Source organism: Solanum dulcamara, chromosome 11, assembly GCF_947179165.1.
Source record: "Solanum dulcamara chromosome 11, daSolDulc1.2, whole genome shotgun sequence".
In the NCBI taxonomy this organism is placed as follows: Eukaryota; Viridiplantae; Streptophyta; class Magnoliopsida; order Solanales; family Solanaceae; genus Solanum; species Solanum dulcamara.
The window spans coordinates 6,344,569-6,488,747 of NC_077247.1; the positions used below are offsets into that span (position 1 = coordinate 6,344,569).

Below are 144,179 nucleotides of genomic sequence, written 5' to 3' on the forward strand. Positions count from 1 at the left end.
CTATTTCCTTAACGTACAACTTCGCGTAATCCTCGGCGGAGTATGTGGTCTTGACTGGGAGGAAGTGGGCTGATTTTGTCAGCCTATCCATAATAACCCATATAGAATCCTGCTTCCGGGGAGTACGAGGTAAGCCAGTAATGAAATCCATGTTAATCGCTTCCCATTTCCAGGTTGGAATCTCCATCTCTTGAGTAGCCCACCTGGTTTTTGATGTTCAACCTTAACTTGTTGACAATTCGGGCATTGGGCTACGAACTCTGTTATATTCCTTTTTATACCGTCCCACCAATATAAACATTTGAGGTCGTGATACATCTTGGTTGACCCCAGATGAATGGAATAACGGGCATAATGTGCCTCTCCCAGCACTTGCTGCTGCAAACCTGCAACTTCCGATACACAGACTCTGCCTTGATATCGTAGTATCCCACCGGCCGGGATTTCAAATAGAGTCTTTTCCTTTTGGAGAATTTTATTTCTATACTGTGCTAGAATAGGGTCCTGGTATTGACATCATTTTACTTCCTCCATGATGGAGGATTTAGCAATGCCTCGAATAGAAACCTCGTCATCCCCCGAATCAACTAAGCGGACTCCAAGACTGGCAAGCTGGCAGATCTCATGGTTCATCTCCTTCCATTCTGGTTGTACCTCTGCCAAGCTACCCATTGACTTACGGCTGAGCGCATCCACCACCATATTTGCCTTCCCTGGGTGGTATAAAATATCGACATCATAATCCTTCAGCAACTCCAGCCACCTTCTCTGCCGTAAGTTTAGCTCCTTCTACTTAAAGATATACTGGAGGCTTTTGTGGTCCGTATAAATGTCAATATGTACACCATACAGATAGTGTCTCCATATTTTTAAGGCATGGATCACTGCTGCTAATTCCAGATCATGGGTTGGATAATTCTTTTCGTGCTTTCTAAGCTATCGGGAGGCATAAGCTACAACTCTGCCATTCTGCATCAGAACGCACCCTAGTCCAATACCGGAAGCATCACAATAGATAACAAAACCGTTTGGTACTTCTAGAAGAGTAAGGACAGGAGCCGTAGTCAATTTTTCCTTTAACAGCTGGAAGCTTCGTTCACAAGCATCAATCCATTGGAACTTGGCCGCTTTTTGAGTCAGTCTTGTTAAAGGCGCTGAAATGGAAGCAAACCCTTCCATGAACCTTCTATAGTACCCTGCTAACTCCAAGAAGCTTCGTACCTCCGTAGGGGTTGTAGATCTTGGACAAGCCTTTACGGCCTCAATCTTTTGTGTATCCACTCGAATACCGTCAGTTCCAATAATGTGTCCAAGAAAAGCCACTGACGTTAACCAAAATTCGCATTTAGAGAACTTGGCGTATAATTTCTGGCGTCGATGTACCCCTAGTACCGCCCGCAAGTGATCCACGTGTTCCACCTCTGATCGTGAATAGACCAAAATATCATCAATAAATACGATCACGAACAAATCTAGAACTGGTTTGAATACTCGGTTCATTAGATCCATAAATACTGCTGGAGCATTTGTCAGCCCAAAAGACATCACTTTGAACTCGTAATGCCCATACCGGGTCCTGAATGCGGTCTTTGGTATATCTGTCTCCCTTACCCGCACTTGATGATAGCCTGACCGTAGGTCTATCTCTGAAAAGCATTGGGCACCCTGCAACTGATCAAACAAATCATCAATCCTGGGGAGGGGATATCTGTTCTTAATTGTTACATTATTCAGCTGCCTGTAGTCAATATACATTCGCAGCGATCCATCCTTCTTTTTCACGAACAGTACTGGTGATCCCCATGGTGATGTGCTGGGCCTAATAAACCCTTTCTCCAGTAGGTCCCTCAACTACTCATTCAGCTCTTTTAATTCCTCAGGTGCCATTCTATACGGGGGAATAGAGATAGGTTGGGTATCTGGTAGTACGTCTATAGTGAACTCTATTTCCCGTTCTGGAGGGAGGCCTAAAAGTTCATCTAGAAACACATCTGGATATTCATTAACCACAGGCACCGACTGAAGAGTTGGCACTTCAGCTTCCAGATCGTGTACGCGGACTAAATGATAAATGTACCCCTTGTTAATCATTTTCCTTGCCTTAAGGTATGAAATAAACCTACCCTTCGGTGATGCTGTATTTCCTAACCACTCGACAATTGGTCCGTCTGAGAACTGAAATCGAACCATTTTATTTGAATAGTCTACATTGGCATGACAAGAAGCTAGCCAATCCATACCCATAATAATATCAAACTCTACCATATTTAACTCTATCAAATCAGCCAAGGTACGATGACTATACACATTTATCGGGCAATGTCTATATACTTGCTTTACTACAATAGAGTCCTCTATTGGTGTAGCAACCTCAAACGATTCTATTAACTCAGGCTTGATTCCAATTCTACTAGCAACTAAAGGAGATATTTATGATAAAGTAGAGCCTGGATCCATCAACGCATATACGTCTTGAGAAAAGATTGATAATGTACCTGTGACCACATTCAGCGATGCCTCCTGGTCCTGTCTACTGGCCAAAGCATATATATGGTTAGAAGGACCGCCAGAATTGGAAACTCCACCCTGGCCTCTACCACAACCAGCTGATATCTACATTCCCCGCCCCATCAGGCGCATAGCCACAGAAGAAGAAAAACCCGCAATTGACCCAGTTGGCTGAGCCATACCACCTAGAGTACCTTTAAGTGGGCACTCCCTCACAATATGGCCCTGACGGCCACACGAAAAACACGCACCGATAGTCCAATGACATTCCCTAAAATGAGGCCTATTACAGCGGGGACACTGGGGTATCGGTGGCCTTGACTGTCGAGAACTCTAGTTCACCTGTATACCTGAAGCTCTAGAACCTTGTCCGGCCCCTGAATATCTAACGCTTTCAACTTGCCCACCTAGAAATTATGGAGGTATACTTCGAGCTGGCTGGGAGGAATATCTACCAAACTGCTGGAATCGCCCGCTGCGAAATTCCCCTGGATAACCAACTGACTTAGCCCTCTTAGGCTGACTTCTATCAAACCCTTTGTCAGGCTGACACCTTCTATGTCGCTCTTCTACCCCTTGGGCATATGCTTGTACCCGGGCAATATCCATACCTGGCTGAGAAGTCATAGCCATACAACTATCAACCAAATAAAGGTCCAGGCCCATAACGTATCGATGCACCCTATCTGCCATATCAGCTACAATTGTGGGGGTATGTCTTGCCAACAAGTCAAACTCGAGGCTATAGTCTCGAACACTCCTACCGTTCTGCTTTAACTGCAAGAATCTATCCACCCTGGATCGTCTCTTTTCTAGAGGCAGGAAGTGGCTAAGAAAAGCTTCTACAAACTCATCCTATTCAGCTGGAGGAGCACCCTCGCTCCTTGATAACTCCCAAGACTCGTGCCAGTTAGCGGCTACATCATATAGCCTATAAGAGGCCAATTCAACTGGCTCAGTCTCTGAAGCCCTAATGATTCATAGTGTACGCTGCATTTGTCGAATAAATTCTTGTGGATCCTTTATAGTTCTCGATCCATGATATTCTGGGGGTTGCAAGCTAGGAAATCACGGACCCTCAAGCTATTTTGCCTGTTGGCATCATCTGGGCCACGCCTCCGGGCCTATCCTGCCATTAGCCCAGTAAACAGCTGCATGGTATCTCTCATAGCTCTATCCTCTACCCCTTGTTGTGGGATAGGAGGCTCATGTACTGGAGGTTCATGATCTACAGTTGCTGCTGCTCCAAGCTCCTCTAGAGGTGGAGGCATAGTAGAGCTCGCCGACTGGAGTACAATCCTTGGCATAGATTGGGCACGGGTCCTGGTAACTCTCGGGGTCTGATTACTTTCCCCCATTACTGACTTGCCCCTTTGGGCCGTGGTCGCTTTCCTTGGAGGCATTACTGTAAATATATAGATCGGTTAGTAGAGGGTCATCATGAAAGTATAGCTCTATCGCATGATCTAAGATAAGAAGAAGATAATATCCTAAATGTCCTGCAGCCTCCTGTTTATAGATGTGGTGCACAACACACCGATAAACAAGCCTCTACTAGACACGTTCTCTGGACACTCCAAGAAAAGAACCTAGCTCTGATACCACTTCTGTCACGACCCATCCCCGTAGGCCGTGATGAGTGCCCGAACTGGACACCCACATGTACCCCGGCCAACTATGCATAACCTATCTCCTATTTACACTCAATATATATTAAAAGGGAAAGTAACATACAGGCCGACAAGGCTGTAGTAAGACATAAGGACGTTCATAATACAAATATACGCGAGCCAACAAGGTCACCACGATACCGGGAATGCCCCGAAGTATAGGTCATATCAGTACAGTCATACATACCCATACATATAGCTCATTACCCTTCATGCACAGCTCATATACATCCCATATACAACTCATATACAGTTCATATACCGTTTATATACACACACAACTCACATACGTCCAACCTACACCCGTATCCACAAACCTCTAAAAGTAAGAAAACAGTAACATAAGGCGGGACAGGGCCCCCACCGTACCCGTGATCAAACTAATATGCACATCAGAGTTTAGTACCCAAAATCAGGCTCCAGCACAATGGAGCGCTCTTCGATCGCTGAGTGGGACTCCTATGCTGACGGATCCCTAACCTGTGTACCTGTACCTATGGGCATGAAACGTAGCCCCCCCGAAGAAAGGGGGGTCAGTATGACATATGTACTGAGTATATAAAGTATAACATAATATAACTAGAGGTATATCCGAAATAGAGGAACAAGAGAACAATTTATCAAGTCAGAAACATTTACCTGCACTCTGTAAATTATAAATACATGCATGGTCAAATTTTAAATATAGCCGGCCCCATCAGGGGTCCGGTGAATCATATATGTAGTTTCAGTATCAGGCCCCGTGCCATCGTCATCTTATTACAACACATCATCATAGTATTAGTATTAGGCCCCAGGCCATCGTCACCTTATCACAACACATCATCATAGTATCAGTATCAGGCCCCCAGGCCATCATATATATACATACAGATGCCGGCCCTCTAGTGAGGGACTTGGTGAACAATGCAGTGAATTGCATAAATCTGACAACCGGCCCGGGACTCGGAGAAGAAGTGTTACAGTATACACGAGTAAAGTAGTGAGAAACAAAACACAGTTTAAATCATTATCTGAGACTCAACTATATAAGAGGACTAAGCTATTGTCTAAGAATTCGAGTAGCAGTATAGTCATTCTAGCTGCCCTCTAAATGCCATTAGGGGCTACATTAATTACATCTCGAGGTCCCTAGACCTATACCAAAGTAAGACTATTCACTTAAGAATTCCAGAGTACTCGTCTTCAAATAATTTTATGACTAGGAGTCTGTATATTCACTAAGTCCTCAGTGTATAAAAGATTCAAGGAAATTAGCTTAACTATCATAAAAGTTCAACATTCAAAACTAAATAAAAGACACTTAGGAATGGAATCACTTTAGAGATTATATCATTTTTTTACTTACCTTTACGACATGCCAAAAGAAGAGAAGGGATAGGCTTCACATACCTCTTATGGACTCCCCTTAATTGTGTTTATATCATTGTGCTCGCAACCTATTTAACACGGAAGTAAGACGAGTATTAATAACCTTAGAATTTTCAGCAACTTAGGCTACCCACTAATATTCATAGCATTCATCCCCTCGCTCGCCTTCTCGACTAGTTCCTTAACTAGTTAAGGTGTTAACGGAAATCGGACAGCACCTCCCCTATAATGTGCCCTATCCGAATTCTCAACCATGTCCTTAACACCTGAATCCAACCAAAAATATAACCATCAGCCCATACATATGCATATTATGACAACATTACACAATATAAACCCCCAACGACTCACTCGAAACTATGATACCAAAACTAGAGTTTTTAATCTTTCTTTCGCGAATTTTTAATTGCAAAGCGAAGGGTCGTATGGATGCAACCAGAAGCCACCCATGCCCTTATCAACACACATTCCAGTACCCTAACAACTCACCACACGACCAGCAGTCACACACCACAGCGCAATGCATTATTCTATTATAATTAACTATAGCGATTCCAATTTCGATTATTTCGAACGCCGAACTTTTCAAACTTTTTCCCCAACTTCCAGAAGCTCCTAAGGTGTGTAATACACCCTAATTTAATCTCATAAATTTCAAATTAAAGTGGAAGAACTTACCTTTCTCGAAATTGGCTAGAACTCGCCGAAATCGTGCCTCGGAATTTTTTTAGCGTGCTGAAACGTTGTGGCAGCTTGCTGTCCGTTTTTTTGGCTGCACCGAACTCTAATTTTATATCACTAATACTTCCATATCATTTTGGTACACGCTATATAATTAATTTATGGAACGAAAATGGGACTTACCTATTTTTTTTCTCCCAAAGCCGTCACAATTTTCTCTCTACTTTTAGGGCTGCTCACGTTGCTTTGGCTGGAAATTATGAATGAAAGCTGAAGTTTCGGATACATATCCATACATATATGTGGCCCTAGGGTGTGACATGTGTCAGCCCCAAGAGGTAACACTTGTCCAGTCCCTATTGGGCCACCGCATCTACATGTTGACGGAGGGGCTTCCACGTGGCAGTGGGGCCCACCTTCCCCAAGCAGGTGGGTCACCTACTTGACCCCAAGCAGGTGGGTCACCTGCTTGCTTAGGTTCTGCCATGTGTCACCCTCCCATTTGCCGCCCCACGAATTTTTTTTCCTCCTCGTGGATTCGTTATCTCATTCGTAATCTCGTCTCACTTTAAGAGCCTATGAAACCCTTGCTACGTAAGCTTTGTATGTAATCAAGTAACTCATGTATGTAAGACTTCTAACTTAGTAGTTTACATAAATAAGTCGAGTCCTATGACCCGTTACTTGGCCTCCAACTTCTTCCGACTTCTCTTGGCCCTATTTCCAACCTTCCCTACCATGGGGTGTCCCATTCTCCCTTCTTAGATTTGTTCAATAGGGTCATAACTTAAGTAGGTCACATACTAGATTCTAAGTAACTTAAGGAACCTTCCGAGTTCAAAGATGTGGTGTGTAACAGATACGTTGTTCATGACTCGAGGATAAATGCAGAGGGAGACCATGTGGGTCAAGGGTTAAGAAATACTGTGATGTTTAAGGAATTCTAGTTTCTTCCAACGACAGTGGGAAAATGGTTTATGATAACAGTTTATTAGTTCCCCACCAACTAACTGGAGAAAGAACTGCTAACAAAAGCACCCCAGAGAGATGTCATGAACTAAATATGAGTAGGTACTAATGTAAAGGTGTCGTATAACCATACGGGGATAAAGTAAGACCGCTAGTAAGGCGTACTTGGTAGGTGTTGAATAAGTTAAAAGCCTTTGTAGGGTACACAGTAAGGGCAAGGGGCAGAAGGTATAAAGGAATGATGTGTGTACACAACGTCGCCCCAAAAATAATAGAATTCTTAAGAGACAAAGACGGCGAACTTAAGAAATAAATGGCACAACTTCCATTCACCCCAAGAAACAAAGGACATAGGTTGGGAGAAAGCTACTACTCTGAGAGAACCTTGGACAATCATGGTCAGAATATATTTGTTGCCTAGTTAAAAGTTGCAACGACTACTAGTGGGTATTAACCTTTCATAAGGAAAAGTAGAAGGTGGCCTTGGATGAGTTGTTTCCTAGGTCACATTATTCAAGTACCGATTAGTAGACGAGACATCACATTAGATAGGGAAAGGTTCTCGTCTCTTTGTAATTCAGCCAAGGTTACATACGTGGATAATCAAGTTATAAAATATGTAGAGAAACAGGGATAGGATACAGTACCAGGCAGATTGGGGAAAGAGATCGGACGGATTTGAGTCTGGACAAAGAGATGTAGAATAAGGTATCAGCAGATAAAGGTAGAAGTACCCTCTAAAGGGGGGAAGTCAATGAGAAAACTGCAAGGGTAATATGAAGGCAATTGATATGGCAACATATTTGAGATTGATGCTTAAACTTCAATAAGATCCCTTGCTGAACCAAGTTAGGAAGATCTAGAAGTCGTCGATAATTGGATAGAAGTCAGAATGCTATGTAAGGTAGTGTTAAGAAGTTTTAACAAGACCTTGAATGACATAATGCTAGAAGGTGAGTGCGTATAAAAAGAAAAAGGCATAGCAATGAAAGGATATCGAATAACTCAGACGCTATAGAGGATAATGACATCATGCTAGACCAAGAGCCAAAATGATGGCTATAGAGTTGGTCGCAAAGGATGTTGCGACAGATGCATAACCAAGGATAAGGAATGTAGGGTTGTAAAACAACCGCTGCACTGTAAAGTTATTAGGAGAATAAGTGGTATCCCTTCGGGATTAAGATAGTATTATGACCAAGTTTGAAACGATGATAAGCACCTTGTAATTATGTTAAAGTCTCACACATAGGTAATTTAAGGTATAGGTAAGATGCATATACTAGATATGTTAGAAAAGACTTATATGCCTTTGGAAGGCTGAAAATAAACAGACAATGGCATGGCTACACCTTAAAGGGGGGAAGTGGATATGAGACATACAAGTATGAGGTAAAACCAACTAACACTACAACGTGTTAATGTGAACACTTAAAAATTCAAAGGAAATCCCATGCTGGAACGAGCTAGCAAGATCTAAAAGCCAGCCATAATGGATAGAAACCATGATAACTAAGACCGTACGGGAAACCATTAGTAGAGACCCTAATAATGGGTGTTTATGAAAAGGGGTGAATATAATAGGAGAAGTTAAATCAAATGACCAAAAAGGGACATGGTCATGGTGGAACTAAAGATCTACCCCTATACCGATTGCAAGATAATAGGAAAAAGGGCAAGGTGAAATATGAAGACTAGTAAGACGATGCTAAGGTAAATCTTAGACTAAGTTGAGTGCCTCGCATATTATTGTAAGGATTGCAATGAAATGCGACATGAAGACCTCCCAGGGAGGTCACCCATCCCAGTATTACTCTCTCCCAAGCACGCTTAACTTCGAAATTCTGATGGACCTTAGTGCATCAGTACTGGTATGATCGCGCGAGATGGAAGAACCCAAACTAGTGGCAGAGGAATGACATGAGATTATGTACCTAGAGTATTATAAGTTACGTTAAGGGAATTGTAAAAAAGGCTAGAGCAACACAAGCAGGATTAGCTGATTATTAACCGATGGTGCACTTATATGCCATAATTCTTCAACGTAGCACCAGTTAATGATAGGCAAACCACGAAATGGCTATATGGGCCAATGGGTAAGGGAATTTCGACACCACTTGGTAACCACCTCTGAGGGACAAAAAGCAAAACCCAAAAGATAAGGGTATCGGTTAATGTCATTTAAAGAAGGCAAGAAGTAATACACAAGGTCAAAGATTCCACAATACGACCTTGGCTATAGGACTCACTTCGCACTCCATGGATAGATGACTCTGGAGGGAATATTACTGACAGAATAACGATATTAGCCCATGCTCCTTCAATCAAAGGTTGCCTACTCAGCCGAGATGGTGTGAAATTATAGGATAAAGGGGGTAGAACCTTACGGAGTCCCCATAGCTACTATCCCAGACGAAGGATCCCAAGTTACAGTTAACTACCGAAGGTCAGTCCACGAAGAAACAGAAAAGACAGATAAGCCTTCGTATACTACTTTACCTCAGATTGACGGACAGACTAGGTCTACTAGCTACATGGTAGACAATATGTTGCGGGCCTATGCGATTGGCCCCAAAGGTGGCTTGGATAATTGCCTACCACCTTTGAGGAGTACTTATGATATAACTATCGTTCTAGTATCCGGATGGCCCCATACGAGACTTTGTATGGCAGATAGTGTAGGTCGCCAATTGGCTAGTTTAATGTTAGTAAAGCATGACTAATAAGCCCAGATGTGGTTTACTAAGTGGTACATAATGTAAAGCCTATTCAGGGAAAGTTATTAACCACTCAAAATCGACAGAAGCTATATGCAGACAATCAATATCGCTCTTTGGAAATTTAAGTGAGCGATTGAGTGTCTTTGAAGTTGTTGCCCATGGAAGGAGTAATGAAGTTCAGCAAGAAGAAGTTAAGTCCGAGATATATTGGTCTTTACCAGACCATGTGTGGAATAGGCAAAGTGCCTACAAAGTGGCCCTACTATCTGGTTTAAAAATAGTACCCCTAGTCTTCCACCCACCAATGTCCCATAACGGTATAAGTAAACCCTTATGGAATATTCTCCATGGATAGAGTCAACATAATAAAGGAGTTATCCTGCGAAGAGCAGCCTATCGCCACCCTGGATCGACAGATTAGGAGATCATGGATTAGGACATAACTTCCATCGGGATATTGTGGTAAAACAAAAACCAGAAAGAGGATGACCCGAGAAGTCAAAAGGGAGATAGAGAGAAGATATGCATACTTGTTTGCTATATACCAAAGGTAATCTAACCTCCTAACTGAATTGGGAGACGACAATTATATAAAACCCCCGAAATCCTCGTAAAACCCTATAAGCCGAGTTAACATTCGAGGACAAATGTTCTAAAGGGGGAAGGATATTACACCCCACACTTTTGAATCTTGAAACATGTTCCTAACCCTCTTGAAAGTGGCCATGAGACCCCTACTGTCCACACACATCGAACAACCCTAAGGAAAGAAGAATGCGATACCCCATAATAGAGAAGGTTGGAAATAGAGTCATAAGAATCCGGAAAAAGTTGGAGGCCAAGAAATGAGTCATAAGATGCGATTCACCTACGTAAACTACTAATTTAGAAGTCTTATACACTTGAGCTACTTAAGTACATACCAAGCTTATGTAGCACGAATGACATAGGCTCTTAAAATAAGATGACATTATGAACTCACACGGAAGAGGGGAGAATGACAGGTGGCAGCAAGAGGAGGCACCACGTGGAAGCATAGGAGGGTACCACATGGAAACAGGTGACCCACCTTCTTGGATTCAAGTAGGTGACCCACCTACTTGGGGGTGGGTCCCACCAAAGACACGTGGAAGCCTAGGGGGCATGACATGGATACGTGGCCCAATAGGGGCTGGACACGTGTCACCCTATGAGGATGCCACATGTCACCTCCTAGGTAAGCCTACATATACTTGTTTTGTGACTCTTAAGTCATTTCTAATCCAAAAAACTTAAGCAAAAAAGAAAAGAAAAGGAAACCTAAAGCTAAGAGAAAAGGGTGGCGACTAAGGGAGGAAAAAGGTAGGTTTCTGATTTCGTTTCGTGAATTAATTATCTAGGATATACCATGATGATATAAGGTTATTAATAGTATAAATTTATGGTTTGGGGAATCACCAAATGGATAACAAGCAGTTTGCATAATTTCAGCATATTTAGAGAAGTTCCAAGGCGAGTTTTGGCGAGTTTTAGCCAATTTCGGGTAAGGTAAGGTTTTTTCTTTAAATTTGAAATTTATTGGGTTCTTATGAAGTGTATTATACACCTTATACATGGCTGGAAGTATAAAAAAATCCGTGTAAATGCCCGACGTTTGAAACAATCTATATTGAAGTCGTCATAGCTAAATTGAAGTCAAATAGTGCATTGTGTTTGTGGTGTGTGGCTGCTGGTCGTGTGGTGGTGAGTTAAGGTGCTATAATATGGTTTAAATTGGGTGTGGGTGCTGCTGTTTGCATCCACATGACCCTCCACTTTGCGTAGTTAAAGGTTTTATGAAAAAGAGACTAAAAACCCTATTTTGATATCGTAGTTTTGAATGAGTTGTTTGGGGTTGTATTTTGTAATATTGAGGCGAGTTCATTGTATATATGCTGATGGTTGTTGTTATTAGTGTGGTTTTTGACACCGTTGGAATCTCGGGAATGTTGAAGTTATAGAGGAGGTGTTGCCCAAATTCTATTAACTTCTAGCTAACTAATAGACTACTCGGGACTAGTCGAGAAAGGCAAATAAGGAATTGGTTCCTATGAGTGGTTGGTGATAGAATTACAAGTTGGATAGTCGAAGACTACTAACATTAGTATCACTTTTATGTTAAATAGGTTAAAGGAGTAACGGAGCGAGCTTGAACGCGATTAACCCGTAAAAGGTATGTGAAGCTTTCTCTTAGCATGTTTTTGGCATAAGTATGTAAAGCTTGTCTTTTCTCTTCTTTTGTCATGTCTTAGATATAGACTAGAGATGATGTAAGCTTTGGGGAAATTTCATTCTTAGGTTCTGAATATGACTTCAGGATTCTTGATCACTTCTGGATGTCAAGACTCTTAAAGTAGATAAACTCTTATTCCTCGAGTCTTTTATGTGACTGTATAGTGATTGATTAGACAAAACTCTTCTTCTAAAAAAAAGGCTCTGAGATAACCAATGCTTAGAATTCTATAAGATATTTCACACTGGTATATGTCTAAGATTTCCAAAACTCCTTTTTACATAGTCCTTAGTGACATTTAGAGGGTATACGTCAGACACTTCCTACCTGATCTCTATGTAATGGTTCACTTGATGACTTCATTGAGTCTCACATAATAATTTAAACTATGTTTTGTTTCCCACTACTCCACTCATGTATACTGTAACACTTCTTCTCCGAGTCCCGGGTTGGTTATCGAATTCATGCACAATTTCACTTCATTGTTCATCGCACCCTCACTAGAGGGTCGGATACGTATGTATATATGTGATGATGTGATGATGTGTTGTAATAAGGAGGTGATGGTTCTACAGATATGATTCACCAGATCCTTGATGGGGCCAGCTATATTGAAAATTTGAGCATGCATGATTTTACTTTCCTAGGTATAGGTTTCTGGTTTGATATTTTATCCCCTGCTTCTCTATTTCAGATATGCCTCCAGTCATATTGTGTTATGTTTTACATACTCAGTACATATGTCGTACTAGTCCCCTTTTCTCGGGGGGGCTGCGTTTCATGCCCGCAAGTAAAAATACAGGTTTTGGGATTCCGTCAGCTTAGGATTCCTCTCAGCTCAGCTGGAAAAGGCTCCATTGTAGTGGGGCCTAGTTTTTGGCACTGGCCGTTATAGTATTGTTTTGTTATTTAGGGGTACGGCGAGGGCCCTGTCCCGCCATATGTTGTCACTAATATTGTTAAAGGTCTGCATACATGTATATGTGGGTTGTGTATGTTAGTTGGTTCAGCTGGGTCTACATAATGTATGGTACAGTTGTTATGTTATGACAGCCTTGTCGGCTTACGAGCCCTTTTATGATGTGATCCAAATGAAAGAGGCTACTGGTTTATGAAAATGTTATCACCCAATAGGGTTCTATTTTATGGTATTATGTTAATTACAGTTCGACTTGACCACAACTGATAGATACGTATACGGGGGTCCAGATCGGACCCCAATCACGGCCTACAGGATTGGGTCGTGACACTTGTCCATTACTTTAAGAAAGTAGGTGCATCACCTCCTTAATTCCTTCCACAAGTTTGTAAGTATTTGCATCACCTACTTGCCTTTTTTTAATTTAAATGCAGTCCACACATTCTAAGTAGGTGCATCACCTACTTGAAGTACGTGCATCACCTACTTGAAGTAGGTGCATCACCCACTTGTTCTTTTTAGTAGGTTAGCAATTAGTCTTACCTTAAGAACCTATGTGATCCGTGCTACTTAAGCTAGATGTGTACTCAAGTAGCTTAATTATGTAAGACATCCAAACCAGTATCTTAAGCAAGTAGGTCGATTACTGTGACAAATTATTTGGCCTCGAACCCTTTTCAAATCCTTCCAAACCTATTTCAAACCATCACTACTTCACATAGAACTAGTCTATACAAGATATGGGGCGTTACATTTTCCATTCCTTAGGATCATTTGATAACTTCATGGATAACATGGATCACATGACAGCTTTAGAGAAGCTTAAAAACATTCCAATGTACAAAAAGTACGGGATATAAAATCCTTCCCCCCTTTAGAATATTCATCCTCGAATGTTAACTAGCCTCAGAAGGTCTTACAAGGATTCTGGGAAGTCTTTGTAATAGTTGTCACATATAGTTTTCTTATTAATTGATATAACCAATTTAGGGGTTTAGAGTACCTTTAGGTATCGGGAACAAGTGATGCTACTTATTCTTTATCTCCTCTTCGGCTTTCCAGGTCATTTCTTCTCTATTCTTGTTTTGACACAATACTTTGACAGAAGCCACGTCCTTGGTACGTAACCTTCTGACTTGGCGATCGAGTGTAGCTATAGGGTTTTCCTCGTAAGACAGCTCCTCTGTCACTTGGACATCATCCACGGGGAATATTTTAGAAGGATCACCAATACATTTGCAAAGCGTCGACATATGAAAGATTGGGTGCACGACTTCCAAATCAGATGGTAGATCTAACTAATAGGCAACCTTGCCCACCTTACAAACAATATGATAAGGCCCAATGTAACTCAGGCTAAGTTTCCCTTTCTTGCCTAACCTCATTACACCCTTCATCAAGGACACCTTCAAGAACACCCAACCCCCAACTTCAAATTCTAAGTGTCGACGTCGATTATCTTCGTATGACTTCTATCAACTCTGGGCCCCTAATAGTCTCTTTTGAATAAGTTTCACTTTATTCACAGCTTGTTGAATCATGTCTGGGCCTATTAGTTTAGTCTCATTAACCTCAAATCAACCAGTAGGTGACCTGTATTTTCTTCCATATAAAGCTTCATACGGTGCCATCTGCATGCTAGAATGATAGTTATTATTGTAGAAAAACTCGATAAGTGGCAAATGATCATCCCAGCTACCCCCAAAATCAATAACACAGGCCTATAACATATTATAGTGTCTGAATGGTATATTCGGCCTGTCCATCAGTCTAAGGATGAAATGTAAGTCTATTATTCAGATGACTTGTAGCCCATGAAAATTTTGGTGAAAAAGGCATATATATATATATATATACACTAGTTGCTTTTTAAATTTTCTTTATTATCGTGATCATCCATACACATTCATTCTCATGGATCACTGAATTGGTACTATGGAAATAACATTTTGAAAATCATTATTGATTTAAGACCCAGTTTGAGTTTTGGCAACCTATATTGTTTTTAAGTCCTAGTTAGAGTACATACAAAAATGGTAAAGTTGTTGTCATATGACCAGGTGATCATGGGTTCAAGCCTTGGAAACATCCTTTGGCAGAAATGCAAGGAAAGGCTACCTACAATAGACCCTTGTAGTCGGGCCCTCCCTCGGACCCTGTGCATAGCTAGAGTTTTAGTGCACCAGACTGCCCTTTTTAAAATACATACAAAAATGTTTAAAAACTGTTCAAGACGGGCACATATATACCGTAAGCCCCCAATTTGAGTTTGGCAGGATATATGAAAGTACCAATTCAAGTTCGGACATGATATATGAGTTTGTGACCTTAAGTCCCGGCTCACAACATGTCACTATGCAGGGGTGTATATCGATAGGGTCTTTGATCATTACATTGCATTGCATGTTATTCATTTAATCATTTGCTTACGTTTTTAAGGAATGGAACATCATTTTGTGTAGCTATAACTAGGTGTAAAATTATCTCATAACATTTTATTTTTGATAAATGTTGCTTCAGGATCATAATTGATCACATATTTATGCATATCAATATTCATTCATTCTCAATGTTTGAACCAAACTATTAAAAACATAGACATTTTTTAACCAAACTATTAACAAAAGGCATTATTGTACAATTTCGATAGTTCAATAATATTTTTTATTCTTTTTCGTTGTATGTAATATCTTAAAAGCCAAAAAGATTCAAAACTCTTCCAAAGCTTATACTTCCCTTGTATAGTTGTGAGCTACAATTTTTCCACATAATTAGAAAAATTACAAATTGTTAACAGGCAAGTGGTTGTCCACTTGATAACTTTTTTTATTGTAAAGTAAAGTCCACTGCCATTTAATTAATTTCTCCACTTGTTTCTTTAATTATTTCTTTGGCTATAAATATAGCCCAAAAATGCAATGTAAAGAGGTGCATATACACACGAAAAACATACTTACCTCCTCTGTTTTCTCCTTTCTTCTCCCTTATTCCCTCCGTCTTATTTTGGTAAATTTAATTTATATTATAACACGTTATCAGCACGAAGCTCCAGCTATTTTTTTTAAGGTAACAAAAAGTGGTAAGAGTTTTATTTAATTTTATTTTCATAAAATGATAAATATTTTAAAACTTGAATTTGTGGCTCTGGACATTTCTGGAAAAGGCTACTCATCATGGGCACTTGATGCTAAAATTCATTTAGAATTAATGGATCTGGAAGACACCATTAAAGATGACAATATGGCATCCAATCAAGACCGTGCTAAAGTCATGATATTTCTCCTCCACCATCTTGACGAGGGGCTAAAATTACAATATCTCACATTAAAAGACCCCCTTAAATTGTGGAAAATTTAAAAGAAAGATATGACCACTTGAAGTTGGTCATGCTTCCACAAGCTCGTCATGATTGGCTAAATCTGAGATTAATGGATTTCAAAAATATAACTGAATATAATTCTGCTCTGTTTAGAATTATAACTCAGTTAAATTTATGCGGAGAAGAAATCACTAAGCAGGATTAACAAGAAAAAGCATACTCCACATTTCCACCCACAAATATGCTTCTACAGCAGCAATATCACAAAAAAGGATTTTAAAATATTCTGAATTACTATCTCACCTTCTGATTGCTGAACGCCACAATGAATTATTAATAAAAAATCATGATAGTTGGTCCGTTCGTTCTTTGCTTTATCTTAAGTGAATCAGGAAAAATATAACCAACGAGAAAGAGGTCATGGCCCCAATCGTGGTCATGGTCAAAGAAGAAATTTTAATTATGATGTTCGGCTAGCACCAAGAAATAATCAGCAATATAAAAAGAAGAGTGAAAAGCATGAAGCTTTATCCAAGAAAAATTCAGAAAGCATATGTCATATATGTGGAGGTGTGGGGCACTGATAGCGGACTTGCCGTTCATCAAAGCACCTTGTTCAGCTATATCAGGCATCCCTGAAAAGGGCAGAAAATAATCCAGAGACAAACTTTATCTCTGAAGATAATATAGAGCCTATGCACCTTGATGTAGCTGACTTCTTTAATTTTCCAGATGACAATATGAATATTGATAAGACTAATAATATATAATTTTTTTTATTTATCTGTACTAAATACTATGTTTGTATTTTTTAATCCGAGTAAAATTTGTGTAATGAATCATGTATTAATTATAATATTCACTTTCTTTCCTTTTTGAAGAAGAATATGGATATGCCTCAAATTTTATTTGGATCAATGATCAATCACGAGGATATTTGTGTAATTGATAGTGGAACAACTCATGCTATATTTAAAGATGAGAAATTTTTTTCAACCTACTTAGAAGAAAAGCAAATGTTACTACAATTTCTGGTAATTCAAAAATGATAGAAGTCTTCGGAAGAGCTACTATAATTCTGCCTAAGGAGACAAAAATTATTATAGAAGATGCACTATTTTTTTCTAAATCCCCAAAAAACTTGTTAAGTTTTAAAGATATCCGCAGAAATGGATATCATGTTGAGACACTAAATGAAATGAATATTGAATATCTTGGTATAACCAAGAGTGTCTCAGGCTATAAATATATTTTGGAAAAATTACCAATTTTGTCCTCTGGCCTATATTATGCAAAAATTAGTGCAATTGAAGCATATATGATCGTAAATCAGAAGTTTAGTGATCCAAATACATTTGTGCTATGGCATGATCGAATAGGTCATCCGAGATCAATAATGATGAGATGAATTCTTGAAAATTCAACTGGACATCCGTTAAAGAACCAGAAGATTCTTACAAATGATGAATTTTCATGTGTTGCTTGTTATCAAGGCAAATTAATTTTCAGACCATCGACCCTGAAGGTTGGCATCGAATATCCTGACTTTTTAGAGCGTATACATGGAGATATATGTGGACATATTCATCCACCTAGTTGATTGTTTAGATATTTTATGGTCCTAATAGATGCATCATCTAGATGGTCTCATGTGTGCCTGTTATCATCTCGCAACCTGGCATTTGCGAAGTTGTTAGCACAAATAGTAAGATTGAGAGCGCAATTCCCAAATTATCCAATTAAGGCCATTCGTCTTGATAATGCTGAAGAATTTACATCCCAACTATTTAATGATTATTGCTTATCAATTGGGATAAAAATTGAATATCCTGTTGCTCATGTTCATACTCAAAATGGCATTGCAGAGTCATTTATAAAGCGCCTACAATTGATAGCAAGACCTCTACTAATGAAAACAAAATTGTCAATTACTGTTTGGGGTCATGCTATCTTACATGCAGCAGCACGTGTACGTCTCAGACCGACACATTATAATAAATACTCTCCGTCATAATTAGTATTTGGTCATGAACTAAATATAGTCCATTTAAGAATTTTTGATTGTGCAGTATACGTGCTTGTAGCACCACCACAACGTATAAAAATAGGCCCTCAACGAAGGTTGGGCATCTATGTTGGGTTTGACTCATCCTCCATAATTCGATACCTTGAACCGTTGACTGGAGACTTATTCACTGCTCGATTTGCAGATTGTCGATTTGATAAAATAATTTTTCCGCCATTAGGGGAGAGAAAAAGGAACCCAAAAAAGACAAAAAAATTGCGTGGAAAGTTTTATCACTATCACATTTTGATCCACGTACCCGCACATGTGAGCAAGAGGTCCAGAAGATCATCCACTTACAAAGAATAGCAAATCAAATGCCAGATACATTTGCTGATTTGAAACGGATAACTAAGTCACATATCCCTGCAGTGAATGTGCCTATCCGGATTAATCTCCCAAAAGAACCATCTAAAAGTATCATAGCTTCTGAATCCCAAATACGCCAGAAGCATTGTAGACCACTGGGTTCAAAGGATAAAAATCCTAGAAAGAGAAGCGTGAAAAATAATAAAGATGATACTACACAAGAACCTCTTGAAGGAGGTCAAGATTTGATTAATCCTGATATTCCTGAAGAAATCAGTGAACCCGAGACTCAAGTGAATGAAGAACTTTCAATTAGTTCTACCGGTGATGAGATAAATTTAGATCGATCGAAACTCACAGTTGATAATGTTTTTGCATATAATATTGCACTTAACCTCATGCAAGATAGTGAAAGTCTTGAGCCTAAATCCATCGAAGAATGTCGACGTAGATGTGATTGGCCAGAATGGCAAAAGGCAATTCAATCAGAATTAGACCCACTTGCTAAAAGTAAGGTTTTTGGACCTGTATTCCAGACCCCTAAAGGTGTCAAACCAGTTGGCTATAAATGGGTTTTTGTGTGAAAACGAAATGAGAGAAATTAAATTGTAAGATACAAGGCACGCCTTGTTGCACAAGGATTCTCTCAAAGACCCGGGGTCAACTATGAAGAAACATATTCACCTGTTATGGATGGAATAACATTTCGATATCTCATCAGTTTAACTGTACATAAAAATCTTGATATACATCTAATGGATGTGGTTACAGCTTACCTTTATGGTTCACTTGATAATGACATTTACATGAAAATTCCAGAAGGATTAAAATTGCCTGAAGCATGTAAAAAGTCCCAAGAAATGTACTGAATAAAACTGCAAAGATCATTATATGGTCTGAAACAATCAGGGCGCATGCGGTATAATCGCTTAAGTGAGTACTTAATAAATGTAGGCTATATTAATGATGTTATTTGTTCATGTGTTTTTATTAAGAAAACAGAATCAGAGTTTGTTATACTCGCCGTTTATGTTGATGACATAAATCTCATTGAAACCCCTGAAGAGGTCCAAAAGGCAATTGAATATCTAAAGAAAGAATTTGAAATGAAAGACCTTGGAAAGACAAAACTTTGTCTAGGTCTGCAAATTGAACATTTAGCAGACGGAGTTTTTGTCCATCAATCTGCCTATACTGAGAAAATCTTAAAAAGATTTTACATGGACAAAGCACATCCATTAAGTACTCCAATGGTTGTTTGATCATTTAAGTGGAAAAAGATCAATTTCGACCTCCAGAAGAGGATGAAAAAATTCTTGGTCCTGAAGTACCATATCTTAGTGCTATTGGTGCACTTATGTACCTTGCTAACGCAATCAGGCCTGATATAATATTCTATGAATTTGCTGGCAAGGTATAATTCATCCCCAACGCGAAGGCATTAGAATGGTATCAAACATATTTTGCGATACCTGAAGGGTACTATAGATATGAGTTTGTTTTATACTAACAAAGGTTATGCAGACATTATTGGTTATGCAGATGTAGGTTATTTATCAGACTCACATAAAGCTCGATCTCAGACAGGCTATCGTTTACACACGGAGGAACTGCTATATCATGGCGATCTACAAAGCAGTCCATTGTTGCTACTTTTTCAAATTATGCTGAAATAATAGCAATTCATAAAGCAAGTAGAGAATGTGTGTGGTTGAGATCGATAATACAGTTCATTAAAGAAAGATGTGGCCTAGAAAATGATATCAAAGTACCCACAGTTATATTCAAAGACCATTCGCATGCGTAGCTCAATTGAAAGGTGGCTTCATAAAAGGAGACAGAACGAAACATATTTCACCAAAATTATTCTTCACACATGATCTCCAGAAGAATGGTGATATTGATGTACAACAAGTTCGTTCAAGTGATAATTTTGCAGATTTATTCACAGAGTCATTACCAACGTAAACTTTTGAGAAACTAAGATATAAGATTGGAATGCGCCGTATCTAAAATATCAAATGAAGCTTTCATCGGGGAGAGTAAAATACGTGTTGCATTCTTTTTTTCTTAACCAAGGTTTTGTCCCACTGGATTTTTCTAGTAAGGTTTTTAATGAGGCAGCACTCAAGGCGTATTAACAGATATGCGTACTCTTTTTCTTAATTAGGCTTTTTTCCACTGAGTTTTTTCTAGTAAGGTTTTAACGAGACATATTTCACGTAGACATCCAAGGGAAAGTGTTAACAGGCAAGTGGTTGTCCACTTGATAACTTTTTTTTATTGTAAAGTAAAGTCCACTGCCATTTAATTAATTTCTCCACTTGTTTCTTTAATAATTTCTTTGGCTATAAATATAGCCCAAAGATGCAATGTAAAGAAGTGCAGATACACACGAAAAACATAATTACCTCCTCTGTTTTCTCCTTTCTTCTCCCTTATTCCCTCCGTCTTATTTTGGTAAATTTAGTTTATATTATAACACAAATAATATTTTTCCAGAAGTAGTTGAGCAATTCAACAAATTATAAACATAGCAACCATTGAAAATATTCACTTTTAGGAATCACAACAACCAACTGTTAATTAATAATACCTTACATGTATTATCACTAAATTTAACAGTTATAAAATTAAATGCTTATTCATAATAAGTATTTATGAAATTATTTATTGCCAGTCTTTGATCATTTAATTCTTACAATAATGTAAATAACATTTAACAACGCCAGAATCATATATTTTGTATTATAATTGTTAAAATCACATAAAAATACACGAGGAGGAGGATACTTGAGCTACATATACAGTAGAAATATATAAGCGATTAGCTTTACCGGGATTGATTTCATCTTAATTTGTAGATTTTATTTATCAACGATTCTAAAATGCACTTAATAATTGTAGAAAGGTTTATCCAGATCTACTATCATATAACTTTATAAAATCTTACAATGAAATTTCTCATGTCATTTTTCTAGATAATTTACATATATTTTCATGCTTACGCACTTTCATGCTAAAATTAGGATACTTGAAACTTGATGAAAATTATCGTGACAATAGACAAGTGTTGAGACAAGTAAAAAATAAGTTAATAAATGGCATTAATTGAGAGAATAAGATTAACTTAGAGCATCCAACCGTTTTTCATGCGCTTGATCTAGATCAAAATTGGCTTCCATCAGTTACAACTTTAGCCAAAGTATTTAATAACTGCAAGACTTTCTTTCATCCATTATTTTTATTTCTTTTTACATGGGCAATAAAAATAATTTCTTTTTACATGGACTATAAAGTTAGATAGTCGTGTTAATAATGTGTTATGAAATAAGAAAAATATACCAATACTGAACAAAAAATGGAGACGATATAGAAAAGAATGCCTTTGTTAATTCTTTTTTCTGCCTTTATAAAGTATGAGGAACATCCCTTTTATATGGTATGAAATTATCAAATGTTACATCTCTTTAGGAGAGTATTAATATGATATGTTAGACAAGTATAACCGCATACATGTATATCTAGGGGACACATCCCTTTCAATTAATGAATACAATGAATTCATAACATCTCTGTTTAATCTTATCTTTACCCCCCACCCACATCCACCCCCCACCCCACCCATTATATATATATATATATATATATATCCCACTACACTGTCATGTTTCTTTCTCAGATCTCCCACCTTTCTTAACAAGTAACACCAACATTGGGGAAAACTTCAATTCAAACTTACCGTTTTCAATCACAAGAATTTCGAATAAGACAGTTTGATGGTTTAGAGTATAAATATATACTTGAAGTAGAGCATGACATCACAGGCATTTTCTAAACCCACTCTGGAGATCAATCACATCCAACAAACAAAACAAGGCATTGGCAACAATAAATACTTCTAGACAAAATTAGATGAAAAAAGAAAAAACTAATGTGGACAACCATCAGATTTGGAACCAAAACTAATCATAAGAATATATATATATATATATATATATATATATATATGTGTGTGTGTGTGTGTGTGTGTTAAGAAACGTCTAGAAAATAGTTGAAGCCAATCAAAGTCGATATAATGAGTACAAAGATCAGATTTTGAACCAAAATTAAGAAAATAGTTAATGTTAAGAATTGTTGAAAATATAGGAGGATATCAACATGATTTCATCAATTATTGATCAGAGCCTAGCATGTTGAGAGCCTTGAGTATGAAAGTGTAGGTAAAGGCATCCTCCTGGAGCTTCTCAAATCTGCATCAGAGACGGAAGGTTAAAACTATGAGAAGACTAGATATGCAATTTTCTCTTCGTTCCTTCTTTCTATTTTTTTTTAAACAAAATTTCTTACAGCAAAATCACTAACAGGGGAAAGGAACTCTACAGATTTTAGTTTCAAAGTGGAATTGATTATACGATGAAACAGATCCAATAATCATGAACTATATTGTACCATGGATCTCACGATATAATCCAAAAGTTGGAAATTTTTCCGCAGTTCTGTACGTACCTTAGACACGGTGAGCTTGATCGAAAACTTGAGCAAATGGAAATATGAACGACACAAAAAAGCTATTTATGAACACTTTCTTCAACTTTGTATATTCTCTATTTTCCATCAGACCATTCACAAAGTCCTACTGCAGAAATACTAGTTAAGAATTTTCTTTCTTGCAACACCACAATTTTAAATTATCATGGACGCAAATTTGCAATTCATTATCACATTCTAAGGGATCAGGTCTGAAGACAAGTTATGATGGGATGTATTATTTCTAAGTGAATGTTTGGTTTGTTGTATCAAAAATAATATGTATTGCATAATTTTTAAGAATGTTGTTTGTTTACAAAAATACCCTTCATAAGTGAAAGATGTGAAAAGTGATGTATAAAAAAGGTTCGAGGGGTATTTTTGTCATTTTAACTATTTTATCCCAGGATAAGTTATCCCGAGATTATTATTTCACCCAGGGGGAAGAATAACTTATCCCAATACTAATTATTAACCTTGGGATAATTTATCACAAACTTTGTAACCAAACAATGGATTAAGGGGTATTACAAATTTATTCCATGATTATATCCATTTATACATCACACCCAACGTATCTTAAGTGATAAGAAATGAGAAATTTGGCCTAATTAAACCCAAAAGCTAGTTCAAGAGATGAGGATTGCCCTAGGACTGGATATCTGAAGCGTCAACATTGAATAATATAAGATGGGGACCAACATCGGATAAATCATGAATTAGGATGGGCTTGACTCTTGAATGAGGAGCCTCGCTTCTAGATTTTGCTAAAGCTTTTGAGTTTTTCAAAGGAGGACCATTTGGTTACCTTCCGTAGCGCGGTAGCTAAGATTCAGATAGACTACTTGGTCCTTAGGAAGGGTGTTAGAGGCCGTTGTAAGAAATGCAAGGTTATCCCGAATGAGAATCTTAGAACCCAACATAGACTCTTGGCGATGGATTTGGAGATTAGGAAGAAGAGGACTTTGTATAACCAACCTAGGATAAGATGGAGTGGCTTGACTACTGCCAATGCTCAGGAGATAGGGAGAAGTTAATGGCGATGGGGCCTCAAGGAGCAACGGGGATGCTAATAGTATGTGGGATAGGACAATTAGTTGCATTAGGGAAGCAACTAGAGTGGTGTTAGAGTTTCGAGGGGCAACTCTAATGGACATCGAGTGGATCGGTGGTGGAATGGAGAAGTCCAAGAGAAAGTGGAAACTAAAAAGGTTGTTGTGCGAAGTTGGTGGAGAGTAAGGATGAGATGGTTAAGCGAACAAATAAGTAAATGTATAAAGTTGTGAATAAGAAGGTGAAGTTAGCTTTTACGGCGACAAAGACGACAATTTTCAACAGCTTATATGAACTAAGGGACAAAGGTGGGGATAAGAAGCTTTAGAAGTTAGTCAAGGCGAGAGAGAGGAAGACTAAGTTAAGTGCATCAATGACGAGGAAGGCAAAGTATTGGTGGATGAGGCACTCATTAAATAGAGATGACAAATATACTTCCATAAACTCTAGAATGAAGAGGGCGACATGGACATTTGTGCTTGGGATTTGGAGAACTCTGAGAGACTGCGTGATTGTAGGCATTGTAGGTGTATAAAGGTTGAGGAGGTGCTATTTGTAGGATGAGAAAGGGAAGAGCGACCGAGCCTGGCGAGATCCCGGTGGAGTTTTGCAAGAGCATAGGTAGGGAAGGTTTGGAGTGGCGAACTTGGTTGTTTAATCATCTTTAATACAAAAATAAATGTCCAAAGAATGGAGGTGAAGTACAATTATTCCATGGTACAAAACAAGGTTGATATTGAAAATTGAAACTATAGGGGTATTAAACTACTAAGCCATGCTATGAAAGTGCGGGAGAGGGTAATGGAGATGAGGATGAGGAGGCATATGTCTATCTTTGAGAACCTGTTCGGATTCATAACAGAGCGATCTACTACAGAAGTTATCCAGCTAGTGAGGAGACTAGTGGAGCAGTATAGGGAGAGGAAGAAGGAATTTCAAATGGTGATCATTGACCTAGAGAATACTTACGATGAAACCTTGAAGGAAGTTTTATGGAGATGCTTAAAGTCTAGAGGTGTATTTGTGGCTTACAGAGTTACACTAGGGCGATCAAGGACAAATACAATGGAGCCAAGACAAGGGTGAGGATAGTGGGAGGAGATTTTGAACTTCCCAATCAGCATAGGGTTGCACTAGGGATCAACTCTTGGCTCATTTTATTTCCCTTGGTGATAGACAAATTGACAAGGCATATCCAAGTTAAGTTGTCATAGTGTATGTTATTCGCAGATGCATAGTATTGACTAACGAGACTCACAATGGAGTTGATGTGAGGTTGGAGGTTTAGAGACGGACACCGGAGGCTAAAGGTTCAGGTTGAGCAGGACTAAGACAATGTATTTGGAGTGCAAGTTCAGTGATGCAACACATAAGGATGGCGTAGAAGTGAGGCTTGATACTCGGGTCATTAAACCGAAGTAATAGGGAGATCGACGATGATGTCACACATCGTATTGGTACGTGGTGGACAAAGTGAAGGATCACATATAGAGTCTTGTGTGATAATAAGGTCAACAACAACAACGACCAAGTGAAATCCCACAACGTGGGGTCTGGAAAGGGTAAAGTGTACGCAGACCTGACTCCTACCAAGGTAGGACGGCTGTTTCTAAAAGATCCTCGGCTCAATAAAATCAAAAAAAGAAGTCAGATAAGAATGAGAAGTTCAAAGCGATATAGAAAAGTAAGTAACGAAAGCAACCCAGATAAGATAAAGCAGTCAAAGTACAGAAAGTAATGAAAGTAATAAATAATAATAGACATCAGACCACAGGAAATTATAGTGCGCTAATACGCCTACTAATAAGGAAGAATAACGAGACTATGAACTAGCCTTCTACCTTAATATGGGTCCTCCACACCCTCCTATCTAAGGTCATGTCCTCGGTAAGCTGTAACTGCGTCATGTCTTGTCTAATCACCTCTCCCCAATATTTCTTCGGCCTACCCCTACCTCTTCTGAAACCATCCATGGCTAACCTCTCACACCTTTGCACTGGGGCATCTGTGTCTCTCCTCTTCACATGCCCAAACCATCTCAGTCGCATTTTCCGCATCTTGTCTTCCACCGAGGCCACTCCTACCTTGTTCCAAATAGCCTCATTTCTAATTCTGTCACTCTTGGTATACCCACGCATCCATCTCAACATTCTCATTTCAGCAACTTTCATCTTTTGAACGTGAGATACCTTAACTGGCCAACACTCTGCCCCGTATAACATAGTCGGTCTAACCACCACTTTGTAGAACTTGCCCTTAAGTTGTGGAGGCACCTTCTTGTCACATAGCACACCTGAAGCGAGCCTCCATTTCATTCACCCTGCCCCAATACGATGTGTGACATCATTGTCAATCTCCCCGCTGCCTTGCATAATAGACCCAAGGTACTTGAAACTACTTTTCTTTTGGATGGCCTGGTCACCAAGCCTAACTTCCGTGCCAACCTCTTGAGGTGTCTCACTGAACTTGCACTCTAAGTACTCTATCTTGGTCCTACTCAGCTTAAACCCTTTAGACTCCAAGGTCTGTCTCCAATCATCCAGCTTAGCATTAACTCCTCTACGAGTCTCATCGATCAAGACTATGTCGTCCGCGAAAAACATACACCATGGCACCTCACCCTGAATTTGTTGCGTCAATCTATCCATCACCAAGGCAAATAAAAACGGACTACGAGTTGATCCTTGATGCAACCCCATCACAACTGGAAAGTGCTATGAGTCGCCTCCGACTGTCCTTACCCTGGTTTTGGCCCCCTCATACATGTCCTTGATCACCCTAATGTATGCCACAGGTACACCTTTAGCCTCCAAACATCTCCATAGTATCTCTTATGGCACTTTATCGTAGGCCTTTTCTAGGTCGATGAATACCATATGCAAGTCCCTCTTCCTCTCCCTATACTGCTCCACCAGTCTCATCATAAGATGGATGGCTTCTGTAGTTGAGCGTCCCGACATAAATCCGAACTGGTTCTCTGAAATAGACACGCCTCTCCTTACCCTCCTCTCCACCACTCTTTCCCACATTTTCATAGTATGGCTTAGAAGCTTGATACCTCTATAGTTGTTGCAACTCTGGATATCCCCTTTTTTTTGTATAGAGGGATCATTATGCTCGACCTCCATTCTTCGAGCATCGTTGCCGTCTTAAAGATGACATTAAATAACCTAGTCAGCCACTCTAAACCTGCCGAGCTCGCGCTCTTCCAAAATTCCATAGGAACCTCGTCAGGTCCGGTCGCTCTTCCCCAGCGCATCCTATGAACAACACCCTTAACCTACTCGACCGTAATACTCCTGCAACACCCAAAATCGTGAGGCCTCCCTGCATGTTCCAAATCTCCCAACACAATCTCTCTATCCCCTTCCTCATTCAAGAGTTTATGAAAGTAGGACTGTCATCTCTGTTTAATGAGGGTCTCGTCTACCTATACTTTTCCATACTCGTCCTTAAACACAAAAAATTAAACAAATGGTTTTAGGTTCCTCTTTGAACTTCCCTTAAGAGAAGAGACCCAAAGAATCAAAATAGGCAGTCGCGATGGAAGAACATGGAGTTAAAAATTGACTGGTCGTCAGCAGCAGGAGGGTGCATTTCCGAAAATGTTCAACCAGATTGTGTTTGGGTTAGATTACTGGGTTTGCCGCTCCACCTGTGGTTGCAGAACACTTTCAAAGAAGTTGGGGAGAGATGCAGGGCTGGCTAAAGACAGGAGAAGACCAGTCTAAACACCATTTGTGGTGGGCTAGGGTTTGCATTAAAGGCACCTAGACAGGATTCTAACCTCTGTTATAGTGGATGCAGGAGATTTCATGTTCACAATCCCTATCTGGATGGATACCACAACGACATGCAACCGGAAAGACTCGAATTTGCGACAAAAGGGTTTGTCGATGATATTCCAACTGGCTACAAGTCATCTATGGGGATGTTAAGCCAAACATCATAGAAAAGTTTGAAAGACTTGCAAACTAGAAAAGGCAATACCTCTCAATGGATGGAAGATTGACTCTAATCAACATCACATTGGACAGCAAACTCACATACCTTATGTCATTATTCCCTATTCTCGGTAAGGTATTGACGAAGCTGGACCAAATCAGGAAGAGGTTCTAATGAGATGGCAACAACAGTCAATACAAATTCAATCTGGTGGAATGGGACAAAGTAGATTACCAAAAAAGAATGAAGGAACAGGAGTAAAATTGGCAGCACACAAGAAAGTCTACTTATGAAATGGTTGTGGAGATACAACAATGAGAATGGGACAATGGAAACAAGTTGTAATTGCCAATGACAGGGAAGAAAGTCGTTGGCACCCAAGAATATCAAGTACTCCACATGGCACTGCTCCCTAGAAACATATCAACAAACTATGAAGTAATTCAGTAATTGCATTTCCTTTGAAGTTAGTGATGGAGGCACACCTGACTATGACATGATAAGTGGCTGAGCAATACCATTCTAAAAGAAGATAATCTAGATTTCTTCCAGTTTGTAGCAGACTCTCAAGCAACAACAGCTCAATGCAGGACAAAGAGCACACAGAATATTATTTTCAGGAGTTAACAATATTGGGAGCTCAACAGCAGATGGAGTTGCGAAGGAGAGGCAAAATGAATTGGGGCAGCAATGCAAAAGCTACCTCATCAGTATAACTATGCAATAAATTACAGCATTTTACCAACAGATTTATGGAAAATGGCCCTGGAAAATCATCTGGAAAACTAATGTTTCCGGTAAAACTAGCATGTTTTACACGGATAGCCGCACTAAATGTCTGTCTCACACAAGATCACCTCAGAAGAAGAGGAATGATTTTGTGCAGCAGGTATTACCTGTGAAATGAAGAAACATAAGACATTTGCACTTATTTCTCCACTGCACAATTGCAAGAACATTTGGAACATGTTTTTAAATCAGTTTGGTGTAATGACCCTCTAAGTCATTTTCTCTATATCAATGTATTTTTAGTGTTTAGAGCTTTCTTATAGCGACCCCAAGTCATCTATGACTTGTTGGGACTGACAGTTGATCATCTGGTCATTTGTTTGGATTTTATGCAAGTTTCTATGTTTTGGAATTTTTGAAGTTTGAACGGTTGACTGTCAAAACTACAAGAAAACGACCTCAAAATGCAATTATGTTCGTTAGCTCTGGAAGGTCGAGTTTGGTGTAGAAGGACCCCTAGTTCGGGTCTTGAGGCTCCCAGGCCCATTTCAAATAGCCTTGTGGCTTATGGCTAAAACAGAGCCTTGGGTGTGGGCCCACATTTAGTCGACACAGCCTCTGATGGAAGTTTCGACATCTCTGTTGAGTCTAGAATGTCGAATTTGGTGGGGTAGCACTGTTTGTTTGTGTGCACGGAGTTCCAAATGAATCCCAGCTCCCATCGGGGAATGTCGCCAACTCCAACTTGAGCTGGTGTAGCCAATGTTGGCGCACCACATACTTGTGCTTTGTGTTCGCGGGCCTTGAGCTGTGTTTGCGGGCTTGGCACTGCGTTCGCGGAGTAATGGGGCCCCGACCCACACGATCGCACACAGGGTCTAGCATTCGCGGAGAAGGATCAGTGTTTACCCAATCTAATTGACCACTGCATTCGCAGCTTGGAGTCCGCGTTCGCAAAAGTTATTTAACTGGCAATATACAATAAAACCTCTATAAATGCATATGCTTGGGACCAGAAAAACATATTCATTTATTGAGATTATTAGTTTATCAATAAATGCATAAAATATTTATTTATCGATAAATAAATATTTATTATTTTAGAGAGTATTTTGCAGTATGTGCCATAAAAAAGAAAAAAAATACTTGAATTAAGAATTTCAAAAGTTTAAATCTAGGAAACTAAAAAGTGTAGTCTTTGCATATTTATTATTTAAATCTAGGAAAGATAAACGAATTTAGTAAAGTTTAATGTTTCTAATTGTATTAATGTATATAGAATATGAAGAGATTTTATGTTAACTATAAAAGGAAAAAGCTAGATGTTTAAAAATCATAATCCAAGTATAATGTCTTCTCATCATTTGTGGACTCGAATTTGCGGTAACTTCTTGTCTAGTACCTCCATTTAACCCCTCAAATGGTGGTTTTGATTCTCTTAACTCGTATGGGCTGTTTTGGTATTGATTTGGGCTCGGATTGTGCCCAATTTTTGGACACAAGTTCCTTGAGCTACTTGGGCCTCATGGAGTTAGTTTCGTAATTCCGCACGCGGAGCCCACAGACTCATTTATGACCAGATTTTGGGTCTATGATATTATTGTGCAATATAGGTATCATTTCGATCGTATTGACGCCATTAATTTGATAGTATGGCAACAATCGGAGATGGTTCGAAAGGATAAAGCTCCGATTTAGTGGAATTTGAAGCGCGCGTGATCGGCTTCAAGGTAGGCTACAGTTTACTGATCTTAGATTGCGCTTGTATTAGTATTTACATGGTGTTTAGCAAGATTTTGGAGATTTCTGGCATGATTTCTGATTCGTGGAGAATATCCCTGCCTTAGCTAACATTTTCGGGTGCTTTCGAGGGAATTAAGCATGTTTTATCTTGCCTATGATGCCTATCATGCCATGTTGATGCTTTATGTATTATTAGTTTTTTGAAATTCCGCTTTATGTATGTTGTATTGTCATTGTGAGTTATTATTGGCCTTAGTCTAGGATTAGACTAGTGATTGCCTTAGAAATTGCTATTTGGAGCCATTTGCCTTAGGAAAATCCTCCGACATTGATTCAAACAGTTCTAGCTCCCGGTAGACTGATGTAGCAAACTTAGGTCTGATAGCGTGAAGCCTTAGCTTGATAACAACTCTGCCCTTAATAGATTTTCATCTGTAATCTCCCTATGTTATGGCCTTAACGTTTTTCAAGTATGATTTTAGGCCTTGTTGGATTCTTTGGATTTGGACTTGGGTTTCGAGTTGGAGTGAGTCCATTGTGACTCCGAGGTACGATTCGATCCATGAAATTCCTTTATGATGATGGACGTTTGGTTGTGGGCTTTTTCGGGATTGTTTTGAGTTAGGTTCAAATCCTGACCGTTCTTTAGCCACAATTCAAGTTTCGGGCGCATTGCTCTTAGTCGGGTTTGAGGTAATGACTGCTATATTAGCCGCGGTTCGAGGTCCGAGCACATATCTACTAGTCGGGTTTGAGTCCTAACATTGTGTTTTTTTGGGTTCTTCGAGGTGCCTTCGCCGCAGCACGAGTCCTGGATCAGCTATTTCAGTCCTAGAATATATCTAATCTTAGTTAGGAATAGCTTTAGCTCTTCTGTGTACTCATTGGGCTTAAGGGAGTCCATTTGGGTTATTTTCAATTCAAATTGCGCGCGAGTGCAACTTCTGGGCTTATGGGGGTCCAATTAGGTTATAGTTAGCTGCTTTACTTTATCGTCCCGCTCCGTGTTAGATTATTGAGGTGCATAGCTAGGCTTATCGTCATTGTTCCTTTCATTTGCCTCTTTGTTACCATATTACTTCTCGCTTTACTTTATGTATTTACTTTCCAAGCTCAATTAGCCTATGATGCCTACTAGGTACCCGTTGTTTTGATACTCGTGCTACACTATGGATCTGTTTTCTTGATGCAGATCTGAGCACCAGTCGACAATGTTTATCTTATGCATTGCAGCGGGACATCTGGAGATCGAGGGTGAGCTGATGGCGTTCTAGTTTGACTCATCTCCATCTATATATAGTTTTTGGCAAGTCTTTTGTATTCGAGACAAGTAAATGCTTATTTTGCTTGTTTTGGAACTTGTACTCGTTTTTAATAGCTTTGTACCTTCGTCCACCAGATCATGGGATTGGATCTTGTTTTATTGTATATATTTATGTCATTTCCTCTCTTCCGCCGTTTATTTCTTTATTGTGTTGTTATTTTCGTTGTTTTGGATTTTTGCCCACTAGGCCCATTACTTACCGTTCCGGAATATGGGTTGGATTACCTACCGGTGAGTTTTGGTAGGTGCCATCATGACTGGGGAATATGGGTTGGCTTACCTAACGGACGCATTTATACGATTGGGGTCCATGGGAAGCCAAAGACTCCAGACAGATTTGATAGATGATTTCACATACAATCTTTTGGTGTCTACGGAAAGAGAGAAAACCTGATATGCTTCGGAGGAATCTCAATGTCTTCATCTGTCCTAAAGTCTAGATGTCTAGTGAATCTTTTTTGTTGGTATAAACAGAAAATTGTAGATAATATTTTTTGGATTTGGTAGGCTCACTGTGTTATGGTTAGGGATGGCAAAGAACATGTAAAGGACACCAATTTATTGCCTGAATTGTACTCTGATGAGATCTACGGGATGCAAATCCACAAAATTTCATTATAAAATTATAAATAGAACACAAAAGCATTATCTAAAGAAGAATCCAATTTCTTAGATAGCAAAAGGCCCTATTTTGTCTTTTTAATTTTCTTTAACCTTTTAAAGTCAAATGAAAAAAAAAACATCCCTTCCCGACCTACTGTATGAAGAGCACATTTCATTGAAGTTGCTTGGCTTCACCAGTGTGAAGCAAGGATCCCTCATCTATGTTTCCTTGCTCGATGGAAAAATATGGCTTTTAATAGCATCGGATGATCTTTACTCCAGAAAGCAGAAATTATACTTCAGTTTCAAAAAACATCTCAGAATTCAGTTAGAGCTTTCATAGGATGGGTAAGATTTTCTCAACAAGAGACGTTTGCTTGAGACCCAAAATGATCTCCTAGTTTTCTGACGTTTTGTTATCATATAGGCATCGGAAACTCTAAACTAAGTAATCAAAAAACCCGATAGGACAGGAGAAGACTACTAATGGTGGCATGGACACAGCAAAGGTATACAAGCTGACAAACCAAACTGGTACTCAGAATACTAACTGGCCTTGGAAGCACATTTAGAAAGCCAAAGTGCCACACAAAGTGGCATGTTTCACTTGGCTTTTAGGTAATGAGGCTGTTTTGACTCTTGACAATGTGGCAAAAGAGGGGAATCTCTTTATGCAATAGATGTTCTTTATGTGGAAAGGATGCAGAGACAGTGAGACATCTCTTTCTACACTATAAAATCACTAACCAACTGTTGCAGATTTTCTTCAATCTCAGAGGCATCTCTTGGATAATGCCTGGTAGGATTGATGAGACTCTTTTCAGTTGGGAGGAAGCTGGCTTTGGAGCTAGAAAACAAAGACAGATGGAGGATCATCCCTGCATGCATCTAGTGGACTATATGGAGAGAAAGGAATGACAGATGTTTTAAGAACAGTAGCTGCAATATACAGTAGATTAAACTTACATGCATTTTGTTGTTCTGCTTTTGATGTACAAATATTTACTCTGTTGGTTTTTTTATGGGCAGCAAAAAGGGGGTTAAAATGACTCTCACAATGGATTGAAATGACTTTCAATAGCTTTCAATAATTTTAGTAAGCATTGAGGGGCATTAAATAGCCAACATAAAACACATAATCTGCATAATTTGAAATTTAAAACAACCAAAAATATCTCAACAGCTCAAACAACTTAACTAAAATTCAAAATTCAAATTTATCTTAAACTAAACAATTTATTTTGCTAAAAACTACTGCAGTAACTAAAAGCAAATTCAACACTCCTTTGCTTTAGTTACTGCAATTTTAAAAACTGCTTCTCCTCAACTTTTGCTCTAGCAGTTGATATGTTGAATTTTTCTTGGTTATGTTTGAACTTGCACATATTTTGTATATTGATCTTTCTCGTTTTCTTTCTTTTTCTTCTTTTGATTTTGTGCTTCAAAAACATCTTCCAAGACATTGTTTTGTGTAGAACTTCTTTTGAAAATGCTTTTATTTGGACAATTGTACGATTTGCAAAGTGTTGTTGTAAGTATTTTTCTTCCATCACAATACATGGCATAGGTTATAAAATATGATTGCATTTTCACTGACCAAATCTGATAGTTTTTGTCAGTGAAACTTTTTTGGGCATTCAAAGAGAGACTACTGCTTGACATCGATATTTGTTGAAAATAGCCCTACGCTTTAAAATGAAGGACGAGTTGAAAATGGTATCCCTGACGGGTTAAAATGGGTAGCCCTAACGGGTTAAAAAATCGCCCTTACGGGTTAAAAATAGTATGGTACTTCTTTGAAAGAACTCACAAATCAGATCAATAAAGCTCTTGATTCCACTATTGGTTTTTTTAAAAGATGGGGCAGAAAAAAAGGGTTAAAATGACTCTCACCGGATTGAAATGACTTTCAATAATTTTATTATGCATTGAGGGGCTATAAATAGCCAATCTAAAACACATAATCTGCATAATTTGAAATTTAAAACAACCTAAAATATCTCAACAACTCAAACAACTTAACTAAAATTCAAAATTCAAATTTATCTTAAACTAAACAATTTATTTTGCTAAAAACTACTGCAGTAACTAAAAGCAAATTCAACATACTCTTATGAGACTGCTTCAGTTCTGGATGTTTTAGGGTCCATCTAGAGTTAGGTTTAGCTCCTGGAAAGATTTTTACTTCCTTTAAACGTAAATATGGTTTTTCCAGTACTACCTAAGTACTAATATAAATACAAATGTTACCAGCTACCAAAAAAAGAAAACGAAAAAGATGTAAGACCCACTGGAAGGAAAATCCTGTCATTTCTTATCAAAAAGATTCAGCTCATAAAGCTAATTATAAAATCATACCTTCCAGATTTTGAAAAATGTCCTGCACCCATTTCACATTTGAACAAGATTAAATTGTCATTCGTCTTCATATCTCTCAACTTGGCCACAAACTTCGCTGGCTCAGAGTACATAACACGTGGATCTGTCACAATTTAAGACTTCATATTAAATCAAAAGTAGAAATATCTAAATAAGTGACTGGAGATTACTCCTTTATTTCATGGTTGTTTCACCAAGTTTGTGTTACGACATATATAAACCAATATTTAATTTTTTTTGAGACAACAGTTCTATTCAACAAAAACCTAGTGACCCTAGAAAAAGGTGCTAAGTTGGAAACTTTACAAGCATCGGAAGGGTGCTTAAACCCCTTCCCAGAACCCTATACAATTATGCATTGCCAATTCAATTTACTAACTCTCCTACTTCCCCCCCACATATTCTGTTTACACCAAAAAAAGACCAAGCTAAGACAATTCATCCTAATTTTCTCAATAGAACTGCTAGTGCCTTCAAAATTCTACCATTCCTTTGTTTCCACACTATCGACCAAATACAAGCAGGAATGATCTTCCACAAGTCCTCCCCACTTCTATTCCCAATACTCCAATTGTTCAACAGTGCCAAAGTAGAACTAGGTATTACCCAAGTTATTCCCAAAATACAAAAGAACATGTGCCACAGATTTATAGTTTTTCTGCATTGTAGGAATAAGTGTTCATTGTTTGCACCCTCCTGTTCACACAAAAGACATCTTGAACAAATCTGAAGACCTCTTCTTTGTAGCTTATCTTGAGTTAGGCACTCTTTCCTCATCACCAACCAAACAAAGAATGACACCTTCATAGGGATATTTTACTTCCCAGTTCCCAGACTTGTTTCCAAGGTCAGTTCTCCTTTACAGGACCTCTTTGATTCAACTGCCAATGCACTGACTTTACTAAGAAGGCCCCTTTACAGTTTAGTTTCCACTTGAGTGTGTCTGTAGAATCAGTGCATCCACCAAAAGTTTCCAATATCTGAAGCAGTGTGACAATACTCTCTACTTTCCGTCATTAAGAGCTCTTCTAAAGATTAGATTCCACCCTTGTTAACTCCGCATTTGGTTGATCATGTCATGTTGTTGGAGACTTATAGAATAAAGAACTGGAAACATAGACTTCAGATTGCTCAGCCCAACCAAGTGATTAGCCCAAAAATCAGTTTTCCTTCCATCTCCCACAATAATCTCCATATTTTTCCAGTAGTCTTTCCATTGGTTTCTGATAGTTCTCCACACACGGCTACCATAGGGACTATTAACTTCATTTGTGGTCCACTAGTTCAGTATCCCATATTTCTGGGATATGAAATTCCTCCAAATTCCTCCATATTTCTAAGTCAGTCTCCCATTATTGAACCTCCAACGCCCATTTTTGTAGCAGACTTCTATTATGCAAGCTCAAGTTCTTTATGTCCAAACCGCCATGTTTCTTGCTCAATGTTATAGCTTCCCATTTAACTAGATTACTTCTTTTCTTCTCTTTGTTGCCTTGCCAAAGAAAGTCTCTTCTCAATCTGTCATTTCTCCAGTCTCTTCTCAATCTGTCATTTCTCCCTTTGGGTAATGGAAAGATAGACATTATGTACGTGGGAAGAGCATCTAAAACTGAATTAATGAGAGTCAGTCTCCCACCTAGGGAAAGATACTGAGATTTCCACCTTGACAATTTTTTGTCACACCTTTCTATAACATCATTCCAAATTTCTATAGAACAGTTTTTATCCCCCAAAGGCATCCCCAAATAAATTGTAGGAAGAGCTCCCACCTGACAACCAAGGTTACCAGCCAGAGATAGCAAATTTTGGAACATCATTGACCGGATAAAGAAAGCATTTCTATCGGTTAACATGTAAACTCACAAAGCTTCAAAAATAGTTAGGATGGCTCTACGATGTCTGATTTGTACCACATCAGCTTCACAAAATACTAGAGAGTCATCGACATACAAAAGATGAGACATTTCCATTCCTTCAATGGCATTTGGTTGAGATCCAAAGCCTTTCATCCAACCATTCAACTCTGAGACCTTAATCATATGATTAAGTCCTTCCATGACTATCAAGAATAGAAAAGGTGACAAAGGATCACCTTGTCTAAGCCCCCTTTGAGATTGAAAAAAACCTTCAGGCCATTTGACATTAGAAATACAAAATCTTATCCAGTTTATCCATTTGTTACCAAAACCCATGTCTTTAAGGATTTTCAACAAGAATTCCCAATTGACATGATCATAAGCTCTCTCAATGTCCAACTTGCATAGAACCCCCGGTCTTTTGAGTTTGACTCTGGAATCAACCAATTCATTAGTCAATACTACAACATCCATGATTTGTCTCCCCTTGAGAAAAGCCATTTGATGCACATCGACTAGCTTTCCCATCACTGATTTCATCCTTTATGTCAAGAGCTTGGACATAATCTTATAGACCCCTCCAATGAGACTAATGGGTCTAAAATCTTTTAACTCTTCAGCACCATTCTTTTTGGGCATCAAGGCAATGAAAGTAGCATTGAAGGATTTTTCAAACCTTTCATTCTGATGAAAGTTTTGAATAGTAGCCATTATATCTTCCTTAATAACTTCCCGGCATTCTTTATAAAATCCCATTGGGAAACAATCTGGACCAGGAGCCTTGTCCACTGCACACAAGTTGACAACTTTAAAGACCTCTGCCTCTGTAAAGGGTCTTTGTAACCATTCACTCTCTTCATCATTGATTTTAGAGAAATCTGAGAATTCAAATGAAGGCCTAAATCCACCATGGTTCTTTTAATCATAGGCATTTGCACTACTTCTTCATCCCCAACTTTCAACCTGTCTATGGTATTATATCTTTTATGAGCAGTAGCCATTCTCTGAAAGAATTTAGTGTTCTTATCCCCTTGTTTAATCCACAACATTTTGATTTTTGTCTCCAATTTGCCTCCTCATTTTTGGCAAGTTCCTCCAGTTCCACCATTATTGTTGCTCTGATCATCATCTCATCTTCATTAAGTTGTCTACTGTCTTGTATCTGATCCAGCTCAATTAACTCATTCAGTAGACTGTTCTTTTTAACCAACTCCCCAAAGTTTGTTCTACTCCATTCCTTAAGCATGTTTCAGCCTTATCTGATCTCTTTCTGATTTTGTCCATATTCAATCTTCCTTAGTTGCTACAAAAGATAAGTACATACTTATGGACTGTAGGAAATTTACACTGGATCACAAAGATGAGATTATAAGTAATTAAATGAACTCGAATCTTATGAGTGTCTTTCAATAAGATACAAATCTCTAATCTTACTTTGCACTTATCCTGTTCTGATATTTTATGTGTTCTGAATCTAAAAAGTCCACAGGAAAAACATTCATTTGCTACTAGATTATAAAAATGAAATAATAAAAATTAGCTAAGAATAAGAATTAACGCTTTGATGACCTGAAATGTTGACAGTGTTCTAAGTATATGATTTTATCGGTAGTTGACAATTGTTGAGACTAACTCTTAATCTTTTTCTCCTGAGGATAGACAGTACTAGCAAAGCATACTAAAGTATAGCATTAAATGCGAAGAAACTGATAAGAATTCATCTCAAGATGTATCTCTGAATAAATTACTGGTTTTCTAATTTAACTAGAAGTGTCCATTGTTCATCACCAGAGAGATGAGGAGTCAAACTAATAAGCCATCATTTGCTTATGGATTTAACTTCAGAAGTCACACATTTTACTGACAGCTTTAAAGGCGATCAATTTCTGAAGCATAAAAAACATTACTACTGTGCATCATTGCAAGATAACTGGCTTCGTCTTATGACTTAACTATATCCATTAAGCTCCATTTGAAACGTTTTGTCTAAAACTCGGTAACTCATCCTATAGACAAAGTAAAATTCTTTAGAACTAGGAATTCTTCAAACTCATTTTTTTTCCCGGGACTGACATACCAATCTCCAAACAAAGACTCCTAATGACATTCAATCTATGTAAGTGTACCAACAACAAACCAACCTTGATCCCAATTAGTTGGAGTATTACCTATATGGATACTTTGCTTTTGCGTATTCCATTCTTCACTGAGTTTCTCATGGATTCTAACCAAGAAACTGTAAACAACTTTACTCCACTTACGCATACTTCATTGCATTTAAATACTTTTAATCACCCGTGTCACACATGCAAGAACAGACTGATGCGTTCAGATGTCTACATAGGACATAAAAAACCATCTCACACAACCTTCTATTATTTTATACCCGGAATGCACTACATACACCTTCCGTTAGATGTGTTCATCTCTAATATTGTGTGATCTTGTATGATCCCAAATCCATCCTAACATGCATTCCTAGGATGCTCACCGTGTGGATTTGGTGAGCCTCTAAATTCTATGCTACTCATATTTGTAGATATGTTGGGCCTTAAGAGTCCCAAGACATGTAACATTACTAGTTTCACAACTGTTAATGGAGCCAACTACCGCCCTACCAAAACACTTTTTCCCTTTTCTGTCAAATATCTTCAAAACTGAAAACTGCTGCACCAGCTTTCATTTTACTTACCATTCAAGCCAGCTGTAACAAGAATGTCTGGATAATTCTGTGCTTTGACCTGTGAGAGGAAAAGTTCAAAAGAAAAAGCCAAAGGAATGCTGAGTTGTCAACATAAGTGTACTTTCCTGATTGACTTGCTCAATGCGCAAACCTTAAGTAGCTTTTTTCGGAGACGGATATATTACTTACATTATCAACAGGGGAATATGACTTCATGTAGGAATAGAATTCTTTCTTACGTGGATCACCCCATTCCTGTAGCAAATGAAAAGATTAAACATCAATTACAAACTTCAAAATATTCATCTTCCAAGTCCCTCAAAAGTTAATTAGAGCCAAGGCATCACATTCTGATTCTCACAACTCCTCAAATAGACCTTAAGCACATTTAGATCCAAGTTACAAATTTTTACTACTACAGTTAGGGGTCGTTTGGTGTGAAGGATAACATCAAATAGTCCCGGGATTAATCTTAATGCCACTTAATTTGTTGTTTGGTTGGCAAGTCCGGGATAACTTATCCCGGGATTAATAATTAGTCCGGAATAAGTTATCCCTCCTCTTGGGTGGTATAGTAATCCCGGGATAACCTATCCCAAGATAAAATAGAGAAAATGACAAAAATATCCCTTTAAACCCTTTTTATACATCACTTTTCACATTCATGTATATTCACATTATTTTTAATACCATGTATAATAACACTTACAATCTTCATTATTCCTTATTTTTATGATAATTCTTTATATTTTTTAATTAAAAAATTAGACTATACAAATATAATTTTTATTTATTAATTTATTTGACTAATTCTTATGTTTATTTATGTTTTGATCTATCTACTACTAAATTACACATTTACTTGAAAGCTTGTATTTTATATATCAACTAAAATGAAAATTTCAGTATTTTACAATTTAAGAGTGATATGTGCTTAAATGAAGTGATATAAATAATAAATCTTCTTTTACTTTAACAAATTTAAGATGAAAGTTCTATTTTTAAGCTAAATAAGATGAAGGATTTATTTTTAAAAACATATGGTATCATCATGGGAATGCACACAAAAATATTTAGGCTAAATAAGATGAAACTTTTATTTTTAAGAATGAATAACTAAAGCTTGCAAAGAAAATATAAAAAACTAAATTTATGCAATGCATATTATTTTGAATACAACAAACCAATCAATCAATAAGAAATAATTTCAGCATAACTTATCCCATCATAACTAATCCCGTCACAACCTGTATTCAAACCAAACGACCCCTTACAGTTTATCCACTGGAAAACCTGAGGCATAAATCCCAATGCCCTTACCAAAAAAGTTCACTCTCAGATACATTATTGTAATCACATCCTCATATTGATCATCTAAGTGATTTCAAATGGAGATCTAACCTCCCACTCTGAAGTTGTTAATGGAATAGTTTGATCAAGCATTGTAGTTACAACATCTACAAAAGGAACCCCAGCAACAGCAGCTTTAAACAAATCAGGACGCATGTTAACAACAGCACCGATCAGCAATCCACCTGCACTTCTTCCATTGATACAAAGTTTTTCCTTGGAACAGTACTTTTTGTCTATTAAATATTCTGCACAAGCAATGAAATCTGTGAAAGTATTTTTCTTTTTCAACAGTTTCCCATTTTCATACCACTGCCTCCCCAATTCACCACCTCCACGAATGTGAGCAATAGCATAAATGAAACCCCTGTCTAACAGAGAAAAGCGCGACGCCTTGAATGTGGGATCAATACATATCTGATGGGAATATGACATTAGCAGTGTCAGAAAAGAATGATCAAGCTATAAGTTTTAAGCAACAGATTAATGGCTTTGACCTTGCACAAAATATCAATCTCAGGAATTCCACACTTTATAGACTGAAGAATTCACACCAATTCAGTTAGAAAACCATCAGTTGATGAATTTTTATTTATACCGAGGATAACGTGTACACTTTTCTTGTACTCTCCTTTAAAAAGAAAAAAACAAAAGGATTCATTTGATAGTGTATATCAAAGACTATCAAATCAAAACCATATTTGAATACCCATTGGCTACACAATCAATCCATTCTTTAAAGTTTAACATTTTGACTCCTGAACTCAGGTGACACATACATCGTATTAACAGATCTTTTCATATAACATTGCATTTTTTACCTGCAGTATTTTTCTACAAAGAGTAGACCTTACAAACTTTTGTTCCATTCAGTACAAAAAAAAAAAGATGTGTCACATAACTTCTCCATCTAAGATCTGCGAAATTCCATAAACCACAGTGTTCAGAAACCATCAGATACGACCACACTGCACTTAGCTTGACCATAACAAAGAGATATTGACCTTCTTCCTTCAGATAAACAAGAAAAGGAAGGACAACCACAGAGTAGTACTCCACATTTAGATACTCAATAATTAACTGTATTAGCAAGTAAATCACCTCATAGGATCCATAACCATAAAGCAGCAATGGAAATGAACTATCAAGTTTTACAAGATTGTTTTGATAGATTATTGATATAGGTATCTGCGTGCCATCTGAAGCAGTAGCCCATTGCCTCTCAGTTACATAATTTGATGCATCAAAGCCTCCCAGTACCTAAATAAGATAATGAAACAAACCATTAGAACTAATAAACAAAGTTCAATAACCATTAATTGCTGATCAAAGAATGTGAAAATGTTCCAAAACGCCAAGAACCAAAAGAGTTATATAAGACAGCTATTCATATTTCTAGTACGATACTTAAAAGGGATGACTAAGATATTCTTTCTTTGAGATGAGCAAAAAATTCTGAACACCAGAAGCATGTAATCAGTGTGCACTGACTGCTTATCTCATCAGTAAAATAAGATAAATATGGAAATTTCTAAAACATCGAAAAAATAAGATTGGAGTGAGAACACCGAATATGCACGTCTATTTGTTTCTATATATAAAATAGATAATCTATTTCTGTATACGAAAAAGTATTAGTTTCCAAGGCAAGGAGATGAGTCCTGAAAACTACTACTACTCTCTATTTCTTTTTATGTGATACTCTTTTCCTTTTAGTCTATCCCAAATAGAATGAAACCTTTATATATTTAGAAACAATTCAAATTTGGACTTCCTATTACCGTTAGTCAGATGATTTATAGTCAAACAAATGTATATGGCTTGTTTTAGACAACAAGTTTCGAAAGTAACATCTCACGTGACTCACTGTCTCAATCTTCTTCAGCACCGAAATCCCTGTGTCCATATCATAATCATATACAGAAGGCGGGGTTCTCATTGAGCTATAAGAAAACCTTAGTATGCCGGATTCAAATTCTGATTCTAATGGATCCACAGAGTATACAGGATCAACAAAATCAACAGCACGACCGCCTTGAAGTCTTTCTAATGGCTCTCCAACAGAAGGAAGGCGATATACAGAAATTCTGGGTAGACCATTTTCACGTTCATGAACAGCAAGATGGTCGGTAAAAAGTTGTATGTCCTGGAGCTTGACGCTGCACGACAACCAAATTTAATGAGCCATAATCATGAAATAGCTCCATAATATTTCGAACTCACAAAATATACTAGAAGAGGAATAGCTTTCTCAATCCCTTTGCCCATTTCTTATGTTTTTTCCAAAAATTCACAGGACTTTACCCAGGTATAGTTAAGTTAGCATAAAATCCAAGCTCAAGAGATATACAAAGACTTTTGGGGAGCTTTGGTTAGTCAGAGTTGTGGCTAAATTAGGTTTCAGGTTGTAACAACGTAAATATAGATAGAGTTATCAGATGGAAGACTTCTTGAGATTGCCAGCAAACTGAAAGCACATGATGATATTTTAGCTCCAAGACCTTATTCCTTACCAAGAGGGAAACAAGGATAGCAAGTAGCTTCTGTACAGCTTCTAAAGGTTATACTTACAATATTTTAGCTAGTGTGAGAAGTAGGGAAATTGAGAGAACACTGCTTGATTATTGCCTCAAGCCATTGGGGTTTAAATAGATAAGTTTGCATTTCTAAGAAAGGAAAGAGAATTAAAATACATAATCACAGGAGTAAATCAAGGCTAAAAGTATACTATATTTACAAGATCCTAGGATGTGGCCTAATGGTCAATTAAGTGGGTTAAGAACCATGAGATCTCATGTTCAAATTCCAATAGAGGCAAAAAATATTAGGTAATTTCTTCCCGTCTAAGCTTTGGTCGACATAGTTACCCGATACCTGTGTTGGTGGGAGGCAGCGTGTAACACCCTGGAATTAGTTGAGGTGCATACAAGCAGGTCCAGACACCATGATTATAAAAAAAAAAAAAGATCCTACAGCATTGTTGATTTGTGAATATCTAACTAGGATCATATTTGATTTTGAAGGATCTAAATTGATTTGATAAAATCAGATCTAATATGCTATTAAATAGTTTAGGAGATTAGATCAAATAAAATCATCCCCTGATTCTCAAATCTCCTAGAATCAAGGGATCTGATTGCTAGTTTGTTTGCGTTTCTCTACTATATATTTGTACCTCTACGAATGAATAAGATTGTACAATTTTGGTACCAAAATCTTCATGATATCAGAGCAGCTTTATTCTTGTGTTGTTTATGAGTAAAACAACATTTACCGGGCTACGTTACCCAACGACATCAATAGAAGCCGAGAGTTCTACTAACAAAGTTCCGACCAGGACAACAATGAAGTTGTGGTGTGATTTTTGCAAAACAATATTGGCACAGTCGTGAGACTTGCTGGAATATCCATGGAAAACCCGCCTAGCTGGAATAAAAAAAGGGTTGACAACCATGGCAGCCAGTCGGGGTTTTAAGTGTACCAACGAAGTACAGGGTTGCAATCTTCTCAAGAAATGTCACCATCACCAAGGAACAAATAAAGCTACTGCAAAACTTTTCGAATCTCAACCCCAAACCAGTAAGCCTGATCCTTCTAGTCCCACTTGTTCTTTTTCCCAGGCTGTTTTTGTAAGTACAAATTCAACTGATATAAGTTCTTGGATCATAGATTCAGGGGCTAGTAACCACATGACATGGAATTTTCATTATTTCTTGACCAACACTCCTTCGGTAGGAAATTAAAAAGTCAAAGTTGTTGATGGTTCCTTCTCATCAATTGCTGGAAAAGGGACAGTCAAACTAACCCCTCTTTTGACTCTTTTTGATGTCCTTCATGTTCCAACATTGTCTCATAATCTTTCAGCAAACTGACTCAAAACCTTAATTGTCGTGCTATCTTTGACTCTATTTCATGTGTATTTTTGGACAAGGTCTCTGGGAGGAGGATTGACAATGCTAGAGAGTCTGAAGGTCTATTTTTTTTAAGATGGTGACAATTTAGTAAATTTTAGTTCAACTTGTTTGAACGCTGTTCTAGTTGATAATAAAGTCATGTTGCACTGTAGACTTGGTCATCCTAGTTTTCATTATTTGAAACTCATGTTTTACCTTAGTTGTTTATGACTAAAGTACATCTTTTTTCCAGTGTGAATTTTGTGAAATGGTTTAACACAAACTTTCACCTTTTTCTTCCCAAAAATATCATGCCATAAAACCTTTTAAGTTAATCCATAGTTATGTTTAGGGACCTTCTAGGGTAGGAACTGTAAATGGAAAAAAGTGGTTTGTGAATTTCATAGATGATCACACCAGACTAACTTGGGTGTACCTATTGAAAGACAAAGGGAAAGTAAAACATATGTTTGAGGCTCTTTATGTTATGGTCGAGACACAATTTCATGAGAAGATTCAAATATTTTAGAGTGATAATGGGAGAGAGTTTTCTAATGACCAATTAGGCAATTTTTCACTTCGAAGGGAATAGTACACCAAAGTTGTCTTGATACAGCCCAACAAAATGGAGACGTTGAGAGAAAAAATAGGCATCTTATGGAGGTAACTAGAGCCTTAATATTCATAAGTAGAGTCCCTAAATTTCTTTGGAAAGAAGCTCTTTATTAATAGGATGTATTCCAGTGCTCTAGGTTTTAAAACCCCTTTCAGTATGTTCACGACATACTTCACTACTTCTAGATTGACTACTGATCTATCCTTGAGAGTCTTTGGGTATGGTGTACTTGTTCATGTTCATCATGATCATAATAGAAGTAAACTTGATTCCAAGTGCTAAAAAATGTGATTATGTTGGCTATGTCCCTGGTCAAAAGGGATACAAGTGTTATGACCCAAATACTAGGAAGGTTATTGTCACACTAGATGTCACTTTTTTTGAATCTCAATTGTTTTTTGGAACTCATCTTCGAGGGGGAGAAACATCATGAAGATTCGAGGGATAATAAGGATTCTCGTGACCTCACATGTGAGAAACAAAAAGGAACCAAGTTTTTGATAGATGTGAGAAATAATGGAGAAGAATATTATGAATTGTGTATCTACATAATTACACAAAGACCCTATTTATAGACACTACATTAGACTCCTTTTCCAACTAGGACATTAAATTACAATTTTTTTCCAAGTATGATTCTATATACTTATCCTTTTCAAAGTAGGACTTTTCTTGCTCCTACTCCTATTCCAACACTCCCCCTCAAACTGGTGTATACAAGTCATATGTACTGAGCTTGTTGTAGATGTAATTAATATGAGGACCGGTGAGAGGCTTGGTGAAGATATTTGCAAGTTGATCACTCGACTTCACTAATTTTGTAACAATATCTCCTGGTCTCCTGAGAATATCTTTTTTCTAACAATGTGATAGTCAATCTCAATGTGCCTAATCAGTCCTCTCATGATTCATGGATTTGATGCACAACATCGATAAAACATAGAATGACCAGCTCTACTACGAGTCATGCCAAACTCATGAATTACTATGTTGAACTTCCATGACCAAGCTTAAGAAGACTATTTTAAACCATAGAGTGACTTGCGCAATCGACATACAAGGCTACTATACTCCCCTGAGCAACAAAATCAGGTGGTTCCTCTATATAGACTTCTTCCTCGAGATCATCGTGGAGAAAACATTCTTAATGTCCAACTAATTAAAAGGTCAAAGGCGAATTTTGGCATTTCAAGTAAGGATCGGCTAATGGAATTCAAGCAGGTTTCAACTCTTTGTTGCTTTTCTATAAAAACATGTTATATGTGATGTTTGTGTGCATTTAAACCATCTAGTTTGTGTGAGTGCGCATATGTAGTTAGACCACAAGGGTTCCATTATGTGTTTTTACATTGTTTGATACTCGTTGTCCCAATTTATGTGAAGGTGTTTGAATGGAGAATTTAAGAAAGAAATGAAGACTTCTAAAACTTGTAATCCAAAACAAGCCATAGATATTTGTGTCTATAAATCATCACATTAAAGGTAAAATTGACATTATAAAGCTATATTGTTACTAAATATAGAAAGATGTCATTCTTGTTTAAACCGACTAAAAAGGAAAGAGTCATGCAAACTAGGACACAGGAAATACTTCGTACTGAGTTGAGCATGTTGTGATAGTTGATTAGTTGTTTAGCATTCTTTATCACTTGATTGAGCACACTGATAAAGCAGGGTGAGAGGTCAGTTAGTAGCTAAGTTGCTCGTACTCGGGAGCGGATGTTCAATACATGTGCGGATCTAGATGTTTGGTCCTTTATGATCTAAATTTTAAAATTCGAGGGTACGGATCTATGCATGATACGGTATGAGATTTCGGCTAAAAGTAATTCAATATCTAAAAATATAGTGATTAAAATATGCATAAATTCAACAACATACCCAGTGTAATCCCATAAGTGGGGTGTAGGGAGGGTAGGATGTAGAACGACCTTATCCCTATCTTTGTGGAGTAGAGAAGTTGTTTCCGATAGAAAAAATGTGTAAATTACAGTGGATTATTTGGAAGGAAAAGAATGCACAAATTTACGAGAGCAAGTTTGCATTTGTAATTACTATGAAGTACAGATTCATCTCTTTACTGTATTTTAGGTGTAACATGGTGATTGCAAATGATATAAGAGGTCGTGATAGACTTCTTGAGTTCATTGCACATTCAGCAATGATATTAATCTGTAAATATCTTTAAAGCAGCTTCTAGTTGCTTACCTTTTTTGAAATTGGTAACTATGTATTTTATCAAAGAACCAAAACAGTGCTTGGGTAGCACTGAAACCATATTTACAAGAGAACTCTAGAATTTTAGAGATCTACAATGCATCTAAAACATCAATGATAGACATACAAATTGACAATTAGAAGACCAAATAATTCCTGCAAAGCTGTTTGAACTGTCAATAAATTGGTCATCTTTCCAATAATTACCTGGGACGGTGCGGAAGGAGAACAGTGGTAGCAGATATATTTTCCACAGGGCACGCAAGTAATTCTGAATTGAAACATTCATCACTTCTCCTCTTGATGAAGAAATGATTTCCACGATGACTAGCTGATGTGTCAATGCCGGTCATACGTGATGTTAATACCACCAATCCATTTTCAGGTTTTGAAGTGTCTAGATAAAAGACAAATCTTGTAATTTTACTCTCAGATGCAATAAATAAATATTTCTTGCTCTCAGATGCTTGAAGATCCAAAGAAAATGTTTCATCATTTTCATGATAAAGGCAAGAGTTATCTAACTGCTTAGTTCCCAGTTTATGCAACCAGACCTGTCAAAACTAATAATAATCAAGAGAAAGAACACCTGGATAAGCAAAAGTAAGATGAATTTCAACCAGAGAATCATAAAACTTAGCCACAAAGCCAACAGAAATGATTTACCAAGTAGAACATATATGTACATACAACAACAACAACAACAACAAGCCCAGTATAATCCCACCATGTGGGTCTGGGGAGGATAGAGTGTACGCAGACCTAACCCCCACCTTGAAAGGTAGGGCGGCTGTTTCCGAAAGACCCTGAGCTTAAGAGAGAAGAACAAGAGAAGAAAAACAAGACATAGGTTAGTAGAGCCAAGCATATCGAAAACAATATACAAATATGAATAATGAGAGCGAGAAAGTCAGGGTTGGAAAGACCGGAAAGAAAGGAGCATTGACTTCTATAGATAAATAGGACATCCAAAGTAAACCGGACCAACAAATGTAAGTAGTAATCAAATGCAGAAATCAAACGTTAATAAACAAATGAGCAAAACTATGACTACTATGGAGAAAAGATAAGTCATCTATCCTACTATCTTAGTCTGAATCCTCCATAGCCTCCTATCTAAGGTCATGTCCTCGGTGAGCTGCAACTGTGTCATATCTTGTCTAATCACTTCTTCCCAATACTACTTCGGTCTCCCTTTGCCCCTCCTGAAACCGTCCATAGCCAACCTCTCGCACCTCTGCACTGGGGCATCTGTGTCTCTCCTCTTTGCATGCCCAAACCATCTCAGTCTCGCTTCCCACATCTTGTCCTCCACCGATGCCACTCCCACCTTGTCTCGGATATCTTCATTCCTAATTCTATCCATCCTAGTGTGCCCACACATCCACTGCAGCATTCGCATTTCCGCGACTTTCATCTTCTGAACATGAAGTTTCTTGATTGGCCAACACTCCGCCCCGTACAATAGAGTCGGTCTAACCACCACTTTGTAGAACTTGCCTTTGAGTTTTGGTGGCACTTTCTTGTCACATAGCACTCCGGAGGCTAGCCTCCATTTCATCCACCCTGCACCAATACGGTATGAAACATCGTTGTCGATATCCCCATCTTCCTGTATAATAGACTCAAGATACTTGAAGCTTCTTTTCTTTTGAATGGCCTGTGTACCAGACCTCACTTCCCCGTCAGCCTCACGCGGCAGGCCACTGAACCTACACTCCAAGTATTCTGTTTTGGTCCTACTCAATTTAAATCCTTTAGACTCCAACGTCTGTCTCCAACCCTCTAGCTTGTCGTTAACTCCGTTGCGACTCTCGTCAATCAGGACTATGTCATCCGCGAACAACATATACCAAGGCACCTCACCTTGTATTTGTCTCGTCAATTGATCCATCACCAGGGCGAATAAAAACGGGCTAAGAGCTGATCCCTGGTGCAACCCCATCATAACAGGAAAGTGCTATGAGTCTCTTCCTACCGTCCTTACCAGACCTGGTCTTAGCTCCATCATACATGTCTTTAATCGCTCTAATGTACGCCACTGGTATACCTTTCGCCTCCAAGCATCTCCATAGGACCTCTCTTGGCACTTTGTCATATGCCTTTTCTAGGTCAATGAATATCATGTGTAAGTCCCTCTTCCGCTCCCTATACTGCTCCACCAATCTCCTTACAATATGAATGGCTTCAGTAGTCAAGCGCCCCGGCATGAATCCAAACTGGTTCTCTGAAATAGACACACTTCTCCTCATCCTCATTTCCATCACCCTTTCCCACACTTTCATAGTGTGACTCAGCAGCTTGATACCTTTATAGTTGTTGCAGCTTTGAATGTCTCCCTCGTTCTTGCACACGGGAATCATTGTACTCCACCTCCATTCTTCCGGCATATTCGATGTCTTGAAAATGACATTAAACAACGTAGTCAGCCACTCCAATCCTCCCCTACCTGCATTCTTCCAAAATTCCTCAGGGATCTCGTCAGGTCCGGTCGCTCTTCCCCTGCACATCCTACGAACAGCTCCCTTAACCTCCTCAACCTTTATTCTCCTACAATACCCAAAGTCGCGACGCCTATCCAAGTGCTCCAAGTCTCCCAATACAAAGTCTTTGTCCCCTCCTTCGCTCAAGAGTTCGTGAAAGTATGACTGTCATTTTTGTCTAATGCGGGATTCCTGTACCAGCACTTGACCATCCTCGTCCTTGATGTACTTCACTTGATCCAAGTCGCGTGCCTTCCTCTCTCTCGCCTTGGCGAGCTTAAATAGCTTCTTATCCCCACCTCTGTCCTCTAGTTCTGCATAAAGGCATTCAAAGGCTGTCGTTTTAGCCGCCGAAACTGCTATCTTCGCCTCCTTATTCGTCATCTTATACTTTTCCCTGTTCGTTTGCTTCTCTTCATCATCCTTGCTATCTACCAACTTTATATATGCCTGCTTCTTTGCTTCTACCTTTTCCTGGACTTCTCCATTCCACTACCAATCCCCTCGGTGCCCACCATGGCGGCCTTGTGAGACCCCCAGTACCTCTCTAGCTGTTTCCCTAATGCAGCTAGCCGTCCTATCCCAAATACTGCTCGCATCCCCCCTACTATCCCACGCCCCCATAGCCATCAGCTTCTCCCCCATCTCTAGGGCACTAGACGGAGTCAAACGACCCCACCTAATCTTCGATCGGTCATCCACGACCCTCTTCTTCTTCTTCCTTCTTATCTCCAAGTCCATGACCAATAGCTTATGTTGGGTCGTAAGATTCTCACTTGGTATGACCTTGCAGTCCTTACAAAGGTTTTTATCATCTTTTCTAAGGAGCAAAAAGTCTATTTATAAGGCTAAAATACAAGAGATGGGCTACTGGAGGTACCAACTCCAAGTATATAAAACCTGTTCACTCGCCGGAAACACTGTTCACTAGCCGGGAACTGCCGAAATACCTGTGCAGAAAACTGACCGGAAACCTACTGGTGGGGGATTTCCGATCGCAGGCAAAGAGGAAAAAAAACAAAAACACAAAGGAAGAAGGAAAGAAGAGAAGAAGAAGAGAGAGAACAGAGGGAGAGAGAGAGAGACCTGGCCGGAAGATACTCTTCGCCGGAGATACTAATCACCGGTGACCGTTTGGGGAGGTGGTGACTTGGGGGTAGGTGGGATGGGGGTGGGGGGTGGGGGGCACTTACCGTTGGTGGAAGATGAGAGGAGAGAGAGAGAAGAGAGAGAATTCTTTCAGCTTGGGCACCAAGAACAAAATAAAAGAGGTACTTATTTTTGGCAAACAGAGAAAACATAAGTTCTAAGTCTCACCATGATAAGCAAGCCAAAGAAAAATAATACACTCAAAGATTTCAACAACTCTACTAGATCTCTTCAATCAACTTTCTCTATTAAGAATCCCTCTCTGGATGGAGGATTAGCTTCTATTTGGACAGCACTGAACATTATTATTAGCCCAAGACATTCAACCAAACTGAATAACAATTATGGAGCATAAAAACAATATCATAATCAAAAACTAGCCAACATTGGAAACTGGATGCTACTGAAGGAAACTAAATCACTTATATCCAACGGCTCCAATGAAATCCACAAACCTTGTCTGGTCGAAGGATCTCATCCATTGTGACGTAAACCAATGCTTCATCACCTGCCCATTCGAGATATGATGTAATGGCACCAACCAGAGGTTTCCCAACCAGCATCCCAGACTCTGCATCAATAACATAAACAGTGTATATCTCATCCCCTTTTGTGTCCTCTGCATATGCAACTAACTTGTTATTTGGGCTGACCTGAAGAAAGGAGAATCACGATGAAATAAGATAAGCTAAAAGCAACAAGAGACATGGAATAGCAATAGCATCTGCACAGAAGACATGTTCTTACTTTGAAAGCACCAATACTGTAATATGTATGTTCTAGAGCTTTCACATTCTCATCCAAGATAATATGCTCGGAAGGAGCATCAGGTCCAGTTGGCATTGTATCATAAACAGATGGTGGAGCTCCACTTGTAGGTACATAGCATCTACAATGTTGGACATATTCCTTACCCTCCAAGTCCCTCCTGTAGTAAAAGTATGATCCTCTCCGCATGGGTGCAGATATGTCATCTTCTTTAATTCTTCCTCTTATCTCAGTATAAATACGATCCTCTAATTGTTTGGTCCCTAGTAAAGTGATCAGACAGTTTATAATCCCTTCTCCAAGCAATTGAGAATGAATTGATGAACATGATAGAGTAAAGACACATTCAGAACAAATCAACGAACAAATGCTGAATGGAGGCAAGTATGCTATAAAAGGAATTATGTTCTTCTACTGTTTTACATATATATATTGCAAATCAGCAAGATGAAAATGGCTAGATGCAAATTTTTTTCAAAGAACTTCCAAAAAGCGTACAGTTGAAGAACATAAAATAACCGAGTAAAGACCAATAGAGTTTTCTCAAGCTTCAACCTTTCGCTTGTTTCAAAACATGTAAGCAATACAATGGCATTCATAAACAATTTCTAGAGACTAGAGTGAGGCGAACACTTTTTTGTTCGATCGGTAGATAAGTAAGGGAAATATTACCTCAGCCATGTGACATAGTTAGCTGAAGCAGTTATTTGCATTCCTTCCCCCCTTTCCAGTAAAATATTAGCAAATCACCCTCAGTCTTCGCTCATCATTTAATACCACTGCTTCCAGAAAGATCCATTCTACTTACCATCAACATTATCAGTTTCAACATTACAAAGAAATTACTCGCCTCTCTTATCTCCTTCACACACACTTTGGATGTGCTCTGTCAAAACACCATTAGCTCAAATGCAACAAATCTCTCAAAGACACTCTGATAATTATAATTCATAGACTTCAGATCATCAACACTAGTTCTTTAATGGTTTAGTAGCAAAAAGTATGGTGGATGATACAGTTGAAGTGCAATGGAACTAGAAGTTGAATTTTGACCTAAAAAGTTGGACACTACAGCAAGCTTACTACGAAGTCCAAACCCAAACTCTGACATTGGACTCGAGTTGAAATATGTAGAACTTAAACATAGAACACATTGAAGGACCCAAACCAAGAGAAAACATCTAGATATATACGTAGAAACATGGTTTTCTTCTCCAACCTTGGTCGTTATTTTTCTCTTCTCTACACATCCCTCTTCGTTTAACTATTATATTGTACCCTAAGCACATGCTAGTAACATTTATCTCTTTTCAGAAATTATAAGAATTTAACAAACAGAGAAGAATCTTTTCATTTTCCAAAGTAGAAGGGTAAACCTTACAAGAAGAGTTAGCTGAGGGGGGAGGACTTCTACTGAACTAAATGGTTGCAAGGGGTCTACAACACTTCTAAACAATCATAATGCAAAAAACTCAAAAGATCAAGTTTGGTGCATTCTAGCCTTCTACTGTCCTAGCATCTCACACAAAGAAAGCTAAAGTGAGTGTTTTAATTAATGTTCCATCTGCCCAGAAACTGATCCTTCCATTGTTAGCAGGTAATGCATACACAAGCAATAGAAACTACAAACTAGCCTCCCCCATAATTAAAATGAAAGTTGACCCTTGAAAACAAATCAAAGAAAAGTTCTCCTTCCACTTCCTTGATTCATAGAGGAATTCCATATATTTTCCCATCTAGGATTTACATATACAACATATACCACTGTCAAGGAGAAGTTCTTAGGCGGATTTGGTCGGGGAGATGCAGAAATAGTACTTCAAGATCCATTACCTGTCCAAGGACTTTGTTTGACCCAAAACAATCACAACAAAAGAAACATTCAGCTGGTTAATAGATGCTACATGTGTCAGCAAAAACTGGAATCTACCAGTCACCTATTTCTTCATTGCACAGTTGCAGTAGAACTGTGGAACCTTTTCTCTCTATTTTCCGACTATGTTGGTGCAGCCTCAGTCACCACAAGAAGCTTATGAATGTTGGATTTTTTGTAGAGTTGACAAAGCCATCAAAAAATATGGAGGATTATCTCAGCTACTTTGGTGCATATGGAATGAGACGAACCACAGGTGTTTTGATGGAATCTCAACTCCAACACATACTTCTGAAGGATAGATGTTTAGTTAATCTCTACCACTAGAACTTCCTTAACCTTGTAAATCCCAGCTTAGTTAATCTGCTGTATTGGAGCTCCCATTACTACCTGTACTTTTGTAATATTTTGCATCTACTTAATGCCTATTAATGATCTCTTCTTAAAAAAAAAAATAAAAAAAAAATAGGTGTTGTTCAGCTCAAGGACTAGTTATGCAAGAATTATAGTGTAGCAATTGATTATGCTTCTTTCAAAAGGGCTTCTGCTTGGGTAAATGCCTTCCCCTTCTATCCAATGATTGAACAAAAAAAGACCAATTCATTCTTTTTGCAGAGGATAATGAGCAACTTATTATTCGACGAAGAATAATGTAGGGATTGTTATGCAATGAGTATTTATAAATTATAAGTGTAAGAATTATTATGCGATAAGTAATAATAAAGGGACTGTTAAGGGTTGCCTATTAAAAGGGGCATCTTTCTGAGAAATCGGTCTAGAGAAAACCCTTTGGGTCAAGCGCAGCTTTCGAAAGTTGGGGGATGATGGGTCCGCCGCCCCTCTATCCTTCTCCACTTGAATATTGAACTTAGTTTGACTTAGTTTGCTAGACACAAGGCTCGAACTTGTGACCTAAGACACAAGACCCTCAACTTAGCAATTTATCTTTAGATACTCTTATCTGTGCATTGTTAATTTCTTATTCCCACGACCAAATCCGAGGTCCCTGGTATCTCAATCTTTAGTTTCTCGATATAGATACAAGCCCAAAACATTTATTGTATCATCTATGTTGACATAGCCACCACATCGATCACCAACGAATCGAATTGTTTAATGTGTCCAATCATGTAGAGGAATATCAAACGCTTTAATCCATCTTTTCTCATTTCTATGATTTGTCACCTCATATCCCGTTACCTTTGACCACCACTCCAGCAACAGTCTTCTTCCATTCCAGAATTAGTCCAAGCCTTTGCTCTGATAACTTCCTGCCTGACGGATGATCGAATAGAAACTGATTGTGGTCGATCGGAGACACCCTAAGACCAGCAGTTTTTTTCCACCTAGTTAAGAACCATTTCTGTATCACATCTGGATTTGGATTCGTGTTGAAGGGGTCACTAAAACAACCAATGAGGAATTTAGAGAGAAATTGGGTCCACAAGAGATTTTCTCTTTGTTTTAAAACTCCTTGCAGCAACTACTGAATTTCTATCCATTTAAGAAATTTTGCAGTATCCATATATGACTTGCCTCGACATCAGCTAAATGAAATCTTGGATCATTTCCTTACCCCAGAAGACAAAAGACCTTCTCTGTGATCACTCCCCCAACCACTGTTATAGTTATCTTCTGGAATGATAACTGCTAAATTTTTTCTCTGAACCGAGTTTCCATCCTTTCAAAACGACCGTAAATATTGAAATTCTGAAAAACTCTGTGTATGAATGTATGCTTCTTCACCATCTCCTGCAGCTATCCCCTGTAACAAGTGAAACTTGCTTAAATGCTTCACAAACCCAATGCAAATTCCTTTTGTTGATTTTTAACCTGCACGGACCCTGAGCATTGCGGGAGCTTTAGTGCACCGGGCTGCAATAAAAAATGAATCTCTTACTACGTTCAATAAGTACGAACCATCTGTCAAAATCCTCGCTTATCAACTAACTCAAACTATTTATCTCCTCAAACAAAAAGGATTTTCTCAACCATAGTGTTGTTGTAATAATCACCAACAAAGCATAACTAGGAGAGATGAAAAGAGAGGCCCATTTCCCAAGAGAGAAAAAAATTCCAAAAGTACTATCAAGTCCATGTAACTTGAACTTATGAAGCTTCTGAAACCATTCTCCTCTTAAGACATGTTCTGCAACTGTCTTTGAAGCAAACTCAAAGAGGAATCTATTGACCCATTCCATAGATATTGAGTCCATGTTGTTGCTTCTGAGAGTAACTGGCCCACCGAACGAATCTCTGGTAAAGTGGGGATATCGATGATTTAATTGGAAGACTACCAACAACACTCCTGCTAAAAAGTTCGAACTGAGTTGGACTGGATCCTTGAGAGATCTGAATGGTGCCCTTCTTTTCCTGGACTGAAGCTTCCTTTATTTTCCTTATGTCTATTTACTTCTTCTGACAATTTCTGAATATGGAAGATCTTACTCTGTAGTTTTTGGAGTAAGTGTAAATCTCCTCTAGGCTTTGTAATTGTTAGAATAGAAATAAGAACAGGATTGTATATAGTAATCTACATGGAAAAAGTTGGTAAAGTAATGTCTATGAATAGGGATCCGTGTGAAAGACTACAATACTTTTCTATTAACCTTTATGGGTCTGTGCACCAAGAAATTTAAAATGGGGGGGGGGGGGGGTCTCTCTTTCCAGCACTCTCTGGCCAAAATCTTCATTTCCATTCCTTTCCTTTCATTACTTTTTTTAACTATTACCTTATGTGATAGTTTTCCTAGATTCAGATCCTTCTTTCAGGCTTTGCAATGGGTGACAATAGGATTTATTTCAATGCGGGTTTTAAGTCTTTCGACATCACTAAATGGAGCACTGGCAGCTCTGTGTGGTTCGTAAGAGGAGTAGAAAGATGATGAGGAGATCTTCCATAAGCAGCAAAACCATGGAATGGATCTGCTTCACTCTCAGAGAAGCTTCCAGCGATCAGAAGAAAACAATCAGAAGATGGAAAACCATAGAAAGAGAGGCGGAGCATTTCTGTGCCAGGAAACATAATGAACATGGAAGATTCATAAGTATCATTTCCATCAATAAGTATAATAGGGGTAGGTTCGTACTGGTCGTCGCAGAATTAACCTTGAATGCAGGATGGCACGACAAAACATTTAAAATTGAAAGGTTCATTAAATGCTCTAAAAGAATGGAAGTGCACGGACCTCCTAGAGTAACCAAACCCAACTACCCTTATGCAAAAGCAGTTAAGGATAGTAAATGGCAATCAAAGACTATAAGGGAGGCAGAGATTACGAACAATGCTAGCATTATTGAGTCCTCACACATGCAGAAGACAAAGAGAATGGGCTTCTGGAAAGATGCCTAGTAGGTCATCTGGAAGGACAAATGAAGGAAAAGCCAACTTTGTCTGAGATAAGAAGATGGTCGCCAAAACTCTAGAAGAAGGCATTCGGAGTTAACATCTATGAAATGTATGGAAGTATGTATCTGTTCGAGTTCCCTAACACAAACATGGCTGAACAAACCCTCCAAGGGCGGTGGAACTGGAAGTCTGGAAGAATCACATATTCAATCTGGAATGGTGGAATCCAAAGGTGGGTTGTCTCCCCAATAATACTCTGAAGATGGAAACATGGATTAGTATTGTCGAAATCTCCCTTCATCTCTAGTTGGGGAGAGTATTTCATGAAATCAAAAACCAATGCGGAGGTTGGGTGGCCACTGAGGAGGAAACAGAACTAAGAAATCACATGAAGTGAGCAAGAATCCTGGTTGCAAGTGATGGAAGAAACATTCCTTAAGAAGTTTCGATCCCCAAAAATGGAGTAATATTCCACTTTCTGATAAAGGTTGAGGGGGCCAAGTTAGAGTAGAGGTACAACCGGAATCTTCGCGAACTGAAAATAGAGTCACCAGAGAAGATAGAGCACAAAAATACCTAGTCCATGCCTTTACACAGCAGTCTGAAGGTGGTAAAGGTTGTGGTAAAGTCAGTAGTAAAGTCTGTAGAAAAGTACAATCCTACCAATTTCGGGATTTTCCATCAGTGGAACAAGTGGGTACAGCTGTTAAAGGAAGAGAGGGGGGAGGGGTACATGTGGGGCACACATCTCATATAATTGAGGGAGCAGCTTTGGGCCATCAGCAGCCCAATAGAAAGAGGAAACTATTTTTTAAGAATGGGCCATATTTTTCAAGTCAAGTCATTTTTAATGACATAACTTGTAAAAGCCAAATACCACTTGACACTTGTAATTTTCCAGAACTCCCAGAGCTGCGATATGATCAAGATACAGAAAGAACAATCACGCAGAACTTGAATCAAATTGCCCATCCGGAGGAGGAGATGGTAAACATATGGTCAGAGAATCAATTATCGAATCTCAACGCCAATTAACAGAATAGATGATAATGACCTAAGGGGGGAGGTTTCAGAAAAAGGGGACAATGGAACTTCAGAAACAGGGGAGCAAAGATCAATCACTGAGAGGGAGACTTCAAACTGGGTACAACAAAACTTGATCAAACTAGGTAAAGTTTTGGGTGTTGATTTCTAGGGCCATGAAGAGGAGGCCTTGGAGTTATTACTTCAAGTGGACAGTTCGAGACAAGCCAGGAGAATAAAAGTAGAGGTTATATGCAAGAAAACAAGATTCAGAGGTTCCCCAGAGTTAAAAAGTCTAGTAAGCTTTGATGTGAAATTCAAAAATAGTGGAAATAGGGTACGGGGAGAAACTTGCTCATTAAACTGGTTTCATGGAATGTAAGGGAACTGAATAGCAGGGATAAGAGAAGATTAGTCAAAAGTATTATGGCGTATGGAATGCAAACACATTTGTTTGCAAGAAACTAAGTTAGAGGGGTATGTGATAGAGGAGGTTAGGCAAATTTGGGGAGGGAGATGGGTTAAATATGCCTGTTTGGATGCTAGTGGGACTAGATGGGGAATTCTAATGTTGTGGGACAGCAGAGTGTGGAAGGGGAATATTTTGGAGACTGGCATCTCTCTATAACTTGCAAATTTGAAGCTCAACTTCAAAACTTCACTTGTCACATTGCAGGGTTTAATAAAAGGACCTTGGGCTGTGGAGATTTCAATGTGGTGCGGTTCATCTCAGAGAAGAGAAACTGTTTGAGAAGAACAAAAGGCATGAGAGAATTTACAGATTTCATAGAAGATTTGAAGTTGATTGACATTCAACTTGGGGATGGCCCGTATACTTGGTTCAAAGGAGATAATCAAGACATTGCCTCCAGGATTGATAGGGTTCTAATATCAAAAGCATGGGATGATAGCTTCAACAACATCAAACAGATTTGCTTTACAGAGGCTCAGATCAGACAACACTCCTATTGCTTGGGGGGGGGGGGGGGGGGGGGGTTAGACACAGAAGGGTTCACAAACAGAATCAAGGAATGGTGGGACACTTTCAGCTTCTCTCGGAGACCAGATTTCGTACTTGCTTTAAACTTAAGGCATTAAAACAGAAAGCTTAAGGTTTGGAGCAGGAGTGATCAAGGGAACTTGGGAGCTAAAAAGATGAACTTACTCAAAGAACTGGTTGTTTGAACGATATGATCAAATCAGCTAAAGTGAGGGGGTGGCTCGGAGGTTTTAAGGTCAAGTAGATAGTGTGGAACTTACCCATCTACAATATGCCGATGATACCTTGATATAGTGTGATGCTGATGAAGTCCAACTAAAGATGTTGAGGGTGATCCTAGTGTTGTTTGAAAGGTTCTCTAGTCTACACATTAATTGGAGGAAAAACCACTCATATCCAATTAATAAAGTACACAACATGGAAGCCTTAAATGTTGTTCTGGGAGGGGAAATTGGAGTATTGCCTACATCATATCTTGGGATGTCTTTGGGGGCTAAATCTCAATCATATGAAATCTGGAACAATGTGGTTGAGAAATGTGAAATGAAGTTGGCAAGATGGAAATCACAATTATCTCTCTAGGGGTGGCAGATTGACCTTGATTAATTTTGTTCTTGATTCACTACCAACCTATCTGATGTCAGTATTCCCAATTCCCAAAAGGGTAATCACTAGGTTGGATAAAATCAGAAGAAAATTTCTCTGGCAAGGAAACGATGAGAGAAAAAGCTACAACTTGGTTAAATGGGATGTTGGGATAGTGGGAAAGAAGCATGGAGGTCTGGGAATAAAGAACTTGATGAATCAGAGCAAAGCCCTTAGGATGGAATGATTGAGGAAGTTTAATAATGAAGAACAGTCCTGCTGGAAGGAAGTCGTTAAGGCAAAATATGTAGAGGAAGATAACTGGATGACCAAAGAGGTGACTACACTATAAGGGGTCAGTGTATAGGAGATCCATTAGATCTCTATGGCATGAGTTTAAGGCTAGCACAACGATCAAAGTGGGGAATGGAGAGAAAACAGAATTTTGGAAGGATGTTTGGTATGAGGCAAGTAGGCTAGAGGGCTTGTATCCTGATATATATTCTCTAGTATCTCACCAACAGAAGGCCATAGTAGATCACTAGACTCCTCAAGGGTGGAACTTCATCTTTAGAAAACAATTAAATGATTGGGACATTCAAAGGGTGGCAGATTTTTCCAACACAGTTGGGCAATTTAATGGACTGGAAGGGGGTCAAGATATTTTGTGGTAGAAAGGCAATCGGAAGGGCAGTTTTAAGGTGGATTGTGCATACAACTAGCTGAACCACCCCAATCAGCCTCAAAGTCTCTAGCCATGGAGAGGAACTAGAAGTCAAAAATCCCATTCGAAGTGGCATGTTTTGTCTGGTTGTTAGCCAAAGAAGTTGTACTGACTCAAGACAACTTAAAAAGGAGGGGGATACCATTATGTTCTAGATGTTTCTTTTGTGTGGAAACTGCTAAGACAGTTAACCATCTCTTTCTACACTGCAAGATCATTGGCCAACTATGGAGGTTATTCCTGAATCTTAAGGGTATGTCATGGACCATGCCTGCCAAGAGCCCAAGATCACAGAAGCAATCCAGAGTTGGGAGGAAGCAGGAAAGCAATCCAAGAACAGAGACAAATGGACAATTGTCCCAGCTAGTATATGGTGGGCAAGATGGAAAGAAAGGAAACTAGAGCTTTTGATAGTATAGAGAGTGGTATAAAAAAATTCAAACTAAATTGTCTTATGCTACAATGTTTTGGGTGTAAACAGTTATACTCAAATGATACTATCTCCATAGACTCAATTTAGTAAACGGAAAAGGGTCAAAATTACACTTCAACTATTTGAAATAGAGCACATATACCTTTAAACTATATTCTGGCTCAAAAATACCCTTCCCTTCATACTATTGGCTCAAAAATACCCTTCACGTCATACTATTGGCTCACTTCTACCCCTCTGTTTGACGGGATGAAATGTGGCATCACATGTGCATTAATTTACGCCATGTAAGATCTCCACATAAGTACCCCACCCCACCCCATCAATTAAAAGACTCAAATCCACCCAATATCAATATTTTGGGTGTAAACAATTATACTCAAATGATACTATCTCCATAGACTCAATTTAGTAAACAGAAAAGGGCCAAAATTACCCTTCAACTATTTGAAATAGAGCACATATACCCTTAAACTATATTCTGGCTCAAAAATACCCTTCCCTTCATACTATTGGCTCAAAAATACCCTTCACGTTATACTATTGGCTCACTTCTACCCCTCTGTTTGACGGAATGAAATGTGACATCACATATGTATTAATTTGCGCCATATAAGATCTCCACATAAGCACCCCACCCCACCCCATCAATTAAAAGACCCAAATCCACCCATTAAAAGACCCAAACCCATCCTTGACTCTCGTAGTTATGGTTTTCTTAACTCCCGTAGTTATGGCAGCCACAATTAATTTGCAGCGGTTTTTAAGCAAACTATTAATTGGCTATTTAATTTGCTAAACTATAGTTTTCATCCAGTAGATATAGCTAACAAAGGGTGATAGGTTTAAGTTTTCAAAATGGCAATTAAGCAAATGTGCTACCTGATCAAGCAGGTGCTTTTTTAGGAAGAAGATGGGTGCGGTCAGGCCTAGAGTGAGCTACAGAGCAACACAATCGTACATTCAACGTGATCAATAGATGCTTGGGAAGTAGCTGAAGTGTTCTTCCTAAAGTCAAGCCAACAGGCAGGGGCGTCTAACTGTCGCAAATTGTTATGGGGGTTGCTTAAAAACTGCTACAAATTAATTGTGGTAGTCATGATTACGGGAGTCAAGAAAATCATAACTACGGGAGTCAAGGATGGGTTTCGGTCTTTTAATGGGTAGGTTTGGGTCTTTTAATTGATGGGGTGTGGTAGGGTGCTTATGTGGAGATCCTATGTGGCGTAAATTAATACACATAGGATGCCACATTTCATTCCGTCAAACTGAGAGGTAGAAGTGAGTCACTAGTATGATGTGAAATGTATTTTTGAGCCAATAGTATGAAGGATAGGGTATTTTGAGCCAGAATATAGTTTAAGGGTATAAGTGCTCTATTTCGAATAGTTGAAGGGTAGTTTTGGCCCTTTTCCGTTTAGTAAAAGATGGTAGGATTTGAAGTACATGTTGTAAATATTTACCAATATATTTTAGTATTGTCTTTTGAGGAATATACAAAGTAAAAAATAAATATAGCTCAGTGTAATAATGTAAAATACAATTTGATAATATTTGTCTCCTCTATTGCTCAAAGTGATAAATGTTTTCTATTTGAACTGCAATGTCCATTTTGTATTGAATGTCATTTCAGGGATGATGATTATAGATTTCATTTTCCCTTGAATGCTTATGATGCTTAAACATCACCCCTGTTGGTTGTAGTTTCTTACGCAAAAGAACTATGAGAAATGATCCTGAAACTTCTAATCTTCTCACCGAGTTCCCTTTCACACTCGAGGCCTCCTTCAAAGCATAGCATAGCCACTCCATTGTCTTCTGGTTGAAATAAGTTCTTCTAATCACTTTTTGCCTCGTTTTGTCCAGTCATATCATACCTATGTTTTTGATGAATTTCTAGTAATATCGTATGATTTAAAACCTAATAACAAAGTAAAATTGTGTTGCCGTCCCATCACCACTTATGATAAGAATTTTTTGTTGGGGTTGATGCTTGTTCGGCCTAGGCTATTGGAAAATCCCTTTGGAAAGGTAATTATTATTGAAGAAAGGTTAAACAAAATATCCTCGGGAAAAGTGCTAGGGCGCATTTTATCTCAAACTTAGTGTTGTTCCTTACAACTTTCAAAATGAATTCATTTATGTGTTAACGAAAGTGTATTCAATTCTGATTCGCTCGACAAGGTTTACATGGTCATGTGTTGGTAGCACATCTTATATATTTGGGGCATGACACTAATATCCAAAGAGGTGCCAGGGATTTAATCCTACAAAATTAAAATACCAGGACTAAATCCATCCATCCAGAGACATCTTTAGTATATGGACGTGGGACTTAACTCCAATATCAAAAAATCAAAAAATATTATGAATAATCAATCAAAGAATAATTCGAAAAAAGAGAAGATGGTGTTAGCTACCTTTCTAGCAGTTACTAAGTTACAAAAAATTACCTATAACATATGATCAACTTTAAAATTGATCTAAACTGACATTCAAATCTATAGAATTTATGTTTCATAAACATTTCAATACCATGAGCTAAAATACTCAAGAGTATTATAATATACATATTTCATGAACAAAAGTAACAAATGTCAAGGCAATTTTATTTTTATTTTATAAAGTAATAATGCAGGGGCAAATTTACCTTGCATCAAATGGCATCATGGGACTTTTCTTCGTCGACAAACTTTAAAATATATATATATAACACCACTTAAAACACAAGGGTTAACATAAGAAATTCATTAAGGACAAAGTGTGCTTGTATACAAGAAGTATACCAAAAGAAGAAAACCTTACAAAATGACATGATTTTCTATGAAAGGCACCAACCTCTTATACAACTAGGAGCCTCATGGGTGCACCAAGAAGAAATAAGGGAAAAGATACTATTTCTCATAGTGTGAAAAAAGGAAATAAGGGATTTATCGTGCATTATAAACAATTTAAATTTTGAGCCTTTATCACTTAACATATTAGATATCGGCAAAGGTTGAACCGTTGACCTCCTACCAACCAAATAAGGAGCAACAAATCCAACTGAGCTAGATCCATTCCTAAGTCAAACTGACAATAAAAATTTGAAATAATGTTGGAATAGATTTATTGACACAAACTCAAAACCCTAAGTTTGAAATATTACTCATTCTCCTCTCAAATTTTTGGGGCGACCTGCAGCTGCTTGATACTATTTCCGCAGTAAGTTTTGTTTATCTTCTCTCTAGTTAAAACATTCATTATTTTAAATGCTGACACAGATTATGAAAAAGCCATTGACAAATGTAGGAGTATAATTATTATGCATCAAAAGAATTTAAGAAAGTAATACGCACCAGACATTACAGAATCAGTGTAAGCATTTTCTTCGTGGATGTAAGAGAGGAGCTCTGGGTTAGAGCGAGAGTCATCACGGAGCCAGTAGTAGTTGTCTACTCTAACGTCCCCAAACAACTCCATTTCGTGCCTCACTTTCTTTGGCGCCGGCGGCGTGGTGTTTACCATAGCTCGCAGGGAGAAAATGGAAGAACCTTTAGAGTGAAATGGAATTGACAGCTTAGCCCTGGTAGCAGTAGCAAAAGTGGTAACCGCAGCAGAAACCAACACTAAAAACAATGGTCGGCCGACGAAGGACTGAACCATTCAAAGCGGCGTTGGAGCGACAATTTTTGTCAGTATAGAACGGGTCTTTACTAACGGGTCTTTAGTGGAACTTTTTTTTTTTTTGGTTTTTTACTAATGTCTGGTCCGTAGAGGAACTATTAAATTTGGTGCTTCCAATAGAATTTTTTCATTTTCAGGGCTCGAATTCGAAATTTTTTATTAAGATTAAAGCTATCTCACAATTGCACCACAACTCATATTGGTCCTTAGTGGGATTTATTATTTAAGATAATTGAATAAGAAAAAAGTTATTATTAATTTTCATATAACTTATGTACTAGATAAAAGCTGGTTTATGTCATCCATAGATTCGATCTTTATGTTGGGTAGACATATTAAATTAAATCCATATGATGCAAATAATGTGGAACCTATAAAAAATGGTGTGAAACTTGTTTTACTGGATTTATCATTCTGATTGAGTAGGTGTCTAGACTTGCTATAAAACGAGCGAACAACTCGAGTCGGAAAGGAACAACGTACCAGTAGCAGTGTTTTTTGGCCTCACTGTCTGTCCTCCCCATCCTAAAATGTGTAGCTATAATATCCTTCCCAGGAGCGTAAGCGCATCTCTCGTATCTCAAAGAAAGGTTTGGAAGCGTTAACCGCATCTCCGAATGTAAAATATCTTTCAGAAGATTCATATGGGTGCGCGAGAGAAAATATTTTGTATTACAGTCCAAATAATATCAAGACAACAAATAGCACATTAGGCCAACAAATACAATTTTCATATAATTTATATAATATTTGATAGGCCAGTAGGAAATAAGTAATTCATATATAAAATTACTATGATGTTTGGTTGACAATTTAAAAACTCGCATAACTAATACATGTATAAATTATGAGGGAATTCATATATTATTTTATACAAGATATAAAGTAAAATAATTAATATCTGCATAAAATAATACATAAATTCACTCATAATTAATACCTATATTACTAATACTTGCAAAACTCTAACCAACTGTCAACAGTAGTTAATTGTCCGTCCATATATCTGCTTCTAGTGGAGGGTAATTTTGGAAGTTTTGTACTTTCTTCGTTTTAATTTATTTGACATATTTTTCTTTTTAATCTACTATATATTTGAAAATTACATAAAAATTATTATAAATCACAATAATTAGCAACTTAAAATATTTAAACACACTAAAAAAATTCACTCATAATTAATATCTATATTAATATCTGCATAAAATAATACATAAATTCACTCATAATTAATACATATATTACTAATACTTGCATAACTCTAATCAACTGTCAACAGCAGTTAATTGTCCGTCCATATATGTGCTTCTAGTGGAGGGTAATTTTGGAAGTTTTGTACTTTCTTCATTTTAATTTATTTGACATATTTTTCTTTTTAATCTACTATATATTTGAAAATTACATAAAAATTATTGTAAATCACAATAATTAGCAACTTAAAATATTTAAACAAACTAAAAAAAATAGTTGACTCTCGAAGTTATCAGTTCCACATAATTTGGAACAAAGAAAGTAATATATTGTAATACCTCGAAAGTTGAAAAGTCGAGATGGAAAGAAACAACTCAAAAAAGTCGTTGGTTTCTATTTTCACAAGCTGATCTACATACCATTCAAGTACCTACGGTCCATAGAAATCCGTCGTAGTGGGATCAATAATTGAGAAAAATATTTAAGTTCACGAGTCGTTATATGAGGCCCATCTATGGACCGTATAAGGTCCTACAGTCCGTAGAAGGGGTCGTATATAGAGATTCAAAGACTTGAAGTTTTGGAAATTGGCAGGATAAGAGAGTTCCAATGACTGCTCATCCTACTATGACTTCAGAGGCAGAATTTAGGGGGGCTATTATGCTCACCTAGCTGATGGTTGCACAGTCTGGTCGTCAGAGTACCCTTGCTCCGAGATCTAGTTATCAAAAGCCATCTACTACTACAAGAATTAGAGACTTCTTGAGGTTGAATCCACTAGTCTTCATAGGGTCCAAGGTTGAGAAGGATCCTCAAATTTTTATTGATGAGATATGAAAGTTATTGAAAGTTATGCATGCTACTGAGGTTGAGGGAGTTGAGCTTGTTTCCTATCAGCTTAAAGATGCTGCTAATGTCTGGTACAACTAGTGGGAAGAGAGTCATGGTGAGAATATTGAGCCTTCTGTCTAGGATGAGTTTGAGAGTGCATTCCTTGATCACTTCTTTCTTCGAGAGCTAAGGGAAGTAAAATTTAAAGAGTTCATGAACTTGAAACAAGAGGAGCTATGAAAAAGTACAATTTAAGTTTATTCAGTTGTCCAGGTATGCTCTAGAGAAGGTTCCTGAAACAAAGTCTAAGATGAGGAAATTTGTGTCTGGTTTGGGAAAGCATGTCAAAAAGGAGTGCAAGGTTACCATATTAATCTCATATATAGATATTTCCTAGACTATGGTCTATGCACAACAGGTTGAGGAAGACAAGAAGAAGAATAAAGAGGAGCACTTGAGCAAGAAAGCTAAGTCACCAAGACATGAGCCTAGTCAGCAAAAACAAGGTAATGGTAACAAATCCTTCTTTCATAAGAGGTCTTCCAGTTATGCACCTTCTTCAGCAAGTGCCCCATGCGCCCAACACTAGGAATGATCAAAGGTCGCAGGGCAATCAGAACTTTAGAGTACAAGGTTCACAGTTCCAAGAAAGTGTGGCTAAAGGTCCTATACGGAAGCTGCCTTGTGGTAATATGGTAAACTCCATTTGGGAGAGTGTTGTGAAAGCATAAATGGGTGCTACAAGTGTGTCCAAGTGGGTTACTTCTATAAAGAGTGTTCGATGGGGAGACAGGGTGATGGGGTAGTAAGGCTCAGTCTTCCTCTACAGCACCACCGGGAAGAGTAGTTTAGAGAAGTGCTACTTCAGGATCAGGCAGAGGAGCAAACCATCTATATGCTATGTCTAGTCGCCAAGATTAGGAGAACTCGCCAGACGTTATCACCGGTATGCTTCGTGGCTTTTCTTATGATGTTTATGCTTTGAATTGATCCGGGTACAAGTTTGTCCTTTGTGACTCCTTATATAACAATTAAGTTTGGCATCTATCCCGAACGTCTTCTTGGGCCTTTTAGTGTCTCTACTCCAGTTGGTGAGTCCATTCTTGCTAAGAGAGTCTATAGCGATTGTGTAGTTTCCATCTATCACATATATACCATGGTTGGCTTAGTTGAATTAGACATGGTTGATTTTGATGTCATTCTAGGCATGGAGTGGCTTTATGCTTGTTATGCCACAGTTGATTGTAGAACTCGAGTTGTTAAGTTCTAGTTTTCTAATGAGCATGTCATAAAGTGGACGGGTAGTCCTACAGTGCCTAAGGGACGATTAATTTCATACTTTAAGCCATAAAGTTAGTTTCCAAGGGGTGTATCTACCACATAGTTCGAGTTAAATATAATAGTGTGGGGACACCATTCCTTCAGTCAATTTCAGTCGTTAATGAGTTTCTAGAGGTCTTTCTTGATGATTTGCCTAGAGTCCCTCTCGATAGGGAGATAGATTTCAGCATAGATATTCTACCCAATACTCAACCAATTTTTATTCCTCCATATAAAATGGCTCGAATTGAGTTGAAAGAGTTGAAGTGTTAAACCCCATACTTTTGTACTTCAAACGCGTTCTTAAGTCTCTTGAAGTGCTCTTAAGTTTCATGGAAGGATCGTAAGTCTCTTAAGTTTCTTAAGGTTTCCTAAAGTTTCTTAAAGCTTCTAAAAGCTTCTTAAGAACTCTTAAGCTTCTTAAGAGTTGCCATATGAGCCGAATAATCTATAACGCTATCAAACAACTCTAAGGGAAAGGAGAATGTGATACCTCATAGTAGAGAAGATTGGAAATAGAGTTATAAGAATCTGAAAGAAGTTGGAGACCGAATGATGAGTCGTAGGACATGACTTATTTACGTAAGCTATCAACTTGGAAATCTTACATACTTAAGCTACTGGAGTACATACCTAGCAGGGATTACATAGGTTCGTAAAGTAAGATGAGATTACGAACCTATGAGGGGGAGAAGAGAGTGTCATATGGCAGCATAAGAGAGTGCCATATGACAACATAAGAGAGTGCCATGTGGCAGCAGCTGGAGCAAGGGTGGTGGACCCCCCATGCCACGTGGCAGCCTGTGATTGGAGGAAAGGGGTGTGTTGGCCCACTTAGGGCTTGACATGTGTCACCACTTAGGGGTTGACAAATGTCACCCCCTTAGGTGAACTATATATATATATGTCTTATGGCTTATTAAAGTTCCATACTTATCTAGAAAATTCAAGAAAAAGAAAGAAGAGAAGAGAAGAAACTAGAGATGGAGAGAGTCACGGTTTTGGAAGGAAAAAAATGAGTTCTTCGATTTTGCTAGGTGAATTAATTATCTAGGGTGTATCACGATGTTATGAAGGTGTTAGTAATAAAAATATATGATTTGGAGCAGCCCAAAACATTATCAAACAATCATAAAGTTTTAGGCGCGCTAAAGGATCTTCCAAGGCAAGTTTCGACGAGTTTGACAAGTTTCAGGAAAGGTAAGGGCTTCCCTTTCGAATTGGAGTTTATGATGTTTTTATGAGGTATATTACATGTCTTAAATAAGGTTGGAAGTGGAAAAATTGAATAAGGATGCTTGACGTTAGAAACAAACTAAATTGAAGTGGTTGTAGCTAAATCGAAGTCGAGTAGTGGGTTGTCGTTGTGGTGCTGCGAGTGCAGCTGGTTGGATTGCGTGTTGTAGGGCTTTAAAGTATTTTAAAAAGGGTGTGGGTGCTCCTGGTTGCAGCCACACAACCCTCCATTTTGTATGGTTAAAGATTTTGTGAAATAAAGATTAAAAACTCTATTTTCATATCATAGTTTTGAGCTAGTTGTTTGGAGTTGTATTGTGTAATGTTGAGCTGGTTTACTTGTATATATGCTACTGGTTGTTGTTGTTGGTATGGTTTTTGACACTGTGGACGAGTTGAAATATCGGGGATGTTGAAGTTACAAGGGAAATGCTGCCTGATTTTCGGTAGCATCGGAACTAGTAATAAACTAGTCGAGAGTAATGGATAAGAAAATGACTCCTATTATACTTAGTTGTAGAGTGGGATATTGGAAAGTGAAAGAATATTAATCTTAGTATTACTTTTATTTCAATAGGTTAAGGAGGTATCAAGGCAAACTGGATTTCAATTAATCCCGAAAAAGGTATGTGAAGCTTTCTCTTGGCATGTCTTTGGCATAAGTAAGTGAAGCTTTCTTTTGGCATATCTTAGCCTTAAGTGATTGATATACGAAATGTGGGGATAATTACATTTATAGAACCCCAAGTATGACTTATAAGTCTTATTCACTTCTCGATGGTAGAATTCCTATACTAGTTGAGTTATTGCCTCTCAAGGCTTCTATATGACGGAGATTAGTAAGTATGTGAAGTTATCTCCTTTCTCTTGGCATGTTTTGGCATAAGTACGTAGAGCTACCCTTCTTTCCTCTTTATATGTCTTTGACATAAGTGTGGTGCTATGATGGTAAGGTAATGCGATAATAAGGTTATGATACTGAGCCCATGACGGGCCGGGTACGATATATGTAAATGATGACTCCTTGAGGAAAAGTAGAGGCTAGGTAAAGCTTATTCTTTCTCTTCATTAAAGCATGTCCTAATTGTAAGTAAAATGTGATACGAGCTCTGGGGTAAATCCACTTTTAAGTCCTAAATGTAATCTATATCTCTTATTCACCTCTGAATGTCAAACTCTTGTAGTAAGTTGAACTACTTTCCTTGAACTCCATAGGTTGAGAAGTACTGGATGCACAAGCTCCTAGTCCTAAGGACTATGTGACAACAGGTATCCCTGATTCTATGAACTGTTAGTATTAGTTTAGTACATGTCTAGGGTCCCCGAGGTCCTTAGTGATATAGGCCTCAATGGCATTTAGAAGGCACTCGAGATGGCTACACTACTATTCTGGTCCTCGGACGATAGCTTAATCTTCTTACATTGTCGAATCTTTGATAATGATTTAGATTGTATATGGTTACTCACTACTTTATTCATGTATACTGTAATACATCTTTCACCGAGTCCTAGGGTGGCTATAATATAATTATTATTATATGGTATATGGATCATGTCGATCATTCCTCGGTATTATTATATGATATATAGATCAGATTGAACGTTCCTCGACATTATTATATGATATATGGATCGGACCGAACATTCCTCGACATTACTATATGATATTTGGATCAGACCGAACATTCCTCGGCATTTCTATATGATACATGGATCGGACCGAATGTTCCTCGATATTAGTATATGATATGTAGATCGGGCTATCGTTCCTTGGCATTATTATACAATGTGCGGATTGGGCCATACGTTTCTCAGAATGTACTTACTATATACATAGATCGGGCTGTATGCTCCACAACGCTAATAACATATATGTGCTTATGATGACAGAGTGATGATTATGACACTAAGTCCCATAAAGGGCCGGGTACAGTATTGATTATATAATGACACTGAGTCCCATAAAGGGCCGGGTATGGTATATGATAATGTGATGATACCAAGTCTCATAAAGGGTCGGGTAAGGTATATGTAGGACTTTCTTTTATACGATGCGAGTACGGTAAATGGTTAAATGTTACACTTGCCTCCTACATCCCTACACCAACTGTAATTTTCTTATGATGTCTATGCTTTACATACTCAGTACATATGTTGTACTGGCCCTCCCTTTCTTGGGGGGGGGGGAGGGGGGGCTGCGTTCATGCCAACAGGTACAGATACACACCTTGGGGATCCATCAGCGTAGGAGTTCCACTCAGCAGTTCAGAAGCGCTGCATTGTGTCGGAGCCTAGTTTTGGTATTAACCCTCAATGTATATATTAATTTGTTCATGGGTACAGCGGGCACTCTATCCCGCCTTATGTTACTGTTCTTACTCTTAGAGGTCTATGGACATGTATATGGGTTGTGTATGGTTTGTATATGCATGTATGTACCGTGATGCCTATGATATGCCTCAATGTCTTATATGTTATCCTACTTGTTGATGTGCTATAACTTAAACAGGGGACAGATTTACTTACAGATAGTAGGGATATACGCGAGTGCCCAGTTCAGGCACCCGTCATGGCCTATGGGGTTGGGTCGTGATAAAAGTGGTATCAGAGCAGTCCTTCCTAGGAATGTCTATAGACCGTGTCTAGTAGAGTTCTGTTTATTGGTGTGTTGTGTACCATATCTATAAACAGGAGGCTATAGTACATTTAGGATGTTACCTTTCTTTTACATCTAAGATCATGCGATAGATCCAAATCATAGGAAAAACTCCTTAAACTAACCTTGGATTTGAACAGAAAGGCGACATCAACAGAAGAAAGTAATTGACGATGTTGGGAGGGACGAAGCACGCAGGTAAGGAAAGGTATGAAAGAGATATGTTGAGTAAGGTAGTGAGCTTGAAATGTAAAATTGAAAATTAAAAGGAAAGTAGACAGAAAAGTGTAACAAATGCAATTTGAGTTTGACACATAAGGTAAGTCCATTATTTTTATACGGTTATCGATATTGTAAGCCATGTGTGGCTATGATATGAATAAATATAAGTTGGCCCTATGAGGCATTGTTGGTATTTCCTGAGTGCAGGTTTTGGATAGTAGGATAGTAAGGAATATAGAGGAAACTTTGCCAAATTTGTTTTTGGAGATAGAAAGAGAATGGGATATACGGTTGTAACATATCTTGAGAGATCGTATCCAAGGTAACGATAAAGATGAAAGCTCATGAAGTAGAGAAGGGAATTGTGTATATGTAACTCCACTTTGGAAATTAGTGGGATCCCTCGAAGATAGGGAATAGAAATTACAAAACAACTAAGGCATTTCGAAATTATCAAAGGAACAAGTGGTACCCATTGGAAAAAAAGTGATAAACAAAACGTGAGACACGTGTCATCAGAGTATAAGTGCCCCAAATGAAGAATCAAACACTATTATAAGCACTAGTGACGTACTGATTGGGATGAATGAAATGTGGCTTCGGCTAAACTACTATATTAGTTATATGACTTGAGTACCAGTACTTGGACTAGATTGGGTACTTGTTATTGAGAATTCTAAGCACTCCATGGTTATATTAAGGTTTCTTACAGGGGCAATCTAAAGTATAGGTGAGTTAACAGAGGGTGTAGACATGGTGCAGTATGTCAAATATGTTGGAACACAATTATATGCGTATGAACAGTTGAAAATAAACAGAGGATGACATGGGTACACCCTAAAGGGGGAAGTGGACAAGAGAAATACAAGTGTGAGAGAAAATCAACTGACACTGTCACATGTTGACAGGACCGCTTAAATTTCAAGCGAGATCCTTTACTGGCACGAGTTAGCAAGAGATCAAGGCCAACAATAAATAGATAGAAGCTGCGGTATCTAATACCGTGCGAAGAATCATGGGTGCCTACAAAAGGGGTGAATACGATAAGAGAGTAGGACTGAGCAAACTAAGGGCCGCAAAAAGGGTAGTAGGGATGTGTTTGAGTAAAGATTAAGATATGTCAACAACGTCTTTGGTCGCTGATATCAGGATGTACAAGTAGCAAGGAGAATACAAAATCTCATACGGTTGGAAATGAGGAGACCAAGGAGTACGTAAAGGAAGAAAAGAAAGAAATAGGCCAAAATAGCATTAACACGAGTAAGTCCTAGTGTGAAGTCGATATGTAAAGCAAGACGGGGCAGGAGACGAAAAAACTGCGTTTACCTTATACCAGTGGTATAAGAGTAGTTGTGCAACCTACGAATAGTTATATATAGCATAAGACCAAGTGGAGGAGTACATGATGAAAATGAGTTATGATATTTTGAAGACGTTACAGAGGAATACGAAGAGAAGTTAAATCAAATAGCCAAAAAGGACACAATCATGGTTGAATTAAAAATCTACCCCGACACCTATTGTAAGAGAGAAGAAGAGAGGGCAAGGCAAAAATGAAGACTAGAGAGAAGATGCTAAGGTAAATCTTGGGCAAAGATGAGTGCCTTCACAAATTATTGCAAGGATGGCAATGGAATGTGCCACGAAGACTTCCCGGGTGGTCACCCATCCTAGTACTACTCTTGCCCAAGCACATTTAACTTTGAAGTTCTAGTGGGATACGATGCGTTAGTGCTGCTATGATCGCACAAGATGGGAGAATCCGAACTAGCGGCGTATAAACGATACTAGATTATGTACCTAGAGTTTTATAAGTTACGATAAGGGAATTGTAAAAGAGATTAAGCAAAATAAGTAGGATTAGCCGATTACTAATAGATGGCGTACTTGTATGCCACAATTCTTTAACATAATACTAGTTAATGATAAGGCAAACTACAGAACGGCTATACATGTCATTGTGTGAGGGTACTTGAGCACAACTTGGTAGCCAACTCTGATGGGCAAAAAAAGCAAAACCCAAAAGGCGAGGGTACCAGTTGATGTCATCTAAAGAAGGCAAGAAGTAATATATAAGGTCGAAGATTCCATAATATGACCTTGGCTACAAGACTCACTTTGCACTTCCTGGATAGATAATTCTATATAGAATATTATCCGCAGATTAACATAACAGCCCATGTTCCTTCAATCAGGGACTACCTATCTAGTCGAGATTATGTAAAATTATAAGTTAAGAGGGTGGTGAGACTTTACGAAGTTCCTATAGCTATTGTCTTAGATGAAGGAGCCCGAGTTACAGTCAACTATTGAAGATCAGTCTAAGAAGAGATTGGGAAGACAGATAGGTCTTCGTACACCATTGTACCCTCAAACTGAAGGACAAACTAAGCTTACTAGCTAAATGCTATAAGAGGTGTTGCAAGCCTATATGGTTGAATCGAAAGGTAGCTTGGATAGTTGCCTACTACCTATCAAGAGTATTTACTACGTCAACTATCATTCTAGTCTCCAAATGGCCCTAGAAGAGACTTGGTATGGAAAAAAAAGTAGGTCTTCAATTAGTGGGTTGATGTTGGTAAAATGCGACTAATGGGCCCAAGCGTGGTTCAATAAGCCATTGAGAAGGTGATGCTTATTCAGGAGAGAGTGTTAGCAGCTCAGAGTCGACAGAAGTCATACGTAGGTAATCGACGTCGACTTTTAGAGTTTCAAGTTATTGATTAGGCATTTCCGAAGGTACCACCCAAAGAGAAGGTAATAAAATCCAGCAAGAAAGGGAACCGTAGTCCCAGATACTTTGACCTTATCAGATCCTCCGCCGAATAAGCAAGGTTGTCTATGAGCTGGACTTACCAGCGAATCTCGAAGCGGTACATCTAGTCTTCCATGTATTAATGCTTTGCAAGTATATTGGTAATCCAACCTGGGTATATCCCGTAGAGGGTATCCAGGTCACAGAGGAGTTATCCTATGAGAAGCAACCTATCGCCATCCTAGGTTAGCAAAGTAGAAGATTGTGAACTAAGGACGTAGCTTCCGTCAAGGTATTATGGCGAAATAATAAATCGTGAAGAGATGACCTGGGAATAGGAGGAGGAAATGAAACACAAGTATCCGTACCTACTCCTTATGCTACAGGTAATCCTAACCTTTGGTACTCTGATAGTGATAGCTTAATGAAAGTATGTGTTATTGCAATAGAAAGGAATTTCCATATAATCTGTATAAGATCTTAAGGAAGGTTTTGGTTCACATTTGAGGACGAATGTTCTAAAGGGGGGAAGGATGTTACACTCTATACTTTTGTACTTTGGAACGTGTTCTTAAGTCTCTTGAAAGGCTTTTAAGTTTCATGGAAGGATCATAAGCCTCTTAAGTTTTTTAAGGTTTTCTAAATTTTCTTAAAGCTTCTAAAAGCTTCTTAAGACTTCTTAAGAACTCTTAAGCTTCTTAAGAGTTGCCATGTGAGCCGGATAATCTATAACGCTATCAAACAACTCTAAGGGAAAGGAGAATGTGATACCCCATAGTAGAGAAGATTGGAAATAGAGTTATAAGAATCCGAAAGAAGTTGGAGACGGAATAATGAGTCGTAGGACATGACTTATTTACGTAAGCTACCAACTTGTAAATCTTACATACTTAAGCAACTGGAGTACATACCAAGCTTACGTAGTAGGGATTACATAGGTTCATAAAATAAAGTGAGATTACGAACCCACGAGGAAGATAAGGGAGTGCCATGTGGAAGCACGAGAGAGTGCCATGTGGCAGCAGCTGGAGCAAGGATGGTGGACCCCACATGCCATATGGCAGCCTATGATTGGAGGAAAGGGGTGTGTTGGCCCAATGAGGGCTTGACACGTGTCACCACTTAGGGCTTGACATGTGTTACAACTTAGGGGTTGATACGTGTCACCCCCTTAGGTGGCCTATATGTATATGTCTTATGACTTATTAAAGTTCCATACTTATCTAGAAAATTCAATAACAAGAAAGAAGAGAAGAGAAGAAACTAGAGAGGGAGAGAGTTACGGTTTTGGAAGGAAAAAAAGGTGAGTTCTTTCATTTCGCTTCATAAATTAATTATATAGAGTGTATCACGATGTTATGAAGGTGTTAGTAATTAAAATATATGTTTTGGAGCATCCCAAAATGTTAGTAAATAGCTACGAAGTTTTAGGCGTGCTAAAGGAACTTCCGAGGCAAGTTTCGATGAGTTTGACGAGTTTCGGGAAAGGTAAGGGCTTCCCTTTAGAATTGGAGTTTATGATGTTTTTATGAGGTATATTACATGTCTTAAATAAGGTTGTAAGTGGAAAAATTGAATAAGGATGCTTGACGTTAGAAACAAACTAAATTGAAGTGGTTGTAGCTAAATCGAAGTCGAGTAGTGGGTTGTCATTGTGGTGCTGTGGGTGCAGCTGGTTGGATTGCGTGTTGCATGGCTTTAAAGTATTTTAAAAGGGTGTGGGTTCTCCTGGTTGCAGCCACACGACCCTCCATTTTGTATGGTTAAAGATTTTGTGAAATAAAGATTAAAAACTCTATTTTTGTATCATAATTTTGAGCTAGTTGTTTGGAGTTGTATTGTGTAATATTGAGGTGGTTTACTTGTATATATGCTACTGGCTGTTGTTTTTTTTATGGTTGTTGACACTGTGGCCGAGTTGAAATCTCGGGAATGTTGAAGTTACAGGGGAAATGCTGCCTGATTTTCGATAGCATTGAAACTAGTAATAAACTAGTCGAGGGTAATGGATAAGGAAATGACTCCTATTATACTTAGTTGTAGAGTGGGATATTGGAAAGTGAAAGGCTAGTAATATTAGTATTACTTTCATGTCAAATAGGTTAAGGAGGTATCAAGGCAAACCGGATTTCAATTAATCCCGAAAAAGGTATGTGAAGCTTTCTCTTGGCATGTCTTTGGCATAAGTAAGTAAAGCTTTCTTTTGGCATATCTTAGCCTTAAGTGATTGATATACGAAATGTGGGGATAATTCCATTTATAGAACCCCAAGTATGACTTATAAGTCTTATTCACTTCTCGATGGTAGAATTCCTATACTAATTGAGTTATATCCTCTTAAGGCTTCTATAAGATGGAGACTAGTAAGTATGTGAAGTTATCTCCTTTTTCTTGGCATGTTTTGGCATAAGTACGTAGAGCTACCCTTCTTTCCTCTTGATATGTCTTTGACATAAGTGTGGTGCTATGATGGTAAGGTAATGCGATAATAAGGTTATGATACTGAGCCCATGACGGGCCGGGTACGATATATGTAAATGATGACTCCTTGAGGAAAAGTAGAGGCTAGGTAAAGCTTATTCTTTCTCTTTATTAAAGCATGTCCTAATTGTAAGTAAAATATGATACGAGCTCTGGGGTAAATCCACTTTTAAGTCCATAATATAATCTGTATCTCTTATTCACCTCTAAATGTCAAACTCTTGTAGTAATTTGAACTACTTTCCTTGAACTCCATTGGTTGAGTAGTACTGGATGCACAAGCTCCTAGCCCTAAGGACTATGTGACGACGGGTATCCCTGATTCTATGAACTATTAGTATTACTTTAGTACATGTCTAGGGTCCTCGAGTTCCTAAGTGATCTAGGCCTCAATGGTATTTAAAAGGCACTCGAGATGGCTATACTACTATTTTGGTCCTCAAATGATAGCTTAATCTTCTTACATTGTCAAGTCTCTGATAATGATTTAGATTGTATATGGTTACTCACTACTTTATTCGTGTATACTGTAATACATCTTTCACCTAGTCCCAGGGCGGCTATAATATAATAATTATTATATGGTATATGGATCGTGCTGATCATTCCTCGGCATTATTATATAATATGTGGATCGGACCGAATATTTCTCGGTATTACTATATGATATGTGGTTTGGACCGAACGTTGCTCGACATTACTATATGATATATGGATCAGAGTATATGTTCCTCGGCATTACTATATGATACGTGGATTGGACCGAATGTTCCTCGGCATTATTATTTGATATGTAGATCGGGCCGTCATTCCTCGACATTATTATACGATATGTGGATCGGGCCGTATGTTCCTCGGAATATACTTACTATATACATGGATCTAGCTGTACATTCCATAATACTAATAACATATATTTGCTTATGATGATAGAGTAATGATTATGACACTGAGTCCTATAAAGGGCTGGGTACGGTATATGATGATATAACGATACTTAGTTCCATAAAGGGCCAGGTATGGTATATGATAATGTGATGACACTGAGTCCCATAAAGGCAGGGTATGGTATATGTAGGACTTTCTTTTATATGATGTGAGTATGGTAAATGGTAAAATGTTATACTTGCCCCCTATATCCCTTCGCCAACTGTAATTTCCTTATGATGTCTATACTTTACATACTCAGTACATATGTCGTACTGACCCCCCTTTTTATCGGGGAGGGGGGAAGGGGTTGCGTTCATACCCACAGGTACAAATACACACCTTGGGGATTCGTCAGCATAGGAGTTCCACTCAGTAGTTCAGAAGTGCTGTATTATGCCGGAGCCTAGTTTTGGTATTAACCCTCGATGTATATATTAATTTGTTCATGGGTACGGTGGGATCTCTATCCTGCCTTATGTTACTGTTCTTACTTTTAGAGGTCTGTGGACCTGTATGTGGGTTGTGTATGGGTTGTATATGCATGTATTTACCGTGCTTCCTATGATAAGCCTCGTCATCTTATATGTTATCCTACCTGTTGATGTGCTATAACTTAAACATAGGACAAATTTACTTACAGATAGCAGGGATATACACGAGTGCCCAGTTCGGACACCCGTCATGGTCTATGAGATTGGGTCATGATATGAAGGAACAGTTAAAAGATCTTCTGGATAAAGGATTCGTTAGGACGAGTGTCTCACCTTGGGGCGCTCCTATTTTATTCATGCGAAAGAAAGATGGTTCCTTGATAATATGTATTGACTATCATCAGTTGAACAAGGTTACCATAAAGAATAAGTACCCTCTACCAAGAATCAATGACCTTTTAGACCAATTTTAGGGTGCCGCTTGTTTCTCTATAAGATAGACTTCAGGTCAGGCTATCATTAGTTGAAAGTGAGAAAAAGTGACATCCTGAAGACAACTTTTAGAACTAGGTATGGTCACTATGAGTTTCTAGTTATGTCCTTAGGTTTGACTAATGCTCCTGCAATATTTATGGCCCTCATGAATAGAGTGTTTAAGCAGTACCTATATATGTTTGTTATTGTATTTATTAATAACATACTGATCTATTCGAGAATAAGGAGGAGAATGCAAACCATCTCAGAATTATTTTTCAAACTCTCAAGGAAAAGGAATTATATGCTAAGCTTTCAAAGTGCGAGTTTTGGCTAGAATACGTGGCATTCTTAGGCCATATTATTTTTGTTATTGGCATTCAAGTTGACTCACAGAAGAATGAAGCCATAAAGAATTGACCGAGACATACATCCTTGACTGACATAAGAAGTTTCTTGGGTTTGGCTTGCTATTATAGGAGATTTGTTGAAGGATTTTCATTTATATCGTCTCCATTGACCAAGTTGACTTAGATAAAGACTAAGTTTCAATGGTCCGATGCTCGTGAGAAGGGCTTTCAAGATTTGAAAATGAGGTTGACTACTGCTCCAATTTTGTCCGCACCCAAGGGAACATACAACTTCATTATATATTGTGATGCATCCAGAATTAGATTGGGTTGTGTGTTGATGTAAAAAAACAAAGTTATAGCTTATGCTTCCAGACATATTAAGATTCACGAGAGGAATTAATCGACTCATGATCTAGAGTTGGCAGCGTTAGTATTTGCTCTCTAGATTTAGTGTCATTAACTTTATAGCGTGCGTGTTGATGTGTTTATAGTTCACAAGATTTTGCAGTATGCGTTTAGCTAGAATGAGCTAAACCTGAGACAGAGGAGATGGCTTGAGTTGCACAAGGACTATGACATGAGTATTCTCTACTATCTAGGTAAAGCTAATGTTGTTATTGATTCTTTTAGCATGCTGTCATTGGGGAGTACCGTTCATGTTGATGAAGAGAAGAAAGATTGGTCAAAGAAGTGCATATACTTGCACTTGGGAGTTCTTCTTGTGGACTCTAATGAGGGAGGTGTGATTGTTCAAAATATGGATGAATCTTCATAGGTCACTGAAGTAAAGGAAAAGAAGGATCAAGATCATATTCTCATCTAATTGAAAGGTGATGTTCATAAGGAGAAAGTAATGGCTTTCTCCAAAATGGGAGATGGAGTGTTGAGATATCAAGGCAGGTTATGTGTTCTCAGTATTGGCGATCTCCGAGATAGAATAATGGCAGAGGTCCATAGCTCCAGATATTCCATTCGTCCAAGTTCTACAAAGATGTACCGCAACTTAAGAGAGGTCTATTGATGGAATGGTATGAAGAGAGAAATAACAGAGTTTGTATCTAAGTGCCCAAATTTCCAACAAGTCAAAGTTGAGAATCAAAGGCCTTGTGGTGTAGCCCATAATATAGAATTAGCAGAATGGATGTGCGAGATGATCAACATAGATTTCATTACAAGTTTACGCCGATCTCGCAAACAACGTGACTCTATTTGGGTGATTGTGGATAGGATGATAAAATCAAGCCACTTCTTGCCCATGAAGACTATAAATTCGGCAAAGGATTATGCAAGATTGTACATTTGAGAGATAGTCATACTACATGGAGTTTTCTTGTCTATCATCTCAGACAAAGGTACTCAATTTACTACTTAGTTTTGAAAGTCATTCCATAAAGGTTTGGGTTCGAAGGTAAATCTTAGTATCGCTTTCCATCTGTAGATAGATGGTCAAGCAGAGCGTATAATTTAGACCCTTGAGGATATGTTGACAGCCTGTGTTATCAATTTTAAGGGTAATTGGGATGACCACTTTCCGTTTATCGAGTGTTCTTATAATAACAACTTTTATTCGAGTATTAAAATGGCTCCATATGAGGCACTTTATGGGAAGAGATATAGGTCTCTAATTGGATGGTTTGAGATTGGTGAAGTAGAGTTGATAGGGCCAGAGTTAGTTCATCAAGCTATGGAGAAAGTGAAGATTATACAAGAAATGTTGAAAACTATATAAAGCCGTAAGAAATCCTACACTAATGTTAGGAGAAGAGAGTTGGAGTTTGAGGTCAATGATTGGTGAATTTAAAAGTTTCGCCCATGAAGAGAGTTATGAAGTTTGGGAAAAAATGGAAGTTGAGTCCACGTTACATTGGTCCTTATCAGGTATAAAGAGAATCACCAATGTTGCCTATGTATTGTAGCTTCCACCAGAGTTAGATACCTTTCATTCGGTGTTCTATATTTCCATGTTTAAGAAATGCTTGGGAGATCCTTCCCTTATTGTTCCTACAGAAAAAATATGAGTGAAAGATAGATTGTCTAATGAGGAGACATGTTCAAATTCTTGATTGCCAGGTTTATAAGTTGAGGACCAAAGAGGTCGCTTTAGTCAAAGTTTTATGGCAAAATCAATTCATTGAGGAGGCTACATGGGAAGACGAAGAGGATATACAAGCCAAGTACTAGCTTTTATTTATTCCTCCTAGTATTAATATCGAAGGTACTATTCTTATTCCTATCTTTGAATTAGTGCCTATTTGAGTTTTGAGAAATTTCGTGAGTTATTCTTGAGTTGATGTTTTAAAGCTCTTGCATTTTATTCATGCATTGAGTAAATTCTAAGAGAGGTCATTATTCGAGGACGAATGATTCCAAGGGAGAGATATTGTAACACCTCATACCATTTTAACTTAGAATGTTTCGAGAACCAAGAGAAAAATTGAGAAAAAAATAAAACTGGGGACAAGGTCTGCATCACGGACCTGGGAAAATATTTTGGTCTGGTGAAATTTTTGAGACAGTAGAGTTTACGATGTGTCTACATTGTGGAGAAGGAAATATTTGTTGAAACTAAATTTAGGGACCAGGTTCGCTAGTCAAATTTTGCTTGTCGCCAGTTTTAATAAGGGACAAACTTATCTTTTCCCCACCTTTCCCAAAGTTAACCTAAATATATTTTTGGACCAAAATCTGTCCCTTATCTGTACCCGATAGTGTTTTCTCTCATTAACACATAAAACCTTTTGAGAACAAGAATTGAAGAGAAGAGGAGAAGCTAGGGTTTAAAGATTTCAAGCTTAATCTTCAATTTTTGCTTAACAAATCTTTGTTCTAGGTATGTTTGACTATCATAACATTGGACTAAGTTCGTCCTCATGCCGTACATCTCTATATAGTTAAGTTAAGTTTCAAGATTGAGTTTTTAATTCTAGTGATGTGAATTCTTAAGTTATCTCTATAAATTCTATTGTGTTCTTGTATGTATTCAAATTTACCTTGATGAGTTTATTGAGTTGAACTTTTGAGATTATGGATTCATGTTTGCACTCACATGAACCCTATATGTGTTTTGAATTAATTATTTTATGCACTGTTTGAGTCAAAGAATGAATAATTATTTCTATTATTTAATTGAAAAATAGCTTGAGCATGAGTTGAGTTTGAGAAGCCTTTTATTTATCATTTTGAGCATAAGTTGAGAAGTCTCTTAATCACTATTTTGAGCATGCATTATAGAGTATAAATGAGTTGAGAACTTTAAACATTTATTTCAAGATTGAATTGAGAAGTAAAATCATTTCCTTAAATACAATCATTGAGTTGAGATCATGACTATTTTAAAGAGAAAAGATGAGTTGATATGAGTTGAACTTTGAGTTAAGTCCAAAAGAGACTAAATGAGTTAATTGAGTAGTTAGACTCACTTGAGGTATGAGTATGATAAATGTATTTTGGGAGTAGTATTGAGCATCAATTTGGGTAAGAGTATAGAATAACTCGAACCCCATAAACTATATACCCATCGTAGGATAGGATCGTACCGTTGATTCGGGCGACTCCTCATTTGTCTTAAAAGAGAACTTTTATTATTGGTCCAGCGAGGTGATGTCCCTTACCTTGTCAAGGTATTGGATGGATGTGGCAACGACATTGCTTCATTGTATTATAACTAGCTCATAAGTGATGGTTGTCGGTTAGATAAACTCTCCAATGAGTAAATTTGTTATTTTACAATGAATTGCATCTATCTACTAATATTTTGTACAATATTGGTTTACTCATATTGCATGCCTTATTTTGAGTTGAATTATTTTCAACATCTATCCTATTGAGTACTCTTAAGCATGTTTTCTTCCTATCTTTTTACATACTCGTACATTTTATGTACTGATGCTATTTAGCCCACATTGTTTCATGATGCAGACACAGGTTATAGAGGTTCTCAACAGGCACATCGTTGAAGGCCAGATTTCCATCCAATTTTTGGTGAGACCTCCTTGCATTTAGAGGATGTCATTTATTTCAGTAATTTCTCTTTATCGTAGTAGTCATTTGAGGTAGCCTTGGGCTTATCTTGATACCTTTCTAGTATTGAGTTAGAGGCTTGATACACAGAGTAAAGTGGAGTCAATATGTTTACTTCCGAGTTTGTTTTAAATTATAACTTTATTTATTGGAATACGAGGTTGAGTTAAGATTATTTTGAGTATTTTAAATATCTTGTTATATGCTCATTGATTGTTATGTTTTAAATGCCTACTTGAGTTCTAATTTCCTTTGAGTTGAGTCTTTCGTTGAGTGTGTGAGCCAGGTTAAGCGTTCACTGGGGACTAATAATAGTTTTTGAGTGTCGACCTTGTCCAGGGTGTGATACAAGATCGAAATAACGAAAAAGAAAAAACCCCTAAAAACCTAAGAATAAGAAAGTAAAGATAGAAGATAGACACAAGTAAAGGAACTTATTGGCAACAATAGCTAAGAATCAATAAAAGCACCAAATCTATAAGACCCACACAAGAGAAATAAATTCTCAAGTGCATTGTAAGTGTTGTCATTAAATAATGATATATTTTGTTTCTTTTCATCATAATGTTTATTGCTTACTGTAATTATTTTTATTCATCACAACTAGTTATAACTAGCTAAATCTCATAAATTGGGATATGGAACCTAGAGTAGGAATAAGGATATTGGATTCTTCACGCTAAAATCTTCACATGAAGGTGTTCTTGTTATGCATTAAGGTTTTTTTGTAAAGATTGTCTTTTTAAAGGTTGCAATCTGAAAATTATCTTTTTAATGGTTGCAAACATTAAGAGCTCACATTTAGTCTGCATTATTTGACCAAAGAAGTTAAAGATTAGGAAAAAGAATCATTGACAAGGCTTTGGGGATACCAGCACTCATCTAATAGCTTGACCTAGATATAGGATAGATAACCTAAGACATATGATGATGAACAAATTAAATCCACACCCAAGTTCCAAAAGGGCTTAAGGTGTAACTCTTCTAATTGTTTCGAGAGACTTTAGAAGACGATAAATTCATCAGTTTTGCATAATGAGCAAAGTTGAATGAGTCGATAGTGAAGTATATGTTTGAATTTTGGTATACAGGAACGATAACTCTGGTTCGTCTTTAAATATTTATAAGAAAATCATAGTATAATTTAGTTTAGTAAATGACCCATTTGAAATATCAATTATTAGATTGAAATTTCTTAATGAATTATAAGTTCTCTCGCCACATTCTCTATTGAATTCGATCCCAACCTTGTTGGTGTCATGACCCGAAATTGGGCCATGATAGTGCCTACCATAACCCCAATAGGCAAGCCAAAAACAAAAGTGGAAAGCAAATAAAAACACTAAGCATAACTACGCGGAAGCAATAATAAGGAGAAGAGGTCCCATAACACAGATATGTATCTAACGATACAAAATATATAAAAAAGCCCTAATGTGACCGAGAAAGACAAAACTATACATAGAAATCCACCCCCGAACCCGGTGTCATCGGTACACGAGCGTCTAAGTACAAAAAGACTATATACATCTGATCTGCTTAATCAAAATACAAACTATATAGACAATACACAAAAGAGGGAAAACAACAAATTTTGGATGCCAAGAACTCACCAAGATCCAATGACGATTACCACGGGAGATCCAAATTCAGCAAGGGTGGTTTGTACTCAGAGCTACATCATAAAAAGATGCAGAAGTGTAGCATGAGTTCCAAAACATGGGGTACTCAATAGGCATCATAGGCCTCCCTAGCTTAGATAGAGACTATATAAATAAAGAGGCATGATAGTGCTAACACTAAGACTTAACAACTAACTAGAGAGTTAGAGTCAACACGGACAGTGAAGACAATCAAGAATAACAAACATCCGACAACCAGACATGTAATCACAACACAGATAATGTGAGATGATGTTATATATATGCGACCAATGTATGTGTAAAGTAGGAGGTTTAGAAAGTACCTTTCTGGCTACCCTGTGAGCTCATCGAGAAAACTACAGAACTTGACGGAGCTCATTAACATGTGCAGTAAAAGTAAAACCTAAAATTTAGTCTACGAGCCATCATAGCTTATCAACGTTTGTAGTATGCATGAAGTACAACCCGAAATATCCCCATGGGCTCACGATATCAAGTAAAACATTCCATACTTCATACAAGTCTTAGAAAAATCTATATGTTTAATATAATTTCTCCCCTTTTATCCAGACTTTCATAAAAATGGTGTTTTTTCTCTAATTATCCAAGTCTCAAAAGTCAAAACAATAAATTTAAGGTAAGTAACTTTTTGGAACAAAAAAATCTAAAAATGAAGTATTTTCTTTTAATATTTCCATGTTTTCTTAAATAAAACCAATAACTCATTCCCATAGAGCCCAAAACAAGTAGAATTTTGTAATAAAATAGTTTAAGTGTCTCAATTATACCTTTCTCTTATTTCTGGTAAAAACATCCCAAATGCAAATGTTGTGCACATGAATGAACATAGTCAATCCATTCTCAATTCAATTACACCACATAAACAACCAGGTAGAAATTTGTCATGGTACAGTCATACCAACCTGGAACTCCATCTAGTCTAAGTCCAAGGTCTCAAGCCCACAAACATGATAATAATACAGTAAAGACCCAAAAATAATTAGAAACAAGCATACAATCATATAAAACCAACCAATGCATATAACTCTAAGTTTTAAGCCACCTAGAAGCATTCTAAGGATCTTATAACGTCAACCAAGACTAAGGCTTAACCTAATTTAAAGCTTCATGACTAAAAGCTAAGATAATAATTTGAAAATAGCCAAAAGTACAACTAAGGATCATACAACCTAAAAACTCTCTAACGATCAATGATACTCAATTTATATAAAACCTAACTAACCTAAGTCTAAAAAATAGAAGACCGTAACCTACCTCAAGGCCAAAACTACACTCGAACCTCTACTCAGGCGCTTTTACTTTTCGAAGAGACTCAGAATGTTGCCATTCTATCAAAAAATAGATTACACATACCAATATGAGACTAACAATACCCATATAAATATTACAAAATTAGGACCAGAAGTTGGGTCAAAAATTGACCCACGAATAACGATAAAAAATTTAAAAACTAACTTTGCCATTATGTTTCTTTTGAGATGAGGAGCACATCCCTCAAATTTTGTCAAAGATGAGAATTAATACAGATCTCAACTGGTCCAAATACTACATTTCAAATAATAAGAAAACATGGAATTTGAGCTTAAATGTGGAATCAAATTGTGAAAATGAAGCTAGAATATGTGATAAAAAGCGATGGGGAAGGAAATTACCTTCAAATAAACTGATATAGCCAAGAAATGAGGAAGAACACCTTAATCCAAGCTCTCTTAGATTATGGATTCTTTAAAGAAAAGAGGGAGAATGATAGAGATGTATCATCAATGATAACCACAAAAGCAGTAAAATGGTCGCTTAAGTGGTCACTACAAAAGTGGTCGAATGGCCAAAAAAGCGGCTAGGTCATGGACGACCATCTACATATAAAGCGATTTGGATGGTGCTTAAGAGGCTAACTCTAAATTGGTCCCACCAGTAGCCTTGGCATCAACCAAGAGTTAAAATAAAATTCTTTTTTCAAACGGGTCCTCGGGATTCATTCAGAATCCCATGTATGCAAACAACTATGCTACCCCAAAAAAATTAAAATTTCAGTCTTAAACAAAATCAACAAAATAACTAATAGAGGTTGTTTGATAAAATGTTGACTGTAACACCTCAAAATATTCTAACTCAATTCAGTCTAGAAAGCCCAGCAAAACAACTTTAGTTCTGCTAAAGTTAGACTTTTACATATGCAATCTACAAACAGTAGAAGTATCCACGAACCACGGATTGGCTCGTGGAGTCCAACTTCAAAAATTAGTAAAGGGGGGTTGAGGTTTATGGTCCAAGTGTACGGGCCGTATAACTTTGTACGAGCCATAGACTTGATTCGTAGACCAAGTTCTGAAACTCATTAAATTCCAAGTGACCAGGATGAGTCCTTTTATGAGTCGTACTTCATTTTATTGACCATAGATTAGTCCGTAGATGAAGTTCTGAAACCCAGTATTTTTGTTTGATTTTCACGAGCCATTTCTATGGACTGCATAAGTATTTATAGCTTGTAGATTGCCTCATGGAATAAAGTCTTGAAAATCCCTCATCCTATTACTATTTCCATGGGCATACAATACTACCCGTAGAAGGTTTTACGGACCATAGAAGGTCTCGTAAACCCAAAGTTCAAAAATCTCAGAATTCCAATCAAGCTACTACAATCGACTTCTAAGGCCCGTAGATGGCTCTAACCAGATTTCTAAAAGGGTTATTTTAGTCTTTTCCACCCTTTCTAACCTAAACCTTAATGATTTTGTAACAACCCAAACTACCCCTAGGCCTGACATAGTGAATAGGATCCCAAAAGAGCCTATATAAGCCACTTGATATAAACATGACACTATGAAAGCAATATAACTGAAAGATAAGATAAGAGGAAGAGAAAGTCTCAGGCATAATCTCAGCATAAAGAGAATCTAAGTACAAATATTGACAAAGCGGAAATCATACTAAGTCTGACATAAGCCTATACTATCATAGGTGGGGCATATGACAATCCCTAGCTCACGAAATAATTTGAAAATTAAAATAAGTGTTAAAATACATAAAATAACTTTTAAGTGCCATATCCTCGAACAATGAGGAATCACTAGGTAGTGCAAAGTTGATAGAATCCAATGCTAACTGCGGGGGTTGATGGAGCGTTAAAACCTATATTATAAAATAATATAGGCAAAAGTATATTGTCTGAACTATTGAATGTACTAAGTATGAAGAATATGCAATGCATAATGTGAAATATGATAATGCAATGACTAAGATAAAACATGACATAATTTGATAAATTTGAGTTAAACATAATACACGGTCAATGCAATAATCGTAAGAAAATTATAAGCTTAATATAACATAAGTGAGAATTTTAAGTTTTTGTGAGAGATACCGTTAACCGACATAAACCATGTGAGCTAACATAGAGTCCAGTGTTTTATTATCATATAAAAGAGAGGGTCCTACTTGCCATGGTAAGGATCATAACATCGCCTAAGTGGATCCAGTAGGCTACTAAGTAATCAAGCCTCAACTAAGGGGTGAGCCTTACTAAGGAGTCAAGCCTCTACTAAGGGCTTATCCATTTCTTCTATAGTGGCACGTAGTTCTGGGATAAGGAAATTGCTAGAAAGGTATCAAGCCTCTACTAATGGGTGAGCCTTCATCCCAAAGTCCACTCGGCGCTAAGTAACCTCTCAATGAAATATCATATATAACATATCATAGTCTTTGAGATGGTAAGAATCTAGTAATACAAACTTTATCATAACATACATAGAATCACAAAAATAGCTCCTTTTAACATATCATGATTTTATAACATATTTATAAAAGACACCTATCTGAAGCATCTATATCATGATAATCTTTTCATAGAAAATCACACTCCAATTGGAATTGGCTAAATCATGGAGATCTTTCATAATGAGAATACTTCAATTCGAAGTACCCTTGTTTTCATAACAACATACTTGATACTTTATCTAAAAGCATCCTTGAGTCATAGTTTCTTCAATTCATGATGCGTGCTTAAAGTCTCAAAACTTGATTTCAAAATTAACATATTCATATAGTGTGGATTTATGTAAAAATCCTAGATAATATGCAATTAAGATTAAATTAGCATCATAAGATCAATAAGAGTAATTAAAAAAATAATTGATTAAACCCATAGCATAATCATAAAAACTCTATGTTTTTTAAACAAATCATAAAGAAAATTTGAAGGTTCTTTGGGACTTCATGGATGAAAAGAGATCCATGGATGAAATTCCCACATACCTCACTAAATTCTAGCCTAGAAATTACAAGAGGAAACTTGAATCCTCGAAACCCTAACTTGCTTTAAGTAGAAGACTTTGAGAGAGAATTTCCTTGAGAGCCTTTGTTTAGAGAGAATGAGAGGGAATGGTGGAAATTTGAAGGGTAAAATTAGTTATAGAATTTAGGAATAGGCTTAAAATAACATAGTATAGGTGTTAAAAGGATAGAAAATGACTAAAATAACCCTAAAAAACACTTTCGGAAGGACTCTCTGGACTCTGAATAACTTGGTGATCTCGGGCTAACTTGTCAACCATATCAGCGAGTTGCTAACCTATCCTTCCCCTCGCCCAATCTTTTCTCAACCCTGCCAACTTCTTTGAACAAAAGGGCGAGGTCTCCTAGCTTGGACAACCAACTTGGTGTGTCGCCATTTGGGATTTCCTCTCGCCAAACTTTTATGTCATTGATAAAAGTCTCAAGACTTCTTGGTGAGATTCTGTTCCACTTGGTGAGCTGCCAAGGATGAATTAGCGATTGGGTGAGCCTCTGGCTTTAGTTTGTACTGTTTTCTCTCTTTAGCTCAAAATTTGGACTTTTCAACTGCCAAGGCCTCACAGTAATCTTGTTGATTGCCCGACAATCCATATACATGCGCCAAGTCCCATCTTTCTTTAGGAAGAATAAGACCAAAATGGCACATGTGCTCATACTCTTCTTCACATATCCCTTGTTGAGGATTTCCTCAACTTGTCTTTGGAGCTCCTTTGTATCTTTTAGGTTGCTTCGATAGGCCAATTTATTTGGCAATTGAGTGTGATGATCCTCAAGGTTATTTTGGAGTTAATTCATTCATTTCATTATTTAGAGTTGTTATACCCCATACTTTTGGGCACCAAAATATTTTTTTTAGTGTGTCTAAAAAGTTGCCATGTGATCCATGTTATCTATGAAGTACTATGTGAGTAGTAATGGCTAAAAATAGGTTTGGAAGGATTTAAAAGAAGTTGGAGGCCAAATAATAAGTCATGATAATCGACCTACGTAAGCTACTAGTTTGTATGTCTTACATCATTAAGCTACTTGAGTACATATCAAGCTTGAGTAGCAAATATCGCGTAGGTTCTCAAAGCGAGACTAGATTACGAACTTACGAAAAAGAGTAAGTAGGTGATGTACCTACTTCAAGTAGGTGATGCACCTACTTGGCCTGAGTAGGTGATGTACCTACTAAGGTGGACCCCACTAAGACACGTAGCAGCCGTGGGGTGGGTGCATGGAGGAGGTAAACCTATAGAAGCTGGAAACATATAGGGGATAGACACGTGTCACTTTTAAAGGTGGTGTATATAGGCTAAATTAGTAACTAAGAACCTCATTTTCTCATCTTTAACTTCAAGAACCTAGAGAGAAAGAAAGAGAGTTCAAGCCATGGCTGAAGCAAGGAGAGACTTCAAGTATTGCTCCATAAATTAATTCTCTAAGGTATTTTACGATCAAGTGCAGGTGATTAATAATGTAAATCAATTATTGGGGCAGCAAGAAAGTCCAACGTGAAGCCATCAACTTTCAGACGAGTTAAGAAGCCAAGTTGCTAAGATAGGGTTTCTTCTTTTCAAATTGGAGTTAATGGTGTTCTAATGGAAAGATTACTTTGTCTTAAGTAGGGTTGGGGGTAAGAAGATTACATGGTTATTATTGACGTTGTAAATGGACAGAATTGAAATTATTCTAGTTGGAATAAAGTTTGGTTAGTGTTGTCGTTACTATGGTAATGTATTTAAAGGTAATTTGTATATGTTGAAGGGCTAGAAATGTGGTTATAAATAAGTATAAGTGCTTCTGTTTGCAGCCACGTTATGCTCCTTTCCGTGTGGTTGTGATTTTATGAAATAAAGATCGAAAACCATATTTTGTTATCGTAGTTTTGGGTGACCTGTTGGGAACTTGTATTGAATAATGTTAAAGTAATTTTATTATATATGGATGGTTGTTGTTGTTGTTGTTGTATGGCTGTGCTAATCAGAGGTTAATTGGAAGTTCGGATAGGGTGAGTTATAGGGGAAATGCGGCTCGATTTTCGTTAACTTCTTAACTAATCAATATACTTGTCGAGAAGTGTGAATGAGGAAATGATTCCTATAGGTAATTGGTTGTAGATTTAGAAGCTGGAAAGTCGAAGGTTATTCATAATAGTGTTACTTTCGTGTTAAATAGGTTAAATAGGTAACGAGGCAAGCTTGGTTACGGTTGATCCATAAAAGGTATGTAAAGCCTATCCCTTCTTTTCTTTTGGCATATCTTAGATATAAGTGATATGTGATATCAGCTTTGGGGATAATTCCTTTCATAAGCTCTGAGTATGATTCATGATTCTTATTCACTTCTGGATGTTAAAACTCTTAAAGTAGTTGACCTATTGCCCTCGAGCCTTTTATATGTTGAATAGTAATTAGATGTATAATCTCCTATTCCTAAGGACTCTACGATGACAAATGTCTCTGATTCCATAAGCTGTTTAGCGTTGTCTTGATACATATTTATGATTCCTAAGGATCCATTTGATATAATCCCTACTAGCATTTATAGGGTACTTGAGACGATTACTACCCTGATCTTCAAGTGATGGTTCACTTGACTATTCTATTGAGTCTCAAATGATGATTTAATTTACATATGGTTACTCAATACTCTGCTTGTGCATATTGTTAATACATCTTTCACCGAGTCCCAGGCCGCGTACGTTATCATGCTCAGTTTCACTACATTAATCATCGAGTCCCTCACTAGAGGGTCGGGTATGGTATATATATATGATCACATGATGATGTGATGATGGCACTGGGCCCCATGATAGGACAAAGATAATACATGTATATAACAGATTCACCGAGTCCATAATGGGCCGGATATGATATATGATATGATCATGCATAATTTTTTTCATAAGGCATAGGTATAGTGATTTCTTGAGTATCATACTTGCCTCCTGAACCTCTACTTCGGATGTGATCTCATTTATAATATGTTATGCTTTATATACTCAATACATATATCGTACTGACTCTCTTTTCTTTAGGGGGCTGCGTTTCATGCCCGCAGGTATAGACTCACATTTCGGAGATCTGCCAGCTTAGAATTTCCACTCAGTGATTTTAGAAGTGCTCCATTATGACGGAGCCTAGATTTTTGGTACTAATCTTTTGATGTATATATTTATTTATTCAGGAGTACGACGGAGACCCTTTCCTGCCATATGATATCGTTGACACTTTTAGAGGTCTATAGATACATGTGTATATGGGTTGTATGTAAGTTTTATTTTGCTGCATCTACACGATGTGTTGTGAATGTTAATATATAGTGGCAGGCTTATTGATTTGCGTGCCATTTCATGATATGATTAGTGGTGACTCCTCAGGAGACAAATAATAGAGCTATATGTAAATAAAGACGTATGACCCATTGGGGTTCTTATGTAAGTTAGCATACTGTTCATAGTTTAGATTGACTACATCCGATAGGTATGGATACCGGTGTCCAGGTCAAACCCTAATCGCGGCCTATGGGGTTGGGTTATGACAAAAGTAGTATCAGAATAGTTTATCCTTAGAGTGTCTACAGATCGTGTCTAGTAGAGTCTTGTTTATCAGTGTGTTGTGCACCACATCTATAAATAGGAGGCTATGGGACATTTAGGATGCTATCTTTCTTTTCTACTTTAAATCATGCGATGTAGCTGCATTATGAGGACAATTCCTCCTAACGGATTATTATGTGTACAATGATTCCTCCAAGGAAAGCGATAGCTACCCGGAAGGGCAGTGTCAGTTGCAGGAGAGACTAGACAGACCCCAAGAGTTACTAGGGCCCGTGCCTAGTCCATGCCTGAGGTTGTGCTCTAGTTGGTGAGCTCTACTACGCCGCCACCTCCAAAGGAGCTTAGAGCAGCAATAGCTATAGATCCCGAGGCTCCAATACCTGAGCCTCCAGCCCCATAACCAGAGGTGGAGGATAGAGCTATGAGAGATATAGTTCAGTTGCTAACTAGATTAATGGAAGGGTAGGCTTAAAGGCATGGGCTAGGACGAGATAATGCATATAGATATAATAGTTTAAGGGTTCGTGACTTCTTGACTTATAACCCCCAGAGTTTTATGTGTCGAGACCTATGGATGACCCACAAGAGTTCACTCGACAGATATAACGTACGTTTAGAATAATTAGGGCCTCTAAGACTGATTCTATTGAGTTGGCTTCATATCAGCTCCGTAACGTAGCCGTTAATTGGTATGAGTCTTGGGAATTATCGAGGGATGAGAGAGGTTCTCTACCAATTTGGGATGAGTTTGTGGAAGCCTTCCTTAGCCACTTCCTACCTCCGGAGATGAGATGAGCCAGAGTTGATAGATTTTTACAGTTGAGGCATAATGGCAGGAGTATTAGAGATTATAGCCTTGAGTTTGACTAATTGGCGAGACATGCACCTACTATTGTATCTGATATGGCTGTTAGAGTGCATCATTATGTGATAGGGTCGGGTCGTTATTTGGTTGATAACTGTATGGCCTTGGCTTCTCAACCAGGTATGGATATTGCTCGAGTACAGTCATACACACAAGGGGTAGAGGATTGTCATAGAGGGTGTCATCCCGATATAGATTATGATAGAGGCCAGTATAAGAGAGCTAGGTTTGCTGGTTATTTAAGGGAGTTTTGAGGCGGGCAGCCTCAGGAATATAGTAGATATCCTTCCCAGCTAGCCCGGAGTGCACCCCCACAATTCACAGGTAGCCGATTTGATAGCACAGGGTATTAAGAAGCCGGTCAGAGCTCCTGGGTTTCTAGTTCACAAATGAACAGGGGTTCGCATCAGTCGAGGCCACCTTTGCCTCAGTGTTCTCATTGTGGTAGGACTCATTTTGTGGAATGCCATTCTACTGTAGGTGCTTGTTTTACTTGTGGCTGTTAAGGCCATATCATGAGAGAGTGTCCACTCAGCGGTAACCCATGTGGTGTAGCTCAGCCTACTGGTAGAGGACGTGGTGGAAATTTCAGTTCTAGCGGTCCTTCGAACTGCATCTATGCCTTAGCTAGTAGACAGGATCAGGAGGCATCACCAAATATAGTTACAGGTATATTATCAATCTTCTCTTGGGATGTATATGCATTGATAGATCCAGGCTCCACCTTATCATATATATCTCCCTTTGTTGCTAGTTGTATTGGAATAAAACCTGAGTTAATAGAACCATTTGAGGTAGCCACACCAGTAGGATACTTTGTTATAGCAAAGTAAATATATAGAAATTGCTCAGTGGGTGTATGTAGTCGTCATACCTTGGCCGATTTAATAGAGTTAAGTATGATGGAGTTTGATGTTATTATGGGTATGGACTGGTTAGCTTCTTGTTATGCTAACATTGATTGTAGAAACAAAATAGTTCGATTCCAGTTCCCAGAAAAACCAATTATTGAATGGTTGGGGAATAAGGCATCACCGAAGGGTAAATTTATTTCATACCTCAAGGCAATGAAGATGGTTAGAAAGGGGTATATTTATCATCTGGTTCGTGTGCATAACTTGGAAGAAGAGGTACCGACTCTTTAGTCAGTGCCAGTAGTCAATGAATATCCAGATGTATTCCCAGATGAACCCCTAAGTCTTCCTCCTGAATGGGAGATAGAGTTCATTGTAGATGTGTTACCAGATACTCAACCCATATCTATTCCTCCCTATAAAATGGCACCCGTAGAGCTGATGGAGTTAAAGGATCAACTAAGCGACTTGTTATAAAAGGGTTTCAATAGGCCCAACACATCACCTTGGGGAGCACCAGTACTATTTGTGAGAAAGAAAGATGGGTCGCTGCGAATGTGTATTTATTATAGGCAGCTGAATAAGGTAACAATAAAGACCAGATATCCCCTCCCTAGAATTGATGATTTATTTGACCAATTGCAGGGTGCCAAGTATTTCTCGAAGATAGACCCACGGTCAAGCTATCACCAGGTACGGGTAAGGGAAGCAGATATTCCTAAGATTGCGTTCAGAACCCGATACTGGCATTATGAGTTTAGAGTAATGTCTTTTGGGCTGACCAATACTCCAGGGGTGCTTATAGACCTGATGAACCGGGTGTTCAAGCCATTTCTAGACTTGTTTATGATTGTATTTATTGATGATATTCTGGTTTATTCGCGATTGAAAGAGGAACATACAAATCATTTATGGATGGTACTTGGGGTGCTTCAGCACCAGAAGTTGTACGCTAAGTTCTCTAAATGTGAATTCTGGTTGACTTCAGTTGCATTCTTAGGGCATATTATTAGAACTGATGGTATTCAAGTAGATACACAAAAAGTTGAGGCTGTAAAGATTTGGCCTAGACCTACGACACCTACTAAGGTACGTAGTTTCCTGAGGCTAGCAGGATATTACAAGAGATTCGTGAAGAATTTTGCTTCGATTTTTGCACCTTTAACAAGGTTAACTCATAAGGTGGCTAAGTCCTAGTGGACCGATGTTTGTGAACAAAGCTTTCAGTGGCTGAAAGACAAGTTAACTATGGCCCCTGTTCTAGCTCTTTCTGAAGGACCAGATGGCTACATTATTTATTGTGATGCTTCCGGTGTTGGGCTAGGTTGTGTATTAATGCAATATGGTGGAGTCGTAGCCTATGCCTCCCGACAGCTCAGGAAGCACGAAAGGAATTATCCAACTCATGATCTGGAGTTAGGAGCAGTAATTCATGCTTTGAAAATATGGAGGCACTATCTATATGGTGTACATGTTAATATCTATACAGATCATAAAAGTTTCTAATATATTTTTAAGTAGAAGGAGCTGAATTTATGACAAAGAAGTTTGCTAGAGTTGCTGAACGATTATGATGTTGACATCCTATACCACCCAAGGAAAGCAAATATTGTAGCAGATGTACTCAGCCATAAATCAATGGGTAGCAGAAAGAGATAGTCTGCGAGATTTGCTAGTTAGCTAACCTTAGAGTCCGTTTGGCTGATTCGGATGATGGTGGAGTTTCTATTTGAGAAGTTGCTGAATCCTCTATTATGGAAGAAGTAAAGCAATGCCAATACGAGGACCCTATTCTTGCATAATACAAGGATGCACCTCTTCAAAAGGAAAAGACTCTATTCGAGATCACACCTGATGGGGTGTTAAGATATATGGGCAGAATATGCATACCCGAGATTGCAGGGCTATGGCAACAGGTAATGGGAAATGCACACTATGCCTATTATTCTTTTCATCCAGGGTCAACCAAGATATATCATGACCTCAGATGTTTATATTGGTGGGATGTCATGAAGAAGGACATAGAAGAATTCGTAGCCTAGTGCCTGAATTTCCAACGGGTTAAGATTGAGCATTAGAAGCCTGGTGGACTACTACAGGAGATGGAAATCCTGACTTGGAAATGAGAAGAAATTAATATGGACTTTATTACAAGCTTACCTCGCACTCTACGAAAGTATGATTCCATATAGGTTATTGTAGATAGGCTGAAAAAACCAGCCTATTTCCTTCTAGTTAGGACCATATATTCAGACGAGGACTATGCGAGGTTATATATTAAAGAAATAGTAAGACTTCATGGGGTCCCCACATCTATTATATCAGACAGAGGAGCTCTGTTTACTGCTAACTTTTAGAGATCATTCCAAGAAGGATTGGGGACACAAGTAAGACTTAGCACAATATTTCACCCTCAGACTAATGGGCAGGCTGAACGTACTATTCAGATGCTAGAGGATATGTTTTGGGCCTGTATAATTGCCTTTAGAGGCAGTTGGGATAATCATTTGCCACTTATTGAGTTTGCCTATAATAGTAGCTATCATTGTAGCATCTAGATGGCACCGTATGAGGCTTTGTATGGAAGGAAGTATAGGTCACCTATTGGTTGGTTTGATATTGGTAAAACATGACTAATAGGCCCAGACATGGTTCAACAAGCTATGGATAAAGTGAAGCTCATTCAGGAGAGGTTATTAACAACCCAAAGTCGACAGAAATCATATGAAGATAATCGATGTCTATCTTTAGAGTTTTAGGTTGATGATTGGATGTTCTTAAAGGTGTTACCCATGAAAGGGGTAATGAGATTCGGCAAGAAAGGGAAGCTTAGACCGAGATACATTGGTCCTTATCAGATCATTCTTAGAATAGAGAAAGTTGCCTATGAGTTGGACCTACCATTGAATTTGAAAGCAGTACATCCAGTCTTTCATGTGTCAATACTTCGCAATGGACTGGTGATCCTTCTATAGTATTCCCCGTGGATGATGTCCAAGTGACGGAGGAACTATCTTATGAAGAACACCCTATCACCATACTTAATTACCAAGTTAGAAGGTTAAGTACCAAGGACATGGCCTCCATTAAAGTATTTAGAAAAATAAGAATAGAGAAAAGATGACCTGGGAAGCCGAAGAAGAGATGAAAAATAAATATCCATACCTATTCCCTATGTCTACAGGTAATCTAAACTCCTAAATTGACTGCATTGGTTAATAAGAGGCCTATGGATGACAACTATTATAGAGATTTCTTGAAATCCTTGTAAGACCTTATGAGATTAATTAACATTCGAGGAAGAATATTCTAAAGGGGAGAAGGATGTTATACCCCGCACCTTTGTACACCGGAATATTTTTTTTTAGTTTCTCTAAAAAGTTGCCATGTGATCCATGTTATCTATGAAGTACTATGTGAGTAGTGATGGTTGGAAATAAGTTTGGAAGGATTTGAAAGGAGTTGGAGGCTAAATAATAAGTCATGGTAATCGACCTACATATGCTACCGGTTTGGATGTCTTACATCATAAAGCTACTTGAGTACGTGTCAAGCTTGAGTAGCAAAGATCCCGTAGGTTCTCAAGGCGAGACTAGATTACGAACCTATAAAAAAAAGTAAGTAGGTGATGCACCTAATTCAAGTAGGTGATGCACCTACTTAAATTAGGTGATGCACCTACTTGGCATGAGTAGGTGATTCACCTACTAAGGTGGACCCCACCAAGACACGTGGCAGTCATGGGGTAGGTGCATGGAGGAGGTAGACCTATAGGAGCTAGACACGTGTCACCCTTGGGGATGGACACATGTAGGGGGATGGACACGTGTCACCCTTAGGGGATGACACATGTCACTTTTAAAGGTGGTGTATATAGGCTGAATTAGTGACTAAGAATCTCATTTTCTCATCTTTAACTTCAAGAACCTAGAGAGAAAGAAAGAGAGTTCAAGCCATGGTAAGTTTTGGCCATGGCTGAAGCAAGGAGAGACTTCAAGTCTTGCTACGTAAATTAATTCTCCAAGGTATTTTATGATTAAGTGAAGGTGATTAACAACATAAATCAATTATTTAGATAGCAAGAAAGTCCAACGTGAAGCCATCAACTTTCAGCCAAGTTAAGAAGCCAAGTTGCTAAGGTAGGGTTTCTTCTTTTCAGATTGGAGTTAATGTTGTTGTAATGGAAAGATTACTTTGTATTAAGTAGGTTTGGGTGAAGAAGATTACATGGTTATTGTTTACGTTATAAATGGACAGAATTGAAGTTATTCTAGTTGGATTAAAGTTTGGTTAGTGTTGTCGTCACTATGGTAATGTATTTGAAGGTAATTTGTATATGTTGAAGGGATGGAAATGTGGTTATAAATGAGTATAAGTGCTGCTATTCGCAACCACGTTATGCTCCTTTCCGTGTGGTTGTGATTTTATGAAATAAAGATCAAAAACCGTATTTTGATGTCGTGGTTTTGGGTGGGCTGTTTGGAACTTGTATTGAATAATGTTGAAGTAATTTTATTATGTATGGATGATGGTTGTTGTTTTTGGTATGGCTGTGCTAATCAGAGGTTAATTGGAAGTTCGGATAGGGCGAGTTATAGGGGAAACACTTCCCGATTTCTGTTAACTTCTTAACTAATCAATATACTAGTCGAGAAGTGTGAATGAGGAAATGATTCCTATAGGTAACTGGTTGTAGATTTAGAAGCTGGAAAGTCAAAGGTTATTTATAATAGTGTTACTTTCATGTTAAATAGGTTAAAGAGGTAATGAGGCAAGCTTGGTTACGGTTGATCTATAAAAGGTATGTAAAGCCTATCCCTTCTTTTCTTTTGGCGTGTCTTAGATATAAGTGATATGTGATATCACCTTTGGGGATAATTCCATTCATAAGCTCCGAGTATGATTCATGATTCTTATTCACTTCTGTATGTTAAAACTCTTAAAGTAGTTGAGCTATTATCCTTGAGCCTTCAATATGTTGAATAGTAATTGGATGTATAAGCTCCTATTCCTAAGGACTCTACAATGACAAATGTCTCTGATTCCATAAGCTATTTAGCGTTTTGTTGATACATGTCTATGATTCCTGAGGGTTCATTTGATATGATCCCTACTGACATTTAGAGGGTACTTGAGACGATTACTACCCTGATCTTCAAGTGATGATTCACTTGACTATTCTGTTGAGTCTTAGATGATGATTTAATTTGCAAATGGTTACTCAATACTCTACTCGTGCATACTGTTAATACATCTTTCACCGAGTCCCGAGCCACGTACGTTATCATGCTTAGTTTTACTGCATTATTCACCGAGTCCCTCATTAGAGGGCTGGGTAAGGTATATATATATATATGATGACATGATGATGTGATGATGGTGTCGGGCCCCATGATGGGCCAAAGATGATACATGTATATGACAGATTCACCGAGTCTATAATGGGCCGGATATGATATATGATATGATCATGCACGATTTTATTTCATAAGGCACAGGTACAATAGTTTTTTGAGTATCATACTTGCCTCCTGAACCTCTACTTCGGATGTGATCTCATTTATGATATGTTATACTTTATATACTCAGTACATATATCGTACTGATTCCCCTTTCTTCAGGGGGCTGCGTTTTATACCCACAGGTATAGACTCGTATTTTGGGGATCCGCCAGCTTAGGATTTCCACTCAGTGATTTTGGAAGTGCTCTATTGTGCCGGAGCCTAGATTTTTGGTACTGATCTTTTGATGTATATATTCATTTATTCAGGGGTACGACAGAGGCCCTATCCTACCATATGATACCGTTGGCACTCTTAGAGGTCTGTAGATGTCACGACCCAACCTCGTAGGCTGTGACTGGGGTCCGACCTGGATCCCCGTATACATACCTATCAGCTATAGTCAAGTTGAACTTTGAATAATGTGATGCTACATAGAAAAACCTTAATGGGTCAAAATCTTTTCATCTACATATAGCCTCTTGCATTTGCATCATATCATGAAAGGGCATGTAAGCCGACAAGGTTGTCATACATACAAATATTCACAATGCATTGTATAGGCATAACTGAAACAAACTTATAAACAACCCACATACATATGTCTACAGACCTCTAAGAATAGTAACAGTAACATAAGGTGGGACAGGGCCCCCGCTGTACCCCTGAGTAAACAAATATATACATAGGAGGACCAGTACCTAAAGGCTAGGCTTCAGAATAGTGGAGCACTTCCAACATAGCTGAGCGAAAATCCTAAGCTGGCGAATCTCCGAAATGAACATTTGTACCTACAGGCATGAAATGCAGCCCCCCGAAGAAAGAGGGTCAGTATGATACAAGTACTGAGTATATAAAGCATAACACAGTATAAGTGAGATTACAGCAGAATTAGGGGTGCAGGAAATAAGTATAACATTTAGTAAATTACTGCACCTGCATCTTATAAAATAAGGGCATGTATGTCATCCTCCTATTTCATACCCGGCCCGTTGTGGGACTCGATATTATCATATCATCATATACGACATCATACCATCGTATACGGCATCATCTCATATGTTACAAATACATCATCATGTTTTTATATGTATGCCTATATACTGTATTCGACCCTTTAGTGAGGGACTCGGTGAAGATAGTAGTGTACATATAGTGTACAGATATACTATATCCGGCCCATCATGAGACTTGGTGTCACAAATGTTTCATTAGGTCATCATATGCATATATGTATCGTACCCATCTATCTAGTGAGGGACTTAGTAAACAATCATACTATCATAATAATCATACCATCATATATCGTACCTGGCCCTTTATGGGACTCAGTCATACCCGACCCTTTATAGGACTCAGTAAATGCTTATATCATCATATATCGTACTCGTCCCTTTATGGGACTCAGTCATACCCGGCCCTTCAGGGGACTCGGTGAATAATCATGTCATCATATATCATACTCGATCCTTTATGGGACTCGGTCATACCCGACTCTTTATGGGACTCAATGGAAAATGTATTAACAGCATGCACGAGTAGAGTAGTGAGTCACCATATGCAATTAGCTCATCATCTGAGACTAGGTATAACAATCGTCATGAACTATCATTTGAGGATCAAAATGATCATCATCTCAAGCATCCTCTAATTGCCATCATGGACCATATCAAACGGAGTATTAGGAATTATAGACTTGCATTAAGATAATGCTACACATCTTTTTCAATCAAAGACATTTATCATCAGAGAGTCTTAGAAATAAGAGCTTACGTACTCAGTCACTACTCAATATATAGAAGGCTCGAGGGTAGTAGTTCAACTACTTTAGGACTTCTAGCATTCAAGAGAGAATACGAGTCATGAGCTATGTCCGAAACTTATGAGTGGAACTCCCTCCAAACTCATATCATATATCAATTCACTTACATTTAAGACATTCTAAAAGAAAGGAGAGATAGGCTTTACGTATACTACCCTTCATCATAGAGAAGCCTTAAAAGGCAATAACTCAGCTAATACAGGAGTTCTAATACCAAGAAGTGGGTAAGAATTATGAGTCATTACTGGAGTTTTATGAATGGTATTATCACCATATTTCATATACAAACCTTTTATGTCTAATACATACCAAGAGAAAAGAAAGATAGCTTCACTTACTCATCACTTCCTAACGTATGGAGGGCTTGAGAAGCCCTAGTTTGATTACCGTAAAAGTGCTTTCATCAAGAAGTAAGTGAGGAACGTGAATTATTCTTGGCATTTATGAGTAGATTTACCCTCAAGATCATATCATTCATTACTTAACTTGAAGACATGCCAAAAGAAAGGAAGAGATAAGCTTTATATACCTTTTATAGAGTAATCGTAACCACTTTTGCATCGTCTCTTTCTGAACCTATTTAACACGAAGGTAGTACTACCATTAATAATCTTTAACTTTCCAGCTTCTAAATACACAACTAAGCACCCATAGGAATCAATTCCTTATTCGCCTTTCTTGACTAGTCTATTAGTTAGTTAAGAAGTTAACGGAATTCGGGCAACATCTCCTCTATAACTTGCCCTATCCGAACTTCCAATTACACTTTCAATTAGTAAATACAAACCACAACAACAACCAGCAGACAATACACAATTATACTACCTCAACATCATACCAAACAAGTCCCAAATAGTCCACTCAAAACTACGACTCCAAAATACAGTTTTCAATCTTTATTTCGTAAAATCTTAACCACACGAAATAGGGTGCCATGTGGCTTCAACCAGAAGACCTTATACCCATATTTAGACATGTTTTCCATCACTTCAACAGTACAAAACAATTCCCAATATGACACTACAATAACAACGATACTAGTTACATTTTAAGCCACTAGAATACGTCAAAATAGTCCCTACACGACCTGCAACTTCCTTCAACTGTAACATCCATATTTTCATGTCTCCAACTCATTTTTACATACCCATAACATGATTAAACCTTTAAAAAATGTGGGATAATATAATCAATCCATACCTTAACAAATGGCTTCTCAAACTTGCTGAAAATTGACTTCAAAAGTTCCTTAACGTGCTGAAACTTTAGCGGACTATTTGTATCCTTTTGGTGCTGCTCCAAACCATATATTTACATTAGTAACACCTTCATTTCATCATGGTATATCCTAGATAATTAATTCATAGAATGAAAGTCGAAGGCTTACCTTAAATTGGCCAAATCCGTGGCTGCCCTCTCTTATTCCTCAGCGTTTTTCTCTTCTTTTTCCAAGGATAAACATGCTGAAAATGAATTATATTTCAGATTAATGTATATATATACACCTCCTAAGGAGGTGACACATGGTATCCCCCTAGGGGTAATACGTGGCAGCCCCTAGGATGCCACCTCATGCCATGCCTCCAATCCTTGGCTGTCACATAGCAGCGTGGGGTCTACCCAAGTAGGTGAGTTACCTAATTGGTCCAAGTAGGTGCATTACCTACTTAGTCCATGTAGGTGCATCACCTACTTGCTTCCAAGTAGGTGCTATGCCTCTTTCCACCTCTTCCATGGGTTCGTAATCTCATTTTACTTTAAGAACCTATGTAATCCTTGCTATGTAAGCTCAACATGTACTCCAGTAGCTTAAGTATGTAAGACATCCAATTTTGTAGCTTACGCAAGTAAGTCGAGTCCCACGACTTGTTATTTTGGCCTCCAACTTGTTTTAAATCCTTATAACCCTATCTTCAACCTTTACACTTATGGCGCATCACATCCTCCCTTCTTTAGAGTTATTTGATAACCTTATAGATAGTTTTGGTCACGTGGAAACTTTAAAAAGTTTAAGAAAGCTTTCGAAGTACAAAAGTATGGGGCATAACAGTAGACACATGTTTATATGGGTTGTATGTAAGTTTTTTTTTAGCTGTGTCTACATGATGTATTATGAATGTTAATATATAATGAAAGCCTTATTGGCTTGCGTGCCTTTTCATGATATGATTAGTGTGACTCCTCAGGAGAAAAATGATAGGGCTATATGTAAATGAAGACGTATGACCCATTGGGGTTCTTATGTAAGTTAGCATACTGTTCGTAGTTCAGATTGACCACATCCGATAGGTAGAGATACGGGTGTCCAGGTCGTACCCCAGTCGCGGCCTACAGGGTTGGGTCATGACAAGAGCATTCCTATAGAGACCCCAAGTTATTTATGATTTGGTGGAACTAAGTGTTCAGTAGCCTAGTTGTTCATTTGGATTTTATGCTTGTTTCCCTATTTTGGAGCTTCTGAAACTTAAAACTTTGATATTGGTCATAACTTCAGGTAAACGACCTTAAAACTGAATTCTAATGGTTCCATCATCTCTAAAATGGATAAATTAGGCTAGTAGGATGGTCAAAATGAGTATCCAGGCATTCGGTGTGAGTTTGGGCCATTGGGCGTTTAAGCCTTCAAAATTTGGCTTAAAGTTGACTTTGGTGAACAATCTTGGAAAACACACTCGAATGAAAAATCTTTCAGCTTGGTTTATTTTGAAATGTCGAGTTTGTTCTAGAATAACCATTTGTGCACTTCTCGAGGCTTTTTGTCTAATCTCAAGGCCCATTATAGAACTAAGCTAAAAATGGCTTTAGGGTGTGGGACCCACTTTTGTCAAAATGATCTCACATGGGAATTTTGGCTGTGCAATTGAGTTTGGAACGTCGAATTTTATGGGGTAGCATATCTCATTTGCGTGCAATGAGTTTTAAGTGAATCCCTAACACCCCATTGGAGACTTGAGCACTTTCAAAACTCTCTTGCACCAACTATATCAGGTGTCATTGCTAAAGCCACCCTAGGTCCCTAAAGCGACTTTGCTATAGCGACTAGGATGTCGCCAAACTAAGCAGGTCCTAAAGAGAGGTGGTCGCTAAAGCGACAGGGTCCTCGCTTTATTGAAGCCTGCCTCTTTTATTACACCCCGCACTTTTGAATATCAGAACATTTTTTTCTCTCAAAGATTGCCATGTGATCCATGTTATCTATTAAGTTCTATGTGAGTAACGATGGTTGGAAATAAGTTTAGAGGGATTCGAAAGAAGTTGGAGGCCAAATAATGAGTCATGGTAATCAACCTACTTACGTAAGCAACCAGTTTGAATATCTTACATAATTAAGCTACTTGAGTACATGTCAAGCTTAAGTCGGAAATATCATGTAGTCTCTCAAGGCAAGACTATATTACGAACCTACAAAAAGGAATAAGGAGGCGACGCACCTACTTGGACTAAGTAGGTGATGCACCTACTTAGACTAAGCAGGTGACGCACCTACTAGGGTGGACCCCACCCCACTATATGGCAGCACTTGGGTGGGTGCATGGGGTGAAGTGGACACATAGGGGCTGACATGTGTACTCTTTAAGGAAGGGTATATATACCTAGTCTTATGAGTAAGACTTTATTTCATCTCTTATGCTTAAAAAAAATTAAGAGAAAGAGAAGAAGAAAGCTATGGCTGGAGCAAGAACAAGGTAAGGCCTCGAATTTTTCTCCATAAATTAATTATCTAAGGTATTCCTCGACTAAGTGAAGGTGATTAACAATGTATATTAATTATTGGGGCAGCAAGGAGGTCAAATGAAAAGTCCATCAACTTTCAGCAAGTTTCGGAAGCTCATTTGTTAAGGTACGACTTGATTCCGTTTTCACACGTTTGATTAAAGGTTTAAACATATTGTGGATGTGTAAATATGAATTGGAAGCATATAATTATGTGCGTTACTATGAAGGATGTTAAAAATCGTGTAGGGGTTGTTTTGAAGCTATTCTAGTGAATTAAAGTTTGGTTAGTGTTGTCGTTATTATGGTGTTGTATTTGGAGGTGGTTTGTATATGTTGTAGGGCTGGGAACGTGGTTAAATATGGGTATAAGTTCTGCCGTGTGCAGTCATGTTGTTCTCCTTTCCGTGTGGTTGCGATTTTACAAAATAAAGATCAGAAACCGTATTTTAAGGTCGTAGTTTTGGGCAGGCTGTTTGTAACTCATTTTGAATAACATTGAAGTAGTTTAATTATATATGAATGGTGCTTGTTGTTGTTGGTATGGCTATGCTAATATCACGACCCAACCCCATGGGCCATGATCAGGTACCCAAGCTGGACACTTGCGTATACAACTATAACCCGTAAGTAAGCCTGTCTCCAAGGAGACCAAGACTTGTCATTTAGGCAGTATAACACATAAGCCGATGAGGCTATCATAGCATGTGGGATCGTCCTATTATATACATACACGCGAGCCGACAAGGCTACCACGGCAAAGGGAATATCCCAAAACATAAATCATACGGACATAATTGAACACACATACATACACAACCTACATACTTGTCTACAGACCTCTAAGAGTGTTAACGACTATATATGGTGGGACAGGACCCCCGCCGTACTCCTGAATAAACAAATGTAATATACACACTAAGAATCAAAACCAAAAACTAGGCCCCGATACAATGGAGCTTCTTCCAAATTGGCTGAGTGGAATCCTAAGATGGAGGACTCCCAAAACCTGTGTCTGTACCTGCGGGCATGAAATGCATCCCTCCCTAGGAAAGAGGGGGTCAGTACGACATATGTACTGAGTATGTAGGCATACAATATTATAAATAAATTATAGTTACAACAGGGATGCAGGGGGCAAGTATAACGTTTAGCTATTCACCGTACCTGCATCTTATAAAATAAGGTCATACATAATATCATCTCATACTGTACCCGGCCCGTTCGGGGACTCGGTTTAACAAGTACATCATTCTATCATCATGAGCACATGTGTATTTTTAGCGCTATGGAACATATAGCCCAGTCCATGTATATAGATAGTAACTGCCGAGGAACTACAACCCGATCTACATATCGTATAATAATGCCGAGGAACGACGGCCCGATCCATATCTTATATGATAATGCCGAGGTACAATAGCCTAATCCGTATATCGTATAATAATGCCAAGGTACGATGGCCCAATCCATATATAATATAATGATGCCGAGGAACGTACAATCCGATCCTTATATAGTAAAATATGCCGAGGTACATTCGACCCGATCCATATATATCATAATGTATATACATGCACGTAAAACTTGGTAGCATATCAAGCATCTCTCAACATATTATCATAAAGTATGTCCAAGAGCCTTTAGGTATAGGAGCTTACACATCCAATCATTATTCAGTATGTAGAAGGCTCGAGGGTCATAGTGTAACTACTTTAAGACCCTTACCACCCAAAAGTGAGTACAAGTCATGAATCACATCCAAAATCTATAAATGGAACTATCCCTATCTCATATCACATATCATTTCACTTACATTAAGACATTTCAAGAGAAGGAAGGGATATGCCTCATGTGTAATACTTTTCATCACGTAAAAGGCTTACAAGACAATAACTCAACTATTGCAGGAGTTCTAATATCAAGAAGTGAAGAAGATGTACGAATCATGCTCGGGGTTCTTAGAATGAAATTGTCCCCACATTTCATACACCAATCACTTATAGCTAAGACATGCCAAGAGAGAAGAAGAGTTAAGCTTTACATACTCATCACTTCCTAACGTATGAAAGACTTGAGAAGCCCTAGTTCAATTACTGTAAGGATGCTTTCATCAAGAAGTAAATAAGGACCATGAATTACTCTTGGAATTTATGAGTAGATTTACCCTCAAGATCATATCATTCATTACTTAACTCGAAGACATGCCAAAAGAAGAGAAAGATATCTTTACATACCTTTTATCGAGTAATCGTAACCACTCTTGCTTCATCGCCTTCTGAACCTATTTAACAAAAAGGTAATACTAACATTAATAACCTTCAACTTTCAAGCTTCTCAAACCATAACTAAGCATCTATAGGAATAATTTCCCTAGGTGCCTTCCTCAAGTAGTTTATTAATCGGCTAAGTTAACGGAAATTGGGCAGCACTTCCCCTATAACTTGCCCTATCCGAATTTCCAATTACATCCTGAACCACTGAACCCAACCAAAAACAACAATCATCAGCTCATATACAAGTAAACCACTTCAATATTATGCAATACAAACTCTAAATGACTCGCTTAAAACTACGATACCAAAACAAGGTTTTCAATCGTTAATTCATAAAATCTTTAACCACGCAGAATAGAGGGTTAGGTGGCTGAAGCCAGAAGCACCCACACCTATTTTAGCCCACGTTCCAGCCCTAAAACATGCCATAAAATCAATTCCAAAGACAATGCCACTATCACAACAACACTATACAACCTTAACAATTTTAACTCGGGTAGAACGACTTCAATTTTGTTTGCTTACAACGTCCAACATACTTATACATTTTTCCTACTTGAAACTTCATTTAATAGATGTAATAAACTCCATAACAACATTAATCACTCCAATTTGAAAGGGAAGACCTTACCTTATCTGAAACTTGACAAAATTTACCTCGAAAGTCCTCTTAATGTGCTGAAACTTAGTAGACTGTTTGTGTCACATTTTTTCTACCCCAAATAGAATTTTTTCCCATTCCTATCAACAACTTGGAGGTATGGCTGAGTGGCTTAAGGCATTGGTTTGCTAAATTGACATACAAGAAGATTGTATCATGGGTTCGAATCCCATTTCCTCCGGTACGGAATTTTCATTATTAAATACCGTTATATCATCGTAGGATACCTTAAATAATTAAATCATGGAACGAAATTGGGCCTTACCTTTTCTTTTGGACAAAGCCGTCGCCTCTCTTTCCTTAGCTCTTAGGGTTTCTCTTTTTTTTGTTCAATTTTGGTAAAGATTAAGTGTATATAGCATATAACACCTATATATATACATACCTAGGAGGTGACACATGGCATCCCCTAGGGGTGACACATGGCAGCCCCTAGGGTACCACCTTAATTATGTGCCCACTCATTTACTGCCATGTGGCTGTGTGGGGCCTATTTGAAGTAGGTGTGTCACCTACTTGGTCCAAGTAGGTGCATCACCTACTTAGTCCAAGTAGGTGCATCACCTACTTGCTTCCAAGTAGGTGCTATGCCTCCTTCCGCCTCTTCCGTGGGTTCGTAATGTCATCGTACTTTAAGAACCTATGACATCCTTGCTATGTGAACTCAATATGTACTCCAGCAGCTTAAGTATGTAAGACGTCCAAGTTGGTAGCTTATGCAAGCAAGTCGAGTCCCATGACTTGTTATTTTATCCCCTAACTCATTTCAAATCCTTATAGCCCTACTTCCAACCTTCACTCTTATGGGGCACCACGTCCTCCCTACCTTAGAGTTATTTGATAATGTTATGGATAACCTGGGTCACAGGACAACTTTTAAGAAGCTTAAGAAGATATTCTAAAGCACAAAGGTACGGGGTATAACATCCTTCCCCCTTTTAGAACTTTCGTCCTTGAATTTAACTAGTCTCATAAGGTCATACGAGTGCTTCATGATTTCTTTGTACTAGTTGCCATCCATAGGCCTCTTATTAACCCATATAATCAATTTAGGAGGGTAGATTACATGTGGCATAAGGAATAGGTACAAATATTTCTTTTCAATTTTTTTTTCTGTCTTCCTAGGTCATCTCTTCTGTATTCTCATTTCGTTACCATACTTTGATGGAAGCCATATCCTTAGTTTGCAACCTTCTAATCTGTCAATCCAAGATGGCGATAGGTTGTCCCCCATAGGGTAACTTTCCTATTATGTGAACCTCATCCACGAAGAATGCTCTAGGAGGGTCGCTTATACATTTGCGGAGTGTTGATCTGTGAAAACTAAATGTATCGCCTCAAATTAGATGGTAGGTCCAACTCATAGGAAACTTTGCCTATTTTATAAATAATCTGATAAGTCTAAGTTTTTCTCTTCTTGTTGAGTCCCATTACACCTTTCACTGGTGAAGCTTTCAAGAACACCTAATCCTGAACCTCAAACTTGAAGTGTTGACGTCAGTTATTTGTGTATGACTTCTATCGACTCTGGACTGGTAATAGGTTCTTCTGAATGAGCTTTAATAAGTAATAGGTGATCACTCCAGCTACCTCTGAAGTTAATGATGCAGGATTGCGACATATTTTCTAGCGTCTACATAGCGTGCTCGGTCTGTCCATTAGTCTGGGGGTGAAATATTGTACTAAGATTCACCTATGTTCCTAATTCCTTTTTGGAATAATCCCCGAAGGTTAACCATAAATTGAACTTCCTTGTCCGAGATAATAGATGTGGGGACTTCGTAAAATCCCACTACTCTCTAGATACACAGCCTCATATAGTCCTCAGTTGACTCTGTAGTCTTAACTGGAGGAAATGGGTTGATTTTGTCAGTCTATCCACAATAACCCATATGAACTCATACTTCCCTAGAACGCGAGGTAAGCCTGTACTACAATCCATATTAATTGCTTTTTATATCCAAGTTAGGATTTTCATCTCCCGTGATAGGCTACTAGGCTTTGGATGCTTCGTTTTGTTTAGGCTATCATATAACTTCTTTTAATTCACCTTGTATCGCTCTAGGCGTGTCCTACTACACTTTTACTTAGATTTTTTTCCAGTCCTCTTATCACCCATCGTATTGTAATTTTTACATGAATGTGTGTAAGCGCTCATGGCAGCCTAGAAGATGCCTTAGCGTCGCCATACTAGTCTCTTACCTCCTCCAATTGATGTTCGGGCTCCCCTATGGCTTTTGTCCTTACTACTGATCATATCTTAATAGTTTTGCTTCAAACCATCTTATACCTTCCTTTAATGCATTCGAACTATAGCAATTACCTTGCTATTACTGTTTTCCTACTATCTTTATCATGTAATCACTTGATCTCACTCTTAGCATACTAATACTCGTAGGTTGCATAACCATTCTTGTTCAATTCGCACAAAGTGCATTCAATTCCAATCATAGTCTGTCCTTCTCTTAGCTTACTCTGTTGTACGTAGGTCATTGTACTAACATGCACTTACAATCTCTTTTGCTGCTTGTACATCACAACACCAGTAGTTAGTAACTCTGTTACCAATATCTTACCTTTAGTCAACTATAGCATGGCTATCCCTTACAATATCTTTAAATTCTCATTGTGATTCTTTTATTTTCCATAATAACATCGTATCCTTTAGTTGCTTCCTTCCTGGGATCTACTTATCCTCATAATGATCCTCGTTATATTCACATGATAACCTGTTCGCATTCAATCCCATAGTATAACACTTCTTAACCTTTTTCATAATTCCTATTATGGGTTAATTACACTAGGGGAGGTAAACGTTCTTAACCTTTGTCTAAATCATCCCTAGTATCACTAGCCCTCCTAAATTATTTAGCATTTTATCACCCACACATGACCTTGAATAGACCATGAATTTATGTTTTCCGTTCGCAAGTTACATCTCTAATTAGTGGGCGAAGAACTAGTAAAATGTGGTCATGAAACATTCTTCAACCACTGGCCGAAGGGAACTAGAATCCAATAAGCCCCATAGTACTTTTTAGCACTTGACTCACCCGGTCTCCATCTAGGCTTATTCTTGAGTCACGAACAAATTGTCAAGTTCACAACTAGGGGTTGAGGGCTTTGTACTTTTCCACGGAAGTGAAACTTAATTGCTGGACATTTTTCCCTTCAACATGAGCTTTTCCTAAGGCAAAAATACGGTTGGAAAATATCTTGGTTCTGCTCAAATGAATTCTAAACTTTGCTTCTCACACAGGCTTTGTCCGAAATAAAACTCCCCAAGTAGAAGTAGTGCCCCTCACTGATAACCTGGAGGGTACATCTTTCAGCTTTAGTTTAACATAATAAGTTCACCCTATCGGTATCAGCTTCCAAGACATATTACAAACTTCTATCTCATTCTCTCCCCTTTTTTTTGTTCTTGGGAAAATTTAGGCAGAGTTTCCTCTGTATTTCTGACTATCTCAAACCTGCATGCAGAAAATGCCAACAATGCCTCATGGGGCCAAATATATATATATATATATATATATATATATATATATATTCATATCGTATCACAACCACACATGGCTTCTAATATCATCTCATTTCGCAGCCACACAGGGCTTTCAATATTAATAATAGTATAAAATGAAGGACTTACCTCGTATGTCCAACTCGAGCTGCGTCTGTCAGACTTTTCATCTACTTTTCCTTTCAATTTTCGACTTTACATGTCAATCGTATTTTAATACCTCACCTGGCATATATTTTTTGTACCTTGGCTTACCTCCGTGCTTTGTAACTTTTAATATAGTCAGTCACTTTCTTCTATTGATGTTGTCCTTCTGCTGAAATCAGAGATTAGTATAAGGAATTTCACTTCCTATGAGTCGGTTCTATCGCACAATTTGAGATATGAAAGAAAGGTAACGTCCTAAATGTCCTGTAGCCTCCTGTTTATAGATGTGGCGTGCAATACATCGATAAACAAGACTCTACTAGACACGATCTGTAGACACTCCATGGACGAACTGCTCTGATATCACTTCTATCACGACCTAACCCCATGGGCCATGACCGAGTGCCTAAGATGGACACTCGCGTATAAATCTATAACCCGTAAGTAAGCCGGTCTCTAGAGAGACCACGACTTGTCATTTGGGAAGCATAACACATAAGCCGATGAGGCTATCATAGCATGTGGTATCATTCTATTATATACATACACGCGAGCCAATAAGGCTTCCACGACAAATGGAATGTCCCAAAACATAAATCATATGGACATAATTGAACACACATACATACACAACCCACACACTTGTCTACAGACCTCTAAGAGTGTTAATGACTATATATGGTAGGACAGGGCCCCCACTGTACCCCTGAATGAACAAACGTAATACACACAAAGGATCAGTACCAAAATCTAGGCCCCAATACAATGGAGCTTCTTCCAAATTGGCTGAGTGAAATCCTAAGCTGGCGGACTCCCAAAACCTATGTCTATACCTGCGGGCATGAAATGCAGCCCTCTCCCAGAAAGAAGGGGTCAATACGACATATGTACTGAGTATGTAGGCATATAATATTATAAAGAAATTATAGTTACAACAGGGATGCAGGGGGAAAGTATAATATTTAGCTATTCACCGTACTTGCATCTTATAAAATAAGGTCATACATACTATCATCACGTACTGTACCCAGCCCGTTCGGGGACTCGGTATAACAAGTACGTCATTCTGTCGTTATGAGCACATGTGTATCTTTAGCGATATGGAACATATAGCCTGGTCCATATATATAGATAGTACCTACCGAGGAACTATGGCCCGATCCATATATCGTATAATAATGCCGAGGAACGACGGCCTAATCCGTATCTAATATGATAATGCCAAGGTACGATGGCCTGATCCGTATATCATATACCAATTCTAAGGTACGACGGCCTGATCTATATATAATATAATAATGCCGAGGAACGTACGGCTCGATCCTTATATAGTAAAATATGCTGAGGTACGTTCAGCCCGATCCATATATATCATAATGCATATACATGCATGTAAAACTTGGTAGCATATCTAGCATCTCTCAACATATTATCATAAAGTATGTCCAAGAGCCTCTAGGTATAAAAGCTTACACATCCAATCATTATTTAGTATGTAGAAGGCTCAAGGGTCGTAGTTTAACTACTTTAAGACCCTTACCACCCAAAAAGTGAGTACAAGTCATGAATCACATCCAAAATCTATAAATGGAACTATCCCTATCTCATATCACATATCATTTCACTTACATTAAGCCATTTCAAGAGAAGGAAGGGATATGCCTCATGTGTAATACTTTTCATCACGTAAAAGGCTTACAAGACAATAACTCAACTATTGCAGGAGTTCTAATATCAAGAAGTGAAGAAGATGTACGAATCATGCTCAGGGTTCTTAGAATGAAATTGTCCCCACATTTCATACACCAATAACTTATAGCTAAGACATGCCAAGAGAGAAGAAGAGTTAAGCTTTACATACTCATCACTTCCTAACGTATGGAAGGCTTGAGAAGCCCTAGTTCAATTACTGTAAGAGTGCTTTCATCAAGAAATAAATAAGGACCACGAATTATGCTTGGAATTTATGAGTAGATTTACCCTCAAGGTCATATTATTCATTACTTAACTCGAAGACATGCCAAAAGAAGAGAAAGCTAGCTTTATATACCTTTTATCGAGTAATCGTAACCACTGTTGCTTCATCGCCTTCTGAACCTATTTAACACAAAGGTAATACTAACATTAATAACCTTCAACTTTCCATCTTCTCAAACCATAACTAAGCATCTATAGGAATCATTTCCCTAGGTGCCTTCCTCAAGTAGTTTATTAATCAGCTAAGAAGTTAACGGAAATCGGGCAACACTTCCCCTATAACTTGCCCTATCCGAATTTCCAATTATATCCTCAACCACTGCAGCCCACAAACAACAAAAATAAGCACCTCATATACAAGTAAACCACTTCAATATTACGCAATACAAACTCCAAACGACTTGCTTAAAACTAGGATACCAAAATAAGGTTTTCAATCGTTAATTCATAAAATCTTTAACCATGCTGAATGAAGGGTTAGGTGGCTGAAAAAATCCACACCCACACCTTTTTTAACCCACGTTCCAGCCGTGGAACATTCCATAAAACCATTTCCAAAGACAACGCCACAATCACAACAACACTATACAACCTTAATAATTTTAACTCGGCTAGAACGACTTCAATTTCGTTTGCTTACAACGTCCAGCATACTTATACCTATTTCCTACTTATTACCTTATTTAACATATGTAATACACTCCATAACAACATTATTAACTCCACTTATAAAGAGAAGATCTTACCTTGTCCGAAACTTGCCAAAATTCACCAGAAGTCCTCTTAACGTCCTGAAACTTAGTAGACTGTTTGTGTCACATTTTTGCTACCCCAAATAGAATTTTATCATTATTAAACACCATTATATCATCGTAGGATATCTTAAATAATTAATTTATGGAATGAAATCGGACCTTACCTTTTCTTTTGGCCAAAGTCGTCACCCCTCTCTCCTTAGCTCTTAGGGTTTCTCTTTTTTTTTTGTTCAATTTTGCTGAAGATTAAGTGTATACAACATGTAACACCTATATATATACATTCCTAGGAGGTTACATGTGTCATCCCCTAGGGGTGACACATGGCAGCCTCTTAGGGCGCCACCTCAATCATGCGCCCACTCATTTGCTGCCACGTGGTAGTATGGGGACCACCTGAAGTAGGTGCATCACCTACTTAGTACAAGTAGGTGCATCACCTACTTGCTTCTGAGTAGGTACTACACCTCCTTCTGCCTCTTCCATGGGTTCATAATCTCGTTTTACTTTAAGAACCTTTGACATCCTTGCTATATGAGCTCAACATGTACTCCAGTATCTTAAGTATGTAAGACATCCAAGTTGGTAGCTTATGCAAGCAAGTCGAGTCCCACAACTTGTTATTTTGGCCCCAAATTATTTCAAATCCTTATAGACCTTCTTCCAACCTTCACTCTTATGGGATACCACATCCTCCCTTCCTTAGAGTTATTTGATAATGTTATGGATAACCTGGGTCGCAGGAAAACTCTTAAGAAGCTTAAGAAGATATTTCGAAGCACAAAGGTATGGGGTATAACAGCTAATCAGAGGATAATAGTTTTATGGAATTTCCATGGATGGAACGTGGTTTAAAATAGGTGTGGGTGTGGGTGTGGCTGTTTGCAGCCACCTAACCCTTCATTCAGTGTGGTTAAAGATTTTATGAATTAACGATTGAAAACCTTATTTTGGTATCTTAGTTTTAAGCAAGTCATTTAGAGTTTGTATTACGTAATATTGAAGTGGTTTACTTGTATATGAGATGCTTATTATTGTTGTTTGTGGGCTGCAGTGGTTGAGGATATAATTGGAAATTCAGATAGGGCAAGTTATAGGGGAAGTGCTGCCCGATTTCCGTTAATTTCTTAGCTGATTAATAAACTACTTGAGGAAGGCACCTAGGGAAATAATTCCTATGGATGCTTAGTTATGGTTTGAGAAGCTGGAAAGTCGAAGGTTATTAATATTAGTATTACATTCGTGTTAAATAGGTTCAAAGGACGACGAAGCAAGCTTGGTTATGGTTGATCCATAAAAGGTATGTAAAGCTATCCCTTCCTCCTTGTGGCATGTCTTTGACATAAGTGATGAATGATATTTGCTTGAGGGTAATTTTATTCATAAATTCTGAGTGTAATTCACAATCCTTATTTGCTTTTTGATGTTATAACTCTTACAATATTTGAGCTATTACCTCTCAAGTCTTCTATACGTTGGAAAGTAGTTAGTATGTAAAGCTATCTTTCTTTTCTTTTGGCATGTCTTAAATCTAAGTTATATATGATATGAGTTTGAAGGTAATTCCACTCAAAAGCTTCGAGTATGATTCATGACTCTTATTTACTTCTGAATGTTAAGACTCTTAAAGTAATTAAGCTACTACCCTCGAGCCTTCTATATGTTGAATAGTATTTAGATGTATAAGCTCCTACACCTAAGGACTTTACAATGACAAATGTCTCTGATTCCATAAGCTGTTTAGCATTGTCTTGATACATGTCTATAATTCTCGAGGCTCCATTTGATATGACCCCTAATGACATTTAGAGGGTACTTGAGACGATTACTACCTTGATCTTAAAGTAACGGTTCACTTGACTATTTTATTGAGTCTCAGATGATGATTTAATTTGTATATGGTTACTCACTACTATGCTCGTGCATACTGTTAATACATCATTCACCGAGTCCCATAAAGAGCCGGGTTTGATATATGGATGCGATGATATGATATGATGACATAATGATATGATAATGGCACCGAGTCCCATAATGGGCCAGGTATAGTATAAGTGTACACTACATCTTCACCGAGTCCCTCATTAAAGGGACAAGTATGGTATATATATGCATATGATGACATAATGATATATTTATAACATCGAGTTCCACAATGGGCCGGGTACGATATGTGATGATGATACACATGACTCTATTTTATAAGATATAGGTACAGTGATTTGTTAATTATTATACTTGTCCCCTGCATCCCTATGTCAGCTGTAATCTCCTTATGATGTTTTATGCTTTACATACTTAGTACATATATCGTACTGACCCTCTCTTTTTGGAGGGCTGTATTTCATGCCCGTAAGTACATATATGCGTTTTGGGGATCTGCCAGCTTAGGATTTCCAGTCAGCAATTTTGGGAAGAGCTCCATTTTGTCGGAGCCTAGCATTGTGGTACTAGTCTTCTAATATATATATTTATTTATGCAGGGGTACGGCAGGGGCCCTATCCCGCCATATGATACCATTGATACTCTTAGAGGTCTGTAGACACGTGTGTGGGTTGTGCATATATGTGTGTTCAGTTGTGTCTATATGACTTATGCTTTGGAATATTTCCTTTATCGTAAAAGCCTTGTCGGCTCGCGTATATATATGTAATGGGATGACCCCACATGCTATGACAACCTCATCGGCTTATGTGCTATATTGCCTATTGATAAGTTATGACCCCTCAGAAGGCGGGTTGTGCCAAGTTATAGGTTAAGAATGGTTTACTTATAGTTAACAGGGGTACACGTGAGTGTCCAACTTGTACTTCCATCACGGCCTACGGGGTTGAGTCATGACATCTTTAAGGTGGTCGCTTAAGTGATTATTTGAGTTTCGAAATTCAGTTATTTCTCCAAACTTTAAACTCTCATTTCTCTTTCATTTCTTGGCAAAATTTGGTTATTTAAAAGATAAAGTGTGTGTAACTTTGGGGAGATCTCATAAGAGTGTTCGAGAGTTAGCGGGGAGGCTTAATTTGAGGCGAAATTGTGTTATAACCTGCTGCCATTATTGATTTGTGCTTAAATTTTGAACTCCTTGCATGATCTTAATGCTGCTGATCTGAGCCCCGAATTATCTTTCATTTTGGAAAAAACGTTTTGGGTGGTAAATAGAACCTTTACGCAGAGTCAATTTTGAAATTACTGGAGTGGGTCCCATATTTCTATTTTTCACTCCAAAATTGATACATCTCTAGTTTTAGTAATTTTATCATCAAAATGAGTGTATTGGCATTGTGTACCTATATTTGATAGCATGACACCATTTTGAGGTTGTTTAGAAAGGGAAAGCTCTGATTCTTTGATTTTAAAGTGCGCGTGATCGACTAATAGGTAGGCTACGACTTCTCATTTATGAGATTGAGCTTTATTAAGTGAATGCCTATTGATTAGTTGGAATTTGGGGTGGTTATATATTGAACCATGCTTAGGTGTTTAGAAATCATGCCTTTGATTTATTTCGGGGAAATTCAAGAACTTGCGAGCATGTAGTTACTCTTACATTGATTATCCATACTTTGTGTCCTCAATTATTGCTATTTTATATTAATATTGAGCATGTATGGCCTTAGTCTTGACTTATGCTAGTGTTTCCATAGACTTGCATTAGTTGGAACCATTAGGCCTTCCTTTTACTCCGACGTCAATTCGGATGACTTAGCTCCTTTTAGACTGGATGAGTAGACTTGGGTTCGGTAGTTTGAGCCTTAGACTAGGCGTTGCCAAAGCTTGACGACCTTCTACCCTTTCTCCCTTTTTCTTTCGGCTTGATTATGGATGGTTTGAGCTATTGGGCCTTGTTTGGCAATTTAGAGTTGGGTTGGGTCATGTTTGGAGTGCTGGATTGACTAACTAATGATAGAAGACATTCCATGGTGACTTCTGACCGTAGCTTGATGTCGAAACTCTCAGCTGCTACATTGATATTTTCGGCATGCATCTAGATTCAAAGTATGGCCTCGACTATATTGATACCTGCAGTGGGAATCCAGATTCAAGGTATAGACTTGATTATTTCAATATCCCCTACGAGCACTCAAATTGAAGTTTCAACCATGGTCATACTAATGCTCTTAAAGAGCATATAATTTAAGGTTCGGCCTTTGTACTCTTAGATTCTATTAGTTTGGGTTAAGGATCTGGTACTACATTCCCCATCCTTGGATTTACTAGTTCAGTTCTCAGTAGCTTTAGCTATTCTATGTACCTATCGAGCTTATGGGGGTTCGTTTGGATTTTTATTTAAACTTGTGCCCAAGTGTACCTTATGAGTTTATGGGAGCCCAGTTAGGTGTAGTTGACTTGTAGATTACCTTAGTTCTTTTACACTCGTGTGTATTACTTCATTTTAGACTTTCGTTCTTGATCTCCATTCTTTCTACTCCTTTTTGAATTACCTTTACTTTTCAAGGTCAATCGGCCTATAATGTCTGCTGGGTACCTGTTCTTTTGGTATTAATACTACACTTTGTATTTATTTTTATGATGCAGGTTCAAGAACCAGTTATCAACACTAATTCAGGCCAGCTGTAGTCTGTGCTAGAGACGAGGGTATACACTTGGCGTTTTAGGATCTTCCTGTCTCCATCTGTACATATTTGACTTGTATTTCTCTTTTTGAAACAATCTTTGTTTGCGGGTCCACTTTTGGGACTTGTATCAATATTTGTTGTAGCTCTGTACTTGTTACTTCCAGGTTCTCGGAGGGATCTTATATTTTGTCGTATATAGTTATTTGTTGTGCTTTTATTTATTCCTATTGTTCCTATTATTGGCTTAGTATTTTTTTAGTTCTAACTTTAATCCCATTACTCGAAGTTCTAGGATACGGGTTGGCTTACCTACTAGTGGGTTATAGTAAGTGCGATCATGACTCGAGAGGTTGGGTCGTGGAAAGTTGGTATTAGAGAACTAGGTTCACCAGTCTCATTTATAAAGAGCTAATTTCTAGTAGAGTCTTGTGGATCGGCATGGAGACATCCGTAACTTATCTTAAGGAGTCTACAAGATATCTTTACGATTTCTATTGCTGTTGAATCATTTTTGTGTAGTGTATGTCTTATTGGTTTCATAAATCTCACTTGTTCCACTCTTTTTGTAGGGATAGCTTGCATGCGCAGTACCACAACTAGGGGTGACGCACCTACTCTCGCTGATAGAGCCCTAGCTAGGGGTAGAAGCTGACCTCGAGGGTATGCCAGGGCTACCACACCAGCTTATGAGAGAGAGCGGTCTTCGGAGCAAGAGTCGAAGCCTCAGGTAGAGCCCCTTCATCACCAGTTAGTGGGGCTAGGGCCAGCCCAGCCACCACACGCACCAGTTATAGCTCCCGAGATATAGGCGACCATCAGGCAATTTCTTATAGTGTTAGGAGATATACAATAGTAGGCCCAAACTACAGCCGTAGTCGTGCTAGTACAGTAGGGTCAGCCCACCGCGGCGACTCTATAGGTTCAGCAACAGCCAGCCCCCAATGCCGATCAGACTATTATAACTGATGGGGTCTTGTCTCTACGAGAGAAGAAAATACTTGGGGTGCTCTAGAGGCTGTCCCCACTGAGGTTTTCTCAAGCTATAAAGGAAGATGCCTAGGAGTTTCTGATTACATGCCAAAAGCAGTTTCAACCCTTGGGACTTGTAGAGTCTAGAAGAGTTAACTTCACCGCTCACATTTCCGAGTCCCACCAGATGGTGGTGGCGTTCGTATCTTCAGATCAAGTCAGTTAGATCACCACTAGTTTCATGGGAGGAGTTTTTTAGAGGTACTCTTAGCCAGGTACATACTATAGAGCATTAGTGTCACGACCAAACCCCGTAGGCTATGACTAGGGTCCAACCTGGACCCTCTCGTATATGTACCTATCAGATGTAGTCGAACCAAACTACAAACAATATGATAACATGCATACGAACTCCAATGGGTCATGATATCATCATATAAATACCTCTCTATCATTGGTCCCTTGAGGAGTGGTTACTAAATATCTCATGATGGGATACGCAAGCCAACAAGGCTGCCATTTCATATTAATATTTACAACGCATCGTATAGACCCAACAGAACAAGACTTACATGCAACCCACGTACACATGTCTACAAACTTCTAAGAGTATTAATGGTATCATATGGCGGGATAGGGCCCCCACCGTATCCCTGAATAATTAGATATACACATGAGGGAGGAGACTAGTACCAAAAAGCTAGGCTCCGGCACAATGGAGCACTCCCAAAACCGCTGACTAGAAATCCTAAGCTGGTGGATCTCCGAAACGTGTATCTATACCTGGGGGAATGAAATGCAGCCCCCTTCCCCCCCAAAGAAGGGGGGTCAGTATGATATATGTATTGAGTATATAAAGCATAAGACATCATAAGGAGATTACAACTGAAATAGGGATGCAGGAGACAAGTATGAAAGTTAACAAATCACCGTACCTCCATCTTATGAAATGAAGTCATGTACATCATTGTCATATACCGTACCCAGCTTGTAGTGGGACTCGGTGTTACAAATGTATCACTATATTTTTATATGCATGTCTATATACTGTATCCGACCCTTTAGTGAAGGACTCGATGAAGAGAGTAGTGTACATTTATATCGTACTCGGCCCATCATGGGACTCGGTGCCATCATTATATCATCATGTCATCATATATATCATACCATACCCAGCCCTCTAGTGAGGGACTCGGTGCCATAACCAAGTCAGTGTCTGATCATATCATCATACCTATATATCATTCCCAGCCCGGGACTCGATGAATAATCATATCATTATGTCATCGTATAAATATATCATTCCTGGCCTGGGATTTGGTGAAGATGTAGTAAATTTATGTCCGATAACATTCTCGGCCCATTATAGGACTCGGTGAAAGATGTATTAACAGTATGCACAAGCAGAGTAGTGAGAAACCATATGCAAATTAAATCATCATTTGAGACTCAATGAAACAGTCAAGTGAACCGTCACTTGAAGCCCAGGATAGTAATCATCTCAATTACCCTCTAAATATCATTAGAGATCATATCAACTGGAGCCCCAAGAATCTTAGACATGTATCGAGACAAAGCTAAACCGCTTATAGAATCAGAGACATTTATCGTCGTATAGTCCGAAGGAATAGGAGCTTATACCTCCAACTACCATTCAACATATAGAAGGCTCGAGGGTAGTGGTTCAATTAATTTAAGAACTTTAACATTCAGAAGTGAACAAGAGTCACGAGTTATACTCAAAGCTTATGAATGGAATTACCCTAAAAGCGCATATTACATTTCACTTATATCTAAGACATGCCGAAAGAAAAGAAGGGATAGGCTTTACATACCTCTTATGGATTAATCATAACCATGCTTGCTTCGTCGCCCTCTGAACCTATTTAGCACGAAAGTAAGACTAATATTAATAACCTTTGACTTTCCAGCTTCTAAATCTACAACCAATTATCCATAGGAATCATTTCCTTATTCGCCTTTCTTGACTAGTCTATTAGTTAGTTAAGAAGTTAACGAAAATTGGGCAGCATCTCCCCTATAACTCACCCTATCGGAACTTCCAATTATCTTCCATTAACACAGCCATACCAACAACAACCACCATCCACATATAATAAAACTACTTCAACATTATTCAAAATAAGTTCTAAATAGTCCACCCAAAACCACGACGTCAAAATATGGTTTTTGACATTTTATTTCGTAAAATCACAACCACGCAGCCAGGAGAATAACTTGACTGCAACCAGCAGCATGTATACCCATCCTTAGCTATGTTTTCATCCCCTCAACATACACGAGTACCTTCAAATACAATACTATAGTAACGACAATAATAACCAAACTTTAATCCAACTAGAACGACTACAATTCTGTCCGTTTACAACGTCAATCATAATTATGCAATTTTCGTACCTCCAACTTTATTTAACACAAGTAATCTTTCAATTACAACATCATTAACTCCAATTTGAAAGGGAGAAACTCTACCTTAGCAACTTGGCTCTGTAACTTCAATTGAAAGTTAGTAGACTTCTCATTGGACTTTTTTACTATCCCAATAATTAATTTACATTATTAAACACCTTTATTTAATCGAAGAATACCTAAGACAATTAATTCATGGAATAAAAGTCGAGGGCTTACCTTGTTCCTTACCAAGCCGTAGCTACTCTTTTTTGCTCTCTAAGATTTCCTCTCAAGTCCTAAGTATAAGTTGATGAAGAAATGAAAGACTAGTCATCAACTTTTATATATATACCCTCCCTTAGAAGGTGACATGTGTCAGCCCCTAAGGGTGATATGTTTTCATCCCCTAGGATGCCACCTTACTTCATGCACCCACTCTATGGCTATCACATAGTGGGGTAGGGTCCACCCAAGCATGTGTGTCACCTACTTAGTCCAAGCAGGTGTGTCACCTACTTGGTCCAAGTAGGTGTGTCACCTAATTGGTCCAAGTAGGTGCATCATCTACTTGTTCCAAGTAGGTGCACCGCTTCCTTATTCCTCTTTCGTGGGTTCGTAATCTCGTCTTACTTTAATAACCTATGTAATCCTTGCTAATTAAGCTCGACATGTACTCAAGTTGCTTAATTATGTAAGACATCTAAGTCGGTAGCTTACAAAAGTAGGTCGACTACTATGACTCATTACCTGACCTCCAACTCCTTTTAAATCCTTCCAACTCTATTTCCAACCATGACTACTCACATAGAGCTAGCTTATGCAAAATATGGGGCGTTACATCATCACTTCCTTAGAATTATTTGATAGTATCATGGATAACATGGATCACATGGTAGATTTAGAAAATCTAAATAGATGTTCCCATGTATCAAAAGTGTGGGGTATAACATCCTTCCCCCCTTTAGAACATTCGTCGTTGAATGTTAATTAATCTTATAAGGTCTTGCAAGGATTTCAAGAAATCTCTATAATAGTTGTCATATATAGGCCTCTTATTAATCAACACAACCAATTTAGGAGTGTAGATTACCTGTAGACGTAGGGAACAGGTACAAATATTTCTTCTCTATCTCTTTTTTGGCTTCCAGGTCATCTTTTCTTTATTCTTATTTTGCCACAATACTTTGACGGAGACCACATCCTTGGTGTGAAACGTTCTGACTTGGCGATCAAGTATGGCTATAGGGTGTTCCTCATATGAGAGTTCCTCTATCACCTGGACATTATCCATGGGGAATACTCTAAAAGGATTACCAATACATTTGCGAAGCATCAACACATGAAAGTCCAAGTGTACTGATTCCAAATCCGATGGTAGGTCCAACTCATAGGCAACTTTGCCTATCCTACACGTAATCTGATAAGGGTCAATGTATCTCATCTAAGTTTCCCTTCCTTCCTGAATCTCATCACGCTTTTTATCATTAACATTTTCAATAACACCCAATCACCAACTTCAAATTCTAAGTTTCGACATCGGTTATCTGCGTATGACTTCTGTCGACTCTGGGCTATAAACTCTGCTATGTCCTTTTTTATGCCATCCCACCAATATAAACATCTGAGGTCATGATACATCTTGGTTGACCCTGGATGAACAAAATAATGGGCATAGTGTACCTCTCTCATCACCTGTTGCCATAGCCCGGCAATCTCAGGTACACATAGTCTGCCCAGGTGTGATCTCGAATGGGGTCTTTTCCTTCTAAAGAGCTGCATTCCTATACTATGTCAGAACAGGGTCTTTGTACTGGCATTGCTTTACCTCTTCTATGATAGAGGATTCAGCAACTCCGCGAATAGAAACTCCACCATCATCGAAGTTAGCCACACGGACTCCCAGGTTAGCTAGCTGGCAAATTTCATGGATTATCTCTTTCCGTTCTGGTTGTATATCTACCAAGCTACCCACCTTTTAGTAACTAGTTAGTTCTAATCATCTTTATTAAACCATCTTATAATTCCTTCAGCCCAACTTGTAACAATCTCTAGACACATTATCTCATATTGTTTCTTTATCTTTAACCCTAACTCTTCTATTGTCCTTTTACTCAGATTTTTGCTCTGAATTATCTGTCACACGTTATATTTCAATCTTTACTGGACTATATGAAGGTTCTCAACTTAGTCCAAGAAATACCTTAGCGTCATCTTATTTAACCTTCACGCTTTACCTTGCTTTCTCTCCTCTTATCTTGCAATCGGTATCGGTATAGATCTTTGGTCCAATCATGGCCATGTCTTGTTCACCCTTAGTACTAAGTCTATCTTGGTAATTTGGCTTAACCCATCTTTCCATCTCCCTGTAACGTACGTCAATATCCTAACTATGTTGTCATTATTGATTCCTTACTCCTCTTATCATGTACTCACTCACTTGGTCTTATTCTTAACATACAAGTATTTGTAGGTTGCATAACCTTCCTGAATTCTATTTATTTATTGCCTACTTTGAGATCTTACTAGCTTGTTTCAGCAAGGGATCTTATTTGGAATTTAAGCATCCATATCACATATTTGTTAGTGTCAATTATTTCCATCTTTAACTCGCATTCCTCATACCCGCTTCCCTCCTTAATGGTGTATTTATACATTATTCGTTTATACTTTGCTCTATGTCCCTATTTCCAATCTCAAATTCATCCAATTTCGTATTTTTTTCCAATCCACTTGGCACTGTACCATATCCATGTATTTCCTTATAATTAATAATTTGATCATCCACGTATGAAACCTTGAATAAATTACGAAGTGACGAGACCCTTTCCATATATAGTGTAAAATTTTATCTGATAATGTATACTCGAGTAATGCGACCAATGTAACAACTCATCTAAGGTCACATCCCACTCATTCCCATTAATTAGTTAATTAGTACTTGTAGTCATTCCAATCTCGCTTAGGCAGCACTTATATTCCGACAATAAGTTTCCAAAGTTCTCGTGAAATAGTATCTTTATCCAAACCTATATCATCTATTTCTTTTGATGAACTTATATTGCACCATTTGTTCCTCAAGCCTACCATCTTTATCCCTTAAGGATTTCACTATTTTCGAGGTGAAGTCATGTGTACGCAGTACCCCTTTATGTCTTATGCCTTTCTACCCTTATTGCATACCCAACACAGACTTCTAACTTTCTCAACAACATACCAAGTTCGCCTCAATCATGGCCTTACCTTATCACCATGTAGTCATACTACACTTTTAAGTTCATAACTATATATTCCCCTTTCATTATATACTCATATTCAATTAATTATATCTATCTTGGGTGCTTCTGTTAGAACTCCCTTATCATTTCTCCCATCTATGTCTATCTTTTATTCTGCACACGAGGAATCTTATGCTACCTCTGTATCATTCAGAACACATTACTTCCATGTAATCCCTTTTCTTATTTCCAAAACGTATTTTGTTCATCTATTTTTATTTGTATCATACAATCATTTCCTAGCACCCATTCTACCTTGTTGTTCATCTTTCTACAGCTTGGTCGTTCACAGTTCCATCACTTCTAGCATTCGTATCCTTAGCTATACATATCATGACTTATTGCTACACTGTTATCTCGCTTTCTTCCTGTTTCCTCCTTTCAGTTACTCTTTCTTTGCTTGTGCTTGCTATCATTTTTGTTATTATATAACCTCTATTCGAAGCTTTCCCTACAGAACTTGATAAGTCTTCCTTATTTGTTCTATAACTTGTTTTTTTGTTTCACACTTACCTTTATATTCTTGTCACACGGATCATGTCATATTTTTGGTCACCTTCTCACTAGGCTTTCCTTATTTCCATAACGATCCTCATTATATTCACATTATATCTTATTCGCATTCAATCCCATAGTATAACACTTCTTAACCTTTTTTATAATTTCTACTATGGGTTAATTACACTCGGTGAAGTAAGCGTACTTAACCTTTTACCCTTTCTAGTCAGTTTTATCCTTCATATCTCATAAGTTGTTATTACTACTTATCAATTCAGTCAGTACCTGAATATGACACTCTATCAAGATTTGCCAGCCTCTTCTAAATCATCGCTTAGTATTACCAGTCTTTTCCAGATTCTTTTTTCATACCAATATTGACCTCCTCATTACCATTACCATCACTCCAGCAATTAAATTATTTCTCGAGGTCATCTATACTCGTAGTTTAGTCAAATCTCATCATTATTGTGGGCACGATCTTTCAAGACATACTATAACCTTGTATCACATTCTCTTTTTATTTCTAGGAAAATTTTGGCAGAGTTTCCCCTATATTTCTTACTATCTCAAAACCTGCATGCAGGAAATACCAACAGTGCCTCACAGGGCCAACATATATAAAGATATATATATGTACCATATCATATCATAGCCACACAGGGTTCCCAATATCAATAATGGTATGAAAATAATGAACGTACCTCGTATAGTCAACTCAAACTGCACTTACATTTCCCTGTTTACTTCCCTTTTGATCTTAAACCTTATATTTCCATTTTACTTCAATACCTTACCCAAGATATATCTTCTGTATTGTTGCTTACCTACGTACTTTGTAACTTCCAACATCATCAATCATCTTCTTCTATAGGTGTCATTTTTCTACTGCAATCAGAGGTTAGTATAAAGAATCCCATTTCCTATAGCTCATCTCTATTGCACGATCTTAGATATGAAAGAAAGGTAACATCCTAAATATCCTATAGTCTCCTGGTTATAGATGTGGTGCACAACACACCCATAAACAAGACTCTACTAGGCATGGTATGTAGACACTCTGAGGATGAACTGCTCTGATATCACCTTTTTCATGACTCAACCCCGTAGGCCACGACTGGGGTCCGACCTGGACCCTCCCGTATATATACCTATCAGATGTAGTTGAACTGAACTACAAACAATATGATAACGTGTATATGAACTCCAACGGGTCATGATGTCATCATATAAATACCTCTCTATTATTGGTCCCCTGAGGAGTGGTAACTAAATATCTCATGATGGGACACGCAAGCCGACAAGGCTGCCATTTCATATTAATATTTACAATGCATCGTATAGGCCCAGCGGAACAAGACTTACATGCAACCCACATACATATGTCTAAAGACTTTTAAGAGTATTAATAGTATCATATGGCGGGATAGGGCCCCCGTCATACCCTTGAATAACTAGATATATACATGAAGAGACTAGTACCAAAAAGCTAGGCTTTGGCACAATGGAGCACTCCCAAACTGCTGACTGGAAATCCTAAGCTGGTGGATATCCAAAACATGTATTTGTACCTGCGGGAATGAAATATAGCCCCTTTCCCCCCCGAAGAAGAGGGGTCAGTACAATATATGTATTGAGTATATAAAGCATAAGGAGATTACAGTTGAAATAGGGATGCATGAGACAAGTATGACAGTTAACAAATCACTGTACCTGCATCTAATGAAATGAAGTCATGTACATCATTGTCACATACCGTACCCGACCCATTATGGGACTCGGTATTACAAATGTATCACTATATTTTTATATGCATGTCTATATACTGTATCCGACCCTTTAGTGAAGAACTCGGTGAAGAGAGTAGTGTATATTTATATCGTACCCGGCCTATTATGGGACTCGGTGCTATCATTATATCATCATGTCATCATATATATCATATCATACCCGGCCCTCTAGTGAGAGACTTGGTGCCATAACCATGTCAGTGTCTCATCATATCATCATACACATATATCGTTCCCGGCCGGGGACTCGATGAATAATCATATCATTATATCATCGTATAAATATATCATTCTTGGCCCAGGACTTGGTGAAGATATAGTAAAGCTGCACCCGATAACATTCTCGGCCCATTATGGGACTCGGTGAAAGATGTATTAATAGTATGCACGAGTAGAGTATTGAGAAACCATATAAAAATTAAATCATCATATGAGACTCAATAAAACAGTCAAGTGAACCATCACTTGAAGACCAGGGTAGTAATCATCTCAATTACCCTCTAAATATCATTAGAGATCATATCAACTGGAGCCCCAAGAATCTTAGACATGTATCGAGACAAAGCTAAACCGCTTATAGAATCAGAGACATTTATCGTCGTATAGTCCGAAGGAATAGGAGCTTATACCTCCAACTACCATTCAACATATAGAAGGCTCGAGGGTAGTGGTTCAATTAATTTAAGAACTTTAACATTCAGAAGTGAACAAGAGTCACGAGTTATACTCAAAGCTTATGAATAGAATTACCTTGAAAGTGCATATTACATTTCACTTATATCTAAGACATACCGAAAGAAAAGAAAGGATAGGCTTTACATACCTCTTATGGATTAATCGTAACCACGCTTGCTTCGTCGCCCTTTGAACCTATTTAGCACGAAAGTAAGACTAATATTAATAACCTTCAAATTTCCAGCTTCTAAATATACAACCAATTATCCATAGGAATCATTTCTTTATTCGCCTTTTTTGACTAGTCTATTAGTTAGTTAAGAAGTTAACAAAAATCGGGAAGCATCTCCCCTATAACTCGCCTTATCAAAACTTCCAATTATCTCCCATTAACATAGCCATACCAACAACAACAACCACCATCCACATACAATAAACTACTTCAACATTATTCAAACCAAGTTCTAAATAGTCCACCCAAAACTACGACGTCAAAATACGGTTTTTGATCTTTTATTTCATAAAATCACAACCACGCGGATAGGAGCATAACATGGCTACAACCAGAAGCATGTTTACCCATCCGTAGCTATGTTTTCATCCCCTCAACATACATGAGTACCTTCAAATACAATACTATAGTAACGATAACAATAACCAAACTTTAATCCAATTAAAATGACTTCAATTTGTCTGTTTACAATGTCAATCATAATTATGCAATTTTCTTACCTCCAACTTTATTTAACAGAAGTAATCTTTCCATTACAACATCATTAACTCCAATTTGAAAGGTAGAAACCCTACCTTAGCAACTTGGCTCCAGAACTTAGACTGAAAGTTGGTAGACTTCTCCTTGGACTTTCTTGCTGTCCCAATAATTAATTTATGTTGTTAAACACCTTTATTTAACTAAATAATACCTTAGACAATTAATTCACAGAGTAAAAGTCGAGGGTTTACCTTGTTCCTTGCTAAGCCGTAGCTACTCTCTCTTACTCTATAAGATTTTCTATCAAGTCCTAAGTATAAGTTGATAAAGAAATGAAAGACTAGTCATCAACTTTTATATATACACCTTCCCTTAGAAGGTGACACATGTCATCCCCTAAGGGTGACACGTGTCTAGCCCTAGGACTCTACCTCACTTCATGTACCCACCCCATGGCTGCCACATGGCGGGGTGGGGTCCACCCAAGTAGGTGCGTCACCTACTTGTTCCAAGTAGGTGCACCACTTGCTTATTCCTCTTTCGTGGGTTCATAATCTCATCTCAATTTAAGAACCTATGTAACACTTGATACTTAAGCTCGACATGTACTCAACTTGCTTAATTATGTAAGACATCCAAGTCGGTAGCTTACACAAGTAGATCTACTACCATGACTCATTACCCGACTTCTAACTCCTTTTAAATCCTTCCAACTCTATTTCCAACCATCACTACTCATATAGAGTTAGCTTATGTAAAATATGGGGCATTATATCCTCCCTTCCTTAGAATTATTTAATAGCATCATGAATAACATGGATCACATGGTAGCTTTAGAGAAGCTAAATAGATATTCCCATGTATCAAAGTGCGGGGTATAACAATTAGGGATAGGATTCACAATCAGTTCTCCAGGTTAGAGTAGGCTTCATGACCGTCTTAGAGTATGAGGTGAGGTTCCATGAGTTGTCTCGCCACACCACCATGATATGTCCTACCGAGGAGGAGAGAGTGTTATTTTTTGCATGGGCTTAAGTTTTAATTAAGGATTAAGACTGAGCCATATGCTTAAGTTTCAATTGAGGATTAAGACTGAGCCTATGTCTTCAGCAAGGCGATCATTTCTAGATTTTGTATATCACGCTCGTACTATTGAGCATATTCATCATAGTGGCAATGAAAAGAGGGCTGCCACCAGGGTAGTTATAATGGGTCTAATGACAAGCCTTACTAGAGGTTCCATCAGGGTAAGTCTAGCCAACTTGTTAAGATGTATTGCCTGCTTCAAAGGGTGGTCCTAACATAGGCTAGAGTTCGAGGGGATCAGATTTGGGTTCTTTAATATGTGGTTGTCATATTCTTATGGGTCGTTCTTCTCAGGGCTATTATGACAGTTGTGACCTAAAATATTGGTCTATAGAGTGCCTCTGGAGAGGGTGTGGGATGATTGCTCCAGCTCCTGCTGCAACATATCAATTTTAGTAGTACCCACTTCAACTAAAGGTGGTGGTCAGAATTGGGATTATTGGGGTGGCCAATAGGGCGAGGTGGGCCTCGGGGAGGAAAGATGGGTGGTAGATCAGATGCACCAGGCAAAAGTGCTCAAGGCCATTTCTATACAGCTCCGATGAGGGCGGAGGCTGAGGTATCTAACGATGTCTTTATAGGTACACTTTTATTATTCCATCAGCCTGTCATGGTATTATTTGATCCGTGCTCTTTGTATGTTTATGTCTATTATGCTCCCCGTTTAGGTATGAGTTGAGAGTCCATGGTAGAGCTAGTTCATATTTTGACCCGGTGGGTGCGTCTATAGTAGTGGATCAGGTATTATGGTCTTGCTTAGTGATTATCCAAGGTTATAATACTAGATTTAATATTATTCTGCTAGATATGGTTGAGTTTGATATGATTCTGGGCATGGAGTGGCTATCCCCCTACTATGTGGTCTTAGATTGCTATGCTAAGACTATTACTGAAGGGGATTATCTCTTTTATGCGGGCTCAGTAATTGGTTGCTTCTGGGTGTTTAGCATATTTGGCTTATGTGCGGGATGTTAGTCAGGAGGGACCTATAGTTGATTCGGTTCCTATAGTCTGGAAGTCTACAAATGTGTTTTCTACCGACCTACCTGGCCTACCTTCAGAGCATGATATTGATTTTTCTATAGATTTGGAGCTAAACACACGTTCTATTTCTATTCAGCCTTATCGAATGTCCCTCACAGAGCTCATGGAGCTAAGTGTTCAACTTGAGGACCTCTTAATTGAGGGGTTTATTTGGCCTAATTTTTTACCTTGGGGTGCCCCAGTCCTGTTTATGAAGAAGAAAGACGGTACTATGTGGATGTATGTTAATTACAGACAGTTGAACAAGGTGATAGTGAAGAACCATTACCCCATGCCTCATATTAATGACCTATTTCATTAGCTTCAGGTTGCCACAGTGTTTTCTAAGATAGAATTTACATCCGATTATCATCAGCTTAGGATTAAGGTAACTGACATCCTTAAGATCGCATTTAGGACTCGATACGACCATTATGAGTTCCTAGTGATATATTTTGGGTTGACTAATGCCCCTGCCGCCTTCACCAACTTGATGACCTGTGTATTCAGGCCATACCTTGATTCTTTTATCATAGTCTTCATTTATAACATCTAGTATACTCACAAAGTCGAAATGACCATAAGCAACATTTGATATTAGTGCTCCAGAATTTGAGAGATCAACGACTTAATGCTAAATTCCCAAAATGTGAGTTTTGGCTTGATTTCATAGCATTCTTGGGGCACATGGTGTCTGAGGATGGAATCATGGTAGATCTGGTGAAGATTGAGGTTATTCATGATTGGGCCATATTCACTTCTATTATTGAGATTCACAGCTTCATCAAACTAGTGGGTTATTCTCATTGATATGTTGAGGGATTCTCTACCATTGTAGCTCTATTGATTTTGTTAACTTGCCAGGATGTTTCATTTGAGTGGTCTGAGGAGTGTGAGTTGAGCTTTAAGAAGCTTAAAGAGTTACTTACCACTGCTCCCATATTAACTATTCCAGTTAAAGGCAAGGGCTTCACAGTTTATTGTGACACATCCGATAGTGGTTTGGGTTGTATATTAATGTAGTGTGGCTGGGTTATTGCTTATACATTGGCATAGCTTGAGTTGTATGAGAGCGAATACCCCACTCATGACTTGGAACTGGCGATGGTAGTGTTTGCGCTTAAGATTTGGAGGCACTACCTATATGGGATTTATTGTGAGATCTACACTGATCAGAAGCCTTTAATGTATTATGAGCTAGAGTACATTAACTATTCCAGTTAAGGGCAAGGGCTTCACAGTTTATTGTGACACATCCGATAGTGGTTTGGGTTGTATATTGATGTAGTGTGGCTGGGTTATTACTTATACATTGACGTAGCTTGAGTTGTATGAGAGCGAATACCCCATTCATGACTTGGAACTAGCGATGGTAGTATTTGCGCTTAAGATTTGGAGGCACTACCTATATGGAATTCATTGTGAGATCTACACTGATCAGAAGCCTTTAATGTACTATGAGCTAGGGGGACCGTAATTCGAGGAAGCACCGTTGGATTGAGCTCATGAAAGACAACAAACTTTCTATTTTCTAACATCTGATCAAGGTAAATATAGTATCGGATACCTTTAGTCTGAAGGTAGTGAGTATGGGTAGTCTAGCCATCCTTTCTACTGTAGAGTTACCTTTGGCTTTGGACATCCATTCCTTAGCCAACAGGATAATTCGACTTGATATTTCAAATTCTAGACATGTGCTAGCTTATGTGGGAGTTCAATCATCTTTATTAGATCGGATTCATAGTCAACAGATCGAGGATGAGGAGTTGGCAGCACTTCAAGATCGAGTTTTGAGAGGTGACGCCGGTCAGGCTTCCTTAGATTTAGATGGAGTTTTGAAGTTTGATGGCAACTTATATGTTTCAAGAGTTGGGCATTTGATCAGTTGATCCTTAGCGAAGTCTATGACTCCAGATACTCTATTCATTCGGGCACCACTAATATCTATAGAGACTTAAGTCAGCATTATTGGTGGAGTGGTATGAGGAGATACATTGCATACTATGACTCGCATTGCTTGAGTTGTCAGTAGGTGAAAGTCGAGCATTTAAGGCTTGGTGGTGAGTTTCATAGACTACCCATTCTTGAGTGGAAGTGGGAGCGTATCACCATGGATTTCATTGTGGGGTTGCCTCGCACTTCTAGGGGTATTGATAGTATTTGGGTCATCATTGATTGATTGACCAAGTCCGAACACTTCCATCTGGTTTATACTTTCTAAAGTGCTGAGAGGTTGGCCTGTATGTACATTTGGGAGGTGGTTCATCTTCATGGTATGCCTATTTCTATCATATCATACTGGGTCTCATAGTTCATATCCAAGTTTTGAAGGGTTTTTCATGATAAGTTGGGCATCCGTGTCTATCCTAGCATAACTTTTTACCCGCAGACTGATGGTCAGTCAGAGCACCTATTTAGGTTCTTGAGGATATGTTGCAGGCCTATGTTTTGGATTTTGGGTGTTAGTGGGACCAGTTTTTACCATTGGCGGAGTTTGCGTAGAACAACAGCTACTACTCTAGTATTCATATGGCCTTGTTCGAGGCCTTATATGGTAGGCATATTGCTCTTTTTTTATTTGAGTCTATGGAGACAAGGCCGTGTGGTACAAACTTCTTGTAGAAGGCCTTAGATCATGTGAGGGTGATCTAGGATAGGCTCAGGACAACTCAGAGTAGACATCAAAGTTATGAGGATCACAGGCATCGGGTCGTTGAGATTTGACTTTTATGATAGAGTGTTCCTCCGACTATCGCCCATGAAGAGCATGATCACACCTCAAATCCTAATAAGATAGAAAGGAACCCGATGCCTTAAAGGACCGAGAGAAGCAACCTATAACATATGCTTAGCATACATATAATTGTGACAATTGTGAAGTTGTGACAAATGTATATTAACTATAGTGATAGAAGACAAACATGGATAGGCCAAAAACTTATGTACAGGACTTGGTCGTTGAGGTCATAATTGTTAAGAGACAAGATAAAACAAAGCTTTATACATTAGTCTACAAAGCCTCTGCAAGATATACAATCTTAGTTTAGCCAAGACAAGGTCCCACCTTACCCTTAACTACCATACAATAAAAGAATTGATGCCAAAGACTTGGTAAAACCCCGAATCAACTTGGAGCTCACCAATAGTAGTTGATTATCCTGTGCTCCTACACTAAAGGTCTACTAGCTGGAGTACCTATGCTTGCATCATGAAATGAAGCAATCCCTGTGAGGGATGTTAGTACGAAAGAATGTATTCAGTATGTAAGGTAGAAGCATATGTAAAACAAGAAATCAAATAAATCAAGTATCAATGCCTCAATGCATAAATCAAAATAAAAGACCATCTTTTTTTACTCTTATGGTATCATGTACGTTACATTCTTTTCTTTACTCTTCTATGCTTTATAATCTTTGTAAGGCACATGATACAAATGACCAACTAATCAGTGGTAAAAGATGATGACCCATGCTAGGTATTTAGACCCCTAGGATGCGGTCCTCATAAATATATAATTGGGATCGGCCCATGCTAGGCTTTCGCCCCTAGGCTGCCACCCTTATTCAAAATTTGGGATTGATCGAAGCTAGGCTTTTGCCCTTGGGCTGCCACCTGTACTGAACAGATTGCTCCACCTTGTTCTTTAATCTTTAAGATTGTTATTTTGGGGGTCATAATCACTTTTAATCTTTGGAACAATGGAACAATAGTATAATACATGAGAATAATCACTTAAGAAAGTACAACGACATAAGGAGAAAATGTAACATTAATGTAATAACTTAGAAGTTAAAATGATACAATTAACTCCACAAAGCTTGCTATGGAAAGTATATTTTTCATACTAGTGCTTGGAAGGGTAAAACTGCAGATCTAAGAGTAGCATATATTGATGTACTTTGACACATAAAAAAGGGGGAAAAGATCGTTAGCTACGTTGGAGATTGTATGCTTCCACTATGTATCTTTTTCTTGGAAGAGTACTTAGGAAGATCACTTGTTGGCAGTGACACCAATATTAGATGTCATGCCAAAGAATATGGAATTGAATAGCTCTACATACCTTGCTTAACCACTCAGATAGAATTAACATCCTTCCTTTTAGATTATTAATCTATAATGAAATAAGTAATAAAACTTATATTAGTAGCTAATCAACATATTGGGCTACTTAATCTTGGAAAAATAGTAATCGGGCACTAAACCCGTACTTTATCAAACCAAGGGTATCCTTTCCACCCCTTCTTCTCTTATTACGTCTATATACCACATAACCTTCTTACAAGGAGCCCCAAAACTCCTTGGGCTTCATAACACATACAAAAAAGTATACCAAAATATGGCGGGCATCAAGCTCAAGCAACACCCGATTAAATGGTATATCACCACACTCTTTAATGTTAAAAATCCCTAAACATCACAGTGTGGCAGGGGCAATATGAACTCATGGCTTTCAATCACCATCCCATGAGTTCCAACTAACATTACATTTAAAATTCTCAAATGAGCTGACAATTGAGAAAAAGGGGACTCCCCTCCATGGCTATTTCAACATGCACAAACCACAAGAATATCCTCCAAGCTCACGCCATATAAGAGGAACAATTCTCAGCTCATTAACACATACTAAATCCCCAAACCAATTCAAGCATAAAGGTGGGATGAAAATTTCAGTAACTTACCTTGCTGGACAACAACCTCACTTGCCAAGACTTGGATTCTTCTAAGGTTTAGGTTGTCCTCTCCAACTTAGCTAGAGAAGAAGGTAGAAATTACTAAAACCAGCATACCATACTACTACTAATTCAACCTTTAGAAAATACTATAGGCAGTAGCCTTACCTTAAGGTGATTTAACTTCTTCATTTGAAATTTTTAAGATGGGCGATGTTATACCAATTTGTACTTGAAAAATAAAGGGTTTGCTTCAGATTTTAATGGTGAAGTTGTAGACCAAAACTCTTGGAACTTCTATGGCTTCTTTTGAGAGTAATTTCCTTGAGAATAAGTGATAGATGATATGAGATAAGATTCAATCCTTTAGAGGTCCCTTTTTGGACTTTTTTACTTAATAAATTGTAGAAATAATATGGTCCTTTACTTTAAGCAAGTAGGTGCCTCAACTCCTTAATTTTTTCCATAAGTTTTTTAAGTAGATGCATCACCTACTTGTCCTTTTCATTTAAATTGCAGTCCACATATTCTAAGTAGGTGCATCACCTACTTGTCCTTTTTAGTAGGTTAGAAATTAGTCTTACCTTAAGAACCTGTGTCATCCTTGCTACATAATCTAGATATGTAAGCAAGTAACTTAATTACGTAAGACATCCAAACTAATATCTTAAGCAAGCAGGTCGATTACTATGACAAATTATACTTTACTTACTCTATTTAGCCTCAAACCACTTCTGAATCCTTCCAAACCTATTTCAAACCATCACAACTCACATAGAACTAGTCTATGCAAAATATGGGGCATTACATCCTCTCCTCCTTAGCAACATTCATCCTTAATGTTAGCATAATTAGCCAGCCCCATTCAAGTTCAATCAAGACTATGTTAAATTCTACTGTTAGCTACATAATTCATATAGAAATTATACATACTTATCAATGCCTCAACTCAATACTTTGACTCTTCTCTTTGGATTGAAATAAATGAGTATACTTGGACTTCATTGCTTCTTTTGCTTCCATGTAACTTCTTCTACCTGTTGGTTTCTCTTTAGTACTTTAAAGAAAGCTACTTCTTTATTTCTTAACCTCTTAACTTATCGATTGAGAATAACAATTAGTACTTCTTCATAAGTGATATCTCCTGTAACTTGTACATCTTCAGTGTGAGTGATACTATATGAGCCACCTATGCACTTTCTAAGCATTGAGATGTGAAAAATTGGATGAACTATTGAAAGCTCTTGTGGTAGCTCTAACTTATATACAATGTAGCATCCCCTTTGGGAGGATTCCACTTACGCAGCAAAAGATAGTTTTTTTATAATCCCAAATAGTCAACACATTTAAAAAACTTGTTTTGAAATTCTATTTCCAATTCAACACCATTGCGGTTCCATAAAATACACAAAACTCAAACTAGTAATTATCACAGAACTATTATCTTCCTTTGTGCATAATGACAACTCAAAGTATAAACCAGCACATGGCAAGACTTAAATTAAAAGCACACTCCAAAAATAGTAAAACTAGTCACCCTGTTCAAGTTACAAGCATATGGTTTTGTTTTCACAAGCTTTCAAAATTTCATACATAAGTGCCACATGTATTGTTATGCCCCGTACTTTTGTACTGTGAAACACTTATTAAACTTCTTAAAGGATTCCCTGTGACCCAGATTATCTACAACCTTACCAAATAACTCCAAGGAAGGGAGAATGTGATACCCCATAAGAGGGAAGATTAGAAATAGGTCTAGCGGGACTTGGAAGGAGTTGGAGGAGGGAAAATAATGAGTCGTGGTACGCAATATACTTGCATAAGTTATCAACTTGGATGTCCAACGTACTTAAGTTACTTGAGTACACGTCGAGCTTAAATAGTGAGGAATACATAAGCGCTTAAAGTGAGATGAGATTATGAACCCACGGAAGAGGCGAAAGGAGGCGTAGCACCTACTTGGAAGCAAGCAGGTGATGCACCTACTTGGAAACAAGCAGATGACGCACCTACTTGGACCAAGTAGGTGACACACCTACTTAGGGTGGGTCCCACATGGACATGTGGCAGCCTAGAAGAGGTTGCATGGTTGAGGTAGCCCAATGAAGGCTTAACACGTGTCACCCTTAGGGGATTACACGTGTCACCTCCTAAGGAATAGTATATACATTTCATTTGAAGACTTATCTTCATTTAACTTCAGATTTTAACTTATAAAATAAGAGAGAGTTGAGAGAAACCTAAGGGAAAGAGAAGAGGAAGCTACGGGTTGAGCAAAACAAATGGGTAAGTCACGATTTCATTCTGTTAATTAATTATTTAAGGTATTCTGTGGTGATATAGTGGTGTTTAATAATGTAAATTATTGGTTTGGGGCAGCAAGGAAAGGTAACAAACAGTCCGCTAATTTTCAGTCACATTAAGGAACTTCCGAGGCTAGTTTTTGCAAGTTTTGAACAAGGTAAGTTCTTCCCTTTCAAGGTGGAGTTGATCATGTTGATATGGGGTTTATTACAGGTGTTAAATGAAGTTGAAAGTAGTAAAAATGTATAAGTATGCTTGACGTTAGAAACAAACTAAATTGAAGTCGTTCTAGCCGAATTAAAGTTGTTAAGGTTGTATAGTGTGGTTGTGATTGTGGCGTTATCTTTGGAGATGGTTTTATGGTATGTTGCAGGTATGGAACATGGGTAAAAAGAGGAGTGGGTGCTTCTGGTTGCAGCCACCTAACCCTGTGTTCCTTGTAGTTAAAGATTTTACGAATTAACTATTGAAAACCTTATTTTGGTATCGTAGTTTTAAGCGAGTTGTTTGGAGTTTGTTCTGCGTAATGTTGAAGTGGTTTACTTATATATGAGCTGCTGAATGTTGTTGTTGGTTGTCTGTAGTAATTGAGTATGTTGTTGGGAGTTCGGATAGGGCAAGTTGTAGGGGAAATGCTGCCCGATTTCCGTTAACTTCTTAACCAAGTAATAAACTACGTGAGAAAGGCCTAAGGAAATGATTCCCATGGATACTTGGTTACAGTTTGAGAAGATGGAAGGTTGAAGGTTATTAATATTAGTATTACCTTCGTGTTAAATAGGTTCAGGAGGAGATTACGATTACTCGATAAAAGTTATGTAAAGCTTATCTCTTCCTTTCTTTTGGCATGTCTTCAAGTTAAGTTATATATGATATGAGCTTGGAGGTCATCCCATCCCTAAGTTCTATATATAACTCATGACTCATACTACTCGTGAATATTAAAGGACCTATAAGAGTAAAAGTCTCTAATTACATAAACTATATGGCATCGCCTTGACACATGTTTCTGATGCCTGAGACTTCACTCAATATGATTTTTACTGACCGTTAGAGGGTACTTAAAACGACTACTACCCTGATCTTCAAGTGATGGTTCGCTTGATTACTCGGTTGGGCCTTGGATGGTAATATAGTTACATATGATTACGCACTGCCTTATGCACGCATACTGTAATACATCTTGCACCGAGTCCTGGGCCGTCTATAATATACGTGTATATGATCATATGATATATGGATTGGTCCATCGTTCCTCGGCACTATTATTTGATATGTATGTTTATGGATCGGGCCGTCGTTTCTCAGCACTAATTTATGAGATATGAGTTGGGCCGTCATTCCTCGGCATTATGATATTATATATGGATCGGACCATCATTCCACGACATATATTTTCTATATACATGGATCGGGCTGTACATCCCATAGTGCTAATAATACACAGGTGCTCATGATGAAAGTGATGACAGTATGTATGTCTTTATTTTATAGATGCAGGTATGGTGAATGGCTAAACGTTATACTTTCCCCTCGCATCCTTGTTCTAACTGTAACTTATTTATAATGTTGTATGCTTACATACTCAGTACATATGTCGTACTAACCCTCTCTTTTTAGGGGGGCTGCATTTCATGCCCGTAGGTGCAGACACAGGTTTTGGGAGTCCGTCAGCTTAGGATTCCGCTCAGCCAATTTAAAAGAAGCTTCATTATATCAGAGAAGAGTTTTTGGTACTGACCCTTGGTGTATATATTTACTTTCATTTATTCAAAGGTACAGCGGGGGCCTTGTCCCGCCATATGTTATCATCACTACACTTAGAGGTCTTTAGAAATGGAAGTGGGCTGTTTATATATGTGTGCTTAATCGTGCTTTTATGAGGTATGTTTTGGATGTTCCCTCTTTCGTGGCAGCCTTGTCGGCTCGCATATATGTATATAATAGGACAACCCCACATGCTATGATAGCCTCATCGGCTTATGTGTTATGTTGCCTAAATAATATGTTGTAGCATCTCAAGAGACGGGTTGGGCTAATACGTGATCATACGATAGGATTACTTACAGTTTACAGGTGTATACGCGAGTGTCCGCTTGGGCACACGGTCATGGCCTATAGGGTTGGGTCATGACAAAAGATGCCCTGTAATCCAGATTATCTACAACCTTACCAAATAACTCCAAGAAAGAGAGAATGTGATGCCCCATAAGTGGAAAGATTCGAAATAGGTCTAGAGGGACTTGGAAGGAGTTGGGGGGCCAAATAATGAGTCATGGTACGCAATCTACTTGCATAAGTTATCAACTTGAATGTCCTACGTACTTAAGTTACTTGAGTACACGTCGAGCTTAAATAGTGAGGAATACATAAGCTCTTAAAGTGAGATGAGATTACGAACCCACAGATGAGGCGAAAGGAGGCGTAACACCTACTTGGAAGCAAGTAGGTGATACAAGTAGGTGATTCACCTACTTGAACCAAGTTGGTGATGCACCTACTTGGGGTGGCTCCCACATGGACACATGGCATCCTAGGAGAGGTTGCATGGTTGAGGTAGCCCAATGAGGGCTTGACACATGTCACCCTTAGGGGATGACACGTGTCACCTCCTAAGGAATAATATATACATGTTATTTGAAGACTTATCTTCATTTTACTTCAGATTTTAACTTAGAAAATTAGAGAGAGTTGAGAGAAACCTAAGGGAAAGAGAAGAGGGAGCTACGGGTTGAACAAAATAAAAGGGTAAGTCTCGATTTCATTCCATAAATTAATTATTTAAGGTATCCTGCGGTGATATAGCAGTATTTAATAATGTAAATTATTGGATTGGGGTAGCAAGGAAAGGTACCAAATATTCCGCTAATTTTCAGTCGCATTAAGGAACTTTCGAGGCTAGTTTTTGCAAGTTTTGAACAAGGTAAGTTCTTCCCTTTCAAGGTGGAGTTGATCATGTTGATATGGGGTGTATTACAGGTGTTAAATTAATTTTAAAGTAGGAAAAATATATAAATATGCTTGGCGTTAGAAATAAACTAAATTGAAGTCGTTCTAGCCGAATTAAAGTTGTTAAGATTGTATAGTGTGGTTGTGATTGTGGAATTGTATTTGGAGATGGTTTTATGTCGTGTTGCAGGGAACGTGGGTCAAAAAAGGAGTGGGTGCTTCTGGTTGCAGCCACCTAATCATCCGTTCCACATAGTTAAAGATTTTATGAATTAATGATTGAAAACCTTATTTTGGTATCGTATTTTTAAGTGAGTTGTTTGGAGTTTGTGTTGCGTAATCTTGAAATGGTTTACTTATATATGAGATGCTGAATGTTGTTGTTAGTTTTCTCTAGTAATTGATTATGTAGTTGGGAGTTCGGATAGGGCAAGTTATAGGACAAATGCTTCTCGATTTCTGTTAACTTCTTAACCAAGTAATAAACTACGTGAGAAAGGCCTAAGGAAATGATTCCTATGGATACTTCATTACAGTTTGAGAAGATGGAAGGTTGAAGGTTATTAATGTTAGTATTACCTTCGTATTAAATAGGTTCAGGAGGCGATGCGGCAAGAGTGGTTACGATTACTCGATAAAAGGTATGTAAAGCTTATCTCTTCCTTTCTTTCGGCATGTCTTCAAGTTAAGTTATGTATGATATGAGCTTGGAGGTCATCCCATTCTTAAGTTCTGTACATAACTCATGACTCGTACTACTCATGAATGTTAAAGACCCTATAAGAGTAAAAGTCTCTAATTACATTAACTATATGGCATCGCCTTGACATATGCTTCTGATGCCTGAGACTTCACTCGATATGATTTTTACTGACTGTTAGAGGGTACTTAAAATGACTACTACCCTGATCTTCAAGTGATGGTTCGCTTGATTACTCGGTTGGGCCTTGGATGGTAATATAGTTACATATGATTACGCGCTGCCTTACGCACGCATACTGTAATACATCTTGCACCGAGTCATGGGCCGTCTATAATATACGTGTATATGATCAAATGATATATGGATTGGTCCATCGTTCCTCAGCACTATTATTTGATATGTATGTATATGGATCGGGCTACGTATCTCAGCACTAATATATGAGATATGAGTTGGGCCATCGTTCCTCGGCATTATGATATTATATATGGATTGGACCATCATTTCACGACATATATTTTCTATATACATGGATTGGGCTGTACGTCCCACAGTGCTAATAATACACAGGTGCTCATGATGACAGTGATGACAATATGTATGTCTTTATTTTATAGATACTGGTACGGTGAATGGCTAAACGTTATACTTGCCCCTTTTATCCCTGTTCTAACTGTAACTTCTTTATAATGTTATATGCTTACATACTCAGTACATATATTGTACTGACCCCATATTTCTATGGGGGGCTGCATTTCATGCCCGCAGGTGCAGATATAGGTTTTCGGAGTCCGCCAGCTTAGGATTCCGCTCAGCCAATTTTGAAGAAGCTCCATTATATCAAAACCTAGTTTTTGGTACTGAACCTTGATGTATATATTTACTTTCATTTATTCAAAGGTACGGTGGGGGTCTTGTCCCGCCATATGTTATCATCACTACTCTTAGAGGTTTGTAGAAATGAGAGTGGGCTGTGTATATATGTGTGCTTAATTGTGTTTGTATGAGGTATGTTTGGGATGTTCCCTCTGTCGTGGCAGCCTTGTCGGCTCGCATGTATGTATATAATGGGACAACCCCACATGCTATGATAGCCTGATCGGCTTATGTGTTATGTTTCCTGAATAATAAGTTGTATCCTCTCAGGAGACGGGTTGGGCTAATACGTGATCATACGACAGGCTTACTTATAGTTTACAAGTGTCTACGCGAGTGTCCAACTTGGGCACCCGGTCATGGCCCATGGGGTTGGGTCATGACATGTATCCTGTACAAGTCCCCAA

The 144,179-nt window shown here is 38.1% G+C and overlaps 1 protein-coding gene, 1 long non-coding RNA gene and 2 pseudogenes across 4 annotated transcripts; 1 reads left to right on the forward strand and 3 right to left on the reverse strand.

Moving 5' to 3' along the window:
* Window positions 1-8,964: 8,964 nt before the first annotated feature.
* On the reverse strand, window positions 8,965-9,084 carry LOC129875425 (5S ribosomal RNA; annotated as a pseudogene).
* A 13,742-nt stretch (window positions 9,085-22,826) lies between these two features.
* Window positions 22,827-64,798, reverse strand: LOC129872961 (uncharacterized). 3 transcript variants are annotated; one of them, XM_055947921.1, is made up of 11 exons: window positions 64,429-64,798; window positions 52,083-52,366; window positions 51,791-51,988; window positions 47,911-48,257; window positions 42,836-43,136; window positions 42,079-42,237; window positions 41,029-41,394; window positions 39,817-39,882; window positions 39,637-39,685; window positions 35,068-35,191; window positions 22,827-23,035 (listed from the first exon to the last, which is right to left on the reverse strand). In XM_055947921.1, exons 1-11 carry the CDS (start codon window positions 64,733-64,735, stop codon window positions 22,957-22,959), a joined length of 2,280 nt encoding a protein of 759 aa, XP_055803896.1. In that variant the 5' UTR covers window positions 64,736-64,798; the 3' UTR covers window positions 22,827-22,956. The 3 variants fall into 3 exon arrangements, with proteins under 3 accessions (XP_055803896.1, XP_055803897.1, XP_055803898.1); XM_055947922.1 differs by having other exon boundaries at window positions 42,845-43,136; window positions 64,429-64,797; XM_055947923.1 differs by lacking the exon at window positions 64,429-64,798 and adding an exon at window positions 52,776-52,882.
* On the forward strand, window positions 63,933-64,636 carry LOC129872963 (uncharacterized). Its single transcript, XR_008762622.1, has 2 exons — window positions 63,933-64,294; window positions 64,366-64,636. It is a non-coding gene; the product is annotated as an uncharacterized LOC129872963 (long non-coding RNA).
* A 9,046-nt stretch (window positions 64,799-73,844) lies between the features above and the next one.
* On the reverse strand, window positions 73,845-73,963 carry LOC129875312 (5S ribosomal RNA; annotated as a pseudogene).
* Between the last annotated feature and the right edge of the window lie 70,216 nt (window positions 73,964-144,179).

Bases quoted from the DNA above. Each gene is read 5' to 3' on its own strand.
- LOC129872961 (XM_055947921.1), bottom strand. From the start codon at position 64,735: ATGGTTCAGTCCTTCGTCGGCCGACCATTGTTTTTAGTGTTGGTTTCT. The intron at 48,258-51,790 runs GTTTGTGGATTT...TAGTTTTGACAG, and splicing joins AGATCCTTCGACCAGACAAG to GTCTGGTTGCATAAACTGGG. The intron at 41,395-42,078 runs GTGATTTACTTG...TATTCCCATCAG, and splicing joins ATGGTTATGGATCCTATGAG to ATATGTATTGATCCCACATT.